At 34.5% G+C, this 137,655-nt stretch overlaps 3 protein-coding genes and 1 pseudogene across 6 annotated transcripts; 3 read left to right on the forward strand and 1 right to left on the reverse strand.

Moving 5' to 3' along the window:
• The first annotated feature begins 3,979 nt into the window (after window positions 1–3,979).
• LOC111053534 (cyclin-dependent kinase 9-B-like) lies at window positions 3,980–16,104 on the forward strand. Its single transcript, XM_039442561.1, has 4 exons — window positions 3,980–4,177; window positions 10,604–11,572; window positions 12,936–13,006; window positions 15,332–16,104. The coding sequence occupies exons 2-3, from the start codon at window positions 10,612–10,614 to the stop codon at window positions 12,998–13,000; spliced, it is 1,026 nt and encodes a 341-aa protein (XP_039298495.1). The 5' UTR covers window positions 3,980–4,177; window positions 10,604–10,611; the 3' UTR covers window positions 13,001–13,006; window positions 15,332–16,104.
• On the forward strand, window positions 14,674–21,043 carry LOC120354515 (annotated as a pseudogene).
• LOC111059790 (putative tyrosine-protein kinase Wsck) lies at window positions 18,653–64,703 on the reverse strand. Its single transcript, XM_039442562.1, has 12 exons — window positions 64,410–64,703; window positions 61,854–62,005; window positions 58,454–58,756; window positions 56,620–56,840; window positions 52,499–52,694; window positions 49,504–49,667; window positions 41,634–41,835; window positions 38,095–38,387; window positions 37,433–37,534; window positions 36,204–36,315; window positions 30,325–30,521; window positions 18,653–28,472 (listed from the first exon to the last, which is right to left on the reverse strand). Exons 1-12 carry the CDS (start codon window positions 64,616–64,618, stop codon window positions 28,392–28,394), a joined length of 2,232 nt encoding a protein of 743 aa, XP_039298496.1. The 5' UTR covers window positions 64,619–64,703; the 3' UTR covers window positions 18,653–28,391.
• A 31,488-nt stretch (window positions 64,704–96,191) lies between these two features.
• LOC111051302 (protein jim lovell) lies at window positions 96,192–130,051 on the forward strand. Of its 4 annotated transcripts, none has more exons than XM_039442564.1 (8): window positions 96,192–96,502; window positions 118,688–119,178; window positions 119,728–120,065; window positions 121,677–121,875; window positions 125,019–125,296; window positions 126,118–126,222; window positions 127,285–127,378; window positions 128,290–130,051. In XM_039442564.1, the coding sequence occupies exons 2-8, from the start codon at window positions 118,698–118,700 to the stop codon at window positions 128,463–128,465; spliced, it is 1,671 nt and encodes a 556-aa protein (XP_039298498.1). In that variant the 5' UTR covers window positions 96,192–96,502; window positions 118,688–118,697; the 3' UTR covers window positions 128,466–130,051. The 4 variants fall into 4 exon arrangements, with proteins under 4 accessions (XP_039298498.1, XP_039298499.1, XP_039298497.1 ...); XM_039442565.1 differs by having other exon boundaries at window positions 96,192–96,498; XM_039442563.1 differs by lacking the exon at window positions 96,192–96,502 and adding an exon at window positions 100,351–100,501.
• Window positions 130,052–137,655: the final 7,604 nt, after the last annotated feature.

Below are 137,655 nucleotides of genomic sequence, written 5' to 3' on the forward strand. Positions count from 1 at the left end.
CGTAATTAGTCAGTGTTTAGGAAGAGGAGTTACACTTTCCTCTGTGCTAGTATAGGACTAATTAACTTTTATCATAATAATAATTTATTGTACGAAATTCCTAGTTAATAATGCTATAAATTAATCTGCTACTGTGGATGTTGACAACAGATTAATTGAATAGTTGCTATCCTATATCCTATCTCATTACAACTTCACTTATTAATTTATTCTTTTACAATACCATTGTAATGTTCAATTTTCTGGTAAATTCAAATAGTTTCTACTCTTGAGTGTGAGTTAACATTTCCAGCTTCAAAAAAGTTTAATACTATGGATTTACATAGTTATGGGCTATATTATTATTATTTTTGGAGGAATTGATTCATGGATCCAAAGGTACAGAGAACCCCACACGTCAACCAAAGCTTATTGTGCTGCCAAGTAGTATGTTAGTTAGGTAAACCAATACCAGTGTCCTTTACAAGACTCAGGAGTTTTTCCCTATATGCTAACATCCCATTCATCACCTGGTTGCTTGTCATAATCCAGTGTGATATGCTTGGCAGTCTCTTCAGACTGATTGGTCCTCGTGACCTACGTGATTTCCACTCCTGGCCTTCTTTGAAGGTCCTTCCGCTGAGAAAGGGGTCGCCAAGTAGCCTCTAGGGCGCCTGGCTACCCATGACTCAGCCTCTTAACCCACATTTGTGCCTGGAGTTTCACCCATCTCTGGTCTCTTGGTTTTTTTACTGCAGGGTCAAAAGCCTCACCTCTCCCAAGAAGTTTTGCCTGAGTGGCCGCCCTTCTTTGAGCAGTGGTGAGGTTTGGTCTCGTGACATATGTGAGTTCCACTCCAGGCCTTTTTGTAGGTCCTTCCGCTAAAGGAGGGGTCGCCAAATTGCCTCTAGGGCAGCTGGCCACCCTCGACTCAGCCTCTTGACCAACATTTGTACCTGGAGTTTCACCCAACTCTGGTCTCTTGGGTTTTTATTTTTGCCCCTTCAAAACTTTTCAGAGTCAAAAGCCCCCATTTCAGATTAAGAAACCTGCCCTCATGGGACAGATCCCGTGGGTTTGAAGGCAGGGCAATTTCGGGAGTTGCCTTGGGGTTTGGTTCGTTTATGTGGTTCCCACGAACTGCTTAGCAAGTGGAGTAAACCCAAACAGAGCCCCGCATGTCCAGGCTAAATACTACAGGAGGGCGCCTGGTATCCTGCAGGCACAGTTAGAGACACCATAAAAAAGTACCACCATCAGCACGGTCCACATAACACCTTAAGTTGACCTAAGAATAAGTAAGAATAAGACCCAGGAAGGCAGACAGATTATTGTTTTTGAAGGGACGGATTCAAAGGTTCAAAGAACCCCACACATCAACCGAAGCTTATTATGTTCCCAAGTAGTAAGTTAGGCAAACCAATCCAACACAGAAAATCGGCGATACAACTCTCACCTACAGATTATCACCGTATGCATCTACTTTAAACGCTATCTTCGATCAAATGTAGGTATGCATTTAATATAATGTGTCTCATTCAGGGTTCAAGTGTAATGACATAATTATCTCATTAAATTTTATGAGTTATGTAAATAACTGTTTTATGTAATAATTTATAGTTGGTAATTCAATTATAAACATTATAATAATTAACAGACATATTCAGTTCAATTATGTCAGATTCAATTTTTGTGAATCAAATATAGCAGACAGTTGTGATCGCGTGCAGACGTGTCGACCAGACTATTATTTTGTCAAGTATTTTCAATAGTTAGATAATAGTTTGAATAGTTAATCTTTCCATTTGAGCTCGCACTCAATCATCTTCATTATATCATACTTGAATTTGTAACTTCTCCTACTACATCACCACTGATACTTTCAATACATATTCATCTATATTAAATGATAATTTTAATACATAGTCTGATTTATAACACTTTGTATCTGACTCCTATTCACCAACAAAGTACAATAATTTACTGTTATTTTTGTGAGTAGTATCTTGTTCACTTGTATGATTATGATGATTATGATTTTTGAAAGAACGGATTCAAAGAACCCCACACGTCAACCGAAGCTTATTGTGTTCCCAATTATTATGTTAGGCAAACCAATACCTGTGTCCTTAACAAGAACCAGGAGTTTTTCACTATACTAACATTCCATTCATCACCTGGTTGCTTGTCGCAATCCAGTGTGATATGTTTGGCAGTCTTTTCAGACTGATTAGTCCTCGTGACCTATGTGAGTTCCACTCCTGGCCTTCTTTGATGGTCCTTCCACTGAGGAAGGGGTGACCAAGTTGCCTCTATGGCGCCCGGCCCGCTTTTTGGCTCAGCCTCTTGACCCACATTTGTGCCTGGAGTTTCACCCATCTCTGGTCTCTTGGGTTTTTTATCTTTGCCCCTCCGAAACTCTGCAGGGTCAAAAGCCTCACCTCTCCCAAGAAGTTTTGCCTAAATAGCCGTCCTTCTTTGAGCAGTGGTGAGGTTGGTCTCACCACCCAAAACTCGTGACCTACGTGAGTTCCACTCCTAGCCTTTTTGTAGGTCCTTCTGCTGAGAGAGGCGACGCCAAACTGCCTCTAGGGCGCCTGGCTACCCATGACTCAGCCTCTTGACCCACATTTGTGCCTGGAGTTTCACCCATCTCTGGTATTTTCGGTTTTTCTTTTTGCCCCTCTGAAACTTCCCTGATGGGGCAGATCCCATGGGTTTGAAGGCAATGCAACTTCTGGAGTTGCCTTGGGGTCCCTTTTAGTCGCTTCCCACGACAAGCAGGGATACTATGGATGAATTCTGGTTTTCAACACATTCTTGAGTACGATGTTCGACTCAAAGCTCCCCCAACCCACAGGGGGCGGCCGACAGATAGAAAAATAAATAAAGAATGGCACAAAGCTGAGTCAATGGAAAAAGTGCCATTCTAGAAATGAAAAGTTCCAAAGTATATAAAGAAGAAGAAGGGTTTTGGAAAGGGGGTCCCTTTTAGTCGCCTCCTACGACAGGCAAGGATACTGTGGGTGTCCGGTGTATTCTGGTTTTCAACAAACTCTTGAGTACGATATTCGACTCAAAGCTCCCCCAACCCACAGAGGGCGAATGGGTTATAACCCAGGGCGGTAGAATTCAGAGGGCAGCAAATTCTGGTGAAATGTTAAAAAATAAACAATTATTAGTCTATTATTACAAATACTTATAAGACTTAAGCAGAACACAATCGATACTGAATAAAATCTCACTTCTTCTGTGGTGTGACTCTATTGAGATTTGCGTTAAAGTTAGTGTCGAGTGAACAGAGGTTTGCGCAAGCCTGTAAGTTAGATTTGTTCAATCTAGGCTTGCGCGAATATCGTTGTCGTGTAGACGCGTCATAAGGAATGTGATATAGATCTAAAAAAAACAAATGTTAATCAATTTATGATCAGAACAAGAATCAAAACACTGTTACGGCATAAAGTCTTTATTATATTACAGCTTCAAATAACAAAAAAATTCTTATCATAACAATGAAGCTAATGCATGATTTACGCCATTTGGCCGTTTCAATATCGATTAAACATTACAAATTCTTATCAATAAATCTCAATTCCCCACCCCCCAATTAATCTACGGTAGAAGGAGCATAATTTAGTTAACGTTATGTTTGGAGAAATAGAATTGAAACAAAGACAAATAATTATGTTGCTTCGGTGTAATTTAATCAAAGCCATCAAGATACTATAGTAACTTGTTGCTCTCGTGTGAGCAATAGTTCCAAATAATTGCGCTGAACACAGATAAGCGCTCGGATCGCTGTATAAAAATTCATTTCGTTGCCTGATATTTTTCTTTCGCTGAGTTTTTACTGCTATAAACTAATTTTTACTGATAATTATCACTAATATTTATAAATTTTACTTAATTAATACTTTTATAAAATTATTTTCAAATTAATAATATTTGATCTGATTTTTGAGCCAATCACGATTAAGTTAGCACATAACACAATAGCAGCACTTCAATTTCGTAAGCACTCGTACTTGCTGTACACCTAGTGAGGTCTCCTATTCATACACTAACATATAAATACCATAATTTAGTTTCTGAAGAAGTTGAGAAATTAATTATTCAACAGAAACCAGGAATTCCATTATAATTCCTAACAGTTTCCAAAGAATCTCACTTATTGGAATCTATTTTACTGGCGGTAAAGGTAGGCTATAATTAGTTTGGGAAAGTTTTCTTTCTGATTTTCCCGGCTCAGTAAAAATGAGAATTATTAGAAAAAATATAATCTTCATTTTAATCGGTTTGCTCTATTAAGAATTACTATCTTGGGACCGAGCTCGGGAGTTAATAGGCATAGGAATGGGAAATTTAAAAAGAAAAATCATAAAATTATCCTTAAAAATTTAGTGCTTGCTTGAGAATGTAGGCTACTCTCCAATAACAACTGTCATAATATAATATACAGATTGAATCTGAAATGATGACCCCTGAAGTTTGAAGCTGAGAGGTGAATGAATGTTTTGAGTAGGTACTATATTGTAGGATCGGTATTCGATCTAATCTTTAATATTGAATTCCGCATTGTTGAGATATTGAGGTTATGAATAATTTCATACCAAGCTTGCGAAATTGCAAATTAGTCTTCTGCGCTTGCGCTGCGGTTAGGCGATAGCATAGAGAAACAATAGCGTAAGTAGATATCCCATGGTATAGGGCGCTTATGTCGCAACTTTTACTGTTATCTCAAGCCGATTACTGTCGAGTATTGTCAATTTTTACTGTCTTGTAGTGGTGAGAGTGTATGAATGACACAGTTTGAGAGACTACAAGCGTCACACAGCTGCATGGGAAAGAACTACGTGAACTATCGGCTTGAGATAACAGTCAAAGTTGCGACATAAACGCCCTATACCATGGGATATCTACTTATGTTATCGTTTCTCTATGGCGATAGTTAATAATTAAACAGCTGTGCAGCTCATTTAATATCATCAGCTGGCTTCATTATTAGCCTACTTCTTCTTTCACTTTCTCTTTTTGATTTTATTGCCGATTTGATGGTCCAAACCCAAAAAACATGGGTATACCGAATCCCGGGCTCCAACGAAAAACGCACCGATTCGTTCCCTGGCTCTTCCTATGACTATGGCAGGGTTGAAGAAGAGTCAGACACTGGTGATGGGACGAGTGGAGGGAAACTCGCTTTCCCAGGTGGCAGTTCCCATCACTGAGAAAACTCCTCATCTCATTCATCAGTTAAGAGCTTTCCGAAACCTAAGCTTGACAGACAGCGAAAAATACTATTTGCCAATAAATTCGAATAATTATATTATTTCTCTTTACTGACCAACTATGATTTTTCTCCAAGTTTCACCAGTTTCAATATTTACTATATCAATTATGCCCATTACAGTGCCGGTTGCACAACAGCCGGTTAATATTTAACCGTGATTAATTCCACGAGAACCAATCAGAGGAGCCGTCTCTTCAAAAACGCCTTCTCTGGCCCGGTTGCACAAAAGCCGGTTAAATTTTAACAGTGATTAATTCCGCGAGAACCAATCAGAGAAGGCGTTTTATCAAAAACGCATTCTCTGATTGGTTCTTGTGAAGTTAATCACGGTTAAAATTTAACCGGCTTTTGTGCAACCGGGTCTCTGATTGGTTCTTGTGAAATTAATTACGGTTGAAAATTTGACAAGCTGTTGTGCAACCGGGCCACAGTGTTTTTCAGAGTTACGATCTGTTAAGGCTATATTAACGTGAATTTCAATTTGATGATTTCAAATCTTCACTTTTCTTTATACTTTTTCACCCTCTCATGGATTGAAGGTTTTCCTATAGTGAGGTCCACGTTATAATGACAGTATTTGATCAACTTTGGTTTTGCTATCCTTGTCTATCATTTGACAAAACCGGTGGTAATATCCTTTTCTAGGTCCACAACGATGCCAATTATGTTTTTGACAGTGTAGAAATATAATTAATTAATACAGAGAATCGGCATCGCTATTCTTCTATCTTTATCCACTGCCATTATAACGTGAACCTCACTATAGTACATGTGCCGGATAACCATAGTTGGAAAGCCCTTCAATCCACCCCTCTTTTTTGCACTACAATTTATGATTGTTGTTATTCTATTTGCTTGTATTCATTTGTATATTATGTTTGTGTTATTCTATTGCATGTATTCTTTTGTATAGTTGTATTGTATCTTTTGTGTGCAACTTAAATGAATAAATTGGTACGAGAGATTGAACATACAAGGGATTTTGAATTATTGGAGTATATTAACGAGATATTTTTATGTTTTTGAGGTTCTGATAAAAATAATTTTATTTACAATTCAAATCCACCCGCCCTGAATTTAATACGAATCTGGAAACGTTCGCAAAAAGATAGTTATTCTTTTTTTTCAATCATAGAAATTTGTGATCGATCATATTAGCGGTTTTCTTCTTGAAATCATAAGCCCGTTATTCAAGTGTTACAAAATTATAACCATTCCGTAGGTTATAATATTTAGAAAAATGTAAATCTTTTCTATACTTATCAACATTTATAGGCATTAGAGAGTAACAAAATTAATTTCGTGACTCGACAAATATTTCGCGGCTTGTAAAATATTTTACAACATTTATTGGTAATGTTTTCATGATTATTGTATCAAATTGTAAGCCGAAAACATGGGATAATCAAAGGTTTAACCTTGTTTTTTAACAATTATTACACCCTCTCTCAGCTAAAATCTTTATAATTGCTTCCACGGTTTATTTTGGCTTTAAGGTATTTTGGACTGTCTCGTTCCACATGGCTTTAGAATTAAGCACATGGTTTTAATACAGAGGTGCTCACAGGGCTTTCAGAAGGCCTCTTTTCCAATAAAAGGCTTTGTTTCATGATCCAATTAAAATTAGAAATTCGTATTTCCCAGATCTTGTAGCGGAAATAAACATTCAAGTTTAAAATCTAAATAAATAAATATATTAAGTGTATAAAAATATATATTTATGCATAATCGAATAGGCCTGCAACTGACCCGTTAATTCTATGTGTTAAACGCCTTTGTGTTGAAGAACAATGTCCAACCACCTGTTGGAGACACCTGATTCTACCTGCGAAGACCCATCCCCTCTTATGTTAGAGCCCTTTAGTCCCAAAGAGTATTGGTCCCGAAGTTCCTAGCACCGTTTTAATTGGATAAGCAACTTATCTCATTATGCTTACTCATTATAATTGGATGCTCTCATCTTTAGTTAGATTTAGTTATGAAGTCAGCATCTGATAACATTACTTTGTTATCCTTATTGATGAAGCAGAATCTGCTATCTGATAGCTCTATCCTTCTCCAAAGCTCTATCCTTCTCCCGCACCGCTGCCAAATCGTTTGTCGACTATGAAGAAATATAATAATGAACTACCAGAACATTTAATGTCAATTATGGAAAGTTATCATTAAATCATGAAAATGTATTTTTTCTTGACGAATAAAATATATTCGAGGTAGACTTGATCATTATATCTACATCATTAGTCAACAATCAACATCAGATAAGATTTACCGGGATAACTTGAATCAAAGCTATCTCTACAGAAGGTAGTGGAAAAGGAAAAGAGGCAACAATGCCTTCCTATCATATCCACTGATTTTATAACGTGAATGTAACTCTAGATCAAATAAAATGGTTCAATTTGCATGCTAATAAGCGTTAATTGGTTACATATGTAATCAGGCTACCACTCGATTTCTGCTAGAATCCAACTTGAGTGGTGCTCATATCAAAATCGGCAGCTCTGCAGAGTCTGTGGATGGATGGATGCCGGCTTAAGCAATGCAGGTATTCACACCGCACTCTGTGTATCAACCAATATCGGCCAGCCGGACGTTTCCGAGAAAACTCTACTAGCTTGCAGATGTTTTCGAATCGCTCTGGGAGCGATTTTCTCCAGGCATCCAAGCGGACGTTTTCGATAAAGATCTCTCATTAAGAACCTAAATTGCGTAAAAATGGAGATAGAAGAAATCTAATTTCAGATTCGGATTCAGCGCCTCGAAAAGTTGGAAAAGTTGTACAATAAAAATAAAAAATTGTAGCACTCAATTGATATGTATTTTAACACATCATGTTTTGAACTCTTAAGAGTCATTTTAAGAGTGAATCACTTGAGAATGACTCTGAAGATTTCGAAACATGTTGTTGTAAAATATATATTAAAAGGGCGCTATGAATTTCAACAAAGTTTATATTGTTATTGAAAATTTACAAGAAATTTATATTATTCACAACAATTCACGGAAAATATCTGTTGAATTGTTGTCTTGCAGGCTAGTCAGCAGTTACTTGTTGACTGCTGCAATCATTATGAACTAATAATACCCAATTAATTCAAACAATCGAGAAACTCACTACGTGTAGTACTTAAAACTACAATACAGTGGAAATATAGGAAAATTTAGAGAAATATTACTCCTGAAGTGATTGAATATGAGAGATTGTATATAATTTTTCTATCATATAGCAAACGATGCAAAAAAATGTTTCAATAATATATTTACTTCTAGCATATAATTAATACAAAGATAAATGAACAGTAATATCAATATACTATCATCACTATTTTGTCTGCACCTTAAGCAGACAGATAGTCGTTCTCTGCTACTTATAGATTCTCTGTAGTTAGTATCTTCTTTTTTAATTTTATCATTAATAAATGATAAAAATTCACTGAATTGATCCTCACTAAGTCTAAAGTACCCCCTTAATTTGTCTTCATCAGCTTGGAGATCTCACATCAAGTGATGGAACTCACCATAAATTTTTATTTTCTTATTTCTTGGATGGGTGCACCCAATGAGATCAACGTTAAAAGAAGATCATCGTCACTGCTATATCATCGTTGCCCCTATTGAGCCAAGGAACACTTTTATAAAATGAATTTATAAATATTGGTTTGACATCATCTTCCCTCGGCTAGAGCGCAACTCAGAGCAGAGCGAAAAGCTCTGTCGGCTCACAGATGTTTTTTGATGTGAACACAAACTCTGCGGATGCTCAGATATCTGTGCTCTGTTGCTCTGCCACACTGCCCAATAGGTTGGTCTGAACAGACCTTTAGACCTACTTTGGTTGATTCATTATAGCATAGACTAAGAAACCGATCTGTTAGATCTGTTTGGATCTGTGATTATAGTTTTAATCGAGCTAGTGCCAGGTGCTCCACTCTTGTCTACCAAACAGTTACACTACAATACTTGTCATTCAAATCTCTATTCTAGTCCCAATCCCTGTTTGAGTTTTGGGGTGACAATGAACATGAATATCCAGTGTTGAGCAAGAAGTCTTTGCGTGTCGTCATTACAATTGCAAGTTTTAACCTTTGCGAATGTGTTTTTTATCGCTGATGCAGTCATAAAGTCCAAGTATATAAGGCAAGGGTTAACATTGAAAAAAAAATCGGGTTGCTATTTATGAAGATTATCTTCCAGGTAAGATAAACTTATAAAAGACCAACATGCGCATCCCTCCCATTGAATCAGACTTCGCTCATTCAAATATAACATTATTCAAGTTACCACTTCATTTACCATTTATTCCATACAATTTTCTTATAAAAAAGAGTTGTTTTTTCTTATGGTTTTTACAAGTTATTTTTCGCAATAAATCAACTCTTTGTATGTTGTTTTATGACCTCTGAATGAGCAGCCTGGCAAACGATTTAAGCAACTAAATTTCAGCTGTCCCAGGGTTTTGATAAAAAATAAAAGTAGTAAACAATGCTTCTCAAAATGGCTCACGCCTGAACTGGAAAAAATACACATTCTATTGTTGATTTCTTACAGTAAATTCAAGAATACACTAAGTGAGTATGATAAGGAAGTCTATAACCAAACAGTGAGGCAGGATTAAATCCTGATTCATGGTTGTTGTAAAAAATAGAAACACTTATTCACAATGCTTTAAACTGTAAAGTTTATTGAAAAATAACTATTACGAATTCAAACAAAAAAATTAATTATTATTGTAATATAATGCAGGAAAAGTAATTAAATTATACTAGATGCGTCGTCGCCAAGCCATGTCTATAATCAAAGTGAGCTGTGGGTCAAACACATTTGTGAACGTTTGGTTTTAATAGATTCCAACCATCCTCACATACAAATAAAATTTGAGATTTTTTTATAGTGCTAATAAGCATTCTTGTTCGATCGTTTGAGCGCATACAAAAACTGATAAGAATGAGATAATTTCCAAATATGTTAATTTGAATTGATTAATGTGACTCATATAATCTATTACGTCAACCTTCAACATTTTCAAATAATTATTCAACATTAACATTTTATCATTTTTTTGGAGAGAAATAGTACAGGCTCAGCCTCCATGGTCATAATTATATTATGAATACAGTGTTTGTACAATAAATGAATAAATATAAATAAAAATAAATATTTGCTAGAGTAAAATTTAAACCTGTTCTTGAATCAGAAGACTATGAAGTCAATACAGTACGGTACCTACTTGGAAAAGTTTGAGTATCGTTATCGGTACTGAACATGTTCAAATTATTTTATTAGAATTGACATATGAAATCTTCTTTGGCCAATTTATCCATTTTTTATTTTCAGTTAGTGTCATGGATTCTTCGGCTGCTTCGACGCAGATGGCTTCTTCGAAAAAGTATGATATAATGTCACTGATTTACACAGGAACGTACTCTACAATTCATACAGGAAAGTTGAAAAACAGACCCGATCCTGCCACAGTAGTGTTGAAACGAAATCCTGGTGAATTCCGTTTGGCTGAAATCAAAGGCTACAAAAAACTGCAAAATTGTGACCAAATTCTGAAGGTTTTCGATATTTGCGATAATTTCGAAACAATCGTGTTGGAGCTATGCATGTGTAACTTGGAAGCTTTCATTCGACACCAACCACTCTCTGTGCCAGAACAGAAAAACCTTGTACGCCAGTTTTTGCACGGCGTAGAAGCAATTCATGCCAAAAATATGGTGCACGGAGATATTAAATTTCAAAATCTCCTGATGACTTTCGACGGCACATTGAAGATTATGGACTTTGAGTCGATTCTTGAAAATAACGTCCACAAGCCACTCTACAGAGTATGCACCACTGGGTACACCCCACCAGAATGCCTATTAACTTTGGATCCGTTATTTGTGAACAACACTATAGATTTGTGGTCGGCCGGCATAATTCTGTTCAAAATTTTCACAAACAACAAGGAAAGCCTACTTCCCTTTAAAAAAGCTGGGACTGAATTGAGAGCAATTACACTTGTGTTCGGCTGTGTTACTGGACCGTTTCTCTCTACTTTGTGTTTACACAGAGGATACTATGCATGGGCCAAAAAGTACCAGCAAAACAATCTCGCAGACACACTGAAAAAACTGATGCCATCGCACAATCAATCTGAAAGAGATTTAATTGAGAGACTGATGAAAGTGGAGCCTTCTGAAAGAGCCACGGTCACCGAAGTACTTCAATCGGCATCTTTTTCTGCTGAGCCCCTTCCGTCTGCAGACTTGACAGATGCTGCCCAAGGCTACATGGAGAATCAACACATCACAAGACCACGTAAGTCGTTACAATTACCTTATTCATTTAGGTCATTATTATTATTGAATTTTTCTTGAGAAAATTAATCTATTTTAAGGATATTTTCTGAGTTTTCGTTTGTTATTGATATTTGATATCTATAATTGAATTTATCTCAACAACTTTGATTTGATGATTACTTTATTGTCTATTGGGCTACTTTTATTTACTAGATCAGACATCGAAGATTAATCAGATATGTTTTCAGAGTGACTTTAAAATGGCTTTAAGAATGAAACATATTGTAAATATATTTGTTAAAAAAGGGTACTTTGATTTTTAATAGTTTTTTTGATTGAAATAAGAACCTAGTACCCATTTTCTTTTTTAAACAGTGACACTTCAGAATGACATAATTGAACAAAGCCAATATTGTGTCTTGAAAAATAAAAAATGGGTTCTTGATATTTCAATCAAAACACAATCTATGAGCCTACAAATATATAACCGCATATATTTACCGCACTATAATAACATTTGTTAATGTCTTCGATAGCATAATTTCTATCAAAATATGAGTTTGGTCTAGCGGTAAATGATGAGCTAGTAAAAGATGAAGGTGAATTATCCTAGCTGCATTGTGATGCTCTTGTGCATCGAATCGGTGTCTTATCAAATCACTATGATTTCACAGTGAGCTTCAACGCACTCCTCCTTCACTTGAATTAGTATCATTTTTGACAAGATTTTCAAAGGTGACGCAAAATAACGGGGATATGAAAAAATGATAATGAAATAAAAGTGGAAAGAGAGAAAATGAATTTTATTTTTAAAAAATTAGAAGTTCAAAACTTATCATTCAAGAAACTTATAATTTCGTGAAAATTACTTCCATCTTAATAGGTGATTTCTATACATATTTGACTTTCTCTTGCACGAATGCATTCTTGAAATCTGTGAATTCCTCATTAATCGCTGCAACACCTCAACCGGAATATTGTCAATTTCATCCCGTATTCTCTGTTTTAATTCAACCACACTTTTTGATCGAGTTGTAAACGCTTATGATTGGGATAGCTCCAGTAAAAGCAATATCTACTATGGATGAATAATAAAGAGAATTTGGAATGAAATGCACAATATCCCGGTTGAAATGTTGCAGCGATCACTGAGGAATTTCCTACACAATTTCCATCAAAGATCGCAGGATAAATGAAATAATTATTATCAATAATTTATTGATAGATATTTTGTTAATTTCGAATCAATCATCATCATCTGTGATACTATTTTATCATTCTGGTTTCATCAGTATTCTTTGGTGGGGTAGTTGATTTTTCTTATTTTGACTAAATAATTTCTGTTGACTAGGAGATACATTATTTTGTTATGTTGTTTTCAGCTGCACACGACGCCAAAGAAATCGATTGGCAGAGTATTGATATTCCAGAGTCACTGTGGGACTAGTTAAACGTAAGTTTTATAATATTCCACATTGTTCATGTGATTTGATTTACGCTTAATTTATATTTTGAAAATCATTTAGTATTTCATTAGGTAATCATTTAATGATTAGTTCATTAAACCATTGAAATACAGTTCATTTATCTATATGAGTTATATAAAAGTGAAATGGCACTTACTCAGTCATCAACAGAACTAAAAATCTAACTAGACCAAAAACCGTTCGAATTTGGTAGATTCAGCTAGCCCTCTAGACACGCACTATGACGGATTTGAAAAAATTCAAATATATACGCTCAAAAGTAGGGGTTTTCCAGTGTTGTACGTTTTCTTAGGTTTTCGAGAACAAATGATGAACAAAAAATGATCAAATTTGTTAAAAAAGCTCAGCTTAGGTACAAAAATATTGTCTTGAGAGAGCTTCAAGATTTTGCCAAAGATATGTCCAGAATCAGCGGCTTTCAGCGTTTTATCTGCGTTTTTAAATCTTTTTCAAGAACGAATTGAGAGAAATAATAAATTGTTTTAACCCAATTACAAGTAGATTGTTTCATTGCGCTGTTTTTGTTTGAGTTTTTAGTTCTTTTTTTATTAAATTCTTATTTATCAATTGGATTATTATAAAGTAAACATTTAAATTATCATACAACATCGATTCAAGTATTATTTTCAATACGTTTTTATTACCAATATAAAAATATTAATATGTTATATTCAAAATATAATTATATGCTAAGAATATTAGCATTCACATACCTAAACTCTTAAAAGAGAACAAGAGCAGAAGTGCCCAACCTTTTAGTACCGTAGATGAGAGCCGCATGTAATTTCAAATGAATATAATTATACAGAGTGTTTACGAGCTCCCTACCAAAACTCTAGAGTTCTTGAGCATTGTTCTTCGGTGAGAAACGTATCTAAATCATATTTAAATTATCCGCAAGTCTTCAGTTACTCACACAGCGGCCATTTTGCTTTTTCACTTATTTTTTTCTAAATAATGGTTGAACATACGAAATTGAAACTTTGCACAATCATTTATAACAATTAGACAAAGCTACAAAAAACTATGATAATTTTTCAAATTCATAAAACAAAATGGCGGCCATTTAAGATGTTTCTCAAATAACTCAGAAACCGTTGATTTTACAAAACATTTACAAGAATAGCTTGTTTTAGTAAATTTAATTACCGATCGATTAAAACTGATTTTTAAAGATTGGACCAATATTATCTGAGATATAGCAGCTTTAGTGATGGGACACCGCTGGGGGTTAGTTGCAGTGCATGCCAAGGCATGTGGCTAAAGTCTGCCACAGCAATGCAACAGTCTCCGTCTGCTTCGCATGTAATTTGTAAGCTATTTTAGATTATTTCAAACAATAATTAATTATTACATAACCCTCTTGGTTTTGGCATAAGTTTAGAATAACTGTAATGATTTTCACTTGAGTAGATAAAAATTAGGTAAAGATTTGTTAACAATATGCTTTTTATTTACATTAATACAGAAACTTCAATACATTCAAAAAGAAAATAAAAATACAACGTTGCCAACCTCTGTTAATTGTATTCACCGCGGAGGTGAATATTCAAATTACTAGTAGGCTGGACAATTATGGAGATCGATCTAGCCGAAATAATCTCATATTCAGGGTCTCAAATTCGAGAGTGACATGGACTGTCGAGTTACAGTAAAGAACTTCTACTCAGATGTACTTGGATGCAACAGGCAAGTGCAAGTGATCAGAGCTCATACTCTCGGCCCAAAAATGAAAGACAATGCCCCAATTATCGCTCACATCCCCTCCGACCAGGATTTGGGAAATATATTTTAAAACATTAACAAGTTGAAAGGTACCGGGTTCAGTGTTCAAAAATACTTCACTCAAACAACAACAAGAAAAATAAACAAGCTACCTACTTGCTGCTGCACTGCAAATGGAGATTGTTGCATTATTGAAGCGACTTCATGCCTTGGCTTGCACTGCAACAAACTTTCAGTGGTCACCTATCACGAAAGCTGCCAATATTAGTTCAATCCTTAATGAATGAGGTAACAATCAATTTGAAATTAAATTGACTAAAAATTAAACTTTATTAAAATTAAATAAATATTATTTCAAGCATCTTGGTTAAGCCCTGAAACCAGATTCTGTTGAAATATAGAAGATTGAAAATAAAATAGTGGTTGACAACATTGATTTGTGTTTATTAAATTTATACACTTGTATGTGTGTAACTGAAATAAAAAATTCAATGCTATTAACATTAAATACATTTTAGAATTCTCATTTCTTTTTAATTGATAATGTGTTATTTAATTAATTACAGGTTGATCATGATGACTGCTATAATATTGGGATCGAGAAAAACAAGTGAGCAGATACGATTATGTGAATCAAGGGATAGTAAGGAAAATAATGTGAATGATACTTTGGCTATTGATGAATTAACGAGGAAAGAAAATATTGCATAGCAGAATGGAACGCGGAAAATAAGTGATGTAGGATAGCATAAGTAAAATGAATAAGAGTGTGGAATGTGAAGGAACACAGACAATTAGAAGTTGAAATATTATAGCAGTTAAATTTTGCTTTAACAATGTTAAACATTGCATAACATTTATCTCTATGACATTAATTATTTTTCTATATTTGTTTCTTCATTATTGAGGTGTTTTGTTTCTATCAGTTAAATAAGCAGTAGGTAGGCCTATGTTGTTCTTTGCCAGGAAGAGGATAAAAATTATTCTGCTTCAAGTAATTTGTTAATTCCCATCTACTCTGTTATATTGAACTCAAATTCTGAATTAATTTAAATTCTCACATTTAATTATTTCAGATGAAATCCTTATATTATGTCACCATTAGTAGTGTCATAATTGTAACTGTCATGTGTAATAAAACAAGGTAGTATGTACTTTGCCAAGAAGATAATAACAAACCATTCTGTTTCAATAATTGATACTATTCATCATAAAGTTATTGTTATATTGAACTCATATTTTGTGTTGATTTGAATTTTCACTTTGCATTGTTTCATTTGAATAAACCAATTGACTAATTCATGTAATTGTACACTTTATTGCTATAAATAAAATACAATTTGCATACCCACATTCAGATTCCCCGGTTGAATAACTCCATTCAACTAGGAAACTGTTTTAATCTAGCTCATTTGCTTCACCGTAATATTCCAGTTGAGATCTCTGACATTGAGGGGTGTCGCGTTGCCGTATACAAGCGTAGAGTGAGCAGGTGGCCGCTCTACATTGGGGCAGAGGCTTCGCAGGCTCTCCTAAATTCGCCTTATCCTTTCCTTTGAAAATCCCAAATATTATTTCACATATTCATCATTATTATTATGATTTTTCATTTCTTCCTCACACAATATTAAAATAAAGTTATGACTGCCAAGTGAAACCCTTAATCATCGTTGAGCTGAAATTTATTATTATCATTTCTAGGTTTATACTGCAATCTATGAATATATATTTTTTTCAAATTCAAGCTATATTTGGTACTATATTAGTACCTATAATTGACTAAGTACCTATCATAATTTTCTTAATTCAAACCGGTGTATTATTATTCACTGGTGTTTTCGGTGCCTGACTGATTCAGTTCGACTCCTCACGGACAAATCATCCACGCAGGGAGTACATTCTTTATACTGTATTATTGTTGCACTATTATTTTGTAAATATGTTTTTTACTTTCCTTGCCTTAAGTATTGATTTCCAAAAAAAGTACCCTAATTTCATGTTTTCTATACGTTTCAAGGTTCCCGGAGTCCAAAAACATGACTCTTGGGTGTTGGTCTGTATGTGTGTGTGTGTGTGTGTGTGTGTGTGTGTGTGTGTGTGTGTGTGTCTGTGAACACGATAACTCCATGACCGATTGACTTGAAATTTTAAAATAAGGTCCTTATTCCATGAGGATCCGACAATAAGAAATTCAATTCAAAATGGCGGATAATGGCTAAAAAACCATGTTTTCACGGTTTTTTCGAAAACTGCTCTAACGATTTTCTTAAAATTTATACCATGAATTGCAGGGGGATCCGACAATAAGAAATTCAATTCAAAATGGCGGATAATGGCTAAAAAACCATGTTTTCACGGTTTTTTCGAAAACTGCTCTAACGATTTTCTTAAAATTTATACCATGAATTGCAGGGAAAATTGCAGGAGCTCCGTAATATTCTTGAGAAAAATGAATTTTGTTAAATTTCTATCAAGATTTTCTCTAAAATGACTTGACCTATTTTTTTCAAATTCATACCCTGTACAGTTATTTATCAGCTCTATTAACTGGCATGAGTCTTCTTCCTGGGAAACTAACAGGGGGTCCATCCCATTCTGCGACAGAATCAGGAAGCACCCTGCCAAGAAGTGCTTCAGGCAACACAAGCGTTCGCTGCGCTCAAGTCTGCAGCCAGGCAAGGTGGTCATCCTGCTGGCCGATGTCCAAAAGGGTAAGCGGGCAGTCTTCCTCAAGCAGCTCCCTAGCGGACTGCTCCTCATCACTGGTCCCTCCACACTGAACGGAGTCCCTCTGCGTCGCATCCACCAGTTCTAAAGTGGAAATTCCATTGAACGTCGTCGACGCCTACTTCAAGAGAATGAGGGCGAAGCGCGCCAAGAAGGAGTAGTACAAGCCTTCCGACCAGAGGAGTATCAGAAGGTAATCGACCAACAGCTCATGAAGGCCATTAAGACTGAGAAAGACAGTATTTGGCTTAGATAATACCTGTGCACCTTGTTTGGTTTGAGAACCAACCAGTTCCCACACAGAGTGAAGTTTTAATTTTTGATTACTCCTCTTTAATATCACATATATAAATTATTGAATCAATATAATTATAATAATGATTAGAATATTTAAGTGAAAATGTTTGTAAAAATTTATTAGCATCAATGTAAATACTTGTTCAAATTGAATCAAAATATCTATTACAACAGAGGAAGTTTGTTTAATTATTATGTGATATAAATTAGACTGTTTGTGAATCTTAAACATCATGATTGATGAATAAATTGGATGAAAATTTGTTGAGTCTTATTCACCTAACCCCAAGTAAATTCAAAAGCGCTAATAAATTTTACGATGGATTAGCTTAGGGACTTAGGGTTAAAAACGAAAAATTACAAAGGAATCAACAACAACAGTTCAATCTAAAGAAATTTTATTTTGAACAATTGCTTAGAAATTTATCAAATAAATATGAAGTATTTTAACAGTCATTTTGTCTCAGAACAGCTTCAAAATTGCTTTTGCTAATCTATATTAGTTAAACTCACATATCATTATCTATATAAAAAATACTTTACAAAATCTAATAATAATTGTAAGCATAGTACAAAATGGACTATCTGCTGTGTAATTTGATCGGAGAATGTTCTTTACAATGGATGAGTTTTAAAAAGAAGTTATTAAATAATTAAAAAAATTCTAATGAGTTTAGGCAGCAATCGCGGTTTTAGACTTGGACTTGTAGAAAAACGTCAAAAGTTTTACATAAACGTTTCATACATAAATGAGTTGCTTCTATAAGATATGTAATTGAAAAGAGAGATAAGATAAAAGAAGTCATCTTCATGAATGAAGATTATCTGTATAAACAATAATTAAAGTATTTGGCAGTGATATGTTCCTCATTCGAGTTATAAATCGACGTTCTTGGAAAATAACAATTATTGTAGCATAGATTGCAAGGAAGTATAATATTCTACAAACAATCTTGTTTTGTAATGACAATAAACGATTTTGAATGATATGCCAGGCAGGTACCGGTATGTTTGCTGGCGATTATCTTAAAACCTATAACTTGATGCTGAGATGAAAATTAATATAGATAGATAGATAAATGCCTTTTATTTTCACTTTATAGCATTACAAAAAGTGATGTCGGCGAAGTTGAGGCAATAAGAGCCCCCTCTTCCAATTAACCCACAAATATGAGTGATATAATTATTTTCGTGAATATTCTTATTGAAAATACCCTTGGCATTCATATAATAGCAATGAGGTCGAGAATAGAAGGTTTTTCAAACTGCATTAAAAGTATCGTATTGCGAACTTCTATATTGTGATCTTCAATTGTGATTTCTGTAGTGAATTTAGCTATAGGCTAAGTGTATGTTGACCTCACATCCTCAGTCACAAGTTGATTGGAGTTGAGCTCCGTGTAGTTTAATTATGAAAATGTTCATATGAGAGGAAGATCTCAATTCTTCTGGATTTCAGTTCACCCTACCTATAAAATTAGATGAGCATAACCTGAAAGGTTTTGTTTAATTATCTTTTAAAGGTAACGTTAGGTTTTTGCTTTTAATTGGCAATATATTGGTATTATTCGGAATGTTTTGATAATTTCAAACGAGAACAGGATAAAATTAATGTCATCCTTTCTGAGTAATATCAAGGATTTTTCCATCGATGAACCTCACAAGAAGAAAATCAGCAACGGGAATATGATAAGACAAGATCTCCAAACTACCTTTTGCAGACTGATTGACAGGGAGCAAGAATACTTGAAAACTCATGCAAGAAAAATGTCAAAGCAAATGTGATCATTTCTCTTATGTTATGGTCAAATATTTAAATGGATAAGTGTAAATTTTCTGGCCTTGTGTACTTTAATTATTTTTTTTACCTGAAGATCATGTGGAACATCGAAACTAATCGTTTTAATTTGTGTTTTTAATCTATTATTTAAATTTATTTCAAAAAAGGGTACTATAATACTATTTCATAAATTAATTAAAAGTATTAAATTAAATGAATCAACTAACAAATCATGAATAATTGCTGGAAAATTCATAAAACGTTTGACCATTGGAACTTAGTGGAGTTTGGAGACCCCTGAACATGGCCACATGACACATGTGCACTAATAATTTCAAAGTTATTGCGTGGAACCAACCAAGCTAAATTTAAAGGTCCTATACTGATTGTTTTAAGGGCAGGTCACACCGAGCTCGCGTCCGCGGCGGTAGCGAAGTCAAAAAACTCGCCTTCCATGTTATTAAGTTGTGCAGGTCACACCGAGCTCGCTACCACGGAGGTAGTACCTCGGCGGTAGTTTCACTTCGCGAACTTTTGAAACGTCTCCTAGTGGGAGTACCGCTAGCGGTAGTGAGCTCGGTCTGACGTGGCCAATCTAATAACATGGAAAGCGAACTCCAGAACTTCGCCATCGGTAGCGCACTTCTAGAGAACCAGCCTCATCAAAACAAGAACAAAACCAAACTACCGCTGGCGGACGTTTTTTGGTGTGAACTGCTTCCAGAAAAACTACCTCCGCGGGAGCGAGCTCGCTACCGCTAGCAGACGTTGGTGTGACGACCGCTTTACGATCAATGATTGAGAATTCAGACCTCAATCCTCCAAACAGCCACTATCAGTAGAAATAGTGAACCTATTCTACCGAGTATAATTTATCACAATATTTCATAGAAAAGTTATTTATAAGTAGAAACCTAAGTCTATCACAAAAACAGGCTGCATAAAAACCTTTCTCTGCAATACTGGCTCAATTCATAGGTTATTAAATAATTACCTTGACATCGAGTACTTCTAGTGTAAAGGTGATTTTTGTTTTTCGCAGATATTTTTCGAAAACAGCTTACAGTTTATTTAATCTCTACTTAAACACTAGGAAACCCTTTCCATAAGGCAGTATAAGGAACCATTATTCTAGATTTTGAAAGTTGATAATTTTTGAAAAATTCTGCTTATCTGATAATATATTACAATTGGATTTTCAAAAAGTGTATATGGAAATTACTAAATATCAGCATATAAATATTATAAAGCAATAAAAACACTGGTAAAAAGTCCAATAAATTAAACACAAAAAATTATACTATCATTCTTGACACAATTAAATACGGTTATAATACACTTTGAAATGAAAAAGGAATAATTATAATAAAGCTCGTGAGTTCACAAACATAAAGTTGGGACATGAAAAGCTTGAAAAAAACGAAGTTATTCTAGAAAAGACAATCACAATTTCTGGAAGAATTATTTGGAAAACTCATAATTTAATTTTTAAATTGAATTTGCCAAAAATTTAGTCAGTGAAATTAAAGATCAATGAACTTTCATAAAAACTACAATAATAAACAAAATGTCAACCTTTCAACTAGCCTATATAAAGGTGCGTACAGAAATACGCGCTACGAACACGCTCCGATAATGAACGTTACGGGTAATGATACGCAAGGGTTCGCTAGAGGTTCGCAACATGATCGCACGCTTGTCGTATTGTTGTCTTCTCTACAACCTAACATTACTCACAAATGTGAAACGTTCAATCCAAACAGTTCTTAAGTTTGCCATTTAATAGTTTGAAATAATTGATCCTCAACTTTCTGATCCTCAAATTGAATTTTCAATCCGTCTAAACTATGAAATGTTTAATATTCTATCTTGTATGAACGTTAGCTTAAGTGTTTTATTTGGCAGTGAATATTACTTGAGTAAGAATATTGACAAATATACAACTACTAGTCTCCCATTGCCGCAGCACTCTAGGGGAAACAATAGCTGTAAAAAAAATCTGGTGTGGTGCACTCACACAACTTTCCTTGCTCATTGAACTGTTAGCCCCATTCTTAAAGGAGAATAATTTAGGGGAATAACATAATGACGATTGGCAGCAACATATTTGAAACTACGATCAGACTACTGTATATGTGTATATATAAAATTGTTTTCAGAGTAATTTTTCCTTTGTGTAAATTGTAAAATTCGATGAGATTTTTTAAAAGTCGTCAAAACAGCTGTTCTACAGATGAAATATCTCGACTATGTGTTCTTTTTATGGTTACCAAGTCCATTTCTCAAGGATGGGGTGGACCCCCCATTAGTTTCTCAGAAAGGAGACTCATGCCAGTTAATAGAGCTGATAAATAACTATACAGGGTATGAATTTGAAAAAAATCGGTCGAGTCATTTTTGAGAAAATCGTGAAAAACATGGTTTTTTAGTAATTATCCGCCATTTTTCTCAAGAATATTACGGAGCTCCTGCAATTTTCCCAGACATGAGACTCATGTCAGTCGATAGGGCTTATGAATAGCTATCCATGGTATGAAATTGAAGAAAATCGTTAGAGCCGTTTTCGAGAAAACCGTCAAAAACATGGTTTTTTAGTAATTATCCGCCATCTTGAATTGAATTTTATTGAATTTCATATTGTCGGATCCTCATGGTATAAGGACCTTAAGTTTAAAATTTCAAGTCAATCGGTTGATTAGGAATGGAGTTATCGTGTTCACAGACAGACACACACAGACCAACACCCAAAAATCATGTTTTTGGACTCAGGGAACCTTGAAACATATAGAAAATTTGAAATTAGGGTACCTTAATTTTTTTTGGAAAGCAATACTTTCCTTACCTATGATAATAGGGCAAGGAAAGTAAAAACTCATTGATATTACTCAATAATTGAGAAAGTGCCAAATGGAATAAAGGGGTTACCGTATGTCATATCAGGTAGACTTATCGCCTTTTACATGATCAGAGAGTAATGAGTATACCCATAAGACCCTTGTAACAAGGGACAAGTTTGAAACGTTCTGACTTGTCTCCTGGAAAAGCAACCTGCAAGATGTCACATGCAGATAAACTTTTTAATCTGATATTTCAAAATGAGAATGGTAAGTTATTTTATCTTGTTTGATGAGTGAGTTGTTTGAAACAGTAAAAAAAGTATCTCAGATTTGGCTGATATTTGCACCATGGATGAAGCTCTACCTGAGTAGTGTCGTAGCCAAGTTTGGCACCCCCAGCTACTATACAGGATTAGTTATGCAGCTTCAAACATTATATTTTCAAATTTTAAAACGACCATATCCAATGAACGGTAAGGAATTTTGCAAATCGGATTCCAGATTCGTGTTCGAATTTGTCAATAATTGTTGACATGTTCAGTTGTAAAGTGTTTTGGCTGAATGAAATTGAAAATTCCTAGATGAAACAGCCAAATGGAAAAAGGAAAAAGCTATCGAAGAGAAATCAAAAAAGAAGAAGAAAAAAGAGAAGAAGGCTACGAAAAAAGTAAGAAGGAGCGCGAAGAGAAGCGAAAAAAGAAAGCGCTGAAGAATTGGTAGAGAAAAAGCTGGGAGAAGCAGCGCCAGCTTCAGAGCTGGAGACAAAGAGGAGAACGTGGATGATGGATTCGTTTTCGGTGACAAACCGGATCAGGCCTCGAGGATGCTGAGTATGGGAAATATCAGAGAATTGGAAGATTTGAAAAGTCAATTGAGTGCCTACTATGCCGAGGTTGAAAAGGAATCTCCTCCCCAAACTATAAAAAAGATCAATAAAGTATTATATTCGTGGGTCAGCGTGTAAAGAGGGATAAGTCACTTTTTTCCCAAAATGTATTATTTGTTCTATTTCACTCATAATCCGATTCTTGAGAAGTGTAAAAGTAGTCCTTTAGGTGAGCTAATTTTGAAATATCGAAGAAGTCGATATTTAAATATTATAACCTCAATAATTGAGAAAGTGTCTTAATGGAATAAATGGGTTATGTCATATCAGGTAGACTTATCCCCTTTTACATGATCAGAGAGTAATGAGTATACCCACAAGACCCTTGTTACAAGGGACAAGTTTGAAACGTTCTGACTTGTCTCTTGGGAAAGCAGCCTGAAAGATGTCATATGCCGATAAACTGTTTAATCTGATATTTCAAAATGAGAATGGTAAGTTATTTTATCATGTTTGATGAGTATTCACTTTATTCAGAATGATTCTGTATCTTTCAGAACCTATGATTTTTCTTTTTCGTAGAGTTATTGTTGCCTGATTATGATTACAAATGCTTATTGAGGTTAGGTTGTGAGCAAGAAAAACCATTTGTTGTTTATGAAATGATTATTTGTTGGAAAATGGATCGGGTAAGAGAGACAAAAATTTATACGTGAGAAAAAACGTGACTGTATGTAAGGCTTGTTTCCTAGGCCAAAAACCTAAGGCTGAACAGGATAGAGCAGCGAACAATGCAAGAGAATTCTATCGCTCAGTAAGGTTTTTTGAGAAGGGTTTTAATACAAATTGTTTTTCAATTTCAAACTTTTCAAGGTTGAGATTCCTTTTCAACCTCGGCATAGTAGGCACTCAATTGACTTTTCAAATCTTCCAATTCCCTGATATTTGCCATACTCAGCATCCTCGGGGCCTGATCCGGTTTGTCACCGAAAACGAATCCATCATCCACGTTCTCCTCTTTGTCTCCAGCTCTGAAGCTGGCGCTGCTTCTCTCAGCTTTTTCTCTACCAATTCTTCAGCGCTTTCTTTTTTCGCTTCTCTTCGCGCTCCTTCTTCTTACTTTTTTAGTAGCCTTCTTCTCTTTTTTCTTTTTCTTTTTTGACTTCTCTTCGATAGCTTTTTCCTTTTTCCATTTGGCTGTTTCATCTAGGAATTTTCAATTTCATTCAGCCAAAACACTTTACAACTGAACATGTCAACAATTATTGACAAATACGAACACGAATTCTGGAATCCGATTTGCAAAATTCCTTACCGTTCATTGGATATGGTCGTTTTAAAATTTTAAAATATAATGTTTGAAGCTGCATAACTAATCCTGTATAGTAGCTGGGGGTGCCAAATTTGGCTACGACACTACTCAGGTAGAGCTTCATCTATAGTGCAAATATCAGCCAAATCTGAGATACTTTTTTTACTGTTTCAAACAACTCACTCATCAAACAAGATAAAATAGCTCATCATTCACATTGAAAAGGTTGGGTTATGGATAATAATATATATTTCATATGGGTTTTGGTCTACTAGCCACAAGAGGAATTACTTTCTCTCACAAATTATCCTCTATAATAATATTAAGTACTTACATATTATTATAAATACAACATTTAATAAAAGTTTTGCTTCATGTGTGACATAACATTAGTATAAAAGCATTGCTGGCTTCAACCCAACCTCAATAAGCATTTGTAATCATAATCAGGCAACAATAAATCTACGAACAAGAAAAAATCATAGTTACTGAAAGATAAAGAATCATTCTGAATAAAGTGAATACTCATCAAATAAGATAAAAAAACTTACCATTCTCATTTTGAAATATCAGATTAAACAATTTATCTGCATGTGACATCTTGCAGGTTGCTTTTCCAGGAGACAAGTCAGAACGTTTCAAACTTGTCCCTTGTTACAAGGGTATTATGGGTATAATCATTACTCTCTGATCATGTAAAAGGGGATAAGTCTTCCTGATATGGCATACGGTAACCCCTTTCTCCCATTAGACACTTTCTCAATCATTGAGGCTAAAATATTTAAATATCGACTTCTTCGATATTTCAAAATTAGCTCACCTAAAGGACTCCTTTTACACTTCTCAAGAATCGGCTTATAAGTGAAATAGAACAAATAACACATTTTGGGAAAAAAGTGACTTATTCCTCTTTACACGCTGACCCACGAATTGTAATTATTTTTGGATTAATTTCAATAATATAAGTTTTAATTAATTATTGTGGCTCAAAATTTCATCCGTACGTACTAATTGTCAAGTTCATTTTTTCAGAATTTAGAGAATATAGAATGTTCGATAAAAACGTTAAAAGGCTGGAATTATTATTTTGTATTTTCTATCAGATTTCGAATCTTAGTTTTTTACTCGAGTTGACATTTTAAAAATTTCACTTATAGTGTAGTGTTAACTACTAACTATAGGTGCAAAGCTCTGCAGTAGTAACTTAATGAAATTGTTAATATTTTCGAATTAATTTCAGTAATATAAATTTCACGTAATTATTGTGGCTCAAAATTTCATCCGTTCATCCTAATTATCAAGTTAATTTTTTAGAATTCAGATAATAATTAATGTTTGATAACAACGTTAGAAGGCTAGAATTACTATTTTGTATTTTCTATCAGATTTCAAATCTTAGATTTTACTTGAGTTGATATTTTGAAAATTACCCTCATAGTTTAGTGATAACTGATAACCATGGGTGCAAAGCCCTGCTGTGAAGGTTTACTCTGATTATTAATTAAAATATTGCATACTTCAACAGCCGAAATAAACAGAGTTTCTTATGATGTTTTTAATATAAACGTTTTAATAATTTAATAGTATAGATACGGTTCTACACAATCACCTCTGTGACAGGATGCACAGTTTTCAAAATCATTATTATATAAATAATATAACAGTATAGATTGGACAAAAAGATTATGCTGGAATCAGAAATCTCAAATCATGAGTTTTGTTATTGGAGTTGACAAAACGTCTACTCGGAGCATTGAATGTTACCAGTAATTGACATCACGGATGCTGAACTTCATCTCTCAACTGTGTGAACAATTTATTTCAAACGGGCTGATAGGAATATTCCTTTATATACGGTACAGTAATAAATCAACATGAGTCTCCCACTACATTTTGTTTTCAACTGAACTATGAAATGTTGAATATTCTATTTTGTATAAACGTTACCGTCGACCCGGGTGACTTTGTTAATTGATTGATTCATGTTTTGAATTATTTATTCAGTCATGAATTGTTTATCCATTCATGAATCTACTTATCCATTCATTCATATAATTGCTAACTATGGCTCATATGATGCATAGTTAAATTCATTTCAATCTTTCAGCGTTCCTTATAAGAGATATATCAGTGATTCCCATTCAACCGATGCGGACCGTTTGAGTTTAAATCGTTTTAATAGTTCATGTTTGATAACAACGTTAGAAGACTACAATTATTTAGTTTTATTTTAAGTTATATCAGACTTTGAATCTTAGATTTTACTTGAGTTGACATTTTGAAAATTTCCCTCATAGTTTTGTGATAACTGATAACTATGGGTGCAATGCTCTGCAGTAGAAATGTAACTTATTGCAATTGTAAATATTTTTCGAATGAATTTTAATGATATAAGTTTTTATTGTGGATCAAAATTTCATCCGTTTGTACTAAATTTTCAAGAAATTATCAGATAAATTATACTTTAAATTATCAAGTTCATTTCTTTTAGAATAGAGAATGTTTGATAACAACGTTAGAAGGCGATTTTCTATATGATTTTTTATCAGATTTCAAATCTTAGATTTTACTTGAGTTGACATTTTGAAAATTTCCCTCATAGTTCAGTGATAGCTATAACTGACAGCCTAACTGATAACTATGGTTGGAAAGCTCTGCAAAATTTTAATAATTCAATTAATTTTGATAATTTTATAAGCTAACACAGAGATCGTAACTGATCCAATAAAAACGTTAACCTCGCATGCGCAACTATTGGTTAGTCTGCCCTAGGAATATGCCAAGCTCGCGCTCTGTTACGCGCTCTGTTCGCGTTCTGCTCTTGCTCGACCTGCGATCATCTTGCGATCTGCTCGTGTAACGTTCGTTTGCGGAGTAGAGTATAAGTCTGTACGCACCTTAAGCGATAAGAAAATATATGGACTATTCAAATACTGTCCAACATTATAAAAAAATATAAAAAAGTAATATTACTTACAAGTAATGGGGAAAATACTAGACACTAGAATAATTAGCTGATTATGTAAAGATTTGGGTGTGATTTAGGAATGGTGAAAAGTGATTTAGGAATGTAAATATAAATATGTGTATAAAAATCTAACATTCCTAATTGTTAAATCGAGAGCAAAAACGTTCCAAATTGAGAGAATAGATGCAGCTAGAGATTCGCTATTCATATCAGTTCATCGAAAAAGTCAAGAATTTCAACAAAATGTTTCTTTAACATAGCACTTCAAGTAAAGTTCTTTTAGCAATTGTCTAATGATCGAAGTTGGATTTAGATAGTTCAAGAGATGAATGATTGAATAAAACATTTTAGAATATATAAGGTGTCGTCACCAGGACAAGAGATTCGATTGCAAATTAAAACTATGATAATATTGATAAATATATAAAAATGTATTAAAGTAACATGAAATAGAATAGCTGAGATACAAATGAATAATACTGAATAAGATAAGTACGAAAATTAATGGGCGGAATAATAGAATACTGACAAAGAATTATCAATAAGTAAAAATAAGATCCACTAATATAGGTGGTTTGTCATAATAATAATAATAATATAAAAAATAAAATTAAACTAATAAAAGTGAGCCTGGTACTCGTATTATTGAAATTTGACAAAATACGTTTCGAACTACTGACTAGGACGAAGAATTTTAGTATTTCTGGTTGTAAATCCTAGTTTTAAGATTGTATTATGAGTACTTCCAATTTAGACATTTTGTCGAAGATTGTTGTCTTCCAATCACAGGAGGAAGAAAATGTAAAAATATTGAGCGATAAAATGACGTGGACAGTGGTAAACCATACTGCTGATGTTGAAATTGGATACCAGCCTTCACTACGACTGTAGCTCGAGATCGTCAAAATATGGCATGTACTGAAATCCAGGGTATAAAATGAAATTCAGTTCGATTGGCACCTGTAAAAACAAAACGATACATCTGAATTTGTCTACCATTCTAAATGAATTAAATATCCATTTCTATCATATACAAATATACCTTCGAAGGTGTATATAACAACCTTATGTATTCTAATAACATTATGATTTTTCGTAAAAATTGATTGTACAGTATACTGATGACTGATGTACAGTATACAGTTAACTGAATGGTCTAGAGCACAGAATTGACAATCAATTTTCCATTGACTTAGCTTTGTGCCATTATTTATTTCTTTTTCCATCTGTCGGCCTTCCTTGACCATATTCTTACTTCTTCTTAGGCCAACCCAAGGTGTGATGTGGACCGTGCTGATGGGTGGTACTTTTATATGTTGTCTCTAACGGTGCCTGCAGGATACCAAGCGCTCTTCTGTATTATTTTGCTTTGCCTGGACATGCGGGGCTTTGTCTGGGTTGACTCCACTTCCCTAGCAGTTCGTGGGAACCACATGAACAAACCAAACCCCAAGGCAACTCCACACGTTACCTTGCCTTCAAACCCACGGGATCTGCCCCATCAAGGCAGTTTCGGATGGGCAAAGAGAAAAACCCAAGAGACTAGTGATGGGTGAAACTCCAGGCACAAATGTAGGTCGAGAGGTTTACGCAAAATTTCTTGGGAGAGGTGATGTTTTTGACCCTGCAAAGTTTCGGAGGGGCAAAAAGAAAAAACCCAGAGACCAGAGATGGATGAAACTCCAGGCACAAATGTGGGTCAAGAGGCTGAGTCAAGGGTGGCCGGGCGCCCTAGAGGCAACTTGGCGACCACTTCCTCAGCGAAAGAACCTTCAAAGAAGGCCAGGAATGGAACTCACGTAGGTCACGAGGACCAATCAGTCTGAAGAGAATGCCAAGCATATCACACTGGATTGCGACAAGAAACCAGGTGATGAATGGGATGTTAGTATAGGGAAAACTCCTAGTTCTTGTAAAGGACACAGGTATTGGATTGCCTAACCAACATACTACTTGGGAACACATTAAGCTTCGGTTGACGTGTGGGGTTCTTTGAAAATTTGGATCCTTCAATCTGTCCCTTCAAAAATGATAATAATACTACCCAAGCACTAGCAAATGCTAATGTCAGCACCATCCAGAAATGGTCGATCATTATAGTTATAGAATCTATAGATATTTTGATATAATTCACAACATACCGACTTATGAATATATATATATATATATATATATATTATATATATATATATATATATATATATATATATATATAATACATTTTATTAAATCATAGATTTTATACATATTTGCTCTTGGCAAAATGACATTCTTACATTATCGCACACAGAACAATACTGCAGACCTGCATACATTGAATTATTTTACATATATATGTTTTCTATACATAAGTAGTGATGCTATCTTGCGGTAGCCACACATCTAATTTGAAAACACAACTTTTTACATGCATGTTTATCTTGATGTGTGCGACATAATGAACGCACTGTATTACATAAATGCATAACTTGTCAAAACCTTTCATATTTTTTCAAACGACCATTCTGACAGTTGATATGCATAATATAGAACAATGAAGATATGTAGATAGTTTGAACCTGATCAGAGATTTGTGAGATGGATATGCCAAATCATTCCCAATTTCTTTTAAATTCAATTATTGGCAAACCACATCAACACAAAAACGAGCCAATATGGCTTGGTAACAAAGCAGACATCTAGTATTTTGAATATGTCTACAGATGGAGATAACTTGGAAGTTTCATTTGTTCAAATGCTAATAAATGAGTAATTATTAGTAAACAAAAATCCCAATTAATAATCATTTTTGTATTTTGAGAAGTATACAAACCTCATTTCTGTCAACAATTCCTTCTAATGTACTTGTTATATCTCGAAATGAAGGTCTCTCGTCAAGATCAATCTGCCAACAATCTAGCATAAGCTGGTATAGGCAATCTCCGATATATTCAGTTTGTGGTAACCTAAGTCCATGTATTACACGAGCGCTTACATGGTGATTTTCGACATTGGCATACGGAGTTCCACCTATCAAAATGAAAAAGTAACTTTTAATTTAGCAGCTAATTATTAAAAGAAAGTACATAATCATTCAATTTGAAGTTGAGTAAGTTGAATAGTATAACTTCGTTTACCTTCATTGTCCAGTACGAAATTTACTAGTCAATATTAATCTTCATGTTTTTATTGAACATGAATGTCACATCTATAGAAACAACAATTCAAAAATAAGAATATAAAAATTTGATAGGCACGACATTCAACAATAGATATCACAGTTAATACCAATTATACAATATTACTAAAAGGTAGTATCAGGTACACTCTTACTATCGTCTGAGTGGCCAGACGATAGTAAGATAGAGTTCGGCAGTTTCTCTTGATCGACCTCGCAGTCGTGATGTGGGTGGCACAAAGAAGCAAGGAGCAACGTCTTCCTTTCTTAGAAGACTTGTCGGGCGGGATCCAGCCTCTAGGAGGTCTTTTCGGTCACGGGCTGTTTGCTGGCCGGCCCCATTCTTTTTATAGGCCGTGGTTGTACTGGCAGTACAGGGAGGGATCAGGCTGGTGATGAGCAACTAGGGAGCTCTTTTAGAGCTACTTTGGAGTTCGTTCCTCACCCCGTCTCAAGAAGTACTGATAGGATTGATGAAGTTATGCACTCAGCATAATTATTTCAAATTTAACAATAGTTTTTATGAACAAAGAGAGGGGTTGGCAATGGGACCACCACTCCTAGTTCAATTATTTATGGATAAGTTGAAAAGTAGAATTATTGAAAATAGTCATTTCAAAGATAAAATTGTTTACTGGTTTCGATATGTAGATGATATTATTTGCTTATGGAAAGGAAGTAACAGACAACTAGACAATTTTCTTCCCTATCTGAATGGATTACACCAAAGTATAAAATGCACTGTAGAGGTAGAACAGGATTGTGTATTGAATTTTCTAGATTTCAGAATAGATCATAGCACTGGTTTTCACAAGTTTTCTATTTTCAGAATATATTATCATTCTTGTCATCCTATTCCTCACAAACTTGCTGCTTCCAATAGCATGGTCTATAGAGCACTAACAATACCTATGAGCCATCATGATTTTGATATTGAGATCACTAAAATTAAACAGATAGCTGTCACAAATGGGTATGAAGAAAGTATGGTGGAAAGATTATTGAGTAAAATTAACAGACAAATTTCAATCAATTCTAGCTTTGTAGGCTCAAACTGTGAGGAGAAGACTAACAATTCCATATTTAGCCTTGTATCTGATAAGATAGGTAGGAAATTGAAGAGGATGAATTTCATGTTGCTTTCAAGACCAAACCGATTTTAAATAGTCTATTCAGCTGGAGTAAAGACAAAATTGATATTTGGGATAAAAGTGGTGTGCACAAACTTAAATGTGGTGATTGTAATGCTTTTTATGTGGGTCAAACTGGTAGAATAAACAAAATGGGGAATCTAACTTTGCAGAACATTTGATAACAAATAATCACAAGTTCACAGTTGAGGAGAATGTTGAGTTTCTGCATGTTAATAACAAAGGCAGATCTTTGAATATTCTAGAGGCTTTAGAAATAACAAGAGTAATTAAGGAAAATTCCCAATATAGTTTAAAGGACCAGATTCATTTCAACCAATACAACACTACGAATTTAGTTTTATCATAACATTGTAAGCATATATTAGTCAATAGTTTTTTCCATTCACATATTTGCTTTATTATCTTTCACACTTGTTTACTTGGTTCTCATTTTGCACTGAAAGTAAATTTTGTTATCGTGGCGAGTCTGTTGCTTAAGCCGCCATTTTGTGACATCGTTGAGTGGGAGGAGACTGTCTAGCTGGGCCAATGCCAGGCGTTCATGCCCTTGACCAATAGCAGTACTCGCCTACTGGTATAAATTCTGCTGCTCTCGTATTTAGTTTTAATTTATCAGAAATTGACAATGGTGTAATAACCGAAACCGGTCTTTCTAAGTATCAATAAATCTGTGGTTTTTTCACAATTTCTTAGTCTTTTTCATTCAATATGAGTAATTACCACAATATCAACTTCTCAACTACACAAAAAGTGACAGTACTGGATCCTCCAGCCGCAGGTTCTGGTTTTCATGGTGAAGGGTAAACCACCAACCAGGGGGAACCATAGCACACGTGATGACTGTGTGACTCCGTCTCTGGAAGTAGCCTGGCTTATGGGTGTACGGCTGGGTGAAGGCAACAAATTATGGGAGGTTCATGGTTCGACCGAGTCACCTGAATTCGCCGTTTCTGGGAGTAGCTGGGCACAGTGAAGCACCTAGTGGAGCCAGTAAGAGACCAGACTATGGGAATCAGGGTAACGCCTCTGTCTCTAGAAGTAGCATCATAGTATGTCGAAAAATCCTCTCACTGGTCCTTCTTTCCTAAACGCTCGCATCCCCTTTTGGGCGCCTGCAGTAGAGCGTCTCTGGAAATAGCAGGCATGTGAAAATCCCGGGAGGCCAGACCTCGGGACCCAGACTGTGGGAATCGGGTAACGCCTCCGTCTCTGGAAGTAGCATCATAGCATGTCGAAAAACCCCTCACTGGTAATTCTTTCCGAAACGCTAGCGTACCCTTTTAGGCACCTGTGTGAGACCTTAGAGACGTATACAATTGGGAACCACGAGTACAATTGGGTAGACGAGTTAGAGGATACGTCCGGGCCCTGGCCAGGCCCAGGTACCGCTGGAACTGCACAGTGGTGGTTCCATTGCAATGCATGCTAAACTCCTCTGTGATACTCGCCTACCGACTTGGCAGTGCCGATGGGTAGTAGCTCGCGTGTCACATCTCACGGGATATGCGAAAAGCAGGTGCCCACTTGGAGGTGTGACGTTAACGTGTAGTGTTGCGGCCAGAACCATGTACTGGCAGTAGCCTACTGACCAGTGTCGAGGTGGCTCTATCTTCGGAGTTTTCGCTTCTAGTGAGGTACTACCAAGATGGATTTAGAAAGGGCAGGAGCACAGTGGATCAGATCTTCACATTGAGACAGGCAATGGAAAAGTGTAAAGAGCATGATATAAGTCTTCACATGCTGTTTGTAGACAACAAGATAACAAGAGAACATTTGACAGTTTATACAGGAGAAAGCTACTTGAAGCACTGGACAAGAATAATTTACCTTCAAAATTAATCAGACTGGTGGCAGCTACTCTAAATGAGACCTACTCCAGAGTAAGGATAGAAAAGACTGTTGGGAGGCGTTTCCCTGTAAAGTATAGGATAAGGCAAGGAGATGCGCTGTCTGCATTATTGTTCAATTTGGCTCTCCGTGAAGCAGTAGAAGGTATCACGCATAGAAGTACTATAGTAAATAGACTATGGCAAGTTTGTCGATATGCATATGATCTGGTCATAGTAGCGAGAACAGTACCAGCCTTGAGAGAAGCCTTCACATCCCTAGCAAGCAATAGCAAACCAATGGGATTAGAGATAAATGAGGCCAAGACAAAATACCTGAGAGTGTCACCAGCAGTAGGTAGGAGAGATGCTAGAGACATGACGATTGGACCCTACACATTTCAACAGGTAGACGAATTCGTCTATCTGGGAACACTTGTGACAAGTAGTGGGAAAGTCTCAGCAGAGATTAACAACAGGGTCATGGCGGGAAACAGAGCATACTATGCTAGTATCAAGTTATTCAAATCTCGAATGCTGTCAACAGCTACAAAATTACATTTATACAAAGCATTGGTGAAGCCTGTGGTTTGTTACGGATCGGAAACATGGGTGCTTACTGCTGGAGATATGCAAAGACTGAGAGTTTTTGAAAGAAAGGAGGTGAGAAGAATCTTGGGCCCTGTTTTTGAGAATGGTCTCTGGAGAGGAAAAAAAATTTTGAAATAGAGGAGTTCTTAAACAATGAAGACATTGTGCGGTCGATAAAAGCTGACAGACTAAGATGGATGGGACACATGTTGAGAACGGGAGATGGAAGAGTGGTGAAATGTATATGGAAGGAGAAAGTATATAACAGAAGAAAAGGTCGACCAAGAAATAGGTGGACGGATGATGTGGAACGCGATCTACGGACGCTTGGAGTTCGTAACTGGAGGAGGCAGACCGAGGATCGAGACAGATGGAGAGGCTACGTGAGGGAGGCCAAGGGTTGTAAAGACCTGTAGAGCTGAGGAGTAAGTAAGTGAGGTTACAAGCCGCTGACAGGAAGTCTCCCTTGTCCAAGGAAGGTGTACAGGACGCTGACAGGTCTCGCGCCCTAAGGAAAGGTTAGGGGTCGCTGACAGGAGGTCTCGCGCCCTGAGCGCCCTGAGGATGGTTTGGAAACGGAATGGTGCTCTATGAAAGAGAGCGTCGGCTTTAATAGTCGGTGGCTGAAGCCAAGTTGGCGAGAGTTGAGCCGCCTCCGCTGGCCGGCTCTCCTACTCTGCGTATCTTAGGGTACAACCACACTGAAAGCGGAGCGTGGCGTTGAGTAGTGTCGTGAACAATATCATGTTAAAATAATGAGCTAAAACACACTGGAAGCGTCTACTCGCAGAGCGGAGCGGAGCGTGGCGTCAAAATTTGGAATAAGCAGGTTCGTCAAAGTGCAAGTGCCTTACGTACATACTAGTGGTGTACTCTTGTACATAATAATGCAAGTATTAATATAGTATTATGTACATAATAATGCAAATATTCTACTACATTTTCTCACCATCTACTACACTAGTATATTTAATGTTTGCCCAAATTCCCGTGTAATGTGTATTATTTGATTATTCAAAAGAGAAAATTCATTTATTGCACTTTGAAATCAAAAGTAAGGCTTTTCTAATCCATTTCATTCATCTAGTAAATATTGTTGGGGAAATTTTGTTCATATTTTATTTAATAGTTTATTTATAGGTTAAAAGTTTATTTCTAATGAAAAAAAGGTTACCTTAAGCTGCGTTTACACCAATAGATTATATTAGAGAATCTTATAAATTCTATTAGATTGACAAACTTGACATATGTTCATCATGTGTATGATGAGCTATGTTCAATCTAATAGAATCTATAAGGACTAAGTTATTAACATTTTGTTAATAACTTATGTTATAATAATAACATGTTAATAACTTTTGTTATAGCAATTTGTACCGCCGCACAAATCACCTCTACTCCCACACGACCCAAACTCCCAAAACTCATTCTGGAAGGAAAAAAATGAAAGTGACAACAGAGGTTGATAGTCCAGACAGCAGCCATTACATTAGATCGACTATGCATTTCAGACTGGAACACAAATTGTCTAAAAGCAGTTCTCCGTTTAATCTGGTATTATGAGAACCCTAACTGTTAAAACTCAAAATACTCCATAACATCCGTCAGATTATAATCTCTATTACATATTCTTCAAGACAAACAATGGATGTCATAAAAAATGAATAAGGTAACATACTTATTTATGATAACCAGATTATAACTAGTGAGTTCAATTTTCGAACAGTATAATTTTAAATTCAAAATACTCAATAATTTAATTCCTAAGCAGCCTAAGAGAAATACAGCAGGCTAAGAAATGCCGTATATTCTGACTTTTGAGGTGACCTCAACTGTTATCTTTTTCGGCGTTGTAAAACTTTGTTGCACAACAGTGAAGCAGCTACGAAAACAAGCATTTACATATAAATATCTTGGTAAATTTAGGTAAACAGAGAGATCATTAGCCACTAAATTCACTTACCTACAACACAGATCTCCCATAATAAACAACCGAACGACCACGCGTCACTTTTGGTGGAATAGGAACACTTTTTAAACACTTCCTGCGCTGTCCACCTTGTATAGTCAGCAATCTATGAAAAAGTAAATTTTTAGTAACTTTGAGGAAGAAAGAAAAAACTGAAAATTAATGTGAGTTAATCAATCTATTCTATTGTAATTGGAAAAAACTAAAATTTGATAGATTTGAAAATTTGTTAGATAGCCGGTGTGACGAAGTCCATGTTGTATGAAAGTGATTTATAATGACTTTAAACATTTATAATAACACTTATTCATTGCTGTTTTTTGACATTATATAATTGAATAAATACTAGTCATAATTGAAGTTTAAGGCGTGGGTGTTATTTTGGTTCGATGTGACAGCCGTTTGTAATGCAACATACATCCCACCGATAATCGACTTTTTGCCACACTCGTACCAGCTAATTTTCTAATATCTAGAAAATCCCAACCTTCTCCGTGGAAATGAGGTGGTGCACCGTCATGATGAACAAGTGCCCTTTTATTTTCAGCATGACGGTGCACCAGTTCATTTTCACGGAAAAGTTCGGGATTTTCTAGACAATTTCTTTCAACTTCGCTGGATTTACCACGTAGGGCCCATTGCATTGCCACCTCACTTACCGCACTTAACACCGATGAATTTCTTCCTGTGAGGTTCATTAAAGATAAGGTTTATGTTCCGCCTCTACCAGACAATCTCAATGACCTCTTAAATCGGATCACATTTGGATCGCTGCGGTTGCACAAGTTACGCCTGATATGCTGGTACGAGTGTGGCAAGAAATCGATTATCGGTGGGATGTATGTCGCAATACCAACGGCTGTCACATCGAACCAAAATAACACTCACACCTTAAACTTGAAGTGTTTTGTAAGAAAATGACACCTTTCTCAATTATTTAAGTAATTTTAATAAATAGTTATTTTCTTTCAAAGTTGTGAAGTCCTTTTATAATCACCCTGTATTTAAATGTATTAGTAATTCATTGTGATTGAAGATAATGAGTTCCGAGGTTAAGTTATCCGTTAAGTTACCACTAGTAGAATAAATATGTTTCACTAGACAAACAATCATTATAAATCAGCTTGAAAATACATAAGCTTAATTAGAAAGTAGAATACATTAAACAATCTACCATCAATTGAGTTGATTACTTACTAGCGAATAATACTAATAGTACTTACTTGATTTTGTTTGTGATAAGAAGAAATACCAAATCCCGTTATTTTAGGCACTACACCATCCGCCATGGCAATATTTCTTGCGGTCAGTTGCTTGTGAATTATCTGAAAAGGAGATTTCACCTTGAATTGCACATCTGCTGCAAGTTCAAGTTCCATGAAATAGCTCTGGGATATCTTATTACAATTATTGATTTTTCTGTGAGTTTAGTAAATATGAAGGTTACCAAAGATGTTAAATTGCACTCGATTCAAGTGATTGATGAGTTGTGACAGGTTGCTTACTTTCTGAGGCGCCTGGGTCCCAAGGGTAACCAAGTTAAACAGCAGAGACTAACAGTGTTCGACTAATATTAATTTAAATTATCAATAAAATATTAATTTTATCCATGACAGAAATCATCAACTATTCCAAGAAATTCAAATTCAAATTTATCGGATAAAAAACACTCTTTACATATTCAATAATACAAGTAATATCAAACAAATAGCCCCGAGATGAAACAAACAAAATGAGCAAACAGAAATATGTATATAAATTGATAAAATTGAAGATGAGCTTATCACAATAAAGTTATTGAAGTATACAACAACTCTTACCATCACAAAAAATTAAATTACACAACAATTCTAACTAACATCCAAGTGAATGAATAGAAAATTACCTTTTTGGAAGAAAGAAACTCCATTCCGCGACTAATGCCGATCGCAAATGAAATAATGTCGTTCTCCAATATCGAACAAAATTTGATTTTATCTTTTTCCGGTTGAGATAGAATCCGACCCTCAACAAGCATTTCTTTCAATGATGAAGGATGGTATTCTAGGACAATGAAAAGTGTTTCTGGAGCTTCGCTTGTTCCAACTAGGGCTAGAACATTGTTATGTTTGCCGCATTCTATCAAGGTGCCTAGTTCCTTCAGCATGGTCCTTTTATCAACGTCACACAGTTTTCCGTCTGCAAAAAAAGAGGAAAGATTCATATTTATTTAGTTATTATGAATAGCATACATTATATCGAATACATACTATATCGATAATCATCATACATTAAACTTGAGAAAAAATAAAATTAAATCAGAAATCACTAGCATCTAGTTGTAAGAGCTGTCATCAAAACATGTGTACCATCTGAGTAGATTTTGACCCACATCTTCCTCTTTTCGAGTTCTCAGAGTCGCCCTGGACCGGCTAGTCCAGTCGGCGTCTGGGAAGGGCCGGGATAGGTGACACTGTTCTCGGTGTGGTGACTGCACATGCCGGTGGTTGGAATAGCCGCGTGAGCGGTCTCTTGGGGATAGCTTGCTTCCTCTTAATGTTTCGGATGCTTTCGGCTCCGGAAGGTGGCCTCCAGGGACACCACGGTCTTTTTCTGTCAGGATGGAGACTCTTTCTTTTTTAGGATGTGGTAGGCCGTGCTCTCACTACCTGCGGGGGAGGAGTAGCTAGGAGTGACAGGATAGTAGCTACAATAGGCGACATGCAGAATCTTGCCGGAAATGGTTGTTGAATGTCTCCCAGATCCAAATCTAGTTCTGCGGCCGATTCCGGTTTGCCTCCAGTGTCTATTGCAGGCTCCTACAGGCTTATATAGGCCTTACAGGATTGTCGTGATTTCAACGGGTGTCAGAATCACTCTGGCGTTGATACTTCTACGTCACTGATGTCGCGTGACTTTTCCAGTACCCTTCCGTACTTCTCCGGATCAAGCGGTATCCGGTATCAAATCAAAGTTTATTCATCAAAACAATTACAATACAAATTTGGATACTATAACATTTAATACAAATAAAAAAAAGAAGTTTTATGCACTGAATAATTTCTTAATAGGCATAAATAATTTAATGAATACACCCCCACTCGATCAGGCTCCTATAGGTTCTAGGATGGCCTCCACGGGTCTAAGTACTTTCCCAACGTCCGGAATGGTTCTGGTGTCGTCAGTCGTGTGCCGCTGATGTCACTCGGCTCTTCTCGTACCTTTCCGGTTCTTTTCTGGGCCAAGCGGTGTCTGGTTCGGCCTCAAATAGACCCATATGGGTCTCTGCAGGTCACCAGGTGTCCAAGTACTTTCCCACCGACCAGAATCATTCCGTTGTTGTCGGTCGCGCGGCACTCCTTGTACCTTTCTGCTACTTTTCCGGTTAGAGAGGTGTTAGAAGTATGATATTCGTATTTATATTTTTACAAAGTTGTCATTAGTATTGTTTATTTTATTTTATCTTATCTTCACTTTGTACTGCATGCGCAATATTGATGCTGTGTTGTATTGTATACCGTTATCGAAGTCTGTAAATTTTTTTGTTTTTTTATCGAATTAAAACTTATTATTATAATAATAACGTGTGTGGTGGTATGCCAGAGAGGGAGAAGAAGGTGCAGGTCCTACCCAGGAAGCTGGTATCGTCCTTTCTGGACTAATGATGCAGCTCAGGTACTCGGCTGCTGTGCTGCGTTGGCTGCAGCGGATGGACTTCAGCTCCCCGCTCACTGATATGTTTTCGACCTCTCGTCGAGAAGGGTTTCCTGACATGGATAGTGGCAGCGAGTTCAACTGATGACAGACAGGATCTTCGTTCACGAGCTCTCCAACTAGACTTCACTGACTGCCTTACTAAACTTCACGGACCCTCCTACTAGACTGACTCTTCGAGCTCCACCCCTGAGAGCTGGGGCACAGTATACATACAGTATGGAAACTCGGCTAGTACCCTGGCGCAAAAATCCGCCATCTTGTTAGGAAGTTCCGCATTGTAATAGTATTGATGGGAGGTTCGGATCACTTTACTGATCCGGATCAATTGATCTCGTTCACTGCCGCGAGCCAATCAGAAGACCAGGATTGGAACTTCCTAAGGTCACGTGACTTGTCTAGTATTTGTGCCATGTAAAAAGCACTGGTTGGATAAGCGTTTGATTGAGTTTTCCATTCTGTATCTATTCTGTGGCTGGGGCTGGGGGTTGATAAGCTAGCTGCTGCGTTAATTTAGAAGCGCAGTAGCCCAGTGGCTAAGTTGATTGTTGACCACTGAGATTCAATAATAGATAATCGGCGCTCGGACGCTCCAAACATACTTCTAATAAACTCCTATCACTAGTGTCTTTTTTCTTCGGGGCTACTTTTAATATAAATAAAAATATAAATCTCAGTACCCTTTTATATTATTTTGTCACAACATGTTTCGGACACTAATGCCATTTTCAAGTGATTTTTTGTATTCAATCGTGGTTCCATGAAAAGCCACTGACAGCAACACCGTTTGACGTTTGACACGACACAAACTTTTTCGCCAATATTTGAAGGTCAAGAAGTTAGTTACAAGGATTAAAGGATTTTTAATTATTTACAAGGTGATGTTTAATAATACTATTACTATTATATTTAAAACCTATATTTAAAGTCTTTTAAAAAAGCCTTTTCTGATTGGTTCTCGTGAAATTAACTACGATTAAAATTCAAGCAGCTTTAGTGCAACGGGGCCTTAGGCTGGGCGCACACCAGTTAGTCAAGACAAGACATGATCAGACACGTTCAGTCACAATACTTTACATACCGGTAAACCGGGGTGACTTTGTCCCAATTTTGGGTGGTAAATATTTTTAACCGCTTGCATCAATACTTGAGTTGCAACAAATCTCTTGCAATATTTCTTATTGTATTCTGCAATGTTTGGAGAGTATTTGTTTGTTTTAATCTCCAATTTCTTTTAATCAGAGTTATCGGTAATTATTTTAGTTATTTTTCAACTGAATTTTCAGTTTATCGGGTACAATAATAATTATTAGCCTAATCAAATAGTGAAAGACTCATTTTTAAGAGAAAGCAATCATCCAGCTATCTTTCAATTTGTATGCGAAGACTGACAAATGATTAACATACAGACCATGAACAGTTAATATTTCATGCTGAAGGAACAATGTTCTACAGGCAGGAGAAGCGGGTTGGCGTATCAAACATGAGACTCAGGATTCTTTTTAGAGCCCGAAAGACAGCTAATGAGTGCCCTGAACCACCCCACAGCAGCATTTCGTAAGAAAACAATGCCTAATAATAGCCGTAATAGGCCATGATGATTGCTTCTCTAACCAAAACCTTCAAGAGCCTATGGGCTACCGATTTCAAGCGTTTAAGTAACATTTTCAATTTACTGGCAAAGATAAGAAAAGATGTGAAAAGATACCTTATGAGTTGAACCAATCTTACCTTCAATAGAGTATATTAAAGTTGGCATAGGTATTCCTCTATGTTGGATAACTCCCTTGAACAAAGAGCCAAATCTACCTTGACCCACATGCTCATCTTTCAATTCCAACGAAGATCTTGGAATATTCCATACTTGTTGTTGAAGCTTTTCATAGTAATTGACACGTTCATCGATTTCCTCAGGTACGTATCCATCATTTACCTGAGAAACAGAAAATATTCAAATTATAGTTCGTAATATTTACATTCGTGATATGTAATCGGCGGTATTTACATAACCTTGGTCTTTGAAGGGTGTCAATGCACAGCCACTAAGGCTCATATTACACTCGGTCATCAGAGAGAAAACATTGGCGGCCGACGCAGGGTCACCAGTGAGATACCAGGATTGGCTGACGGGCTAGTAAGACACCAGCAGGCAGCGAAAATCTGGCGACCTGCCTCCACAATCTGGCGATCCTAGTGAACGCAGTAAGAACTAATGCTCCTCGACTCACTCGGTACTTAGCGAGCTACTGGTTACCGAGACTGCTGGCGAAATATAATACGATCCTTGATCATCCTTGATCATTGTTCAGACATAATTTATCTACCTTACATTTTGATATCGTTAAAAAAACAACTGTCTTAACGTTGATCTCAATTTTTAGCTTTAACACTGACGATTTGCAAAGTCAAATCGAATTGAGATCCTGAGGTCCAGAGACAGGTGCAGCTACTTTGAAAGCGATACCTAGGAAGGACATAACTGATTTAGAGGGAAAACACTGATTCTGTTTCAAATGTCACTTCATTAAGCAGGATTCCCACATATCAGTATCAATATTCGCGTCCGGAACAGTTAAAATATTCTTCCCATGGTCAGTAGAACCATAGAGAAACGATAGCATAAGTAGATATCCCATGGTATAGGGCGTTTATGTCGCAACGTTTACTGTTATCCCAAGCTGATAGTTCACGTAGTTCTTTCCTACGCAGCTGTATGACGCTGGTAATCTCTCAAATTGTGCCGTTCATACACTATCACCCCAACAAAACAGTAAAAATTTACAATAATCGACAGTAATCGGCTTGAGATAACAGTAAAAGTTGCGACATAAATAATTCCCTATACCATGGGATATCTACTTACGCTATTGTTTCTCTATGGTAGAACTCATTCATAGTCCCATTAGAATTCATAGGAATATATTTTCACTGAACCGGCCATGGATTACGGAATCTGACACTGATATGAGAAAACCCAGCTTTCAATTAGAATAAAGTGGAATTTGACAACAGAGTCAGTGTTTTCCAATTATTGAGAAATTTCACAATATCAATACGTATTAACAAATTGTATCAAGTAAGAGGAACTTGTGAAGAGAGCCAACAGGAGTAGCAGGCGCTCGCCACTCGCCACATATCTTGGCTGACTGATCACCAGCGCCACCGTTCAGCAACCGCTTCTCTACTCAACTCAACAAACATAATCAACAATGATCAAAATGAGTTAAGAATTGAAAATTCATAGAACATTTGGAGTAGCAGGGTGTTAGTAAAAGATAAGTACTACTCTTAGTAGAACATTATATTTATATTAGTAGTTCGAATACTCATAGTTGGAATTGAGTACCAACTTTGGAAATCACTTATAAACTTCGGAAAACTGTAATAGCAAGCAGATGGTTTTGAATCTGTTGATTTGGGCAATGTATACTTTGAAATTTTGAATACATACTCTGTTTCTGATTGAGTTGATAGAAAAAGGCGCTGTTAATAAACTGTCAACGATACTTCGAGCTGAACCCAAATTTGGTAATGGCAGATCAACTGACTATCCCCATTCCAATTAATAGAGTGCGATGTCACACACAGCTAAGGATTCCTACGGTAAAGGTGTTTCAGTTCCAGAAAAGCTCATATCAATCCTGAAAGGATGTGACTAGCGTGTGAATTGGCTTTGGAGACACTGGCCCATTGTTTCATTGATTTTAAAAGATATAGAGATTTCAGGAACCAACATCTAATGCGATAGATTGTGAAAATTATTAATCGTTCTAGTCATTTATTGGCATTGATCGTAAAAACTATAAAAAAACCGCCGATTTTGGGCGGATCTTTAGCGTTATTACTCTATCAATGCAACATTTTTACATCTCAGCTGAGCTTGTGCCCCAAATTTGAACATTTTTTGTCTATTAAAAACAATTTTTTTTTAATTTGGTGCACAGGCTTAGCTGAATTTGAACGTATTGGATTCGGTAGATTTTTAGTTCTGTTGATTATGAATGATTATGATTATGATTATGGTTGGCAGGACTGCCAGTTGCATATAGATCGTATTCAGTATTGCTCCATGGTATTTTAGTGAAATTTAAGTATTTATTAAGTATTTCTAGCCATTCAGTTACACAGTATCGTTAATCGAGTGTTTTTCCACCTGTACTTACTTAGTCGTGAATTTCTGTGACACCTAATAGTGTAAATTCGTTTTCTTTTTTGAGCCTAAGTGCCTTGGTCAGCTTGCAGGTTAGTTTATTTTGAGACGTAGGCCGTGTGCAGACGAACAATTACAGACCGGCCGGCTGATAACGAAACAACAAACACTTACACCGTCCACTTGCCACAAGCTACTGAAGAATTCAAGATTACGGTAGTATTATCTCAGTAGTTGAGATAATCTCACAATCTTACAGTTGTTTAAAACAGTTCCATTTTCCCGGCTATGCAGGCTAGCCAATGTTGTGCTTTCTAGTCTAATAATTCTCTGATAAGATTGTCGTTTAATTTTGAGATACTACGGTACAGCCTGGGTCAGCTGTTGTGATAGTGTCAAAGAAGGACCGGCATTATTAATAACATTGTCACGTGGAGTGTAACGGCGGTAATTTTGATTTGTTTTCTTTTTCTCGCTTCATATTAATAATATTCGAACTGAATCCTATCTCTCTCAAAACCATTATTATAATATTAACCTCTGTTTTCAGGAGCTTACCCTTCTCTCACCCAAGCGCCTTGATAGCTCTCTGGGCATTCCTTTTTTCCTTCTGCATCCGTTCCTGATATAATGAATATTACTTGAACCAGTATTAATAATTGATGCAACTTTAATGTACATTCAATCTTGCGAATTCAGAATGGTTTCTTTGGTAATTGGTACAACAAATCGAGGAAATCCTAAGTTGACACACGAGAAATATAATTATAGGAAGGGTATTACAAGAGCAACAGGGGATATTACCTGGCGCTGTCTTAACAAGTCTTGTAAGGCGCAATTGGTGACTAATGAGTCGGTTGATGTCATAGTTGATTTATCAAGTGCTAATCATAGTCACCCGGTTCCAACTTCCAAAAATTATTCAATTTCAAGTGCTTGCTCTTCAACTCCAAATATGACGAGTAAGGATAAGGATATTCTTATTAACGAATTATCGTTGGATGAAGAAGACAGGAGCATGGAGCAAATCGAACCTCATGAAGTAAACGCAGTGATTAAGAAGCTAACGCTGGAGAGGGAGACCCTGTTGCTGGAGAATGAACGATTGAGGACTGAACGGGATGCTGCAATTGATAGATCCATCTATAACGATGTCCGAATTATTGAGCTGACAACTGAGTGTCAGACCAGAGAAGTCTCTTCTCAAACCGACGATGTTCAGATTATAGAACTGACTATTGAGCGACAGTCCAGAGAAGTCTCTTCTCAAACCGACGATGTTCAGATTACAGAGCTGACAACTGAGCAACAGTCCAGAGAAGTCTCTCCTCAAACCGATGAAACCACAGGACTGGTGAATGACTGCATCCGACTACCTTACAGTTTGGAAGTTGGTCAAGTGGGTATCTTGCTGGAGGAAAACACTAACCTCATGGACCAAATTTTAGAATTGGGTGACAAGCTTGAGGAGTCGAGAAGAAAGATAATTGTTCTTGAGGAGATCGCGGCAGACGCCAAAGAGATGAACATCATTTCTCATTTCCAGAGGTATCTGGCATCGCGCTCAACCACATCTGAGGTGTCTAATTCACATACCCGGCGCAAACAATACAACTTAAACGACTTTCATAAAGAACAGTTAAAAAGAAGCTTGATCAATCTTAAGCCAGTAAAAATAAGATGTTTTTCTGACAGTCAGGGAAGGCGGGTTGTCAATGAAGTCTTGTCAAAGAGTCAGCATAATTTTCTAAATATAATGAAGCCGGGTGCCAAGTTTGAAACGGTTACTGATGATTGCAAAAGTATTTGTGCTGATATGACGAAGGATGACCTTGCAGTTCTCATCGCAGGAACTAATGATGTGGCATGCAACGAATCGAACCATCTGATTCAATCATTCAGGAGGAGACTGTTGGATTTGCAGCATACAAGTGTATTGGTGTTTTCCGTACCCCATCGACATGATCTTCCTAAGTGGTCATGTGTTAATAAGGAGGTCCAAAAAACCAACGAACGCTTAAAAAATATTAGCAAGCATTTCTCTAATGTGACTTTTTCAGATTTGAGTTGTTTGGGTGCAAGATTTCACACGTCTCATGGTCTACACTTAAACCACCTCGGAAAGAAATACATTGTTGATATAATATTAAATACTGCAGTTAAGATTAGTGACACCGTAGAATCTTCTAAACAACCTATTCCATTGAGTCAACACAATCATGATAACACTGGTGTTTTTTTTAGGATAGATTGTTCACCTCTTGAGCAATCACTTGATAGGAAGACTAATGAGAATCCAACTTCAATATGTAATGGTAAAGATTCAGTTTGCAAGAAAGGAAATATTAGAATTATGCACCTGAACATACAACACTTGAAAAATAAACTTTTAGAATTAGATGTAGTTTTAGATGAAATGAAGCCAGATATCTTGTGTCTGTCAGAACATGGACTGAAATCTTCTGAAATCAATCTTGTCAATATAAGTGGTTACAGCTTAATTACATATTTTTGTAGAGTCATATAGAGGAGGTGGGGTATCAATCTTTTTCAAAAATAATAGAAACATTGTATCTAATGTTATAAACTCCCATTTTCTGGAGGATTTTTGTGAAGAAAAGGTTCTTGAAGTTTGTTTGTTATCAATTAAGTTACAGAATGAAGAGATTTATTTATTGTCTTTGTATAGATCACCTTCTTGTGAGGTTAAGCCATTCATAGAAAACTTAGATAAGATACTGTCAAAACTACCCATTAACAGGAACAAAATAATTTTAGGGGATTTTAATATAAATACAGCCGAGGTGACAAATGAGAGCAGTTCACTCAGAGACATGCTACTATCACATAATTTAAGTTTATGCATTCATAGCTTTACTAGAGAAACAATACACTCTGAAACAATTATTGATAATATTGCAACCGATTTGAATGAAGATTTTTATAGGGCTGAAGTTGTAAAAACATATATATCTGATCATCACTCCCAAATAATAGAAATATTTAGCGAGGAAGTTGATAGGTCTCAGGGTAAACCCCAAACACCCTTCACGTATTTCAGAGATTATAATGAACATAATGTAAATGCTTTTCATGAACTACTGAAAAAAGAATCTTGGGATGATGTATATCGGTCTTGTAATGTTGATGAAATGTATGAATCATTCTTAAAAATATTAACCTCTCACAAAAATCAGGCTTTCCCGCTAAAAAGAGAGAAAGTATCACAACTTAAACAGAATAAATGGATGAATAATGATGTAAAAAGAGCTAGGGAGGAATATAGAGATGCTGCTCTTTTCTATAGGCAATACAAAACTAATACTCTCAAAAACTTATTAAAACAAAAAACAACAATACAAGAACATTTTAAACACATGCAAAACACAATTCATCACTAGGCAAATATCACATTCAGACAACTTAAGTAAGACTACATGGAATATTATAAATAATGAGGTGGGTAATAGAGCTAATAATAGAAGAAGTAAATCTATAATCAAAATCAAAACAGAGGATTCAGAAGTTGAAGACCCAGTGAAAATAGCCAACGTCTTCAATGATCATTATGTATCTGTGGCTGAAAAAATACGGAAAGGCAGGGGAAAGCAGAGGTTTGAATATTGTAGGAACACATCAACTAATTCATTAAATTCAATATACTTGACATCAGTATCCGCAGATGAGATTCTGCAGGTTATAAGAACACTCAAAAACAAAAAGTCAGAAGGTCATGATGGATTCTCTAACTGGTTGGTAAAGAAATGTGACACTTTTATTTGTACACCTCTTGCCTTTATCATAAACAAATCTTTCGAGGTGGGTGTATTCCCAAGAAACTTGAAGATTGTGAAAGTTATTCCACTGTTTAAAAGTAAGGAGAGGGATAACATAGAGAACTATAGACCTGTGTCAATTGTATCCACATTCTCAAAAATATTTGAAAAAGTATTAGAAAATAGAATAGTGTCTTTCTTTAATAAGTACAAACTTCTTAGTGTTGACCAGCATGGGTTCATAAAAGGAAAATCCACAGAAACAGCAGTTGTTACCTTTGTGAATAGAATTATTGATAATTTAGATAAGAAGAAACATTCAGCAGCCACTTTTGTTGACCTCAGCAAGGCATTTGATACAGTTGAACTTACAATTCTACTAAATAAATTAGAAAATATTGGCGTTAGAGGGCTTGCACTGAAATTACTTGCGTCATACTTACTTAACAGAGTACAATATGTTGAAATAAAAAACAGCAATGGCAATTTTAAATCTAAGTTAAGAGAAGTCAAATTTGGAGTCCCCCAAGGATCGGTGCTAGGTCCGCTTCTTTTTAACATCTACATAAATTATATAAAGGGCAGTGGATTAGGAGCTGATATTACTTTATATGCGGATGACACTAGCATCCTAAATGCTGAGAATGACTGTGAGCGGCTGGAGTTGAATGCTTATGTATCAGTCAATAACATTTGTCAGTGGTTCAACAGCATCAATCTGCATCTTAATGTTAGTAAAACTGTTAGAATGACCTTTTCAAATAGTGTATGTTGTATTGGTTTATTGTTGGATGATGAGTTCGTTTCAGAGGTTGAAGTGTGTAAATTTTTAGGTATTCATCTGGATTCTAGTCTTAACTGGCAATCTCATGTGGATCATACTTGTTCTAAACTAAGTTCAGTGATTTTTATTTTAAGAACACTATCCCGCTATTGTACTTTCAATATACTTAAATGCATATATTTTGCTTTATTTGAATGTCATCTGAGATATGGAGTAACAGTTTGGGGCAATTCTTCTGAAAGAAATGTAAGAAAAATATTCACTTTACAAAAAAAAGCCATTAGATGTATGTGTAAACTGACGAGATATCAGTCCTGCCGAGATTATTTTAAAATTGAAAGTATTCTCACATTTCCATCTTTGTTCATATATAAGACTATCCTTAGCACCGTTGATAATAATTTTCTACCCACTAATAGCAATATCCACAGTCATAGAACAAGAACAGCTAATAACTATCATTTACCTAATGTTAATTTAGCAATAGCAAAGAAAAATCCATTTTATCAAGGAATATTTTTTTACAATAGGCTCCCAAATGAAATAAAATCTGTTAAAACAAATAAAAATGTATTTAAAGCCCACTTGAAGAAATATTTATTGAATGGTGGCTTCTATTCCATAAAGGAATACATGGATAATTAGTGGATACATTTCAATAATATTGTGTACTTATCAATTAATAGCTGTGATAACTTATTGTACTTTTGTGTTTTGTACTTTGTGACATTGATCATTTTCATGTATTTTATTTGTTTTTATAATAATTTGACGTTTGCCATATCTGTAATGTACAGTTTTTATGCAATAAAAAATATTTATTTATTTATTATTTATTTATGAATGAGTGAGTGCCATTTATGTAGATAATCTTATAGATATCGTACTTACAACTTCAATAATTGGGCCTTGTAAAGTGAGTTCCTGTCGGTAGTTTGCTCTTCTACGTCTGTATCCAATTCGTCTTCTTATAACAAAGTAAACAACAATGCATCCACACAAAAGTAGAGCAGAAAAAACAATAGCAACGACCAACCAATGAGCAAGACTGGAATCTGCAACCAAATAAAACAAATCAGGAACTATTCCATGTGCTAAACACAAACCTACTCTAACATGACGATCGAACAAAAAAGTACCTAGGCCAGCCGTCTCTCCTCTTTCTGGGTCGAGTCAAACTGGGCAACCGACAGAAGAGGACTCTTCTAAAAGCATAGCCCCGACAGTTGAGGACTGCGACCGTAGACGACTCCTGGTAAAGAGTCCTCAAATGGCTCCTGCGCCAGGCGACAGTTGAGGACTCTTTAATTTTTGTACAGCCCTCAAATGTCGCAGTCCTCGACTATCGCGTCCCCCTCTTTCTATAAACAACAGAATGAGACTTCATATAGATCTCAACTTGATATGAGTATAAGGATACTCAATCCTTATACCCATCAGGACTAGCAAATGGTAATTTATTTTATATGGAACAATTACAACTTGATGTTTTTTGAAGTAATGCAGTGATTGATGTGATTTGAATCTTGAAATGTGATTCTTAAGAGTTGTAATTTAAATTTCAACAAATGGAAGAGAATTTTAAAAGCTTTGCAGCTTACTTAATGGCTCATATGAATAAAACCAGAGCAAATACTCATGAGCAAAAGCATGGAGCATAAGGTTTTGCTCATGAGCAAAAGGTAGAAGCAAAAGCATTTGCTCATTTTTATATGAATAAGCTTTACCTTATACTCTTACCTTATGCTCCTGAACTCTGGAGCAAATGCTCACGTATTTTAAAGATTTTTCATCAGCTGATTCGCTTTTGTAGCCTTACTTTGTTTTATAGCTCACGGAAGCGCTAAATATGCAAGTAGGGGGCACCGCTTGTGTTTGCATCGTCTGCTCTGTTTTCTATTTATGAATAGAGTTTTAGGTTAGTTAAGTTTAGAATTTTGAAATAATAGCGTGAAAAAATGTCATCTCTATAATAATCTTCAGCATATTCTTATTTCTTATAATCGTCTACACTCTCATCTTCTTAAATGCCTATTTCCTATTTTGTGATGGCTATCTTTATAACAGGTACAGCTATCTTTTGTATTTATTCTTTTGTAGGGATAATGGTGATATATATCATGGTTGAATCTAAAAAGAGTTTTATAGTTCTGAACTATTGGTTGTGATCGTATCTGGTATAGTTTCCTCTTCCTCATACGAATTAGTTGAGCCATTTTACTATGAGCAAAAGTGATAAGCTGCTCTAGACTGGACTCACCTTTTTTGAAGCATTTGCTTCAAAAGTTGAGCAAATGCTCTAGTTTATTCATACAATTTTGAGCAAAAGCTTTTACTTTTGAGCAAATGCTCAAACTATTTTTTTGATGAGCATGAGCAAAAGGTTTTGCTCACGTTTATTCATAGAAAATGAAGCAAATGCTCAATATTTTAGAAGTATAAGCAAATGCTCAACTTTATTCATATGGCCCATTGAGATGAATAGATTTGGTTCTTGATTCAATTCTTAGTTCTAGTTGGAGGTGGTCATTGGAAGACGGAAGTTTTGTTGTCAAGGAACGTATGACTCCAAAAAAATTATTTTTGCCATTAACGTTTTCGACTCCAAGGATGTAAAATCAGAAAATCACTTCAATTATATGGGCTACTTGGTCGAAACTAGTTGTAAAATTATTTCAGTAGGATAACTTTCGAGATAAAATCTGCTAATAAGTTAGTTAGCGCTGAGATTGAATGAAGGTAAGACAGAGTATCATTGTGACTCATAACCGATTCAGAGCTCAGAATGTTCCAAGGTTGAGGTTGAATGGCATTGAGTTGGAGTATTCTGAGAGTGTTAAAAACCTTGGTCTTGTTATCTCTAAAACATTCTCATGGCTCAATCAGGTTGAGATTGTTTGGAAGAGGGTGTTTGCTTGCATCCATAGCTTGAAACGATTTGCCCTGTTTCTTCCACTCAACATCAAAATCATGCTGGTCAAGACTCTTGTGCTGCCTCACTTCAGCTACAGCGACACTGTCATGAACGACATGACTGTTGAGCTCTCTAACCGACTGCAGCGTACACACAACTATTGTATTCGATTCATTTTCAATGCTAGACGATTTGATCATGTTACACCTTTCTATGTACAACTATCTCTCCTAAAAATGAATGATCTTCGTACTTTGCACATGTTGACTCTGCTTCACTCAAGAATCAAAAACAAATCTCCATCTTATCTGTCAGAGCATCAGATTCCTGTCTGAACGTGCAACAAGGCATGGCAACTTGCTGCTAGCTTTTCCCATTCATAGAACGACGACTTTTGAGAGATCATTCGCTGTCACGGGTTGTAGGCTGTGGAATAATCTTCCTGCTTCGGTCCGGGCCATTGATGGGCGTGCTCGCTTTTGGGGTGGAGGTCAAACGGATTTTGTTGGCGGGTCTGCGGGGGTAGCGTGTGGTTGGCGCTTGGAACTGGTTTGGTAGGCTGTGTGAATGATTATATTAATAATTCCTTTTTTTTACTATTGTTTCTTGAATTATATAATTGATTTTTCAGTCTAAATGCAGATTGACTGTTTTGTTCCAACTATGTTTCTATTTTCTAGCGATATTATTTAATGTATTTTTATTTATATATTATGTTACACTGTATTATTTATTCAATTGCATTTGTTATGTTGAGATTGTGTGGTTGAGAGGACTTGAAAGTCCTAACTCCGCCTAATAAAGAATTTTTTCATTTAATTTCATTTAGCGCTAATGTTTGCATCCAATGCTGGCGGATGATGGGAGCTAAATATTGTAGTAAATATATACTAAAAATAAAAATATGTAATTGAATAAAAGCTTCATTTGAAAAAAATGCTTATTCTTGAAGTATTTTCTTCACAGACTTACCATCATCATTTGCCTTATTATCCAAAATAATTACGTTCATCATTGGTTTTTGTTTTGCATAGCCGTAGCGAGTTATGCCTTCAAATGTACTTTTAATTCCAACAGTAATTCGATACGTTTTCTCAGCACTGAGAGGGGTATTAAAATACACCCCATACCAACGACCGTCTCCAACAGTGAATTCTTTTTCAATTATCTGCAACATTCAATAATAAATATCATGAATATGATAGAGTTTCAGTTCACAATCTAGAAAGTATTCTGGTAGAACTCTTACAACTTTCCTAATCCGTTATAACATATTCAATCCATTATCAGTATTCAAGTATTATAAGTAATAAATTAGATAATTTTCTTTGTAGTAGAGAATACAATACAGAGTGTCTACAAACTGCCTACCAATACTGTAGGGCATTTTTCCTGGCTAAAAAACATATCTAAATTGAATATAGAATATGGTTGATGACCCACCTAATTATTTAACGTTATTTTATTGTTTGAAATGACCTAAAATTGCTTACTATTAACATGCAATGCAAATAGAGATTGTTACATCATTGAGGCGACTCTATTAGCATGCCAAACTTTCAGTGGTCACCTATCACTAAGGCTGCCATATCTCAGTTAATATTGGACCAATTTTTAAAAATTAGGTACCAATCGATAGGTAATTAGATTTACTAAACAAAGATACTCATGTATTTGTTTTGTAAAACCAACCGTTTCTGAGTTAGTTGAGAAACAAAATTTTAAATGACCGCCATTTTGTTTTATGAATTTGAAAAATTATCATAATTTTTTTGTAGCTTTGTCTAGTTATAAATAATTGTACAAAGTTTCAATTTCGTATGTTCAACCATTATTTAGAAAAAATGATAAGTGAGAAGATCAATATGTCCGCTGTGTGAGTAACTGAAGACTTGCGGACAATTTAAATATGATAGATATGTTTTTTTACCCAGAAACAATGCCCTAGAGTATTGAACACTCTGTATATAGTGGTAGATATTCATATTAAATAAGGCCATCATCAATTTGTGGTAAACCCACTGTTAAGAAGAGTTTGCAATATACTGATAATGGTTCAGCAGCTGAAACTAGTTTCCCGATTTTTCAAAAATTGATAAATAGTTGAAATATTGGACACAGATGAGATTAATTGGTTTCATAGTGATCAATTGAACGAGAATCGAAATAAATGGTGCTATTATTTACAATATACCCTGGGAATATTGACAACAGAGGATCAGAGAATACAGAGTGCCAATGCCCAAAATGGTACAGGCAAACAATCTAATCCAGCATGCCCTTTGCCGGTCAGTTAACTTCACCACCAGTCCACTAGACACTTCTGTACAGTAGTATTCATTTTGAGCCAAGCCAAAGTAGCATTCATTTTCAGCCAAGCCAAAGTAGTATTCATTTTGAGCCAAGCCAAAGTGGCATTCATTTTGAGCCAAGCCAAAGTAGCATTCATTTTGAGCCAAGCCAAAGTAGTATTCATTTTGAGCCAAGCCAAAGTAGCATTCATTTTGAGCCAAGCCAAAGTAGTATTCATTTTGAGCCAAGCCAAAGTAGCATTCATTTTGAGCCAAGCAAAGTAGCATTCATTTTGAGCCAAGCCAAAGTAGTATTCATTTTGAGCCAAGCCAAGTAGCATTCATTTTGAGCCAAGCCAAAGTAGCATTCATTTTGAGCCAAGCCAAAGTAGCATTCATTTTGAGCCAAGCCAAAGAAGTATTCATTTTGAGCCGAGCCAAAGTAGCATTCATTTTGAGCCAAGCCAAGTAGCATTCATTTTGAGCCAAGCCAAGTAGCATTCATTTTGAGCCAAGCCAAAGAAGTATTCATTTTGAGCCAGCCAAAGTAGCATTCATTTTGAGCCAAGCCAAAGTAGCATTCATTTTGAGCCAAGCCAAGTAGCATTCATTTTGAGCCAAGCCAAAGTATATTCATTTTGAGCCAGCCAAAGTAGCATTCATTTTGAGCCAAGCCAAAGTAGTATTCATTTTGAGCCAAGCCAAAGTAGCATTCATTTTGAGCCAAGCCAAAGTAGCATTCATTTTGAGCCAAGCCAAAGTAGTATTCATTTTGAGCCAAGCCAAAGTAGCATTCATTTTGAGCCAAGCCAAAGTAGTATTCATTTTGAGCCAAGCCAAAGTAGCATTCATTTTGAGCCAAGCCAAAGTAGTATTCATTTTGAGCCAAGCCAAAGTAGCATTCATTTTGAGCCAAGCCAAAGTAGCATTCATTTTGAGCCAAGCCAAAGTAGTATTCATTTTGAGCCAAGCCAAAGTAGCATTCATTTTGAGCCAAGCCAAACCAGCCTTTATAGCAATTGAATAATTTCTGTCTCATAGGCTAGCCACGGTAGGCTAGTGATGGTAAAACATGCATGATACACATGACGTTATATATTATTGCATCATCACAGGGAAAGGCTTCGAGCAGAATTTTTTGAGGTTAGGTTTTTGTATCTCCAATTTTTGTTTATTTTTTCTTCGCTCCTCTAATGGAGTTTAAATTATAATTCTATCATCGTAATTTGTAATTTAACAGTGGTTTATTTATTGTTATTTTATGTTAGAAGCCTCTCGCTGATGACAAAACATGCATGATGAACATGTGTGAGTGTGCATGATAATTTTCCTAACACGTATTTTCTTCTTTTAAAATAGTGTTATCATTTAGAATGAGAATTCGGTATTTTGAATGCATGAAATTTATAACTGTATTCACCTCAGCAGCAATTTAGTAAGGAATGTCATCTTGGGCTGGCAAGTCGTCTTACATTTTTGTGTCATCACAGCTATGATCACAGTGAAACACTTCGAGCCATTTTTTTTCATAATCTCCAATTTTTCTCTATTTTTCTTCACTGCTCTATTTGAGGTTAAATTATATTTCGATTATTGTAATTTGTAATTTTCCAATGGTTTATTTATTGTTATTGGTTGTTTTTTCGTGTTAGAAGCCTCTCCCTGATAATGTACATGTGCAAGTGTATATGAAACATGACATGCATGTACTCTACCGTTAGTGGCCAGCTTTATCTAAATGAATAAATTAACAACTGCATATTCATTGCTCTCTCAATTTTTTTTTAATTGAGTTATGACTTGGGATGAGAATTTGGTATCTAGAATATAGTATAGATTACCTGTGGGTCCACCTCGGCAGCAATGTAGTATGGAATGTCGTCTCTTGAGGCGTCACTCCACGATCTCAAATTATGCTCCTCGACGATGGCATTCACATCTGATATAACAATTAATCGGTAGGCGGTAATAGGACCGTTCTCATTGTTGATAGGATTCACTTTGACCTTCATTGTATTCTTCTGGCGAGAAATGATTTCCACGTCTTCTGGTGGAGTGGGTTCTAGAAACAAAATAACATGCTAGTGTTTGTTACTACTCAATGGAAATCATGAGAAAGCAGCTATTCTCCAAAGCAACAAAAAAGAACCTATGATATCTATCAAGGATTCAATTGTATAATTTTTTTCGAATATTATCTTAATCATCATTAAATGTAGTTGAGAATGGGAGATAATGTTACTACCGCCGATATGGGTTTCAGACAAATATGAGTAAAATGCTAGCGAAATAGAAAGGTTACTTACTACCGATATGGTTTCAGATAAGTATTATTCAAATGTTGGAGTAATTGGGAAATAATTTTCTTACCACAGATATGTTTTCATCACTCAAATGTTCTGAATGAAAATGAAATGAAAAATGTATTCTTTCCTTAATAGGCCTAGATAGGTGATAACGTTACCAGTAGGATTCATGTATGTTTTTGAAGTGCTATCAGTATTTTTCAGTTTGGTGGTAAAAAAGAACATAGATTATAGTAATATTGTTGCTTGTATTCGTCCAACAAATACGAATTACAATTACTATATTTTACATCATTTTGTTTCATTTGAAAGAGAATAAAATTTGATTTGATGTGAGTTCACACAAATATGATTCAAACTCTAGGATCTACCCACACTATCACGACTCAAATCGCTAAGGGACTGGAGACACAGTCTCTCGGCGGCGCAGCATATTTTTTCAAATGAGTTATGACTTGGGATGAGAATTTGGTATCTAGAATATAGTATAGATTACCTGTGGGTCCACCTCGGCAGCAATGTAGTATGGAATGTCGTCTCTTGAGGCGTCACTCCACGATCTCAAATTATGCTCCTCGACGATGGCATTCACATCTGATATAACAATTAATCGGTAGGCGGTAATAGGACCGTTCTCATTGTTGATAGGATTCACTTTGACCTTCATTGTATTCTTCTGGCGAGAAATGATTTCCACGTCTTCTGGTGGAGTGGGTTCTAGAAACAAAATAACATGCTAGTGTTTGTTACTACTCAATGGAAATCATGAGAAAGCAGCTATTCTCCAAAGCAACAAAAAAGAACCTATGATATCTATCAAGGATTCAATTGTATAATTTTTTTCGAATATTATCTTAATCATCATTAAATGTAGTTGAGAATGGGAGATAATGTTACTACCGCCGATATGGTTTCAGACAAATATGAGTAAAATGCTAGCGAAATAGAAAGGTTACTTACTACCGATATGGTTTCAGATAAGTATTATTCAAATGTTGGAGTAATTGGGAAATAATTTTCTTACCACAGATATGTTTTCATCACTCAAATGTTCTGAATGAAAATGAAATGAAAAATGTATTCTTTCCTTAATAGGCCTAGATAGGTGATAACGTTACCAGTAGGATTCATGTATGTTTTTGAAGTGCTATCAGTATTTTTCAGTTTGGTGGTAAAAAAGAACATAGATTATAGTAATATTGTTGCTTGTATTCGTCCAACAAATACGAATTACAATTACTATATTTTACATCATTTTGTTTCATTTGAAAGAGAATAAAATTTGATTTGATGTGAGTTCACACAAATATGATTCAAACTCTAGGATCTACCCACACTATCACGACTCAAATCGCTAAGGGACTGGAGACACAGTCTCTCGGCGGCGCAGCATATTTTTTCAAATGGTGTCACACAAACTAGGATATTTCTGTATCGGTGACTCTACAACTGCAAGACTCAGTTGCTTGGCAACTCGAAAAACTGGTCGCCAAGCGACTTGAATATCGAGCAATATTCAAAAAAGTGATGTTAGTATTTGAAATGAGGTAGCGTAAAATATAGACGAGCGCAAGTTTAATTATTATCAAGTTCGTCGAGAAATTATTTAAATTTTCGATATTATACAATAATTATCTATTTATTGGATAGAACAAACAATGTATCAACATAAATCACAAAACGCTTGATAGGAAACAAAACCGCTTGATTGGAATGACACAATAATTACAAATTCAAATAGCTCAAGGGCACTACTCGTGCGACACAAATCGCGAAGCGACTCCATACATCAGCGCTTCAAGTGAGTGTTTTGTCAACTACAATGACAACGTTCCTAAATCGAAACTCAAAAATAATTGAATAATTCTTTGATAATACTAGCATATTGTCTTTTAAAGCTAAAACCAAACCCCAAACTTTTCCCAAAGCTAACTTTAACCTTCAACTAACTTCTCCATAACACTATATGACGATTTCGAATTTTAGCCGTTTGTGCATTTGGATTCCAGTACTGGGACCAGGTACTCGAGACAGAGTTTCACGGCGACTCGACATGCTGGTCGCTAGTAGGTGTAATATCCTGTACTTCAAGTAAGGGACGTAAGGATTTGAAGTGAAGTAGCGTGAATATAAACGAGAAGACGTTCAAATTTGTAGATTAAAGCAGCCAAATTCCTAATTGAAAAACGTTTGATAAATATAAGTTATACAATTTTAAATAAATCAAGTTGAAAGGACCGAAATACTGATATCCGTGACTGGAGTCATACGATTTGAGTCGCGCTAATTTTATTAGAGCCATAGTAGTAGCTTGGAAATTATTTACTCACCGCCGATATGGGTCCATACCGCCAGGTACTTGGCAGCCCCCATGCCCAATTTGCTATTTGCTCTCACAGAAATATTGTATCTAGTACCAGGATGTAGGTTGAGCAGGTCAGCCTTCATGGTCGAATTGGGATAGTTCCATTCAAGGTTCGGTCCCAGTGACACGCTGGCATGAGTTTCTATCAAAATGGCTGACACGACGTAATCTTCGATCATTTCATTAACCGCTACCGGTTTCGACCATTTTATCTCTATTCTTGACTCGGACGTATTGGAGAGATTTAGAGTTTTTGGAGGACCTGGAACTAGAAGCAGAATACGTTTGATTTTACATTCAACATGTTACATTAAAATACTGTATATCATTTTACTTTAAATTTTATCTCAAGTTCTACCCGGGAGGGTCGCGCCTGGTCTTTTACACCCAGTCATAACTGATTAAGGAAATTTCTCTGCACTCATGAAAAATATGTGTTCCTCCTCCACAGTACCCTCAAATGGACTCTTCCAGCACAATAGCCATGCACAGGGGCGCCATTTAGGGGTGGCAGGATCAGATGAATAATGAAATTTCGTAAGTATCCTTAGAATCTCATACTGATACTTTGTTTAAACAGCAGTAGTATAATTCCTTCTACAGTATCAAAAATGTAGCAAAGTTGCCTTGAAAGTATGGCTACTGGTACGGAGTAATAAAAAATATATTTTTCTCTGTGGTATAGTTGAAGCTTAAATATAGAAATGGAACAATTATTGATCAGGGCACAATAATTATTGCATAAATAGAGTTATTGCATAAATTTCAACGTGAGAATTAACAATTTGAAAGATGTCACAGTGAAAGCAAAAGAAAGGGCACAATTAGACAATCAAAAATGTATGTACAGAGTTGGTGAGAATTATGGGAACAGCTTAATGTTTCTTCAGCTTCCTCACTGAAAGTTATTTTCCAATTAGAATATGATCCCCAATGAAATAGATGACATTGTCATTGTAAAAGAAAAATTTATCTGTTTCAGTGTATTCCTACTTTAGGGCTATATTCCTCTGTAGGCCTATATTTCTAATAAATATTTCATTATTTAACAACTAATAATGTATATGTTTGTATTGATACTTCAACCACATTTGTATAAAACTGGAAAAAATGAAGAATATAATAACATCTTCGAATGTAACATTTATGGGGAAAATCCCAGGACTCTCTATCCTTTGGGGGTATTCCTTCCCCCCCTCATACCTCATGGTTCTTGCCCTCCCTAGCAGTTTGGTGAAATGGCGCCACTGGCCATGCAGTTGGCGCCTCATTTCCGTTGTCCCAGTCATATTGTACGATTTGACAAGTACTGGTCGAATACACCCAGCGCGACCCAATATGAATTGTTATATGAATTTTAGTTAACTCGCAGCAGGCGCTAAGGTTTTTCTTGCCCGCTGTATCAACAAGTAATAAAATTTTTCTATTGTAGAAAACTTAATTTAATTGTATTTTTCATTCGAAATTATTGTAAGTTTGCTTAAGTAATGTTATATCGGCGAATAAATTATTATTATACTTGTACACGTTTCACATCATTTTCCTTCCTTCAACAATTTATTGAATTATGTAAGAAAATGCGAAATATTTACATAAAAGGATTGAAAATGACAATTATGATAATTTTTGGAGGTTAGGGCTGTGCAAAGGCTGAAAATAAACTTTCTACTGGTGATATTTTTCAAAGTTTCTCGATATCAAGCTATAAAAAAAGTTTTCTCAGGAAAACATTTTTTTCGATCATTAATTTCTGAGATATGAGCGCCTAAAGATAAAAGTTTTGGGACAGAACATTTCAAATTTGGTAAGAGATAAATCCATGAGATTTACAGGATAGATTCTTCATGGTATTGATGATCTAGTAAAACAAAATTTTCTGAAAATATCAATTTTTGAGAAACTTATTCAATTTACCAGAAATTACCAAAAATAACATCCAGTTGAGTTTCTCAACAATAAGTCAAATAAGAAAATAAGTTTCTCAAAAAATGATATTTTCAGAAAATTTCATGTTTTACTAGATCAACAATACCATGAAGAATCTATTCTGTAAATCTCATGGATTTATCTCTTACCGAACTTGAGATGTTCTGTCACAAAAATTTAAACTTTAGGCGCTCATATCTTAAAAAGTGATGATCGAAAAAAATGTTTTCCTGAGAAAACTTTTTTCAATAGCTTGATGTCGAAAAACTTTGAAAAATATCACCAGTAGAAAGTTTATTTTTAGCTTTTGCACAGCCTTAAGAAGCTTTTCTTGTTATCAAATATTTTCAAAATATATCACTATTATTCGTTCAAAAAAAAAAATATATATAAATATATATATATATCAATCTATCTGATATTACTGCACCTGGTCTAATCCACCCAGCACAACCCCTCATGTGATTTTTCACTTGCGCGACTCCTCTAGGGTTAATAAACATCATACTGAAATGTTTGTCTACAGCATCTTACTTATGATGTTCAACAAACTTCTGATAACTATGCCCAAGCCCTATACTTACTATTATTCAGATAACAAATTGAGGTGTGAGATCATAAACTAATGTAACAGGTTGGTCGAATAGACTAAAGCTGGATTCCCACATATATATTTATTCATTTATTAGGTTAGTGTCCCTGTTGGGAAATATTCTTCCCATGATTTCTTATGGGACTATTCATACTCGCTGGGTCCGGATGTTTGGGAATAGTCCCATTAGAACTCAGAGGAATTATATTTTCATTGAACCGGACGCGGACACTGATACTGATAAGTGGGAATCCAGCTTAACACATTGCACTTTTCAGTCTGCTAGCACTGCATTGTCGTCGTTGGCAAATAATCAACTAATTATTTAAGCAAATGTATTTTCAACTCAATTGTGTTAAATATAGAGTACAAAGGTAACCAGCTATAAACAGGGCAATAAGTGAAATCATTACTTTATATACAACATCTACTAAATGTCCTCTATAGGAATCAATGCAATTCTCAAGTTTCCCACGACATTTTGCAGAAAGGCAGCGTATTAACTAATATTCCTTCAATTTCATTCAGAATACGTTGTTTAAGGCTAAGCTAATTCTGGGTGTATTGTACTAAAAACTCTCAAAAGTTTTTAAAGTCGACATAGGTTGCCAAATTGGGAGGTGTGAAATATTATACAAATATTGTGAACACTTGAATCCTTTTACATAGAAATAATTATAATTCCTATTCAATCCACTATGAAATTAAACTCTTTTACAAGAGAAATATTATTGCTTTCATATAGGGTGGGTTCATATATTATTGCTTATAGGTATTATTGCTTTCATATATGGAGCCATAGAGTAATAAAAACTTTATTATTTCTGTCATCTCTGATGGAACTTACCATAATGTCCTGTAGCATAAATACTAACAAATCCATCTCCACCACATATTTGGGTAGAGTTACCTGGACATGTCTTGTTGCATACGCCTCTATCTTGTGTTTCAATGGAGCTGAAACATGTACAGGCTTGGGAAAACTCGAGACCGCCATACCTGGGAAAATGTCAAGATTGATTACAGGTTTCAAAAACTAATTGGTTTGTTTTTCAGATTGATTTCTACAGTGATGCAGATTTGATGCCTAGTGAGATCGTATAGCGTAGTTTCATCATTATTTAAGAGAGAACAGTCATTTTCAACAATCAAATACAATGGATAATTCAAAAAGAAAGAAGAATATTACAATAATAATATCTATCATACAACAATATCTATTTTCTCATATTTTAAATTGATCTAGATAAAAATGTTATATTAATCACTACAAGGCATCTATATAAAATTGAATAAACTAGCATCACCCATTGCTTTTCTGTTTCAGCAACTATGCCAATTTCAAGTGACATACGTATATCAATAGTTATATTGATCCATATTTCTATCCAGCATTTAATTCATTAGGTACTGTGTCGTTATAGGCTTGACGAACAATGCTGATTGTACAAATTAAATGTAATTTGAAACTGCATTGTTTCATCATTATAATTGAAATAATTGTGCGATAGTGGGCTACTAGAAACTGAAATGCCACGCATCTTGAAAAGATATAGACGAGCTCAATATAGACGAATGAATATAACGAACATTGCTGCCTATCTTAAAGGATTGGCTGTGGCTCCAAAAAGGCAGAAAGTGACACTATTCAATCTTCATCAATACGAGAATTGTACTATTGAGAATCAGCTGTTACTAGACATATGTTGATAAATATTGATTATTTACCCAACAAGGTAAATCTAATTGTAAAATCTGGTAGTTACCTACCAATGGAGAAAGTGGAGTTTTTTCAAGTACAGGTTTGTTACACAATGAACGCAAACGTAAGGGGGGCGTGAATTGATAATGAAACGGTTCAATTATTTAGCGATGACTCGCGGCTAGAGTCGTCGCGGCTGAAGCACCTATAAATTCATTGGATTTAATTATTTATTAAATTATTATGTTTTATGAACGTTATGGCGGCAGATGAATTAGAAGTGTTGGCTACTATATAATATTGCTTTTATATCTAATTAATTTATGGGATGTGCTCCAGCCACAAAGGCTCTAGTCGCGAGTCGTCGCTAAGGAATTGCACCTTTGTAGTATGAAGTTGCAACTGTTGCAAGTATCATTTTTGCATCAAAGATAGATTTAAGTGCTCCGACTTGATATGAAGAAAGGTTAGATAATAAAGTAATGTTTACATTGATTATCAGCTGATATATATTCAATGGTTAATATTATTACCTAAGTTATCGAAGCAGGAAATATATCGGTGCTCTTCTTGAGCTTCTTTGAACTCTTCTTAATCTAAAGGTGCAATTCTTTAGCGCATTTTCAAGTTCATCTAAATAGGAAAGTATGTTGTTATTTTCATTTCAATGTCAAAATAATATAGGAAATTATTTCAACTTTCCGATGCTTGCTCAGCCAATCCTTCGAAATCAACAGTCAACAGCAATGTTACCTATCGAATCGACCTCGTTTCTACCAAGATATTATGGTGGCATTGCGGTATCTTGTGGCCCTAGGCCCATATACTTAAGAGCCACCGTGCTGTATTCATGGAACATTGTAGAAACATAATTTATTAATAAAGTATTCAAACTCAATTATGAAAAATATGATTAGGTTGAATAGTTCAAATATTTTCTTGACGAATAAAATATAATTTATTATTTGTAACAAGATAGAACTGTTAATATTACATCGAATATACCTGTATCAGCTTTCTTCTTCTTATATGAAAGGCAGTGGCAAGGCAGAGAATTGGTAACGCTGTTCCAAAGTAAGGCTGAGAATGAGTAAATCGAGCAGTGCAAATATTGTGTTAATTTTTATTTCACTAACAAATACATACTTTTATTTTATTTCCGAGAAATCCTGATAAGCCAATTTACATTTGCATAACTCAATGGTAACTTATGTTTATTATGATATAATATGTAATAAGTTAATTTGAAAAGTTAATCAGTTATAATATTGACTTGAGATGTGAAAGTTTCATGAATTTTTAGTGAAGATTGTAGTGGAACCGGTATACGTTAGGGTATGAAAACAGTCTCACAATCATGTGTCATTAAGAACATGATTAATTTAGTTTACAGATTAAATAACTGGAATGAAATATTGTAAGAGTTTAAAGTCAGAAAGAGATTGATTTATAATTTAATCTACTCTTGGTAGTAATATGAGTCATTGAATGGGCAGGGCTGATGACAAACAATCGCTAGATGCCACTGAAGTTTGTTCATACTTTTCAGGGTTATAAGTCTACGAGGATAACTACAGTACATAATAACAGGAAATAATATCGCCAGTAATAAACTCTGAAGTAATTTAAAAGAGAACTTCATGAAACATAATTTATGTTCCTTTTATAACCTTAAAGTGAAAAATAAGCACGCTTATTTACCTGTAACCGTCGACGTCCAAACATGCATTCAAACAATTTTCAACATTATAAGAAGCGGCTGGAGTACTGATAACTTGTGAACTTTCTGATACATTAGGTAATCGTTTGAAGCATCCAATATTTTGTCCAAATAGTTCAAAACTAGAGCATTTACCAAATTTAACAGTAAATAATAAGCTAAACAACACTATTGGAACATTGAACTCCATTTTAATTCACAGTTACAAACAAAAAAAAAACAACCTCAAACAACCCAACCCATCCCAACAAACGAAACAACAGTCGAACAGTGTTACTCCATAGATTACTTCGACCATAGAGTGCTACCAGCTCCACAGCTGATCTGAATAGAGCTAAGATACACAATAACTAGAGAGACCAGGAACGGCTCTTTAGAATTTAAATTCTTGAATTCAAATATGCGCTCATTATTTCTCACCTTTGATTTTTAATTCTATTTTTTATGACTCTACCTGGAAATAATTTTTAATGGAAAATATCTTAGACCAGTTATAGAATAGACACGCTAGGAAGTCTAGCGTCTGAAGCCAATATCTACTGCCAAATCCACCCATCTTGACGTCACAGCAGTGACGTCACGCATCGTATGGAAAACTTTCAGATTGTGTCTATTACAGATGCATGGTGTTTTTAGGTTATTTCTAGCTACGGGCAAAAACGATATCGGTTGAGTTATAATGTGTTATGTGATATCGGCTTCAAAGTTTTTATGTATTTGAAAATAATAAGGTACGATAGCCTACAAAACTAATTTATTGTCATGCTGCAATGAGTTCACTTACATCATAACCAAGGATAATATTACTACAGTTAAAACTTACAATATTTATGTGTATAAATATCAACTTACACATGAAAAGATATTCCACTTTTTTTCCTAAAAATTTCAGTGCATTTATATGCTGCACAGAAGATTACCATTTTCATAAATAATAATTACATAAATAAATAACAATCTTCTATGGAAAACAAGCTATGTTTAACAACAATGCATTGTTCAACAACAATGCATTGTTCAACAACAATGTAAGTTAAACACCACAAACACTTACACAACAGACTCAAAAAAGTTTTCTATAATTTTTATACGATGCGTGACGTCACTGTTGTGACGTCAAGATAAGTGGATTTGACAGTAGATGTTGGCTTCATCAACTTTCAGTATGAATCAATATACAACTTCGACCATTATATTAATGGTCGAAGATATACAATGGGCCGTGTCTATTCTATAACTGGTCTAAGGAAAATATCAAGAAACAAATAACACCAAAAGTGACGTCATGACTATGACGTCACAGAAGGGCTAGAATAGAGAATCTACAAGCAATAATGCACATGTCAGTAAACGTTTTTGTTGGAGGACAAAGTCTTTGTTTTAGCTTCATGTGTTTATTATCCCAGATTATCTGACGATTTCGAATAATTCCAGCTTAATGCCATTACAGAGCAACAACCGAACCATCCAATAACCTACATTTTTACTTTTGAAACATAAATAGACAGTTCCTTTTGAGTTATGCTACTATTGCTTATTGATCCTCGTCAGGGGGCAGTGGATGTTCGTCCACAGAATAAGTACAGAATGGAAACTTGTAATAAATCGCCTATTTAACCAATGCTTTTCACATGACCCCAATACTAAACACGTCACGTGACCTTGGGAAGTTCCAATCCTGGTCTTCTGATTGGCTCGTAGCAGTGAACGAGATCAATTGATCCGGATCATTAAAGTGATCCGAACCTACCATCAATACTATTACAATGCGGCGCTTCCTAACAAGATGGCGGATTTTAGCGTCAGGGTACTAGCCAAGTTTCCGTACTGTATGTATACTGTGGTTCGTCTACACCTTAGACCAGTTATAGAACTGGTTCTATAAAAGTTATAGAACAGTTCTATAACTGGTCTAAGGTCCACACCAAGGAGGATAAATTAAAATTAAATGGTCCACACAGATTATAGTGCTGTCCACGTTATAATGGCAGTGGAGAAAGATAGGAGAACAACGCTGCCGATCCTCTGTCTTGTCAATGCCTTCTATGGAGGATAACTGATACCGGTTTTTTGATGTAATATTAACTGTTCTTTCTCCTTCAAAATAATCAATAATATTTTATCAAGCCAGAAATTATATTTTTCTATGATTTCATAATGAATTAAAGGTCTTTGGATGAAAGTGAGCCTGAACAATCTGGTGGCGCGATTTTGAGTTAGCTGTTTCGCTGTTTGGTTAGTACAAAATTTTGCTTAGAGGTAGCGCTGCTCACAGCTCAAGTAAAAACGGTGATAATAGACAACAGTGCAGAAAACAACCCTTCTTTTTAGGCAATTATGCCTCCCAGTTGGAGATACATCTCTAATAGCTTACATCAACGGAGAATCTCTTCAAATTTTCGCTATGCTAATACATATTATAGATGATAAAGTAATGGAAGCTAAAACAGCGATATACTGTAGCAAAAAATGAATTTTATTGTTAAAATAAAAATGTTTTTGACAGAGAAAATAATTAATTAATATTAATTTCATATAATATTGGCACCGTTATGCTCATTGAATAATTTTCTTGTAATATTTAATAGATTCTGTAGACCAAATTAATCAAATCAAATAGTTTATTTCCTCAAGAAGCACAATACATGTTATAGACAGCAATAAAACTTAGAAATATTCACAGCATTGTAACATAACTAATAAGTATAAACTCTTGTTGATAATATATGCGTTTAACAAATGTATATTTTTATGTTGTGGAGTCACTCCATAATATTGGTAGGTATAAATTTCAATGATAAGTGATTTTATACAAATGGATAAATAAATAAGTATTGAATTTTTGTTCTTCAATTTTTTATTTCTATGATCTCTTTTAATATTATTTTTCTTATTACTTTCCTTGCCCTATTACCAGAGGTAAGGAAAGTATTTCTTTCCAAAAAAAATTAAGGTACCCCAATTTTATGTTTTCTATATGTTTCAAGGTCCCCTGAGTCCAAAAACATGATTTTTGGGTGTTGGTCTGTGCCTGTGTGTGTGTGTGTGTGTGTGTGTGTGTGTGTGTCTGTGAACACAATAACTCAATTCCTAATTAACCGATTGAATTGAAATTTCGAAAACGTGAAAAACATGGTTTTTTAGTAATTATCCGCCATTTTTTCCGCCATCTTGAATTGAATTTCATTGAATTTCTTATTGTCGGATCCTTATGGTATAAGGACCTTAAGTTTAAAATTTCAAGTCGATTGATTAATTAGGAATGGAGTTATCGTGTTCACAGACATACACACATACACACACATATATACACACACACACACACACACACACACACACACCACACACACACACACCACACACACACACACACACACACACACACACACACACACACACACACACACACACACACCACACACACACACACACACACACACACACACACACACACACACACACACACACACACACACACACACACACACACATGCGCACACACACAGACCAACACCCAAAAATTATGTTTTTGGACTCAGGGGACCTTGAAACGTATAGAAAACTTGAAATTAGGGTACCTTAATTTTTTTGGAAAGCAATACTTTCCTTACCTATGGTAATAGGGCAAGGAAAGTAAAAAATTAAGGTACCCTAATTTCAAGTTTTCTATACGTTCCAAGGTCCCCTGAGTCCAAAAACATTTGTGTGTGTGTGTGTGTGTTTGTGTGTATGTATGTATGTCTGTGAACACCATAACTCCATTCCTAACTAACCGATTGACTTGAAATTTCAAACTTAAGGTCCTTATACCATGAGGATCCGACACTAAGAAATTCAATTCAAGATGGCGGAAAAAATGGCGGATGATTACTAAAAAACCATGTTTTTCACGGTTTTCTCGAAAACGGCTCTAACGATTTTTTTCAAATTTATATCATGGATAGCTATTTATAAGCCCTATCAACTGACATGAAACTCATTTTTGGGAAAATGGCGGGAGCTCCGTAAAATGGAGAAAAATGGCGGGTAATTACTAAAAATCATGTTTTTCACGGTTTTCTCAAAAATGGATCTAAAGATTTTCTTCAAATTTATACCATGAATAGCTATTTATAAGCCCTATCAACTGACATGAGTCTCATTTCTGGAAAAATTGCAGGAGTTCCGTGATATTCTTAAGAAAAATGGCGGATAATTACTAAAAAACCATGTTTTTCACGATTTTCTCAAAAACTACTTGACCGATTTTTTCAAATTCATATCCTGTATAGTTATTTATCAGCTCTATCAACTGGCAAAAGTCTACTTCCTGAGAAACTAATGGGGGGTCCACCTCATCCTAGAGAAATGGACTTTGTAACCTCCTTCTCGTGCATGAGGTAGGTAGGTAAGGCAGTTTATAAAAAGAACACATAGTCGAGATATTTCATCTGTAGGCTAGAACAGCTGTTTTGACGACTTTAGAGAAAATAATCGAATTTCACAATTTACACAAAGGAAAAAGAACACTGAAAACAATTTTATATACACAATAGTGTATAGTAGTCTGATAGTAGTTTGAAATATTACCGCCAATCGTCATTATGTTATTCCCCTAAATTATTTTCGTTTGAGAATGAGACTTACAGTTCAATGAGCAAGGAAAGTTGTGTACCACACCAGATTTTTTATTTCTTCTATTTTGTTGCTCTACCCAGAAAATTATTTTTTATCAATTTACTATTTATTATTCCCTATTTTTCTTTTCTAATTTTAATCACCCGTTCTTCATGCATAATAATTTATTCATTTCTATTTTTTTCAATTTCTATATAAAAAAGTTCCATTGTTTCAATTTTTACGCTTTTCAACTTTCCGTGAAAGCACAACGTAATTGATAACATATTAAATCGTTATTAAAAAAAAATGAAGGGGCCGCGATTCGAAGCCCGCGTGTGAAGATGGAAGATTATTAGCCAAAGTACATATAAAATGGACAGTTGGTAACGATGCATGATTAATAGATGTACAGTTGCCGATAAATTTATAACAATAATATTCCATAAAAGTAGGAAAAATATATCAAATTGAAATTCCAACTTCAACTATCAAAATATCATATTTCCATATAGACGATTTGATAGAATTTAGGATGAGCATGTTGATCTCAGATCAGCAGGAGTAACTTAGGCCTACTAATTATTGATAAATACGACTCACCATACAATGTTTTTAACGCCATACATATTTTAACAGTTAGTACACTGAAATTGCATATTTAAGAGATGAAAATAAGTGTTCTGGATAGGGAGGTGCATCCTGATCACAGTACTGTCTTTAATATTATGGATACTTTAACGTATCCATAATCAAAGGTACTGCTAATCGGACTTCTAATCGGTTAATACTATACGACATTTTTTGTGGCTAAAGATTCAGAAATTATTGTGCTAATTTTCTGATTTCACAAAGAGTACTCCGAATTTTAATATTTGCGGGAGATAAAGTTCCAGGTGAAGAAGATTACGCAGATCACACAACTGCTGAGATCTAATCCATAAATACAATACCGTTTTTTCATAGATATTTTAAACTAGTGAACAATTTCCAATTAAACAGCAGTTTCTGGTGCAATTATCTTGTCTATCCCCCATTTTCGATTTTTTTTGAGTATTCACTGATCTTTTCAGGTTCGTAATTGGTCTTCCAGGGAGTCCTTTGCAATTCCAATATTGTTTTGGATGTTTGTCAATGTTTCAAACTTGCCTGCCTAGAGGTAAAGAACAACTTAAAGCAAAAGAGGTGAATTGACGGAGAAAGCAAGATGTCAGTATTAGATGGGGGAAGCTTATACAGAGAATTCCAGAAATCAAAATAATTTAAAAGAGATCTTTTAAAGTGAAGGACGAATCCCGAATTTTAGGTCTAGAAATAAATGTGGAGAAGACCAAGTACACGAAAATGTCGACAAATGAGCGAAGAAGACAAGTGAACAACCTAAAAATATCAGAGGATTGTGAAGGGGAATGCATCGGTGAATTCAAATACTTACGTGTAACACTGACCAATCATAATAAAACCAGCCACGAAATATGCAATCGCATCATGATGGGCAACCGAGCTTATTTTGCCAACCAAAAAATTTTCAAGAGCAGACTTATCACCAGTAAAAAAAAAGAAAGAATATACAGAGCATTGGTAAAGCCGGTTGTAATATATGGGGCTGAAACTTGGACGAAATTGAGCAAAGATGAAAGAGCACTGAGATGTTTTGAGAGAAAGATGTTCAGAAGAGTTTGGGGTCCAATATGTGACGAAGGTATATGGCGAGGCAGATATAATTGTGAGATAGATGCAAAAATCGGGGAAGAAAATATTATACGCACCATAAAAGCAAGAAGAATCAAATTGCTGGGTCATGTAGTAAGAATGGCTAAAGAAAGAGGACCGGTTAGAATAATGGATGATATATTGATTGGACGAGGAGAAGAGGAAGGCCAAGGAGAAGATGGATTGGTGACGTGATGGGTGATCTGCGTGTGCTGGGAGTGACAAACTGGCGGCAGATAGCACAAGATAGAGTGACGTGGAGGCGACATGTTGAGGAGGCGAAAGTTCATCATGGACTATAGAGCCACATAAAGAAAAGTAGAGTAAGCTTATACAGAGTTTCTCACGATGGGTGTAACAGCCGAAGACAATAGATTCTACATACATTTTCAACAAAAAATTTCCAGTAAAATTCTCTTATATCGATCTTATAGTTTTCTAGATATAGATTTTTCGATATATCTGAGAAAGGCCAATACCAAGAAAACACTCAGTCAAAATATAATTCTAAGAATATGATTGAAAAGAGGAAAAAATTTCCTTTGTTCGACGTTAATGAACTTTTTATGAGCGTCCAAACTGTTTGAAATTTGACTTTCATGTTGCCAAGATAAGTAAAAAAATACACCAAATGGTGGCTGTGTGAATAACTGAGGACTTTCGGACGGTTTGAAAGTGATATTAAGATATATTTTGTACCCAAAAACAATGCCCTTCAATATTTGTAGGGAGTACGGAAAGAAAACTCAGGTATCTCGAAAACTCTGGTCGATATAAGAAAATTTCCCTGTTTATTTTTTGTTGCAAATTTCATGTCTATGAAAGTTCATCATTTCACACTTAAGGCTGTTGCATTTTTCGTGGGACACTATTTATATATTATACATGTGTTTCAATCGAATGAGTTAACAAAATAGAAACCTTGAAATGAAGAAAAAAATGGGAAATTTTACAAACTGATGCATTATCTCGCCGCCTTGGTGGTTGAATAGGGCTGTCGAAAGGTTTAGAAATAGTATTATAGTATAGTTTCGAAAAATAGCAACCCTCTGTAACCGTGACGCCTCGACTTCACAATTCATTAAAAGTTCAATTCAGTATTCAATTCACTGAAACTTTGATGTTGCCTCTCCTTACAAATTAGAGCCACCCAAGCCATGAGAAAGTTCAAAAAAATGTTTGCAAACTAGCTTGGAAAACAAAAGTTTCTTCTGAATTCCCAGATTCGAAGAACTAGACTCTAGGGGGATGTGAGCGCTCTATTATTGCTATAGTTTCAGGGACATAATTCAAACCGGACAGACAGCCTTTTCTGAAGAAGAACAATGCATGTAGACAAATGTGAGCGCTCCATTATTGTTATATATATTCTATAGTTTCTTATAGTTGTAGTGTGTTAGGAAAGACGTTGTATAGTTTAGAAAAACAGCAACCCTCTGTAACCGTTTGTCAATCGTGGCGCCTTATCTTCACGGTGCATTGAGAGACCATCCTGTATTCAAATCGCTAAATCTTTGATGTTTCCTCTCCTTACAAATTGAAGCCACCCAAGTCATGAGAAAGTAAGTAAAAATGTTTGCAAACTGGCTTGGAAGACAAAAGATTCTCCTGAAATCCCCAGATTCGAAGAGCTAGACTCTAGGGAGAAGTGAGCACTCTATTATTGCTATAGTTTCAGGGACATAATTCAAACCGGACAGACAGCCTTTTCTGAAGAAGAACCATGACGTTCTTTTCGAGAATAAGGAGAGCTTCTGCAAGCTTTGTGTCCCGACAGCTTTGTTATGAAATGCCGTCGAATCTGGAAACCCTCCCTGGTCTCCCTTTGTTTTTGAGGATCCAGGAAAAGTAGATAAGAGTGTTCCCACGTAACAGGTCACGTTTTGCACATTTCTGTAATATGAAGTTCCGAATGAAACTTTCAGGGCCAAACATCTGAATACATGTTTAGAACTCAATTCCTTTCAAAGCACTAGTGAATCTAGGATTTTGTGAACAGGAACAGCACAGGAAGTATGACAAAACTATTTTACATTATTGTAAAAAAGATGAAGATTGAATATTGAATATAGAAGTGAGGTATGAATTGAACTAATTGAATAGTAAAACGATTCTGTTTGTGGCGAATCATCTGATTGCCACCTGAGATGTTTTCAACTGGCATAGTTAAAACAAATTAAATTCCTATATGTTGTAATATGTTTTGTAAAACATCATTTGCAATTAATTTCATTCTAACTAGAGTAATTTATTATTGTTTTTCCTTCAAAGACGGTAGACTTCATTATTTACGTTCCCTCACGTTTGGAAAATAAGATGGAAGAACATGACTGTAAAGGAGAGGAATTAGAAAAGGGAGATGATTAGGGGGAAGGCCGAAAAATGCGCTGGATTGATGATTTTGTGAGCAGCCTGAGAAGGATTGAGTAGGGAATCACAAAAAAAGAAGATGATGAAGAAAGGGGGAGAGTTGGATATTATTAACACAAAGCTCCCATTGTGTTGCATTGCTGTAGTCAGAAGATTGTATAGATTCATCATCATCTTAGAATGTACTCCTTGTTCAATTACCAATATGATAAACTCAAATCACATTATTTTCACCCAACCAAAACTAGGTCCTCGAACAGTAAAACATTGGAAGAAAAAAATATTTTAAAAAACTAGAGAATAGTCTTTGCGTACATTCGAAACTACGTAGTATGAAAGAGTTTAACATCCTTATGGGAAACCAGTCAAAAATAATTAAAATAGCAGGATATGTGACCTTTTGATCTTCACCTGTTCAACTTGATTCTATTACAATGCAAATAAATTCAAATCGCATTAAAGTGACTTTTAAGACCTTTGGGAAAACGTGAAATATTCAATTAAGTGTGAAAATTGTCACATTAACAGCTTATTAGCATGTTCCTTGTAGGAACATTTCCCCCCTAAAGTTTCTATTATAATGTGTTTTACTCTACTTTCAAAGAATTGTGAGTGAAGTTTTCTCAGCTCATCAAATCTTTCAGAAATCCTCTATCCCTATCACTACCCCCAGGTGAGAATAAATGTTTGGGATTTGGGAAACATGATAAAAGCATTTTATCACAACACACTATTTAAAATGGAAATCTGACAACAATAATTTGTGGGAAGCCATCTGTTGAATAATATTCTAATGAATCATGATGCCTTTAATAATGATAGAATTCTCATTCTTTATCGTAGAATAGGCTACTCACCTACCAATTAATGATCTCTTTGTTCAAATTCATCACCTGCTTCATATTTATCGCCAATCTTCAATTCTCAAACTCATTATTGTTCAAATTGTCGGTGAAAGATATAAAACCACAAACAATAATAAAACTCATATTATATTATATCTGGTAAACCCTACCCAGAATTCTAACTCCAAAATCCAAGTGTTGGAGTGAGACACACATCATAATCTATAGAGGAATTTCGATAAGTATTAATATCTTCATGGAAAACAGAATCTTTAGTACGTATTAGAACTTGGGGAAGAATATTTTCAGCATTATTTTGAACTACAGTACGGTAATTCTAAAAATCCGATTCCTTGGATACGACTCTAGCCACGCGGTTACAGCCGTGTTGTAGGCTCAACTCACACTTACGCGACTCAGGTCGAGAAGAGACTCGACTCTAGTCGAGAGCATGTGTTTTCAAATGGTGACGTCGCGGAGACTAGAATCGACTGGTCTGAGTGTCACCATTTGGAAACACATGCTCTCGACTAGAGTCGAGTCTCTTTTCGACCTGAGTCGCGTAAGTGTGAGTTGAGCCGTAGTCTACTACTGTATAGTCTATACATTACAGAATCTATATAAACATATGCCGCACGGCTAGAATCGTAGAGGAAGTGCAGCTTTATATGGCACTAGTTATTCACCAATATTTCCTTCTCACAAGGTCACAAGACACATATTACATGTAATATACTCATTCATATATACTCTTTGACCCAAATATTGACGTATCAGGTACTACCTGATAGTATCACATGCTACCAATAAATTATGAAAATATGTTTTTTTTTTTTAAATAAATTACGTTTCCGATTTCAAACTCCAAGCAATCTGTGGACTTCAGAAAACTTCTCCCATATCATTCTCTCAAATCCACTTTGATCAATTTAATGAGAAGGGTTCGTTTTGAAGATTGATTTATTATAATTGATAATATTGTAAATATCAATTGATCAATGTCTAACAAAATTCAAGTTACCATGGTGAGAGGAATGCATTCCAAAGGTATTTTTGTATATATTTTATATTAATTAGATTGTGATTACTGATAATTAAGTTCGAGTTGAATTAGTGGGAAAGACCAGCTTTTAGCTATTGATTTTGTATTTGAAGTTTTAAGGCAACAATTGGCTTCCCTTCGCCGTCGGTAGGAGAGTTGAAGTTGTTCTGAGTGAAGAGAATGTGTTCGGTTTCCAAAGAAACAGCCGTTATCGGTTTTATAATAGCAGCAGCTAGAGAGGTAAGGTGAGGGCGCACTTTTTGACCGGTAGACGGTGGCAGATGTTGAAGGGCCCTCGAATTTGAAATAATCGCTCGTCGTCGAGGTTTGGGCCGCTAGAGGGGGTGATAGGTGTGTGAGGGCAGGGGGGGGGGGTTTAAGCGACCGGTCGGGCGTTAATTTTCGAAACGAGAGGCACAACAAAAGGGGGAGACATCGGCGGGTGGACTCGTATAAAGAAGGCGAAATTTGAAGGCCGCGGTTCGAGAGACTAGAGGGGGAAGCTACCGTTCGATAAAAATATCGTCCGGCCAGGCGGGGTGAGGGGTGAAGGGTGAGGGCAGCAAGTTTTAAGCTGATTTGGAAGAGAAAAAGACCGAAGCCGGCGCCATTTTGGAAATTTAATGTTTTAGTGATGCTTCCGTCGCTAGCGGCGCGTCCCTCCTTTTTTCATAATAAAATCTCCCATTAATTTTATTCCTTTCTGTAGGCCTACTCCCTCGACCATCGATTTTTCCACTCTCCTCCCTCAGTTTTTTTTCAAACCGAGCGCAGCACCCTCATCCCCATCATTTGAAAATATGAAAAAGTCAACTTTTCATACTCCGAATTTAAAACTTCTTCGCATCGGTCGCCGCTGGTTCTGCATTATTATTGCGGATTAGAACAGCAGAAGTCGTCTCCCATTTTTCCAATTGTTTCGGACTCAGCAACCTGCCACTTCTACACTGGTCGCTTCCCTCTCGCTATATTTGTAACAAATCCTAAAAAAAATTAAAATAGAATGGGCTATATTCAGGCAATTCTCTCTATATTATAATAATTTATTGTAAAAAACTAATGTACACTATTAATGAATGCCATTATATTGATGGAGAAATTGATTGATTGATCGATTTTCAAAAAGATATATGATCTAGATCTGATCCTGGAATCAATTGTTGTAATGTTCAAACTGAAAATTACTCAATGTAATTTATTAAAATTCAATAACATCATCTTGAACATGGAATCATTCTCAACATAACAAAAATGCAATATTTCAATTAACATAGGTACTATTTTATTGAATAGACAAACATTGAAGAAGGTAGTGTGAGTGAATCGAGTGACGAGTTCTCAGTGCAGTCCTCCGTACTTCCAGCACACTTCATTCTTCTACACAGAATTCCTGTACTGTATATCTGACAGAGGATGCACGGCTGAGTAGTACAGGTATCTTTTTAATACACTTTCATATCACTGATCAAAATGGTTTGACTGGATTCGAGCACAGAAAAAAGAAGAAAAATGCATATTTATGTGTATTCTCTGTGATTTGAGTGATTTTTATTCATATTTTGTTGTTAACTTTACTTATACCTCCTTTTCTTTTCATTTTATAGTCCTTAATTTATTGATTATGAAAGCCAATATTTAACAAGATACCAAAAATTTGAGCATCGATTATACAACATATTGAATTGATTGTCATTTTATTTGAGAATATTCAATCAAAAAATACAACAAATTGAATTGATTGTCATTTTATTTGGGAATATTCGATCGAAAATTAATAAGATTCATAAGGATGAGACAGCTTATTCAAGACTTATAAGGACAATCAATCTGATCTGGATAGGGAATTATTACTTCAATAACAACTTGCCATAAAATTACATATTTGAATAGACATACCAAAAAAACTCCACCGAAAGATATCATGAGAAAGTTTCACCGACATTGAGAATGGTGGGATCACTCCACAAGTTCTTAATTTTGGCGTATTGAGTACCGTGTACATCCTTTTGTCGGAGGACAAAATACTTTTTTTTTCCTCTGAGAAATTCTTTCTGTAAAAAAAGTAAATTCGTATAGCTTTTGTTGGTGGGGAGTCCCTTGCGGAAAGGTCCCCCCTCACCTGAATAAATTATATAATTTAAGCCGTCAATGGGCCCTACGACTGTCATACTTCAGCCGGGACCGACAGTTAACAACATCCTTTCTGTAACAACATAATGTTTGAATAAAAAGACCAGGAGAGAATTAGAAAGTCATAAAGTACTTTGAATTTTGAGATGAAACTACCACGTGATTCTTTGCGAGTTTTATTGTGAAAATTCTCAAAAGAAATAAGATCAGGAAATTGTTTTCTCGATTAATGAAGCTGTCCTCTAAGGACTTGACGAAGCAAACTATGAGAATTTCTAGAAAGAAAACATCGATTATTTGAAATGCTATAATACTACAATCTCCCATTCAATCCCACACAATCAGGGTTGTCTGGCAGGGAGGACCTGGAATCCTAACTTCGCCCTAATAAAGGCATATAATCAATCAATCCCTATAAATATAAATTTTGTATAAACCGCTTTAATTCTTATACAAACACTCATTAAAATGTCTTGCTCCTTTAATAGCTAAATCTCAATACGATTGAAATGTGTTTCATGAGAATATTGTAAAAGTCACATACTAGCACATAGAGATAAGAAAAACTTTGATTACTGGAGGTAAATGAAATGATTGCACCAGAGAGAAGTGTATTTTTGTTCATCTCTGAATGAACGATATTTCGTTCATCTTTGATTGCACTTAACGCAGTTTGATTACGTGATTAAACTTCTCAAGAATAAACACTGACAATATTAGTACAGTAAGATAAATAAGGTCAATATCAATCAATGAATAATGTGCAATCGAAATTAAAGGCTGGTACAATGGATCTTAACCAGGGTTGTACCAACTCTGGAGATTAAATACACGAATGAAAACAGGAAGGTGGTTGAGTTGTTATTCAAAGATGATAGATCATGTTGAGAGGAGGGATTAGAGTCGGCTTGCGTGAGAGGGACAATGATGTGTGGAAATAAAGAAGAGAGAGAAATTGAGTGAGAGTGAGAGTCAGTACGATGATTCAGGAGGGGATTACATCGATGTGACAGGAGTGATGAGAAAATAGAAGTCATGTTTGAAGTGTATGGAGAAATGAAAGTCTATAAGATGTTGTCGTTTTTCATAAGAAGATGAACGCTTCCATTAGAAGATACTTCCAAAAGAATCTTCCTTAAGAAGAGTGGGAAAAGTTGTTCAAGAGTTGTCAACTGTGAAGTGAGAGATATCGGTATTTAAATGTATTTATTTAAAATGAAAACATTTCTATTTTCATTCATTGAATATAAAACAGGTGCCTCCTGTAACATTCATTAATATTAATTTTTCTCCATAAGGATTTATGACCCATGAGAACTTCATCATAAAATCGATTTTCTATTAGTTTTAAGAATCATCATTGATCAAATAAGACCGAGAATAAGGTGGGAAGATGAAGTGAGAGACGGTCTCCAAAAAATGGGATGTAGAGGATGGAGACGAATGACTGAGAACCGAGAAACGTGGAGAGCTGTAGCGGAGGCGGCCAAAGCTCATATTGGGCTACAGAAGAAGATCATTGATCAAATCGTGCATAGTTATAGACCTTTCGGTCGAAACATCTTCTCTCAAGTTTAGAGGATTTTACGAACGAATTATGCATAGTAGAAATGCATTCTATATTCATCAAAGATTTCTTAGCACAATACAAAATTACCATGGTTTGAATAAAAAAAAATATAACTATTCATCTCGAATTCCCTCTTATATTTTTATATTACCTTAATTTTCTGTGTCTGGATCAAGCACCATAATATGAAAAAAATCACAAATGATGATGTTGATGACGATAATGATGATTATGAAGATGATGATGATGATGATGATGATTGAAGATGAACTTACAGATTTAGGAGGTTTTTGAACAGAAGTGATGAAGAAAAATGAAGCTGGATAAAGATTGAAGAAGTTTGAAAGAAGTTAATGAGTTTGTCTGTTTTCAGAGATCAGAGTGGTCAAATAAGACGCAGACCACTGATCAAAAGAAGAAGAGTTTCGATTTGACGGTTCAAATGGGTTCTTATTATCGCCATAAGTAGTTAACCTTTTTCCAGAGCAAGCATCCAGGAAGTGTTTACAGTTTTGAATCAATACCTGATGTACTCAATACAGAAATTCTGTAAGGTTGAGCTTTACTGTCATTGGCTGAGACTAGACACAACGATATATTTCAAATATGGTCATGTATAGTCTCGGCCAATGACAGTAGAGCTCAAACTTCATTGGTCAACAGCTAATGGCCAATCGTAGTGCTTTAACCATACTATATATTCTTCTGCTCAATGTTTAAGCTTTCAGCTTGCAACAAGAACGGTGTAACAAACGAAACTAGTATCTCAAACTGTTTCAATAAATTAATGGGTTTGACAATACACGTTGAGTGCTATACAGGTCTCCTAAGGCTATTTATATTTGTATATATACTCTTTGTATGTATCATTTCTGTTCTGTTACCTACTATTCCATTACGAAGGTTATCTGCATTCTCTCTTATACATTCCCGTCAAAACGTTTTTTCTTTATCTTGTTCATAGTCAAAGTTGAAAAATTCATTCGTCTGCTTCTCGTCTGCAGAAACTCATTGTTCCTATTATGTAGTTGTAGTTATATTTTTCAACATATCTGGACAGCATTATATGACATGTAATAGTTCATAAAAGAAGTGAAAAAACTGTTAAATCGAAGATTTTTCTAAATACAGCCTCCAGGGCTTCAGGAACGTTCGAGATGGAGGATTTAAGCTTTTTAAGTAGATACATTCTTATTGTGAATAATTGAAAAAGTGTTAGCGAGCAGTGGCGGATCCAAAGAGGGGCAGGGGGGCTATAACCCCCTCTTGGATATCCAATTTACACTAGATAAAATGGGTGATGGAATTGGACTGGCTCATATCCACAAGGAAATGGAAATCGTTGTAGATAAAGTCTTACATCATTTTAGTCAGTCAAAACCAAGACGAATGTGTTTCCAAACGCCTAGCCCCCCTTGTCCTATCCTGGATCCGCCACTGCGTTAGCGAGTTCCCACTTTTGACTCAAGGCCGAAGTCGTTGTTCGTCTGTTTGTTTGTTTGTATATTCTATAATAACTTTTGAAAGAATTGATTAATCAGCTTCAAATTTTGAACACGTATTCTTCGAACCTTTTTACAGGTCAAGTTCGTTGTACAAAAAAATTGACTCACTCCTTCGTCCTTTTTCAGGATATAAAAGTAACATTGAAAGTGCATAAGAAGAATTTTTTTGTGATTTAGCATTTAGTCAGCTGGAATTAATTGCATGCTATTACTGTCATTTTTCCATTCATTTGAAATAGCTGATGCTATTTGGGAGTTATCACACAGTCTGTCTTTCATGCGCCGTCACATGATTTCAGCTGATTAATATACAACATAATATTTAATTTACAACTTTCACATCTACTCGCTTCCGTTAACGTCTGTCTGCCTGTGTATTGTATGTCGCCTAATTGATAATACTACTTATGATAGCAGTTGCTATGACATACATTATTGATAATACTACATATGATAGCAACGTCATTACTATGACGTTGGTATTATTCATTTAGGGATTTTGAATTTTGATTCTGAATCATTTCCCATACGGTGTACACTATAAAGCTCTATTATGGTTTCACATGAGCCTACAGGATTAGTGAAAATTATGGGAACAGCTTAATATTCCTTCTCCAAAGATAATTTGACAGTTGGCTTCATTGGTAATCCTATTCAGTTAACATGTGAGTAGAAGGCAGTTACTATTAGTGATTTCTAACACTTGATTTGCAATGTAGGTACTCATTTATTTTATTTTTGTATGATTTAGGCTATCTTTAAATATGAATATCATTGAAACGATTTGAGATATCGACGTGCGGGTTTCGCTTTTAATTTTCTCTTGAAAATCTTTATTGAAATCATGTATTGCATGACCACGTTCCCATTTGAAAAATATGAAGTTTAATTCAAAATTAAGATGGATTCGAAATGAAGTTGGATTCATATGACGGATCCAAGATGGCAGACAAAAGTTATGAAGCGACAGAAAAGTAGTTTTTTTAATTCGAATAGGATTCCTTTCATGGGATCTACTGTCAAATTATCCTTGTAAAAGAGATAATTAGCTGTTTCCATAATATTCTCACCAACCCTGTATAATTTATTACAAGTTGCGGAATTCAAAGATCAATACGCGTTCAAAGATCAAATAGCGTTCATGAGCGAGTTCTCAAACCCCCCTGGGTCACTATTCCTAGCATCCATGACTGGAAATGGTTCATATATTGGTGATATCGTCGAGATTCTATACCGGAAACGGGAGACTTGTATAGTTTTAATTATTATACCAATTATGAGTACAGAATGTAATTTGAATGAAAAAAAGTGTTAATATTCTCATGATTTCCCTACTCCAGCAAAACGTTTGCCATTTATAAGCGTAACATTCGGATGCCCCTGGATACGTCCTTGAATAAAAATTGCAGAGGGTGTTTATATACCAGCTACATACTACTGTATTCATATCCTATAGGCATTGCAAAACTCTTGTTAAAATGGCCAATTACTTATTCTAAATATTATTGTTCATCAAAATGTTATCTCTCATATGAAGAAGAGAGGATCATGAAAGTGTTTTTTGAAGATGTAATCTAAAAATATATTATTTATATAATTACAAATTATAATAATAATAATTTAAATATACAAAAGTGAAGTGAATATAATGCATTAAAACAGAATAATTTGAGGGAAATAGTTACAGATGAATCTCTTAAGTACTCTCCTGCTCTTCTGTTTTATAATCAGTATCCACCAAATTCAACCAAATAGCGTTAAAGAATGCAGATGAATACATTAAGTGAAGGTGAGAGGTCGAATAAATATGGAGTTTATTTCTAGTAGAAAAAATTATTGGGACAGATTATTGTTGCAGAATTAAAGAAACTCATCTGAGAACGCTCAAACAATTGATTTATTGAATTTTATAATAACATAATGAGTCGTAAGGCCTATAATTGACGGCTTAAATTATTTATTCCGGCGAGGTGGAACTTCCATCAGGAACTCCCCACTAATAAAAGCCATACCAATAATATTATTATAATAAAATAAAAAAGAATTCCAGGAATAATAATTGGCATTATGAAAGGAATTTAAAAAAATGTTTTAACGAGCAGAATGCACTTTATGGTTTAATTAATATATCAATAGATTATATTGCTATATTTGTTCCAATTGATTATAATTGATAAATGAAGTACCATGTGTTTAATAAGTAATAAATAACGAACAGTTTGAATTGAGATGAATGAATGAGTGATCTACGCTCTGTGAAGTGGGTCCATGAATTGAGTAGGTGGTTTTTCATTTGATTTTCCGTTTCCACGTAGGGTGGGTGGTAGGTAATCCTTTCGCTGTTCTCCCATATTCCCACCAACACCAACGTGCACTGCCCACCTCCTCACTCCTCACTGTATTGCTAGGCTTCCAATACGTTCTAGAGCGGAAAAACCAAAAGATTACATCATAGCATTTCACCCTATAGATGTTTGCTTTGGTAGAAATGTCTGAAAATCAAGTTTATTTGATTCACTGAACATGAATTCTCATTTTTTGCCAAGAGAATAAAAAATAAGAGCTTTACGAGTATTTATGTTGTATATAAGTAATATGGCCTAGAGTTGTCTATATATATAAAATGAATGTCTGTTTGTGTGTTTGTTTGTTTGTTCCCTATAGACTCGAAAACTACTTGACAGAACGGCATGAAACTTTGGGAATATGTTGTGTGAATATTGGGGATCGTTTCTGACCAGAAATTTTAATAGGGGGGCTGATAAAATTATTATTAATCCCTTTTACAGACCTATGTTTTTCCGAAATATGTCAGACCGAAATTTTCGGCCGAGAGGCTACCGAAGAACGGAAAGATGATCATGATTCAAGATCATATTTTGATAATATGATTTAGCATCTAAAGTTGCCAGCTGTATAATAAACACGTCACCCTATGGTAAAATGTGTACTGGTATTAAAACGGTAGTTTGGAGTTTAAGTGTAGTTGATTGGTACCAGCTGTAGATTAATCGTTCCTTAGAAGACCTATACAAATAATTATCACTCCCCTATCATTGAGAAACTGAAAAAATTATTCACCTCATGAGAGTTGTTTATATTGTATTCATTAATTACTGAAGAATGGCAGACTAATTATCATTTTTTTTTTAAATTTAGCTTAGCTTATATTCATCCTAAAATGGAAGATGGAAAGAATATGGAATTCGTACATCGCATATTTCCTGGACCATCTATTGACAATCAACAACTATGAAAACATTAAATTCATCTTTGGAACACTGATTTAACCTATCTATTTGTTTTTAATTCAACACTTTACTGATAGATATTACTACCAATTGATTGAGAAGAATATGTTTTCGGAATAATAAAATGCTGCATTACTAAGCACATAGGAAGTCCGTATTGAGATATAAATTAAAATATTGATTGTCAGATAAATTTCATGATTCACCAAATAAAGTCAAGTGTGACATGAGATACATTGACTTTTTGGCGGTACGAAGTTTGCCGGGTAAACTAGTTTTTTATATTTTTCACTATTATAATCTAATCATACTGAACGGAGCTCTAATACACTCTACGATTTTACAGATAATTACAATAATTGTGTCTGAAATTCTTCTTTCACTTGAGTCCGATTCCACAAGGGTCATGCGGTCATGCCAAAACATTGAATGTTTCTATTTGAAATTCAAGGGTTTCAATAATCGTAAGCTTCAATTACTCGTGATTCCTAATTAATTTTACCCATAAATTCTTCTTGATTCAGAGATTTCAAGTGCTATTTATCAATGTCGAGTGAAACTTCTCCAACCAATTACTATACACAAGTAAACACATTACTCAAATTTGTGATAACATTTCTTGTATTTACTGGATTAATGAAGATCGTTGATTGCTAGATATAGACAGGACATTATCCATCCATTCCAAACTGATTTGTAAATGATAAAAGGAGGACTGTGATGTACTTCTTATAGAATCAATTAATTTAAGTGATCATATCGGAGATTCAACGAAATTTTGAATAGTTTTCAGTAACCTTGTTGAATCACTTCTTGCATACTTTTCTAGCCTCTCACACATCTTTTCTTCTTCCTTATTTATATCTTCTTCGATTCCTTATTTATATCTTCTCCGATTCCTTATTTATCTCTCTCACTCTCACCCTCTCACCACGGAGAGGACCTGGAGTCCTAACTCCACCCTAAATAAAGGCAATCAATCAATCTTTCACAACTTCCCTATCTCTTCCGAATGAAGTCATCCGAACGAATTGGTGCCTTCAGTGTTGGTGGAATTTTGGGAAAATATCAATGGATATCCTTTTTGAAAATTCACATTTGAAAGAATGATCACCGTTAACTCCACATGTAAATTTGACAGCTATTTCATATTCTGCTGTATTTATGCATTAGTATATATGTAACGCCATGTATTACTATTGTCGTCACTATTATGATCATCGATAATTCTGATAAATGATTGAGTATGTATATAAGCTAGCGTATGATTTTTCTTTTGAACTATCCACTATTTTTCTTTATATATTTTTCTATGCATTCGTCACAAAACTGAAAGACTAGATGAAGTATGTCTTGCTGGCCAGCCTATCTGAATGGTCTTGGTCTCTACGGTCATATACGTAAATAAGAAACGGTATTATTTTAGTATGGGCGATGTAGATTATCTGAGAGTGTTTAAGATAAGAAAGTGAGCTATCACGATTATAGAAACAGCAAATAGGTTAAATTTATGCAGACTTTTATTCAAGAGACTTGGTCTCCTAACGGTACCTTACTTGTATGTATATGAAGCTCATATGTGAGAACGATTAATATGGAGGAAAATGTGATAGCACACAATACATCAGATTATCATACTCGGTAAGTCATAACGTCATAATAGTATATCATATTTTGAAAGAAACTCTAGCTATTTTACTTTGGCTACTACTTGTTCACAAATTCCGGAATGAAATAGTAAAGTCTGTTTTTTCCTCAATCATTTTATAATCATGTGTCTATGCTATTGATGAATAGATGCTATAAAGTAAATTCGTATGGCTTTTGTTGGTGGGGAGTCCCTTGCGGAAAGGTCCCATCGCCTGAATATATAATTTAAGCCGACAATGGGCCTTACGACTGTCATACTTCAGCCGGGACCGACAGTTCAACGTGCCCATCCGATAACACGGGAGTGATCTGGTTAAAAAACTTTTGGTATTGAGAGGGTTTGAACCCGGGATCTCTATGCTGCTACGCAGGCACAGAAATAGATGCTATAAATGAATTATATGAGAATATAGTAATATTATTATAAATATTAAAAAATATATTAAAGTATACAATATAGTATAAACATATATAATATATATACATATATATAGTATACAATAAAGTATAAAATGTATATTAAATATATACATGGAATCATTTCAGATTGAGACTGACACTCCTTTGAACTGCGAACAATATTATCGTGCTTATGTGTGTATAACATGATAGTATTTATATATATTCGAATACTATCTATTAATATACTGTGAATACTATTAATATTTTATAGATACTGCATTTCCCCCAGTAGTCTACGAGACGTAATAATGATCTTGAAAAACTGCATCTCATATTAGTATTATTGGATAGCTTTTATTTTTATGCTCTGTAAAACCTTAGATAAACTATAAACACAACTAGAACCTTATTTGATTTCATTACAGACCTTACTTGATTCGAAAGATCATCGCAATTATAAGTATCAAAAAAGTAAATCCATAATATTCTTGTTGATTATTATGATCTTGATCTCATGTATTCTGATACCTATGTGAATCTATATACATAGAGGTTAAATGACAAACTTGGGCTTCTTGACGCGCCTAGGAAAATTTTTTGAAGATACGCTAAAAATCGGCGTTTCCTGCGTTTTCCAGATTTATATAGAACCATGAAATTGACAAAAAATGTTTGAATCTAGAGCATAGGCTCTCTTCAGCTTAGGTCTTGAAGTTGTGAGGGTTTTTTCTGTTTTTATTTGCGTTTTTCCAACGTTTTCAAGAACGAATGAACTAGAAGGTTTAAACTTGATGCACAGTTTTAGCTGATGTATCGGAAGATTTTAGAGATTAGAGGGTTCTGATAACATCACCGAATCACGCCCGAAACTGTGACTTGTATACAGTGTTTAAAATGTATACACATTTCCACACTTCTCTTTCTGTTTGGGTTTTACCAGACTTTTCAAGTAGTTGAAGACTTCGATAAGGGTTCAATATAAATGTTTAGAGATGTCTTGGACGTCACACGATATCTGATTTGTGAAATAAATTAATTGTACTGGTTGTATATTTTTGTACTCTTCAAATGGTCTTCAGACGTCACGGAGTGCGAGAGTTTTCTAAATAATGCTGGACTCAAAGATATATTGGTTTTATTTTGAATAGTCAGGTTATATCATGTTATATTTTGTACTGTTGATTATTTTATTTGTTTGCTAGTTGACCATGAATACTGGATAGTGTGATCAAATTTTTTCCTGTTTTTCAAATTGTAATTTTCTCTACTTTCATGAAAAGGAATAAATTTCATTATTTCATTTCTTTTCAGATATAGTTCTTTATCCGTCGATCACCTCTAGAATAATTTAGAGGAAAATTTGCAAATGAAATACGTAGGCGAGCGTAGTGAGCGTAGTAGTGAGCATAACGAACTTGGCAATTTGCGCATATTTCAGCTCCAATATAAGTTTGAAACGAGCCTCAAACTCGCTAATTATCGATTCCAAATAGCGAGAAAAGCAAGCATGTTCAAATGAAGTATGCAGGTGAGCAGAGAGATGATGATTTTTATGTTACAAATAATGTAAACAATAAAATTGATTTGATTTGTAGAGAGATCGGATTATTCCACCGGGGACGCAGGGGGCGGACCCCTGTACCCCTCTGGTTAGACCGATGAGGCGAGCAAAGCGAGCCTCCTACTAGCATATGAATAAACTAATCTTTTGTAACTTCTTTGTAACTTCTTCCTTCCACATTTCGAATCTCTCCTAACTTCCAGCTTAGCATAATTATATTCTGGATATACTGACGTATCCATAAAAAAATTAAATAATAACGTGATTGTACAGGATGCGACTGAACCGATTAAGCAGTTTTGAGGAGCTGTAAGAGGTGACTCAGGATAGATTGAGAAGATAATAGTGGTTGACAATTTCAATTTGTGTTTTCATTATGGAAAAGTACACAACATCACACACAACACAACTGTGATGTAATAAGTTTGATAAGATTTCTTTCCATTTTCAAAATCGGTAAAGAGGCACCCATGGAAGTGTAGCTTGGGCAATAAGTGTGAAAGAAAAGAGAAGATCTTCTGCTCTTGAGACATGATGCTACAGAAGAATGCTGAGGTTCATTTGGAGAGAGAAGATAACGAATGAAGAGGTGTTTGAAAAGTCGGAGAGAGAGGTTGTCTACTGAAAGAAATAGAAAGAAGAAGAGCACAACTTGTTGGTCATATTCTTCGACATGAGGGACTAACAGAAATAATAATGTAGGGAATGACTGAGGAAGGAATGCGCGAGGAAGGCCAAGACTGGAGTACACAGAACAACTGAAGAAGGATGTGAGATGTACCAACTACTAACTGACACCTAAAAAGGATGGCGGATGATTGATTGATTGATTGATTGAGTACTTTATTTATGTAGATTACAATATATACTGGCTTATACACTTGTATACAATAGCTTACAATACAGCAAAGTTATAGATGAATTTACATAATATAGACTAAGAAAATAACTATTGAACTGTATATTATATGAAAAAGCAATTTGTAATATAATAACTATAGATAATAATCATATTGTTATGCATCTACATAAATTGGCGGAGCTTTGGACATATCAATGTCCATTCTTTGGGAAGAATATTAAAAATATCCTCCCCACTAACTCTCTACCAAAAGAGAGTTAGTTAACTGATGACAGAGAGGCATGGAGAGTTGCTGCCAACCAGCCCAACAGCTGTTAACCAAAGAAGAAATAGGCAAATTTTATATTGACTAGGTTTTAAAAACTATGTCTAAAGATGACAGACATTAGCAATTAGCATCATACGTTGATGAAGACGATTTCTGAAGCTCTTGCACACATGTCACGGGTCGCAGGGTATGGTTTTAACTTCATCAATAATACGACATTTTTCGGTCTGTTATGGATGATTTGAGGGTTTTCTTCAGTCCAGTAGCAGAAGTTTTGCTTATTCACTTATCTAGTGAGATGAAGATAATGTGCCTCGTCACTACTGAAGAAAGCAAGCAATTTTGCACACATAAAATTTGTCAGTTGCCGTAGTCTAGTGAGCGTAATTCTTCAGCAATCAGTATTTTAAAAGGATGAAACTCCAAATAAAAATTCAAAATCCTTCGCAAACTGCGGTCTGAAATCCCCAATGCAAGAGAATGTGAATGTCGACAAGCAGAACGTTTCAGTGATCGTTGGACTGTTGCAGAAGGTGATCTGCACATTTTCTTTTGATTTAATGTATCTGCTTGTTAATGTAGGTACTACCGAACTGCCGAACCCAGGACCGAATTGTGTTAGCATTAGGAACGGCGATGTTGGAAGGAATGTGGAATCGTCGTCAAAAAGCTCCTGTAGCGATCACAGCTTTTTATTGTTTTCGTAAAAACCGCGAACGGCAAAACCACGATGAGCACCGGTCCAAATCATTTTGCCTACTCAAATGTGTATAAATAATGGGAAAAATTGACCTGGTCAAGATTCTAACTCTACCACACCTCATGTGACATTCGAAGCAAACAGCTTAATCGGTTCTGCCGCACCTTGTATATTGTAATCAAATATATTTATATTTGTTCAGAACATATCTAGTACATTACAATCTTATGCTGGGTTATGCTATCCTGTTTCATCCGACTTGTTGGTGCAGGCGTTAAACTCTTGTCCAGAGCAAAGTTGTTATAACAAAAATTATAAGTTTCTCCTAATGTTTACGGTGTTCATAGCCAAAACAACCAGGAAAACTGTATAACGCACTAATGTGGGAAATTCAAATGAAGACTTCTTAGTCAGTGTCAGAGAGAATATTCGAAGCATGACGAGGTTTTAATTACTCTTAAAAGTCCAGTGATCTGATCTTACTTGAAACACAGCTTTCTATTTTACATGCGAGAGCTTTTGCGTATTATCTGCTCATACTTGAGCAAGCGAGGTATTCAAATGTCTCAGTATACTTTGGTTATCTAGGAAATCATCTCAAATATCATCAATTGTAGTGAGCTCAAACTGTGTATTATAATAATATTTCAGAGGCTAGTCTCTTTCCATTACAAACTAATGTGTGTACACATTCAGACTATGTAAATAGTATGTGAGATTGCCTTCCAGGTACTATTTTTTAAACTCGGTGAAATGTATAATTTGAATAGCTGAGTACATTCAGGGGCGTTACTCTTTGGAATTAATAGTCAACCATTGTGAAGAGTTGAGGCTTCGTTCTAATCGGCCGATGTGAGTCTCTGATAAAGTTCTACAGGTCATTCATCGTTCTAATATGAGTTCAAAGATCCCTATTTGTCTAACTGATTCACTTGCGTTTTCCATCAGAGCTTATTTCTTAGAAAAATCGTTGAATGTCAGAGCATTGCCTTTATGGTGCAACTCACTTGTGTTGTTTAATTATAGTGGATTCATTTTTGGCTCAATGTCTCAATACTGAACTTCCTTCATACTTCTCAACGATTTCCATGTTCTAAAAGATTTAAAAGTAAATAATTTCGGGAGTAAATTGATAGGAAGAACAAAAATTTTGTTCGAAATTTGTAACTGTACTGTCCACTAGGAGTTATGATGAAACTATTTTAAATTTAATTGTCTGAATCAGAAAAATTTTTGTTTTGAAACGTTTTCATCCTGAAATGAAGGGACATAAGATCCAAGGTGTTAAATTAACTTATCTCACCAGAAAAAGTTCTAAAATATTTTTAAATCAATAATTGGGAAATTTCAGTGTTTAATTTGACAATATTTTTTGTAATTACTATTATAAACGAAGATCCTAATTAAATGCTGAAAACACCCCGAAGACTTCTGCTACTGCAAATATTGAGCAGAAGTTTTCGAGGAGATTTACAACATTTAATTATGATTTTCGTTTATAATAATTATAATTATTATTATTATTTAATAATTATAATTATTATTATTATTTATTAATTATTGAATTTGAACAAATGCAATTTATAATATTTTTCCACCAGTATTTTTCGTTTTTTCGGCATTCACCGAAATTTGATAGATTCTTGAAAAACGCTGGTGATTCCAGGCTCATCTGCTTTGTGATAGGTATATTATATAATATTATATTATCTAAATGGTACAGTACTTTTTTAATCGATTTATATGATTCTCATTGAAGAAATTGGAAAGTATTGAATCACTATGTATTATGATTTATGCTTGTTCGGCTGATTTATTTATACAATAAAAATCTCAGTTATGAGCTTAAAAATCACTCTTCGGCCAGGAAAACAACTGAACCACAGTTACTGTTGCTCCATTAATTTCTTATCAGCATCATCATCATCATCACCATCATTGCTGCCATTGTCCAAAGCCTAGGGCTCATATATGGTAATCATGTAAAAAACGTTTTGGATATTAGTGATTTGTGTTGATGCACATAATCAAAACAGAAGAGAAAGATAATGAATTATTTATTTTAATATTATGACATATAAACTAAATATTCTCCAGGATTGCTAGTAAAATCATGCCATAACTAACAATAACTTCATACTCTGAATTACATAATATACTCGGAATCTGAATCACTATTATTTTATTAGCATTTCTCGCTGCTAAAATGCAAGTTTTGTGACTTCATCAAGCTTTGTGAATTTCAAACAGACGAGACTTAACTTCCACTTCTATTTGTGCAGTATTTATAAATTTGTTGCAATATAGTAGGCTACATAAAAGGTCGTGGGAAACCGTTCAGGTAGCAGTTGCTGTTACAATCATAGAGGTGAATGACCTTCATCGCTTCATGTTAAGGACTCTCACAAATGTTGAGTTTAAATAGGCAAATCTTGTGGACGTTCTATTTCAGATATTGAATTGTATTAATAGATTACTATTGACTGGAGGCGAGTATGAAGAAGGAAGAGGGGAAAGAAAGATAGAAGGAAAGTGCATCACACACAATAAACCTTGTACAACTACACACCTGCCACAATGCTTCCAATCTGATACGTGAAACCTCGCTTACTTGTTACAATAGGACGTACAATAGTTTCCAGTGTTGGCTGGAAGAAAAATCCAATAGAATTTAGATTCTGAAATAGCCAGTTACAATCCACCTTAACGTTACACCAAGTTATATCTTCACGAAATTGTATTCATTTAAACATATCAACTTCACATACAACTACTGTGAACTGTGAAATAAGAGTACCTATTCATAGTTATCTAGTCTCTCAACAATATGCAATTTACGGCATTGACTATTTATGAATTAGCTGTGCATTCCAGCTGTTATTCAGGGTTCAAATTAAACTGAAACTCTTCATCCACTAACAGAGAAGTTCAGATTTTTATAATTTGCGTTCGTCAAATTTTCAGTCTCTCATACATTAATTTTTTTAACGATTGCAATAAAGTGGAATAATTAAATAAGAGGAGATAAAAGGGGAAATAAGTAGGCAAAATATTAATGATTATTATTCTGGAAGATATAAGGAAATAATAAGTTGCAACAGATTGAAAAAAAAGACCGAAATGGCATGGATTGCAATGGTTTCAATTAACATAGATCTGATTAGATTCTGCTGAGCTGTAATGCACATTATGATAACCTCTTCTACTTTTTCGACTGTAAATTATGCTCACTTGAATCCATGACCTGATCCTGTGCATGGATAATGAGTTGAAAATGAGAGATAAATGTTTTAGATGGATATAGATGGACCACCATCTATTTTTTTTTTTTGCTGAGAATGATGCTTCCAAGACTTTTAGGCTTGTGCGTACGTAATGAGATGGATGATGATGAGAGATGAGTCATCCGATAATGAGTTCTATTTTTGAAATATTTTAAATGAATGTTGAAGCTCATAATTAAGTGGCATCCGTTAGTGGACCTGGGGTTGGGGGGAGCTGGCCTCAAGCAGCCACTTTTCACATACACTACGGTTTTCACTAAAACTACGGCGCTTATCTAATCCGAGTGATTTGATACGACTGCTGTTACAGCCACTTGAAATATAAATTCTTGGACATCCACAGATGAGCGGGAAAAATTTACAAGATTTATTTTATGAATAAACTTATAAATTTTCCATGTTCCAGCTATACTGTTTGTAGATACTACATCTTATATTACTGTCTTAAAACCAAACATCCTTATCGTATTGCTTAGGCATTCATATAGCATAGAACATAATATTGTATTGTAACTCATCGTTATTGTTAGAATAGAATGCATGCTTCCTATAATCATCTTATAGGATCTTACTCATCTTTATAGTATTCATTGTATGGTATCACATCTTGCTTTGTGATTTCCACGTTGTTTAGCATTATAGTATCTGGACAAAAAATTGTGAGACCCAAGAGATAGAAATCGAATCTTATCTCTTGGGAATAGAGTAGGGGAAGCACTCGGTACTCTTGTTGGACGGGTGACCAGGAGGCCAGCACCACTAACTTTCCCAGTTATGTATTTTCAAAGCCACTTCTTAGTGATTTGGAAACATCCTAAATGAAAGAAAGACATCCTATATGGAAGTCCATATCTATTAATTTTTATATTTTCCATTACCCACTCAAAAGTGCTTACGACTCATATGGGTATCACCCTCAAAATAAAATATTGATTAGTGATTCTCTCCCGCTATTTTCACGCTTGTATTCTAAATGTTTATGGAAATAAAAATTGAGAGTAGAAGAACGTGAAGATTATATATTTCAGTTTCAATCTCCCAGTGTTATCGATAACTTCTGCTAAAAAAAGTTGAAATTTCGGTACACACTTTGGTTCAAATTCTACAAGTTTACACTTTACGAATTGTAGTTTTTGCACTTGTACAACGGTTTAGCTTTCATAACAGCATGTTGTATTCTAATAACAACTATTTTAAATTATTGTAATCGTTCAATCTATGTGTGTCGATTGGGGTGGGGGAATGATTTGAGGCCAGACAAGAGTCATATATTCTCTATTTTTAAAACTCTCTATTCTATAAAAAAATAATAGACTGAATTTGGGAGAATTTATATTTTGATTTGAATATTTTGTAATTATTCAGTTTTACTTACAAGAATTACGTGTTTCCAACAGTGAATATAGAATGTAAAAATATAATGTAATGTTACATTGTATACTCACTGGTTTCCTATACAAAGAGTACCTCATAAAAGTTAGTATAGAGATCACGGATTAGAGTAGATTGGTCGCAGTTTTTGCCTTTTTTGTTTTGTTTCGTTGCGAGTATTGTTCTATAGTGAGGTCCACGTTATAATGACAGTAGATAAAGATAGGAGAATAGCGATGCCGATTCTCTGTATTAATTAATTATATTTCTACACTGTCAAAAACATAATTGGCATCGTTGTGGACCTAGAAAAGGATAGTACCACCGGCTTTGTCGAATGATAGACAAGAATAGCAAAACCAAAGTTGATCAAATACTGTCATTATAACGTGGACCTCACTATAGTATTTATTTTCTTATAAAAAATCTAGTTCATTTATTGTGTTTGTGCAGTGGATCTACAGTTTTATTTTGTTGATTCAGCTTCTGCTCTGGTGTTGTGTGATTGTGATTCTCTTTCTTCCACTCCCACCTCCTTCCATCAAGAAGTCAAAAGAGACTTTCAGACTCTATTCAATCACTAGTTTGAATTATGTAGTGCAGGCGCAGGGTTGCAAAAATCTTTATTAGTTTTTATAAGAATTAAAATTCAGTAATTGTAATTCAGTTATTTCTTAATTAGAGACTTGATTAGGATATTATGAGAATTAATGTATTTCAGTCTAATAGTTTGAAACAGGAATGATGTGAAGAACTTAACAAACATCCATCGCATATCTAACCCTCTCAAGTATGAATTTACTTGTAAAAACGCAGTAAAACCGCCTATCTTGGGCGTATATTGGGCGTAATTCTGAAGTCCTCTCAAGAAATATTCCTAGACCCTTACTGAACTTCTGTACCAAATTTGAACATGATCTATCAAGTAGTTCTTGAGAAGGCGTAAAAACGCAAGAAAACACTCAAAAACCGCCGTTCTTGGGCGGAACTTAGGCATCTTAACTTTGGGCGGAACTTACTTTCAATTCAAAATTTTAATACCTCAGCTGAGCTTGTGTACCAAATTTGAAAATTTTCTTTAATTAGTTCTTGAAAAATGCAAGAAAACGCAGAAAAAACACAGGGAACGCTAGGAAAACACAGTAAAACTATCTTGGAAGTATCTTTTGCGTAATTCTGAGTCCTCTCAAGATAACATTTTTAGACCCTTGCTGAACTTCTGTACCAAATTCAAACATGATCTGTCAATTAGTTCTTGAGAAGGCTTAGAAAACGCAGAAAAACGCTCAAAAACCACCGATCTTGGGCGGAACTTGAGCGTCTTAGCCTAACTTTAGGCGGAACTTGACTTTTATTACAACATTTTTATACCTCAGCTGAGCCTGTGTATCAAATTTGATTATTTTTTCTAATTATTAGCTCTTGAAAAAAACTGAGAAATCGCTGAAGAACACTAGAAAAACGCAGATTTTGGGCGTAACTTTTGATTTTTTTCACAAGACAGTATGTCTTGTAGGAAATTATCTTATGGTGATATTATAGTTGTTTGCAACATGTGATTAACATTGTCGATACGCCAACCCGATCAACATTGCCGACGTTGAACGACATTGTCGATCAGCAATTAGACGTTTTCACACCGATATCTCGCTTACACGACAGGACAGAATAATTTATTCTGATGGACAGTATTAGAGCAGGCTGTGGTTAATAACTGCGCGAGGTCTATTGTTTATAGAACTAATAGTATACACCAGTTAAGTCGTGATATTTTCAATAGTTGCGTAAAAAATAAGTTATTCTTCTTATTTATATTTAGGTAATCAATGTTGAAATTATTATTGGCATAACTTGGTTAAATGGTCATTACAAGCAGAGTTGTGTCCTCCAAAGAGCTTTCTTCCATCGTTGATCGTCTTCAAGATCTGACGATCTGAGATCTTCACTGATGGTAAGGTGATAGATAGATGCTGATCTCTACCGGTGGGTGACGCCAACCTGATGAGAAGATGAGAACGAATGGAACAAGATGTAACTTATGTCCAGGAGTTCAGAGGAAAAAGGAAGCTCCTTTCAGCTTCGACTGTATATAGATACCAATACTGTATAGTATACTATATATATTGGTACAAGGGGAACTTCGAAAAGAAGAAAGGAAAACTAGCTAATCGGGAATTGAAACCAAAAATTACTTATAACAAAATTCATCGTTAATTTTTCCATGAAGCTAGAACTCTCCAATACTCCTATAGTTAAAAAAAATTGCTGAAAACAAGCGATGCGTGGCAGAGCGAAGTAGTTGAAATATAAGAGTAAAGACCTAAGGACAAGGAGAAAGAAGTGTGTAGAGGAGACGCGTCGAGGAACAGGATGAGTTATGCTGAACGGAGAAAGGGTGGTCGAATGCATAGAAAAGGATGGAAAACATTTCCCTCTGCATTGTTCTCTTTGTTCTCTTTTTTATTCCACCTCAGAGATGAATTTAAACCGATAAAAATGCTTTTATTACAGGTCCCAATATTCTGCCCGACGTGGCAACCGCGCCCCGCCCCCTCTCTTCCTGGAGCAAGAACCATGCTTCTGCGCATGCGTCACTTGCTTCACTTTCCCACCAGAGCGCGAAGCTACATCTTTGAAAAATAATATATTAATTTTCGGGAAGCCGACCAATTTGTACTGAACTCAAGCTGCCCATACTTTTTCGGACATTCATAGCAAAGCACTGCTGTCGGCTGTCGCTCTCGTTCCTTGTTTCTAGCTGGGAAGCGCAAAAACTTTTAATTTCGTATGGAAGTAAACCTCAGCTAACCTCTTGAGTTTGTTTAAAAAAATGTGAAATGTGTTCATGAAACTACCGGTAACGTACTCTAACTATAAAGTTTTGTGTGTAACTGATCTATCCTCCGGACTTTGTTGTGTTAGTGACAGAGACTGATTTGGATTTGTGTTGGTGGGTGAGTTCTTCATTTTATAATTACTTTATTTAACTTTTTGACTTGTATATTATTCTGTACGTGCACATGTTTCTGCAGATCTATTAACCTCGAAATATACCTCTGATAAATCGCAATACTGTATTTCAAAATCAAATCTATATTGTCAAAAACATTTAGGTCTATCAAGTATTATATATTCGTTTGAATTTTCTCCAAAAATTCACTACAGTTTCAGTAAGTTTCATATAATATGTGCTTCATCAGAGTTCCGGTCAGTGTTTCACAACTTATGTAATATTCTATCACCCTCGACCCTCGTTAAAATATCGTGGAAAGTTCCGATAAATGCTATTATCTAACATATTATCTTGGATTACTAGCAGCAAATCTATATTGTACGGAATTTCAAACTTGTCTTTGTTGCGGTCAAACTTGTCAAGTCCACGCGGTTCTGTTTACAAATAGCAACGACGCCGCCGCCGATCGCTGAATATCAACCACGCGTCTGGAACAAATTGCTTCCCTTCGTATTTAAACTAGTATCTCACTTTATTCTAAAATATTGTTCATTGTTGTATCAAATTTTGAAACCAAAATTCAATTCAAAATTCAAAATCAATTTTGAAATCAAAACCCAAGCTCTCACAGTAGAATAGATTGTTTTTTGCATTCAGTTGTTCAATACAACTGGTTATATTAACTTGGCTATAGAATTACCATTTAGAAAAAATCACTTTACAAAACTGATGAGTTATCTCACTTTATTTGCTTAAAACTTTCATAACCTACGTATCACAGGATTTTGCAATTAATGAGATACAAAGACATAATAACTACCTTTTTGCACTTCTTAACGGATGAAATAACATTATACCAATACCTAGCTCATCTGTTTCAGAAGTGATATACAACTATTCCTTGTACAATCGTAATAAGGCTTCATTAGAATCTCGGAATGTGCACTGTGGTTTCATCAACAATCTTAGAGATTTTAAGTGAATTTGATTATATTAGTCTAGCTGTAAAGAGAGACAGTGTAACTTGGTTTAGGTCATAGGCTCATTCAAGGGACCATACAATATTATTGACCTATCAAGAATGTTTTAAACTAACAATAAATACAGGAAGCCTAGAATAAATATTTTAGCCTAATTGAATTATTTTTTAAGAGATTAGGCCTATTCATTAATTCATGAGTTATATTTTTCTGCTAATAAAATGTTATAACATAAATGCTTCAAAAATCAAGTTTTTTTTTTCTTTTTAATCAATAAATATTTTTGCTATTATAAACAGGGTTTTGGAATTAATGACTTGTACAAATCTATGATTACAGTTTTACGAATAAGTTTATGGGGAGACCGAGGCAGTTAAACCAAGTTGCACTGTACATAATTTATGAAGTTGATTGGTTGAGTTTGATATGAGATATGTTTTGAAGTAGAATTTTCAAGATTTTCCAGTAAGTCGGTAGTGTTTCACCGACAATCTATGGTTCAAAAGAAATTATAATATTTTTGTGGTACATCTGCTAGAACTATCTTGGTGAATTACTATTTGAGTAGAGATTTTTTATTTTGCTAGGTACCGGTTCTGATCAATGCCTTGCCCTTATAATTAGTATGTTTAATGAATCTTCTCTTGGGTCACTTGTCAATTGCCTAATTTATTGTATTGATAATTAATTCTGATTTGTGATGGGATTGTGAAAATGACAAGTGACTATCTCTGTTCAATATATCAGTTGTCTAACTTCTTCGGGCTTTTCAAGTGTCAATAAAAATCCTTGAGCAATTTTTATGATCTGATCTAATGCAAAAATAATTTTGATTGCGCCTTCTCTATCACCATCAATAGATGGAAAATTATGCAAAATCTTCATTCATCACTTTATTCAATTTCATGATAGGCAATGAACTAGATAAGCACTAATTTATAGTCAGACCGCATGAAATAAATAGCATTTATCAATATTAGTTGAAGTGAGCACCCAGCAGGGATAAAACTGCAAACATGATCGACTTCATTCAATAGGATGCACATTTGAGTTGTGGAACTAAATTAAAAAACTGATTATAAAATTGATAATCATCTATCATGAAAGCTACAATAAGTATTTTATCTAAAAAATCTAGATCAAACGCAAATAAAATAAAATAGGTATCTACTAGGATTTTATACACTATATCTTATCACTATGTATATATTTGAGTAAGAAAAATGATCGAAATCATTCTTGAAATATTTATTACGCCATTTTAATATACCTAAACATTTGTTTCTTATTAGTTTAGTTTATCTCCGGCTCTTAACATCATCTTTCCCATTTCTTAACATCATCTTTCCCATTGCTCATGTACTAATCCTTAGATGTGTATAATCAGAGACAAACAAATAGATAAACTTACACTTATCCTTTCTCTATGATATCATACTCAGTTGAATAGAATAAATTAGATAATATTGAAATGCTCATACAGCTTACTAGCCAAATATTACATAAAAATGCATTATATCTATAGTAGATCTCTTTGTTATTCGGGTTTACATTTCATGGCAATTATTTGGCTGTATCTTCTCAAAATAAAATAGTTCACATTATAAATTTGATATCTAAATTTTATGACTCCTGGAATTATTTTCTTTTTTCCTATGTCATACTTCTCTTGAATTTTTTTACTCACTGTAGATGATGCAATTTTGCCTGGTCCCTTGCCACCTAATTAGTATTATGATGGTAGCTTATATGATAACTCCATGCTTTCATATTACCATGATTTTTGATGTGACTAGATATTTCTAGCAAGAAAACTTAATTGTAATACCATATTACTTGACTAATTAGAATGATGCAATGTGAATTTTCAGTTGATTGATTTCAAATAGGAGTTCCGTAAATTACTGTAGCTTCAGTTCTATTTCTGAACAAAATTTTAGTATTTAGCGGAACCTCAATTCCCAGAATCGAAAGGTCAATTACACCAAACCCTCCTGGAATAGATATGAAGCAATTATTTTTGTTCTACCTGAAACTTCTGCCTCAGTTAACGTACTGGCGGTTTCAATGCAAATGGCTATTTTCAGTGCGATGGGAAAAACCGGGCACAAATAAATTGCACCCTTCAAATACAAAAGAGTCAATCAAGCGGGAGAAATTTGTGGATATTTATGGATTGTACCCAAGCTACTTCCTTTACTATTTCTCAACTATTATACCTGGGAATGAAAAGTTGTTATAACAATGCTATGACTTCTGTATAATGCAATGACTTTTTAATAATGGATGAATTTTTAGGAGAATATTATAAAAAGTCATACAAAATGTTCCAAATTCACTTTTCATTTTTAACTTATGCGTTGAACTCAGACCCTGGAATTTGGAGTCAAATGAATCTGATGTCAAGCTCTATATAAATACAGCTCTCAAATGGAAATATATTATTTTCTAAACATTGTCTTCTATTTTCTGCAACATATCATTACATTATTCCATTATATTATGCCAATTCGCAAAGCTGCTCACATATCAAGTAGTTTGATAATATTAGAAAGGTTATTAGTTTTGTTCATTCTATTCACATGGAAACAGAGTATCTAGACTTCAACAAAGTTATTATAAAGTGTTTCGTTATGGAAAAAACATCAATTTAAATAAGTTTATCTCAATATATCAATAAGTTTATTTGAAATTACTAATCATTTTTAATTCCTGTATCACAATCACTATTTCCAGCGGTTAATTTGATATCAGGAGTTAGGAAACCTCTATAACAATTATTATTAATTGCTTTCAGAATCCCAAGCTTGTATCGATAATATTTATTTGAAGATAAGATTAAAACTCCTGGGTTTGAAATATTTACTTCCCAGATCCTTGTTCATTGCAATTTTAACGACTGCAGCGTTGAATCCACCTTCAGTTGTGTCAAGCTTCAAGAGAATTTTTCTTTTTAGTTAAAATGTTGTTTCTATTTCTACCGATCTATTCAAGACAATCTACGAAATGCCCACTTCTCGGTAAGTTACTGAAAATCATTTAGCGTTGTTTCATAGAGTTTTGTTGAATAAGCAATAATAATTCACTAAACAATTTATAAACTAAAATAATTAACTAAAGAAAGTGATTAACTAAAATATTAATTCAACAATGTAGGCATCTACTTAAAATGTGGAGATGACGTTTGATCATATGTTAAATATTTAATTCTATTGCTTCATTGTACTGAAGCGGCAAAATATAGATTAGGACATGATAATAAAATATGGAAACGAGTTATCTCATCCAATTATTGTATTATACATTTACATTTTTCTGCATACAAGAACTAATATTTTAACAAACGTCTGATTTATCCACTGTAATATTCCTCATCTTTCAGGAACCTCCAGTGTAGATAGAGGCTCATTTGAGCGTGACTTCAAACTTTCAATGACTGTTTTGGAAAGATTTTTAGCTCTGGCTATGAATGATTGCTTTTCCTTCCATATTCAGCTTCACTATTGAGAAAGTGATATGAAACTTTTGGTGTGATATAGATCATAGTAACGATTAAAATCGTATTAAGAAGTTGGTTTCTATAATAAATTTCATCATGAAATAGAAAAGTTTGATTACTCCGCTACTCTAAAAGTGTAGATTTAAAAATGCTCACATATTAGTTAGCTTTGATTGGAAAATGTGACATGAATGAACAGATACTTTTCACGTTATCAACGCATTTGTACATGTGTGTCGATCTACAAGGTCATTTTGGAGTGTGGTGCACTTTGGGTCACCCTCCAGACCCACAAACCTGTTCCAATGATAGAGTTGTGCAGGTCAGGTGTGTTATACATGGCTTGGAATTTAGGAGTCTGTGGGCGAGTCTGGAGTCTGGGATCTAAAAAGCTCTTCTCAATAAATAATAATCATCTGTGCTCCTACACAACTTTAACTGTCAGTAAGATACAGCGCGAAAAGAGTATCTCAAACTTGAAAACAGTGAGTCTTATATTATGTTCATTATGATGAGTACCAGCATTATTATATCAAACCTATCATGAATAGTATAAAAAAATCTATCAACGAAGCCACTCAAAAACATCCGTTTATAGAATTTTATCAAATTTAATTATTTCAACTCCAAATGGAGACTTGGACTTTAGAACTATGGAGCGTCATCTGGATCTAGTGTAGTGAGAGAATCTAAAGTGGGTGGTCTATAGCTCAGAATAAAGTACGGTATTAAATACTGGTAACTATCTTTCGAAATAAAGATTCCTTTAAAACATTCTTCCTACAATTATTGTTAAAATGTTTTGTGAACGTGACGAATGCGAAGTATCAGCTTTTATAATGTATTCAAATCTACGTTTGTTGCAAGAGCAGTGTAGAAAATACATAGTAAATTCAGCATATTTTTAAAATCATGTAGAATTTTACTAAAAATTCATGTTTTTCTACTCGAATTGCAAATACCGCTGCGTTTCTCTATAAACAAAATATAATGCAAATCGAATCTGGTAGATAAATAATCTCCTTTGTGCAATAAAATTAAGTTCATAGCGCCGAGTTCATAAAAATATTTCCGCATTTGAATGTCGTGGATAAAAAACCTAATTATTATCATTATTGAACTGTATGTGCGGGCGCATTGCTGAATATTTGCATGCTACCAGCGCATCGTTAAAATTTGAAATCAATCCAAATACTTCATTAATTTTCTTAGTTCAATGACCGAGATAAGTATTTATTAATGAGAAATGGCCTTCAAATCTAGACTCATACAAGTGGGCCATGCATGTTTGCTGTACAGAAATTAATTGCAAATTTGTAATAGCTCATTCTACAATGTGGATGCAAATTGATGAATTAATATTTTGACTTTGAAAAGAAACATTTACTGTTGAAGTAATATTTATTTTTCATAAAGGTAATTTGTACTATGTATTGAGCATGTAATGGTATACAATACCTCAATAGAAACTATCTGTATTCAAATATTGCTACACTTCAAATCCATAAAACCAGTGCATTGATGAAGTAGATAGAAACTAAAATAATTCACAGTTTTGTTCATGGATCAATTGATTATAAAATTATATCAATGGATATTGTGAATTATCAAAACATTAGAAGACAATATACATCATTGACAATTATTATTATTAGCGTACATTAATTCAGTTATATATTTTTTTAGACAATTTATCTATCTAGAAGTATAAACAACCAATTTCTATAAAGAATTTTATAACTAATACTACCAACAGCTTGGTTATTGAATTAGAGCTTAGCATTCTCCAAACTTTATTGTAATGCTCCTATTCCATTCTATTGTATAACTCTCACACAGAGGGTCTTGATTCGATTTCAATATTCAAATCATCTCTAACAAATGAACGTTCTATAAAATTTATGCTGACTATTATGCAGGACTTCCAATGTGACGCTTGTATTATAACGGTTTTTAGGTTTGAATTTCAAGTTTCTCACAAATAGCATGCAGTGTTTAGGCTTCTAACGAAGGGACGGAAGGGAGTTGGGGTGGGGGCCCTTTGTTAGCGAGGCCTAGGGCTCAGCCGGTTTCGTAGGCCTATCCCCTCACCTGCCTACCATGCCTAAAACAGCTCAGCTTTCTACCTGACTAGGGCGGATGAAGGCCATTTGGTCGTAGAATACTGAAAAAGTTTCAGCGAAAATCATTTAACAATAGGGAGCAACGATTTCAAACCCAAGTTCTGCTAGAATCGAAAAGACGCTCTAAACCTCTCTGGTAACAAAGGCGAAGCATTTGAACGCGACCTTGAAAATTCATGGAGATGGTGTAGCTGTAGACTGTAGATATGTAGAGCTAGCTGTAGATATATTATCGCATTGGGCCATGATCGAAATTTACAAATGAACAAAGACCTCCATTATCTTCTATCGTTGATGTTTTTCTCCGTATTCAACTATCAGGGCTCCAAAAATCATCCACTATTTGTTGAATATAATAGCGTATAATAACATAATCAGCTATCGTGATGATAGGTCCTTATTATTATTTTAGACACACTCAGAATGTCAATAACGTTATTTAAAAAATTATGATTTTTTCACCGTTCCATAGTTTCATATTCCTTAAGAATCTAGATTGATTTTTTGAATAATGTCTAATCTTTTACTTTTAGGTCCTTGCATTACGGTTAGTACATCCTATTACTACTTAGAATCGAATCTTGTCAGGATGATTCCACATTTTTTGAAGTAGGAAGTTTTATTTTTGATAAAACATCAATAAACAAATTTAATTTTGTTCTGAGTATTCTATAAATTTATTTCAACTTGACCCTCTAACGACTGTATTTGAAATAGTGTAAATGAATCCCAAATTTATTTCTTATAACTAATGTATTTCAACTTACAACCAACTGTGTTTCTTGAGAATTATTGACGCTGTTGATTTGTTAGTTGTAGTGAGATGTAGTGATGGCGATGTGGCTGAGTGTCGACCCTTTGGCTCTGCACACATCTGGTTTGATTTGATGAACACCTGCAAAAAGTCTTTGTTTTGTGAGGTGAAGCAATATCATTAGGGTGAAGAAGAGGTGGATGTTTTGCTTTGGTGAACAGGGGTTGGTGGAGTCTGTTCAACATAGATGACATCTGTATCAGGTTCCAAGTCGTAGGATAGAACTGGGAGAGAATTCTTTAGAACACAACTAATATTTTAGACCTCTCTTGATCCCCACATAAAATTAAATAATGCTATCACAGTCTCTGAATAATACCCTCACTCTTTTATAACAGAATCTGAAAATAATAGTGTTCCCTCTATGTAGAGTAAATTACCTTACAGAAAACTAGTCTTCCCTTTCCCTTTCAAGCATAACTTGATCATTGAGTGATTCATTTTAAAAAATTCAAATTTCTTATGACTGAATTGCAAATTATGTTTCAAAATAAGAACCAGTCTACTAACATTATGTGAATGGAATTACAGTGGATCACCCATCTGGACAACATGTGTCATGTGACTCACATTGCTTCACAAAAGACTGCCATATGGAGAGATGCTTTTTGGAAGATAGTAGACACACTGCTCAGACATTTGAAGAGGTCCATGTTTTTATTTAAACAGAGAATTTGGTTTATGTAAAGTGACTAATTCGCAATTAGGATGTTTGTTAAATCCTCTAGTTTTTCCTGGAAAACAGAAAATTTGCGAGTACTGGGATGAATGATGATAGGGTAGTTAATTTGAATCTCTTTTACATAATGGAACTGGCCTCAAACGGTCATCTTTCTGATATCAGTGCCTGTAGCTCGTCCTATTTCATTTGAACGTTTAGATCCGATCCAATATAGTTACCTATTTTTATTCTTCAAAGTGGAAATTTTTTACTCCATATTTCAATGCAATAATAAACTTCTTAATATTATATATCCATTGTTTGTTTACAGTAATATGTATAATGGAAGATTTTTACGCTGTACGTGTATATCTATATCGATTGAAATGATCTAATTCTATTTGGTTACGAATTTTGGCCGGTATTATAGATGATTATTATCCAGCAGTAAATGTTATTCATGAAAATTCGTTAGTGAACTATTGAACATTCAAATGATGAATACTTTTAATCCTGCCAAATGCATGGGTGTTTTATAATAATTATAATCATTAATTATTAATGATTTACATTCTCATAGAAAATTATTAACAATGAAAAAGAATTGGTCAATTATTAATAGGACAAAAATGAACGAAAAGTAAGATGTTTCGTGCCAATTGGAACGGCATGTTTCTGATACATTTCAATGCAACTTGTATCACAGTATTAAAACTGGAGACGTGGAGAGCCCTATCTCCTATCACAGCTTCACAGGTAGGGACAGATCTATTTCCCCTGCTGAACAAACTGAAGGAGAATGAAAAGGGAGGAGGAAGAAGAAGAAGAAAGAAGAGAGAGAATAGAGATGGTGTTCGAATGGAATGAGACAGAAGTCTCAGACTCCGTTGCACTATCTTTGTCATGTAGACAAAGGTAGGAAGCATTTTGGCGCGCTGCTCAACGTTGATAATGCGGTGTTGCCAGCAGAAAAGTTGATTTCCTTCAGTAATGGAGACAAGAAATAGGTCCTCATCAGCCAATGCAGGGGGAGTTGGTATTCCAGCGTGCTCCAATGACTCATCACTGATTTTACTAAGCTCATTCACAAAATGATCACATTCATAGTATAGTGGGCAGTCAACATGTTGTAGTCGAGTTGATGAATTATTTGACTGCCGACACTTGATAGTATACACCATTGTCATTGACCTCTCATTCACGGTAATGTATAGTATAGCACATCACTCCATAAGGCTATGTCTTATTTCCTCGAATTGTACAGTAAAATATTCATCTAACGAAATGCAGTCGGTGAAGTAGAAATTTAACTATTATTCTCTCACTCACCTCTTGAGTTTTGTTGACTAATTTTCAGTAACTATTAATAGTTTTCATAGAATGGAATTCTTATCCATCCACCTTATTCTATTGTGTATTGTTTCACTCATTTGGTCTCTTTCATGGAATTATCCGTTATTCACTCATGTCATATTTAAACAGTGAAAAATCTAACTGGCCGCTTCAAATATAATAACATAATACTATTATTTGACTTTTGGGCTTGTTAGGGCTAATTTCTGAAGTTCCTAAACCACCCTTTCTTCATTGGTGTCGTTCAATGTGCCACGTCTAATGAGCAAAGATAGGAAAATTAGTCCAATGTGCGACGATAAACCAATTGCTTAGAATAGAATAAAAATAAAGATAGGCAGACGCTATCAACGGGGAGGGCTGCTTGTGCTTCATTATACTTAAGCTTTATTCATCTCACCTAAGGACACACTGTACAATCAGTTACATCAGGGACAGTAACAATTATTCTTTCAATATTACTAGATTAATTTTATTCCAGGTTACCTACTTCAAGAGAGAAATGCCTTACCTTCAATGCATTATTATAATTTATAATTAAAATACATATGAATTTGAACTGTTCAAAGCTGGAAATTGTTTCATCTTTGCTTTGTCAGTTGTTTCAAAGCAACGTTGCTTTGAAATTGTTTCAACTGATTCCTTCTCATGGGAGGTGGTAGGTACTGATTCAATCATTACCATCAATATATTGTATTGCGGGACTACACATAAGACTACCCATCTACTGTTTGTGGCCTTCTCTCATTGTTCTTATTAACAATAGAACCCTTCACCAGGGTTAGTGTCGCACATTGGACTAGTTCTCCTATCGTCGCTGCTTGGACGTAATCCTTTCAACAGAGCTCCTATAATAGTTCTTAATACTCCTTATAGTAGTTCTTATTCATTTTCTGAGAAAAGTACTCGGTTAGCTATGTCCATGGCTCAAAGCAAAGTAGAGTTTCTGATGAATATTTCAAGCAAATTTTACTTTACCAATACACAAATATTCTCACTTTTACTAATATCTAACTTCAACTAAATCAATTAAACTAATTACGATCAAAGGAGAATCTTCTTAAGGCTAACCATTTTTATATTTGTTATATGGATTCAATTCTAGCATTGCTTGCAAAGTCTGTATAATACAGTATTATGCGCGTCATAGTACACAGTTCTCTGCCGTGCTGTTCTTGCCGTGGTTCGACAAGGTTTTATTTGGCGCCCCTTCTCCCCTTTAGTAAACTAAGTAATAGGGTGATGTTACCCTACGACTCATTCTTTTTAGAGCCACTCTATTATTTACAATCTATGCTCTATGAATTCGCCATGTTTCGGATGAAAAAAATTAAAACTATCACGTAATAGCATACTAATTGAACATAATATGTAGTAACACCATCACAAATGCCCACAAATTCGCCACTATATATTTTATGGTACGAATACTAGCATTATATACATTTATCTAGTTAAAGTTATTTTATATTCAGTTATACATCTATAAAAACTCTTCGATTTGTCTTAGTTATTCTTATCTTTAGTGTTTTTGTCGCCCAGCTTCATTGAGCAATTGTGAAAAGGACTGATAAACCATGCATGCAACTTTTATTGATTGGGTGTGCTTCTTTCATGTTTCTTCTATCTCGCTGTTTGAATCATGAGGTCATGTCGGTCAGTCTACCAATGAAGGCCTACCTACAATTTTATATTTAGTTTTCAAATCTGCCAATTAAAGCAAAGGGACTCAAAGGAAAATGAATCTATGCAAGTGATGGCTTAATCACGCAGTCACCATTATATTGTCGACCTAGCCTAGGGTTTTAGCCTAGTGGTCTGGAGCTATCTGCTATCGCTGCACCAGTCTTCGGTTGGATTCTTATCACATCTGACATTCATTCGAATTTTCCCTCTTCCCATAACTCACGTACTAGTCAACTGAGACTTGGACTTAGTTCGCATCTTAATCAAATATATTCATTAACAATGAGTTTCATTATTGCCAATTAAGCTACCAAACGTGGTGAATTTATATGATTCGAATACAGCAATATTTCAAAATATTTTTGTGAGCCCCGCTGAAAATTCCGATGATAGTTGAAATTTTATACGCGATTAATCCCAGCGCATTATCTAGAGAATGTTGTTCTGGACTAGACCATTTGATTGAAAAATTATTGGAGAAACATTCAAAAATGTCAATTCTTCAATCAATGAAAATCGTCACAGCCCAGTAAATCTATATTCTGTTTCAAAAAGTGTTGAGGCTAAAGGAAACTTTAAGGAAACTACAACAGTTATGTCGGATATGCTCTGAAAACCTCAATAATCGGCCGAAATATTTCTTCTCATGCTAGAATACCAACTCTATTGTTAATAATAAGACGCGGGAGGCCCCTGAGCTCGGACATGCTCTAACAGGTGAGAAAATTGTACTTCTTTGTGTACTCGTGTGTAAATTGTAGATAATATTGAATCTACATCGATATAATATTATAATTCGTGTATGTTATAACAAAAGCGCGTAGATAAGCTTGTAAAAACTGGTGGAAGCTAAGCAGCTGATCAAAATCATAACATTTCTCTATGCGTTTCTTGTATATGGAAATGGATTCAGTGTAAATGGATTCATTTTTTAGGAATCTGTGTTTTCAATCGTCCCAAGGTTCTATGGTACTGATTATTACAGTATGATTTTTACTTTATTCATTTATTCATTTATTTAAGTACATTATCAAAATGATAAATTCAGGATAATGAAATGTATGTTAATTGACAATAATATTCAGGTACAATAGAGAATAGACTGAGGTAACTAATTCGGGAGTCCGTACCTTTATCAACATTGCTACCATATCCATATTTTTTTCTCAAGACAGTTTAAACTGTAACTGATCAAGCCATTTAATTGTAGATAATATTTGTAACAAATTCAATTTGAAAATACGTTAAATTTTTGTGTAACCACCTGCCATACGGGTATATCAGAATAGGCAGGTGTCCTATCAAGTAGTAATTGTTAACGAACGGAAAGGAAAGGAAAGGAAGCAGCTGCCAACGTCCGTGTAGACACCCCCCTCCCACAAGCACCCCCCTCGTTATCTCAATAACCTTCCCCCCCACGCTCTCCTTACCGCTCTCTGTCATTCTCCCCTTTCGCTTTCTTTCCCTCTTTCCTCCGTTGTATGTCTCTCTCATTTTCTCTTTGAAATTTACACACACACATCACATCCTATGTATATATATTATGTGCTATACACACGCACTCTTTCGCCTTCTACTTGTCCTTTCTCTTGCAAGTCCGAAAATCCTTGACATTGTCTCCCTTCTCATGAACTTGTTCCGACTTCCTGATTATATTGATCAATCCCTGTTTTAAATTTTGTCAACGACAGTGAATTGAATCATAATTTTGATGCAAGAGAAAATAAGAATATTTTAAAAGGTCTTTGATAAATTGTGCATTCATGTTGCGAGAAATTAATCTATTATGACATGATAATAATATTGAGGCTGTGTACCACGCCTTTGAAAACTTTTCACTGGTGACATTTTTCAAAGTATTTCTTTTTGGATACTATCAAGTTACTTGAATGGAACAAATTTCTAGGAAATACTTTTCATAATTTTTATTTTTTTATTATGAGTGCCCAAAGTCAAAATCTTGAGGGAGATCCACTTCCGACTTGGCAGCAATTTCATTCTTTAAATTTTGGGGATACATTCTCTAAGATATTGTTCATCTTATGACATATTTGTTGTCCCCGATTCTAGGAAAATTAATTCAAATGTGAAAAATCCCAGTTCAAGTAATTTTGGGTTATTTTAAAAATTGGAATACATTCCCCTAGAATTGGTATTCTTAGAAACCAAATATGTCATGAAATAGATTTAAAATCCTCGAAATGTCATGAATTTTTCAATTTTAATTCAAATTAATTTGGTACCATTTCGGGAATGGATCTCCCCAAAGATTTCAACTTCAAGTGCTCATATAATGAAAAGTTGAAATGCTAAAAAGTGTTTTTCCTTGGAAATTTGTTCTTTTTAGGTGACTTGATAAATAGTATCCAAATCGAAATACTTCAAAAAATGCCAGCACTCACTAGTAAAAAGTTTCTATTCTGAAAACGAGGTGTACAGCCGATTAGCCTAATAATCATTGGAGTAATTGCACTTACGACATTATAATCAACAATAAAACCCATGATCGCAAAAACATCAGACAACCTATGAAATATTTTAGCAGGAATAATTTATAAATTTATAACTGTTATAATTTATAAAGATTCAACTGTCTCTGTTAATAAATGATTCATTATTCCACTACTGGATGTTCTCTCCTATTATAGAACATCATAATTCCTGTACCTTATTTCAGTCTCCTATATTTTTTCTGATCGACTTTCAGAACTTTCAACTTTCACGTAGGCTTTATACTTGAAGTCACGTCTATTAATCTTGATGTTAAGATCCAGCCTAGTTTTGCGTATTAAGTGCAAATGATATATTCAAATTCATGGAATATTAGACTTTACTGTTCAGATATCGCCAAGTCATCAAATAAATGAGTCAGCATACAGAAATGTTTATGCTTTCTCTGTGATCAAAGTCATTGTTTCCATTTCAATGGGTTTTTGAAAATTCATGAAGTAGCACAAAGTATACTATTTTTAGTTTTATTAATGACTAGCAGGTAACCAGTGCTCCACAAGGGTTTATTTTAAAACTTGACAAACTGAAAACTTAACGTAATGAAATCTTGAAGAATTGAAAATAGGCTTATAACAATCCCCGGCTAATTAGGAATCTTTATGCAAAATTTCAAGTTAATCAGTTCAGTAGTTCAGACGTCATGATTCGTCAAACATAATTTTTCTATCCCGTACGTGTAAGCCAGTTAATTCCTGTATTATAATATAGATGAATTTAATTCAAATCGCTTGAGTATCAAAAACTATTTGTTGAGATCAGAGAGAAAAGAACTTTTCCTATTCTATTCTCTCTGGTTGAGATGGATAATATAATTGCTAATCAATCAGAAATTTCTACCATGCTGAATAATGGACCATTTTTTTGCCAGTTGCCAATATAGGCTATTGTGATTATTTTAATGTGTCTTAATAATAATTGTCGATTATAATTATAATTGTATATAGAATTGCTATAAATGTTTGTGCAATATACTGTTATTCTGATTAAAGGAATTGAAATATTTTTGCATGCATTTGAGAAAAAGTAATGGAAGAGTAGAGCTATCAGCTCATTCCTTCGTCGTCGATAAATTTCCGAAATGCCTAAATTGCTAGGCTCATCGATCAACATGAATTGATTGAAATTTTTGGTCGAGTAGCATTGACGGTTGAGGCAATCAAACGTATATTTTTGGAAGGATCGAGAAGGCTTTGTCCATGGAGGAAACGTGAAAGTGCTTAGTCATGAAGGACAGAGAAATGCTGCGTACTGAGTGCCAGCGTAGGCCTACTCGGTGACTCTGTGTCAGTGTTCTTGCTAAGTACGGTACAGAAAGGATCCTTGAGCGAATGATGAGAGTACAGGGCATAGAGCAGGCTAACAAAAGACAAGGAGGCGGGTCGATGTTTTTTGTTCGAGGCGTAGATAATCCCTTTAAATTCTGCCCCTCCTGAACTGGCTGGCTCTCTTTGTTCGATAATTTGAAATAGGAGAGTCGGGCAATATTACGGCGCCCCCCGTACGAGGCTAGCTTATAAAATAATTTTTGAGTTCTTTTTAATGGATCAATCCAGCCCCGGTCTTGGTTGGCGGATTACTCATAATTCTGTTCTAACCCAGCGTTGCCAGATTTACAATTTGAATGACCCTTCTCGAAATGTAAACAAAGAAAAGCCCCTCATTCCAGTCTTCTTTTTACGAATGAAAAAACCTCCTCTTCGACGGGGGAAAAAAGGGGCCTTCGCTTTCATGCAGTCATCACCAGCACTGAGATTTGTTCGTGTTGGCGGCCTGTAGTAAATATCCGGCTAACATTACGAATTGACTTTCTCAGTCCATCATTGTATGTGGGATGGATACTCGTATCACTTCAAAATCACTTGAACTCAATAAAATCAACAACGTTATGTATCTCTTGTTACTCGATTAAAATCTGAGAAAACTGGAGAATTCTCAATCAAGTATGTTGTTTTTAGAGTGTAAGCTGTGATTTAATTAAACACAAAGCACTAGAAGCTGGATTTTTATGTATGTTTCAACAAGTTGAAAATTTCCTCTTTTGCTTAAAAAGTTGGGTTTGTGAATCAATCTCAAATCTTTTCAGCTGTTAATTTTACCAACCAAAACATTTTTTGTTTTGTCTAAGTGTCTGTTCTTCTCACTGAACACACTATAGAGTTGAAGCAACTTGTTATCACTGGTCATGGATTCGATCCCTATATCTTCAGTCATTCTCATTTCATCATTCACGCTCAACGCATAGACTTATTTGAACACCTTTGCCGAGAAAAGTTCATGTAGATTTTTTTTTTTTTTCTTTAGCACTACAGCCCAATATGAGCTTTGGCCGCCTCCACTACAGCTCTCCACGCTTCTCGGTCCTCTGTTAATTGTCTCCATCCTCTATATCCCATTTTTTTGGAGATCGTCTCTCACTTCATCTTCCCATCTTATTCTCGGCCTTCCTATCTTTCTTCTTGAATGTAGCCTCTCCTTGAATATTATTTTAGGCATTCTGTTTTCGTTCATTCTACAGATATGTCCAAACCATCTAAGCCGCTGTGCCTTTATAAATTTAACAATATTTCGGCCTTTCATCAATGCCTCGAGCTCTGAATTAGTTCTTCTCCTCCACTCCTCTCCTTCTTTAACTGGACCATAAATCTTTCTTAGGATTTTCCTTTCAAAAACGCCTAAATGGTTTTTGTCTTCTTTTGTTAACGTCCAAGATTCACAGCCGTACGTTACAACAGGTCGAATTAGGCTCTCATATATTTTAAGTTTCGTGTTTCTACATATGAGCCTGTTCTTCAAAAGTTTCATGTTACTGAAGTATGCTCTATTTCCAGCCAATACTCTTTGCTTTATGCTGTAACCCATCTTGTTCTCGTTATTTAGTTCAACCCCCAAGTAGCTGAAGTTCCTTACACCTTGAAAGATTTTATTTCCAATTCGGAGGTTTTGTGGAACTCTTCTTGCTTGACTACTTGATATTTTCATGTACCTCGTTTTTCTTTCATTCACTATCAAGCCAATCTTATTCGCCTCTCTTTCTAGCAACAAATACGTTTCCTGTAGGACATCTTTCCTTCTTGCAATTATTGCTACATCGTCCGCATATGCACATACCTGATACATTCGGTGGAAAATATTTCCCCTGTCTAATCCTTCAACAGCTCTATGCAATGCAATATTGAATAGGACTGCAGATAGTCCATCGCCTTGTTTGACACCTGTGCTAAATTCAAAAGTGCTGCTCCTTCTATTACCAATTTTTACCATTGCTGCAGTCCTACTCATTGTCATTTTTGCTAGATTAATGAGCTTTTTTGGTAAGGCGTATTGCTGCAATGTTTTCCATAGCTCACTTCTCACTATGCTATCGAAGGCTTGCTTGAAGTCAATAAATAAAATATGTAAATCCAGGTCAGGCTCATAAAACTTTTCTGCGATTTTCCGGATTGTAAAGATTTGATCTGCTGTTGCCCTTTCTGGCCGGAATCCGCATTGATATTCTCCAAGCACTTGTTCTGTGTAGGCCTTAATTCTATTGTTAAGAATACTTGATAAGACTTTATAAGCCACACTGAGAAGAGTTATTCCACGATAGTTATTACAGTCCAGTTTATCGCCTTTTTTATAAATTGGACATATTATACCTATGTTCCAATCTTGAGGCATAGTTTCATCTCTCCATATCATACTTATCAGCTCATGTATTCTCTTGACTGTGTCATCACCACCATACTTTATCATTTCTGCTGATATATTATCTTGGCCACCTGCCTTTCCATTCTTTAGGTGCTTTACAGCCATTTCTGTTTCCTCTAATGTTGTAGTTCATGTAGATAGTCTTGATTTATATTTTGATCTAACTGAATCAATTTCTTTGTTACGTTTCCAGCCTTTATTGTGAAGATGTCTCGTGTATAATTTTTACTTGATGACAAATGGTTTTTCATTTGATTTTTATTACTGGATAATAGCATTTTTTAAGTAGTCTATATGTGTCCACTTCGGTGCAGCACGATTCCCTCATACCAACTCGTTCTAAATGGCAATTTTCTCATGTAACTTAAATCGTTCACACAATATGTGGCGGATGCATGATTTCAATTGCACACAAAAGACGAATAGCTTGTTGTATGGGATTGAATGACGGGTGCTGACTGATACAGAATGACGGCTGTGTGAAATTTGTACGTAGAGACCCTTGAGCGTGCCAAATTTGAAGGAGATGACTTTTCTTTGACAACGACGTCGTCAGCCTATTAAATAAATCTCCGCACCACGTATTCAGTAATCCGGAAAGAAAATGGCGGACAATAGCGTTCTCTTTCCTTGTGAAATGAAAATTCCATTCCGATAGTTCTTTATTACCGGCTGTCACATCGTCCGGATAGAAGTCTTTTACGTAATGATTGTGATGCCTAAACTGAAATGAAGGTGAACGCACCGCGGACCGTTATCTCTTACCCTCATCACCAACACATGAATTCCTTTGAATATTTTTGAATTTTATCTGAATAATCCAAGCAAACTATGATCTGAACAAGTATTGAGTCGTCCTTACTCCTATGATTGAAGTAGTGTGAATTAGAGTATCACATCTTCAACTAAAAAAAGCTATCATCTGCTTTATTTTTAACTAGTAGGTAACCCCGTGCTCCGCAAGGGTTTTATTGAAAACTTGACTTACTGAAATCTTGAAGAATTAAAAATAAGCCTATAACCATCCTCGGTAATTCAAGAATCTATACGCAAAAGTTAATCATTTCAGTAGTTCAGCATTTCAGACATGATAATGCGTCATTCGTGAATTTCCTATCCCCTACATGTATATTAAGCCGATTCTTTCCTTTATTACAGATTAACCTGTTGTCCGGACCCACTTGCAATACTGGAAAATCATGTTCACAATACTAACTGCTCGTAAGGGTATCATCACCTTTAACATCCATAAGAATTCACTCACATGATAGAGAAAGAAGAGAAATTTCTTGTTCCAATCAAAAACAATTTTCTTCGTATTTAGCTGCTGTGAGTTTGTTATAATAATTTGATTCGATAATATTTCTGAATTGAGTAAATCGTTATATATGTCCTTCAAGTATTATACATTTTAATTTACTTTATATACCCTACTTTTAAAAAGTATAATGTATAACATCCTATCCTTAAGCCTTGAATAAAACATATTCGTTTTATCATTCATCATATTCTGTTGTCTTTGGCTACTGAAACAAATTCGTTACCGTACAAGATACGTTTTTAGAATGAATCAATACATGAATAAATATAATAGAGCTTTCACAATATAAGGATTAATTATTCAATTCGGCATATTCCTTTCTCTGAATAAAATTGGAATACCATGAATTGACATCGGTTTTCCTGATGAACTCTGAAATTCGGTGTATTGGAATCGATTGTCCAGTGTGAGAGACAATCTCTCTTTGATTAAACGTTGCTTTGATAGGATTACTTCATATCATTCATACACCATGCATCGCTATCAATAGAATTTCGATATCCTGAACTCAGCATTTCATTGTGAGCTCTACTGTATTGCAGCATATACGAATAATGCACCTATTTTTTCTGTATGATTGCAGTCACTAATAGACAATAATTCAGGAGGGAAAATCGTGTGAAGTGAGGGTGAAAGATAAAAGGATGAACGAGTCATGAGGATTTTATCTATTCATTTTTTGCTTAATAATACTATTCTTTCAGCTACAAATATATATTTATATAACATAAAATATTAAAGATGAATATTGATATTTTAGTTTCACAATAAATATAAGGAGATTCCATAGAAAAATAATTTTAAATGCTTTTAAAAGTCTGGTATAACGTTATATAATATTTATTATATAAGTATTTACTTTAACCTAAAAATCAACACTTCTTCTGCAAGTAGCAAAAAAATAAACTATAATCTATGAAAAATGAGCTGAAGTTTTGATTGTTGTATTCGCTGGAATTTGTATGCTGAGTTTTATTTGGTCTTTTAACCCCTCATGAGATATGCCTACTGAGATATGCGACACCCCTCCCTCGTTTTGCAACGTATATCTAATTCGTGGTTCAAAGGATTTTGCAATACAACATTGCATAAAGTAAACATTTATGTATGAACTGTTCTGAGGATGATGCCCGTTTCAGTCTCATACTTGTGTGTGGATAATGCGATGGATTATAGATGTTTAAAACAGTTTTAGGTGGATTTCAAACGAAAGCGATGGTGAAAGACGAAACCAAATACAGTATCAAAAATGAATAATACGATTTATGTTTATACACAACACACAAAAGGCAACCTTAAAAAATGTTTGGATATAACCAAAAAATGAGAGAAATAGTTGTCATCAAAATACAATAAACGATAGGGTCAAATTCTCCAAGCGTACTTTATCAATACGTATTCTTTATCCTGGATTCATTACTAATGAAATTATTGAATAGTATTCCATTAGGTAATCAACGAAAACTAATCGTTTTTGAAGAAAGGTTGATCAAATTGTGATTGAACCTACATCTTGAGGATAATAAAGCTTGTATGACTTTGATATACATCAAAAGTGGAAAAATTGAACTTTGACTAAAATGAAAAAACCTCGATTTTCTATGAAACATGGAATAACAGTTTATATGTAGGAAGTTCACATGTACGGTTTCTAATTACAAGAAAAAGATACGAATCTGGGAAAGTGTAGAGACAAAAGCCCTGCTATAAGAACATGTGCCGTTTCTCTATGCTCTGAAAGTTGCTGGCTTCCGCCATGCATAACAAATTTAATGGAAAAATAAAATGAAATTATAGCTAGCGTCGTACTGTATTTAATTACGGTTTGAACTCTTATAAACGACCACTTGTTCTGGATTGAGCTCTTCAAAACTGCGATACTGTAATAATTGCATTTTTGTTCAAGAACTATGTGACTCAACTTTGAGCTCATTAGTTTTAAACAGAGTTCTAAAACTTTATGTAATGAAGATTTCAGACACTAATGAATGCGTGATTTTAACATGTTTTCCATGTTTTATAGTTATAATTTGTGACTACCTACTATGATATTAACAGGATTTATGGTGTGTGCATACAAGGAAAAAGTGGGAAAATCTTTTCCTAATATTCTACAGTATCAAAAACACCAGCAACCAACTGCTAATCTGAGTATATATTTGGGAGAAATACAACCGCCGAATGTTGACGAGCGGCGGTGGGGCTTGGAATGCTTCATGGGATCAACTATTTACTTTGGGTGGGGGTTTAAAGTTTACGCATATCTTTTTTGATAATATGAAAATAAATAGATCCTTCTCGAATAATGATTTATTTTGGTGCCCTTGTTGCGTCTTTTAATCCAGGCCTAACCTGATGGTTATCATTTCAGAGTACATGGCTGAGATAAGGATGATTTGTAACAATCTAAATAAAGCATTGCTTTTCTGGTCCAATAAGATGTCTGCAAATAAAAATAATACTGCACAAGAATAACAGTGCTAGTGGAAAAATACCCCATCCTAACCTTTTCGAAATAAATGAATATAATTCACTTTTCAATAAATAACGTATAGGCCTAATATTAATATTCCTGGGCAGAATTATGATATTTAGTGCCGTTTGCTCAGTAACAGTTTTTAAACTAAATTTCATTTTAAACTGGATTAAATCCGTATCAAGTCTAGTTTGTTATAATGCGTTTCATTTTGAGTTTAAGCCACCAGCTGATTAAATCCAGTTTAACCTTTGACTGTGCAATACGGCCCTTAATGTTCAATATTTATATTAATATTCAATATTTCTCGATCGGCTAGTTAATGAATAAACTTGTACACTACGAATATACAGTAGTAATCTATTGCTTTATTTTCCATTGTGTTAGGTAAATTAATTATTCAATTTTATTTGGTATTCTATGTACATTTTTATTATTTTTCGTTAGTACAGTATTTGAGGGAGGTTTCCACCATCTTAAATTTACAATATTTTGGTTACATAGTGAATAACTTTACTTATTTTTTCCAGTGTATTTGATTTGGAGAGTTTGCTGGAACTACAAAGTGTTTCCGAACTCCCTACTTATATTCTATAGTGAGGTCCACGTTATTATGGCATTAACATTGGTGTTGCTATCATTCGACAAAACAGACAGCACAATCCTTCTATATCCGCAACGTTGCCAAATACGTTTTCAACAATGTAGAAATAAAATTAAGACAGACAAACGGCAACGCTGTTCTCCTATCTTTATTCACTGCCATTATAACGTGGACCTCACTGTAGGGCATATTGTTCCTGGCTACAATACATATCTGAGTATCATTTTCAAAAAATGTCCGAAAGTCCATAGTTACTCACACAACCGCCATTTTGTTTTTTACACTTACGATTTTTTATCAAATAATGCCTGAACAAATGGGAAAGAAAATTTGTACAAATATTTTATAATCTATCTTATTTTTCTCAGCGAGTCCCAGATTTACGATTCTTTATAATTATTTAATTATTTTTCTCAGCACATCCTTTTCTCCAATTACATAGTGAATAATCTTTCTTCATTTTTTCAGCAAACCTGATATGGAGTGCTCCCCAGATCTGAGTTTCCTGACAATGGCAGCTGCTGGAGTAACCAACACCGACTTTGCAGAGCTCGCATCAAAACTCGCATCAGCCGCCAACAACCACGAAATGTTTCCATTCGCGATGCGTCCCAGCGTCATGATCAAACAGCGCAAGACCAACTTCACACCGCGCGAAGTCGAAGTTTTACTGGCGGCAGTCGACAAAAGACGCGACATCGTGCTGTTCGGCACGGCCGGCGGCCAAGTTTGGGCCAAGGCCTGGCAGGAGGTGGCCCAGGAAGTGACCGCCGTCGAAGGCATTTATAGAACGGAGAGTGACGTGAGAAAGAAGTGGACGTACCTGAAATGGGAGGCCAAGAACACAAGCAAGCCCGGTAGGGACCCGACTTCCAGGGCTGTTCTGGAAATTCTGACTGGTGGCGATCCCGACGCTGCCGCTACCATTGGGGCAAAGTCTCTTCTTGAGGAGCTTCTGGGTGAGTACTCAATTAGCACATTTCCATTTCTGATCATTCATTTAATAAAATTGAAAAGTTTAATCTATCAGTCTCCGGTAACGAAGTTGTTTTGGGATTTTTTCCTATAATTAAATACTGTTGAAGTCTAATCAATAATAATGAGGAATAATATTGTCAGTTAAACACCAGTATACATACATAATCACCATCATCATCTCCCTCAAATAGCTAATAGCTAGAGGGATTAAAATATAAATGCAAACTGCTTTTATTGAAATTGTATTTTTAAACAAATAAATCACCATCATAATTCTTACCTAAAAGTTCTGTCTTATACTATAACTTCTCGACATTAAATAAAATTTCTAATCGGTCATCATGAGCTTATTAAAATAAAAATTGTTATGAAACTTCACATTATCTCGGAATAATTTATAATATATTAATTATATTCTTTTTTCCACATTTCCTAAACATTATTTTCCCATGTCTAAGGAACACAATTTCTCTACTCACTATAACATTCTATTGCTCAAATACCAATTCAGAACAGGTTTGCTGTTTCAATTCTCGGCCAAGTAGCGGGATCACCACAGCAAGCTGCCTTGCAAAACCAAGAAGTGACCAATTCGAGTCCGCAGGTACCCAAGATACAGCTGCCACTCCACGTACAGCGACCGCAAACTCCACTGCTGCCTGTATCAGGCCCCACATCTCCGTCCACTGCCTCCGTCAAGAAGCAACACTCTCCAAGTACCTCCCCGGCTGTGTACACCACAGAAGTATGTCTTCGGTGGAACTCGTACCATTCAAACATGCAGACCGTCTTCCCTTCATTACTCAACAACGAACAATTCGTCGATGTCACTCTGGCCTGTGAAGGTCAGAGTATAAAATGCCACAAGGTACGTAAAAAAAACTTCGAGCAGGGAACTACAGTATTTAGTATAAGGAACATGAATCTGCCACCAGAATTGCGATATTCGCAACTGTTCAGGAGTTATGGACATTTTTAGTTTGGAGAAAAAACTATTCACATTTGCTAAAAACTGCAAATGATGCACTATGCATGACATTCATTGCTTACTTCTCAGTAAACAATTCAGTATATGAATTAATAGATTAGAAACTTTACTGTCACAAACAATACAAACGAATATAGTTTAAAATACGAACGAATCGGCAGGCGAATTGTCATTAATTGAATTTCTACGTTATGTATGACATTCATTGTTTACTTCTTGTTTTTTAATGATAAAACTGGTAAATTGTTGAACACTGTATAAAGTTAGAGTCCCACTTATCAGTATCAATGTATGTGACTATAGTGGTATAGTGAATATATTAATGCCATGAGTTTTAATGGCACTATTCCCACTCAACCCGGCCAAGCAAGTATGAATAATCCCAATTAGAACTGATATGAACATATTTTCACTGTACCCGACAGTGAGCGTCACTTACACTCATATTTGACAATTCAGTTTTATGCTTATAATTTTCTCAATACCGGTATCTCTCTTGCCAGTAACATTACAAACACAATAATTAATTACAAATATTAGATACTAAATGATTCAGTACATCAAAAAAGTACTGGTAATATAAATTACATGCCTATAAATTATTGATTAAAACTAAAAACTATACAAATATCGAGAAATAATGAAAGGTGAACGGAAATCGACACAATTATAGCCTGCAGGCTTTGTAATTGAATTGCTCATTTTTATCAATAACTCATGTGAGTAATATTTGTGTTGTGTATAATACCCAATTAGGTTATGTAGCCTGTAACCTGGTCAGTCTAAAGATTCTTAATAAAATTGCATATTTATTCTAGTATCTCATGTAATGCATGTACTGCAGTTGTGAGTAATATTTCAGTACAAAAATATCAAGTATTTTTATATTTACAATATTAAATATAGTATAATATCAAAATATTATGATATTAATATTATTAGTAATATTTAAGTACAAAAATATTGGGTAACTAAGCTCACGTATTATTTGAAATAATAAATGAATATATTTCACGTATATTTGAAATAATATTCGTTTGGATGTAAGAATTTTATTATTTTAATCACATTTTATTATATTTGTAAATCACTTTCAATTTTCTTGGTTTTCTTTCCGTTAAGAATACCTCCTACTTCTCTTAATAATATCTCTTACAATAATACCTCCTACCACTTCAGTTCTCATGTTTTATAAGAATTTCAACTATTATTGTTCCCACATCTATCAACAGGCTGAGCATTTTACTGAAAAGATCACGTTTTCTGTGCTGTTGTGAAGGTGATATGTAGTGGAAATCCATATTGAATAAAATTCTAAAAATTCAAAACCCATATCATGCATTTATGCATTCAAATATTAAACGTTGGTGATCCTTCATCCAAGATTGATTCAACCTTGCCAAAAACCTTACAATATACTGTAAGTTGATTTGCATTTATGTTCTGAACATATCTTGAGAATAATTAAATTAATGATTGTTTAACTTCCAGATGATGCTATCCGCCTGCTCCAACTATTTTGAGGAGCTGTTGAGTCAGAACCCCTGCCAACACCCGATAGTACTCATGAAGGACTTGAGGTTTTGGGAGTTGCAGGCCCTCGTTGACTTCATGTACAGGGGAGAAGTGAACGTGACTCAAGACCGCTTACCCTCTCTCCTGGCTGCAGCCGAAGCACTGCAAATCAAGGGTATGCTCTTTCGAATAGTCAAATTCTTTATATATTTAATTTATTCTGTATCAATTCAATTCAATTCAATTTATTTCACCAAAAAAAAAAGAAAACAGTACAAAGATGTGACAATCAGAAAAAACAATAATTATTTTTCCAAATATCTATATCAACTACCTATCTGTAAAATACGGCTTGAGGTGAAGAACTACTGGCATAAGTGAAACACTTGTTCGCCAGTAGGAGTAGAGACTTAACTGTTTCTAAATCTTAAGCTAATAATTTAAAATGGAAACTTTTTATTCAAACAATGGTAAGTATATTTAAAATAAATGCTATCAATTGTGAATTAATCCTGACAATAATGAATAATTTTAAAAGCAGCAAAAATTTTGAACTCAAAATATTAAGATGGGAGTTCTGAAGTATCCAGTTTTTAATATTTATTGGAACAAACTTAATAGGTACACCGATGAGCTCGTTCGGGATGCAGTTTACAATCTTTGGAGCGATGTATACCAGCTGCTTACGAATGACCGTTAAATTAGAATCATAACTAACATATCTATGTAGATTGTATCATGTTCTATGAGTTACATTGATTCTTGAAAATGAACTTCTATGTTTATTGAAATATTTAAATATGCTAAGCCCATAGAGTTGACGGATTGACATGACTTCCAGTTCACTGAATGCAATTTTTGAAGGGAACAATATGGGTTTATTTAATATGGTTTTATGATCATTTTCTGGATAATGTGGTAACAAAAGAGTGTCATAAGTACCTCCCCAAACCACCAAGCCATAATTTTACAGAGATTGTACAATTGCAAAATAAAGCATTCTCAACTTTGACAAATGAAGTATCGGCTTGTCTGTATCATCACAAACCTGCTTTGTACTTAATTTTTATATAAATTAGTACTCATCGAATTTTTCCCGAGCTGTTTAACCTGTGATCGATATTAGCAGTAGCAGAAGTGTTCGGGGTAGTGTGCAGCATTTAACATTGAATTTCTTTTACATTCTTTTAATTAATTTTCTATATTGTAGATTTTATAATTGTAAAAATTAATTTTTCCTCGTAGAAGTATCATAATCACTGTAAATTTATTTTTTCTATCAAGTGTTGTTATTGTATCTCTACATTTTTGCTTCATTATTCTTTATACTTGTGAACAATCTCTTACAAAAAATAACTATTCTAAACCGTAACAGTAGAATAGTCCTGTTAAAAAGATGTTGATTTCGAAGTTGTTTCAAAGATTTACAATACTTTCCATTTCATAAAATAAATAATTTCTTCATAAAATGGAATTATAGTACCCTTTAGAATTAATGAAATAATAAAACGAATACAAATTTTAAGCATAATTGTAAAATTATTTTATTAATTTTAAATGGTACTATAATTCTATCTTATAAATACAAGAGTAGCCCTGAATTCATACATTATTAAATAATTTCTTGTTAGAGTAATTGGATAAGATCTTTGTTGTCTATACGACATTTAATTATTGAAAACACTCAGCGTCACCTAGCGGCCTGATGAAGGGTTCTATCATTAAGAAGACAATATTATTGTCAATGTATTGTGTGTCAACACATGAGACTTCTTATTGGTGTTTCCGACAAATCCATTAAGCCTGGCGTTTACAACGAACTAGAATTCAATCGTGGTATTTTCCATAAATAACTGCTACCTGTACTCAAATTGTATCTGTTACAGTTACTTGTGTCCTGAAGTATCATTTACTTTTATTTGTCTAATATTGCATTTTTAAATGTTATTGTTTCCTGCTACTATCCTGCATCTATTGGTGGTAGTGTGAGATACGGTTGAAATTCCATGACTATTTTTAAAACATCCTACACATTTTAATACATTTATGGCTAATAATTTATATACAAATCCAAAGCCAACTGAAGTTTGAAAGTCCGTGGATCGTGGAAGTTGATACAAGACTTCAAAAGCCCGACGTCTCAAGCAAGACTTCAAAGACATATCAAAACCCGATTTAGAAAATTATTTCCCAATTCTACTAACATTCTACTAGTGTTCTTAAAGTAGTCTACTGTTGAAGGCTATTCCAGAGCAAATAAAGAATTCTATATTCAAGGAATCTCATTCGAGTTGGAAATGTAGTTACTGCTAACATTATACGGTTTTAATCTGAATATTGCTGAAACTCAATTTAAAATATTTTTATGAAATTCTATTATTGAATATGGGGAATTTAGAAAGAAAATTGAAATTTGAGCATCGATTCGAAATTCGTATTGAATTCAATATTAGCCATCCTCGTATGATGATCTTCATTTCTATTTCATTACGGTATCATTTTCTAACTTCACAACCAGTTCATTTCTCAAAATATAGGTCGTAAAGGTAACGCACCTCTAATTTGGTAAATTATGTATTGTTTGTTAGATATGCGAGTCAACCCATCTGCTCCATAAAAATAACAGTAGCAGTTAGATTACTCGACAGATAACAGTAACAGATACAATTTGAGTACAGGTAGCATCTCTTAGTAGGTAAGTCAACGATTGAATTTAGGTTCGTGGGAAATGCCACCCTACTGTTGAAGGATGGTCGCTGGAAGGACGACACCGTCGTAGTAGCACCCTCAAGAGTTAATTCTTCAACCTATCAAGGCTGACCCTCTTTCAAGGACAAAATAATTTTAATTTTAATGTTTATATTAAAAATAGAAAGTAATTACAGTGGTCTGTAAATATGAATTATGAGACAACAATTTCATGTAACTGATATAATACTTATAATACTATATATTACAAATAAAAAGTAATTACAGTGGTCTGTAAATATTAATTATGAGACTGAAAAATTTCATGTAACTGATATAATACTTATAATATTATATATTAAAAATAAAAAGTAATTACAGTGGTCTGTAAATATAATTATGAGACTGCACAATTTCATGTAACTGATATAATACTTATAATACTTTGTTGGCTATGAAAGAAAATTTATGTTCATTTACTGTATCTAGTCATCTAATAATGTTACAAAAAACACGAACACATTTATAGAAACATATTTTTACCGTACATATTTCGTTTGTATCCCAATCTTGAAAAAATTTTCTCCTCTATTTTCAAATGTATCTTTTTCATACTGATTTTCTCGACAGGGTTAGCTGGACCCGCAAGCAGCTCCCAACCTCAGGCGAATACTGCCGGAAACGGATCGGAGAACTGCAGCCAAGACGAATCGGCAAATCCCAAGCGTATTTATAGAAAGAGAAGGATTTCCTCCAGATCATGTTTGGTGATGCCAAAGACCCCAACCAGCACCCAGGTCTCCCCGGTACAATCCCACACCGACCAAAGCGTATACGGCAGTTTCACGCCCTCTCCTAACGTATATAGTAACAAACACCGAAAATTAGACGATCCTCCGAAACTCGAGGTCAGTACAATTTATTTATTCATATTTATCTATGTTTCTATTTATTCATCCATTTATTTTCATACATAATAGATATCACTCCATTATAACACATACATAACACAATTTTACAGAGAAACTTCTGGTTTACTTCCCATGTATGAAATATTTCCTTAATATTGAAACTAAAATTTCAGCTCACTTTCCCAAATGTATCATAAATTTCAAGTGTCATTTTTAGAGGTAATTAGATACCCAGCAAGCATGGTTTTTTGACTTGACTGTTACCCCAGGCACCCTGGTAACATTCTATTCTATAAACATTTTTTCATAAATGAAGAAGGTGCTTTCCAGATTATTAATTTCTCAGATTTATTTGAAGAAAATAGAAGAAATACATGAAAAAAGTTCAAACGATTGAAATTCAATTCTGTGTGATTATTTATTTGATATGCGCTTCTTTAACACTTCATTAAATTAGTGTGCTAATAGTGCTTAATCCTCCCCTATCGACTTGATTGCCTCCAGGAATCCCACTACAGTTGAACTATTTTGCTAAAAAATTAATCTTATAATTGATTTATCCATATATTTTTGAGAAAGTGAGAAAAATTACTTTTTAGTATATCGTGCCAGCTGACAGTTTTTAGTTGTATCAAATTAGGACACGAGTGAACCACCAGGAATGTAGCTGACGTTCCCTATGACTGGCTAGGAATCATCAGTTTTACTACAGAGCCAGTCTGGTATCCTAGAGGGTGAATAGCCTTTGAAATTTAGATCTATATGATTTTCCAATGGGATAAGAGTATTTGAAATGAATTATTGATACCTTTTTACAGAAGGATACCAGGAAGGATTATTCATCTGCCAACGAAAAAGTCACTTGGAAACTACAGCCCATCAAAGAAACTTTTCCCACGAGATCTATATTGAAGAAAGACATTGTAAGTTTAGATACTATAGTGGAAGCTCTAATTAACTTGTGAATCAAGAATTAGTGCAGAAATTATGGGATTTTTTTATTCTAACAAAATTTAGAACGCGATTGCCTCAAAATATAGCATTCTCTCCAAATGAGTTGAAGATTTGTGTATTTACACTTTTGAAACTCGAATTCAGAAGATACTATTTTTTGCAAATTATACTGAAGGAAAATTTAAATTCGAATTGTTACTTATTTAATAGAACATTTTGCGGTTCTGACACGTTACTATATGCCTGGGGACGGTGTGGTTAGCGAGGTAATGATATATTTATGCAATTTTCAAAACAGTTTTGTCTATTGGAAAAAGATTAAGTTTCAAGTATATAAAATATTTATCAATAACAACATATCTTTGGCAAAAAATAAATATATAAAAACAAATATCTATATATGCGATTCATTATAATTTAAGGAAGTATTAATATATTATATTAGTCATCCCTTATAGCTCAAAATAAGGAAATATTATAGAGATGCAATTCATTTTAATAAATGTAGTGAATGGGTTCACTTATTGATTTCACAAATTATTCAAATCATAGTCTAGAAATGCTTCATTCCCTTTTCAAGAGTCTAAAGTTCTACGAGTACAAAACTGCAGAGAAAATTAAGGAAACTATAGTAAGGTATACATTATTTGGAAATAAGTTGATTAAATTCAATATTGAGTGTTTTTAAATAACTTGATGAGGTTCAATATAGGAGACAAGTAACCGTATGTAGCTGCAGATGAATCTTGAAACCTATGTGATCGAAATAAATAAATAATATAATTCTATTGACAAAGAATTCATTTTGAATATAGACAACGTAAAGTTTATACAGCTAATAATTTAACATCATACAGTATATAATATAAGAATAATCCAATGAAATAGGATTTAGAACTTTCAAAGATTCTATTCAGAGCCCTACTATCCAACGGATCTCAATATTGCAGACATTGAATTGAAGTTATAGTTGACAGTAAATTATTATGTGTAAATTATTATTCAATTCGATCACTTTATTTGTTTTCCAGCTGGGCATGTCACGAACAAAGGAAACAAACGGAACAGAATTAAGAGAGTTCCCATCATCCATGGCAGAATCAGAAAACAACACTAAAAAACGTGGTAAGAATAGAGAATTGTTTTCTGACTTCTTTCTTATTCGTTTATGTAGTATTTTCATCAACTTTACTATGTTATTTATTGAACAATCTCTCTCTCTCTCTCTCTCTCTCTCTCTCTCTCTCTCTCTCTCTCTCTCTCTCTCTCTCTCTCTCTCTCTCTCTCTTGGTAGAGAGTTAGTGGGAAGGATACTTCAAATATTCTTTCCAAAGAATGGACATTGATATGTCCAAAGCTCCGCCAATTTATGTAGATGCATAACAATATTATCTATTTTATCTATAGTTATTACAAATTGCTTTTTTTCATATCATATACAGCTCAATAATCATTTTCTTAGTTTATATATTTTGTAAATTCATGTACAATTTTGCTGTATTTTATATAAGTGCATAAGCCAGTATATATTGTAATCTACATAAATGAACTACTCAATCAATCAATCTCTCTTTAAACCCGCCGTCTGTCCAGAATCTAAAAAATGAATGTCAACATTTTAATAATTTCCATTTCTATTAATACTTCTCTGTATCTACATGAATCACAAGTACTGAAGTGTCTTCTTCTCAACAGTTGTAGCTTAGTCAAGTGGAACATTGCTTTTTGGTCGGACTAAATTATAAGATATGTAAATTGTTTTTATATTCCTTTCAAAAATACAACGACCATGTGATGTGCATATAGGCATTTAAATTTCTATCAATATTGTATTTTCAAGTCTTTTCAATCATTTTGTGTTCTATATATGAAAAAAATGAATGAAAAATAAATATGTTACCTTAGACCCCATTCAAGCACTAAGCACTACGGCTGCGGTTTGCCCCCGAAAGTTGAAAGTACAAAACTGGGGGGACCCATACTTGTCTCAGGTCATACTTCTTTCGAAAAATTATAATTTTTTTGTTGTTTTACAGCTGAGAACAGGATGTTGAGCCAGGAAAGTTGTGAAGATGAATACTACGAGAATGAAACCGAATGTGATACCGAAAATGACGAGAACCGATCGTTGTCATCGAACGGATCTGCTAATCTCATGATCGACGAAGGTCAAAATGATCAACCAACGCCTGAAACCACAATATCTCAGTGATACTTCTAACTTCTACCTGAAATGCTACATTCCAATCATTCATGGACATTGTAATAAGATTATTTTCTAATATTAGTGTAAGCGGCTACTACCAAATAGTGAACAAATGGTTGGTCAGACAGATTTCAATAGAAATCTGCTATTAATATTTGTATTTCCCAATGTTTTTGTAGAAGCCTACCGTTTATTCTTTTGATTCATTTTTTCCGCTTGGAAACGTCAAAAAATTTCCGATCAACTTGGAAGTATGCATAAATTTATTTTTTCATGTCATAAAACCAAATATTTCCATTTTAATCCGATTCTGTATTTGCAGGAAACGTCAATGCAATTCCAAAATATATAACTAAGATTGATTTTTCTAAACACATAATGCCAGTCTAAAATTTTCTCCCAAATCCAAGATATTTGGATTAAAATACTATTTTGCATTCATGCTATACACTAGCATAGTATTATTTTGTACAATATCATAATATCATGATTTGCTGCAAAATTTATGAAGCAGTTTCCTACCTGTGTGGCCCTACCATATTGCTTGACTACTTGATTTTTTATGTAAGTAAAATATTGTCATGTAGTATTTTTTTTATTAAAATCCTGTAAAAAATATGGGACTAGATGAATGATGTCGATAATATGAATATGTTGATATGTGCCAAAGCTTCATGTGACCTGCTTTTTTAATACAGTATTTATTGTAGACGTTGTAGAAGAAAGTATTGGAGAATAATTGGGAGGTCTAAGAATTTAACGGTAGGCTTTTGAGAGTTATGCCAAAAATGGTATCTTTTTTCATGTACACCATTTGGCATGATCTGATGTGTATATATTATATAAAATAGATTTTCTCTACTAAGTGTTATGCCAAATATGTTTTTTTATATAATATCATTATGACCTTCCTAATTCTAGTTCTCAACTATAATTATTATTGAGCAATTGGAATTCGACTAATTGCAAAAACCAAGGAAATGCTTATTTAAATAAATATTTCCAAGTACAAACTTTTATAAAGCTTTTGATTTTGATGGTTATTTTCTCTGTAAATATGGATTGTGATTATCATTCCTATGAACATGATCTAAATCTATGTGCATTGTTTCAATTTGATTCTAATCCACTTTATATATTATAAAGGTGAGTGATATTTATTTTATTTCATTTTATTTGTAATATTTTGTGTGTAATATTTATGTATTTGTTTATTTTATTTTTTTACTATCGGTCGTTGAATTATTGATCACATCAATCATTTTTCAAACGAATGCAAGTGATAGGTTCAAGTTTCACTGAAACTTTTTATCATAGTTCTTTATTTAAAAATATGTTTTATCTATCGACTTATGAATATGTATTATTTATCGACTGCTTCTCGATTTCCCAAACAAACACAATTTTATTTACTGACAAAATGACATGAAGTAGATTACCGGTACCGATTACCTCCCAAAGTAGATTATCGGAAAATAAATTATTTTAAATTACAATGACCGCTTTGTTTCTTGCAGTGACCTACATATAGAATGGGTGAAGCAGTAAAATTTTTATCAAGTGCAATGCTTTAAAAAATAAAACATCACATTTTTTATTTGTTCTTTTTAATATGATTTTTAATCAAGTATAAATGTTTTTCAAGAATGTTTCAATCATTAATTTATTTGATCGTAGACTTGATTTTGAAACATTGGTTAATCTCTAGTGTATATTTATTAGCTTATATTTATTAGATTTATGATTTTAAACTAATGTTATTAGTATTAGTAAATCTGCCTCAGAAAATTGTTTTCAATTATCTTTTGTTTTTTGGATTATTGTAATTATTGTATCGTCCAATTAATTGTTTTATCAACTAAGTCTCAAGTAATAGAGGCTTTACTTCCAAAAGAGTTTTATGTATAATATTTTTAACATATTTATTTTATTTTTATTCTTGCCAAACTATTTTCCACTTGCGCACCGGTACCCAAATAATGATCATAATGACAAACTTACATAAAATAAATACAATATTTCGATTCACTTTCATTGGTAATTTTCTAGTAAGGTATCATCAAGAGGGAATTACCCATGAGAGATAGAATGGGATATTCAGTACGATGTATTGACTGCAGTGGTTTAAATAGGAGTGAATCAAAACTTTGATTATAAAATCAGGTTGTAATGCCAATAAAGTGTATTAGATTATATTTTTCTTTTAATTTATGCTAATTTTTAAACTTATATCAATCATTGTTTTCTGATATGGTATTTTATTTATATTTCAAGAAATGAGTTTGATCATTGTCTTCATTAGTTACGTTTTTTATTTTAATTAAACTTATCAACTTATTGTTTGTTCAATTCATCGTTTTATTATTATCGTCAGTTAAATATTCTCGTATTGTTGTTCTATCACAAGACAATAATGCACTGGCAAAGTTACAAGAAACCTTTCTCAGGTCTTCTTTCGACTTTCGTAAATTCAATTGCTTACGAAATTTGTAAAATGTTCCTTTATCTAATAAGATTTACAAATGATTCATTTTTAGCTTTTAAAAAAAAAATAAATTACCTTATTTTAAAAAGAAGAATTTTAATTTGATTTTAAGTTCCTTTATGTTCATTTCTTAATTATTCTATTCATCTATTCTATGTTTTATGTTCGTTTTTACCATGTGCTATAATGCTGTGTCGTCGTCGAATTCAATTAGTATTTTTAATATAATTTTCAATCTTAAATGTGTTTGCTTCTTGTTCCATGACCAAAAATAATTATAACGAATAAATATTTCTTGAAAAAACCTGTTTATTTCGCAATTCCTTGTTTCTGATCGGTAAAATTTCACTTGCAAAATAGAACATTCACGAACAAATGAAAATTACATGACACATGAGCCACATTTCTGGAAAATTTGCAAGAGCTCCGCAACATTCTTGAGAAAAATGGATCTTATTAAATCGCTCACGATTTTCTCAAAAATGGCCTCATCGAATTTTTTCAAATGTCTTTCCTTGATAGTAAATTTTAAGCTCTCTCTATCAACTGGCATGAGTCTCCTTCCTGGGAGACTAATTAGCAGAGAGTCTACTCTTGAGAAAATGAACTTTTTAACTCATTTCTCATACAAGAGTTGGGTACAAGGTAGGCAGATATAGTTATTTGTATATCTAAAGTGAAAAGTGCTGTTTTTTCTCCCTGAGGGAAAAGAAGCCCGAGGCGAAGCCGAGGGCAACAATTTTCCTGAGGGAGAAAAAACATTTTTCACTCGAGATATACACAACATTTTTCCTCCACCTACATTTTTATAAAAACTGCAAATAGAATAATTTTTAAAAACGTACGTGACCAAACAATATGTTACAACATTGTAGTATACCAGAAACCAGATGTTATGCAAAACAGATGACATAAATCAGTTAAAATATTTAATAGTTTGTTGATTGGAATTCTCTCTATCCTACATGTTTTAATAGAGATTACACACGTTGAGTATTAATCTTTGAGACTTATTTATTTCTAATATTCTACATGGCGCAGTCGGTAAATAAAAATCACAGCAAATGTCAACCATTCGACGGAACAACCGAAGATTGGATATATTGGCACGAAAGGTTCAAGATTTTCCTATGAAATGGAAACATCAAAAACGAAGAAAAAAAACGAGACTTACTACTTGAGAATCTGGGACCGCAACCATTCAAGATAGTTTTCGATTCTATGCATCCGACCCCCATAAACAACATTGGATTTAATGATGCGATAGAAGTCTACAATGATGATAGAAATACTACACGAAACCACAAGCACCTCTATCCCAGAGAGTTTGTTTTTCTCGACGATTCCGGAATGAAGGTGAGACCATAACTCAATTTGAACTAGATTTAAGGTTTCTCGCAGGAAATTGTAATTTTGGTGATAACCTGGATGAACGTTTAAGAGATCAGTTCATATTAGGCATCAACAACGATAGTTGGCAACTTGAGTTATTGAGAATGCATGCATCAACACAAACAACTTTTACAAAAATAGTAGAATCAGCAAAATTGCTAGAAACCGTTAAACTTCAACAGCAAGAAATTATAAACAGTTCTACAAATTTGAATAGAGTAAAAATTTCTGATAAACATCAGGCAATGGAATCTAACCCTCAAAAGTACAACGAAAAAATACACAATTATTGATTTGAAGGATGCATATCTACAAATGGAAGTTGATACTTCTGTACAAAAGTATCTCACTATTTCTACTCATAAAGGATTTTTCAGATATTCACGCCTTCCTTTTGGGATAAAAATAGCAACAGCAGCTTTTCAGTGTAAAATGGATCAAATCTTGGCTGGCTTGGAAGGCGTTGCATGTCTTTTAGACGATGTAATAATAACAGCTCCCACAAGAGAAGAACACATTAACAGAGTCAGGGAAGTGTTAAAACGTTTTGAAAACAATGGACTTCGAGTACAAACCACAAAATGTAAATGGTTTGAGGAATCAGTAAACTATTTGGGACACAGAATAGATCAAACAGGTATACACCCCACAACTGAACACATCAAAGCCGTAGAAGATATGCCATCACCGAAAAATGTCAAAGAACTAAGATCCTTCTTGGGATCAATCAACTACTACAGTAAATTTGTTCCACATTTACAATCACTGTGCGTTCCATTACACAAATTACTTCAAAAAGGAGCAAATTGGCACTGGGATAAAAAACATGAACAAATCGCTACAAAATTGAGACATTTATCAACAACATCAGATACTTTAGCTCATTATGATGAATCACTTCCTCTAATTCTTGCCACAGACGCAAGTGAAGTCGGATTAGGAGCAGCTCTTTTTCACAGATATACTGATGGTACTGAAAGGCCAATTTTGTTCGCATCAAGACGACTTGACAAAGCTGAAAAACGATACAATGTGATTGAAAAAGAAGCATTAGGTTTAATTTTCGGAGTAACACGTTTTGAACAGTTCCTCTATGGCAGACACTTTGAGATTCGTACTGATCATAAAGCTTTAGTGAAAGTTTTCGGTGAAAATGACTCTATTCCAAAAGTTGTTTCCAACCGTATTGCTAGATGGGCTTTAATTTTGAGCTCATACGACTACTCAATAAATTATCACAGAGGTGCAGATAATGCAACGGCGGATATGCTATCAAGGTTTCCTTTGGAAAATGTATATTGAAGTCAAAAAACGAAAAGTTAGGGGAAAACAATAGAGCACATCTTTTCCACCTTCGATTTCAAGATATACCATTATCAACAAAGAGCTTACAAGAAACAACAAAACATGACACAACACTTGCAAAAGTTACAAACTATCTCCGAAGTGGTTGGACAACAGATACAAATGTAAACAAAGAACTACTACCATATTACAATAAACGAGAAGAACTATCATTTGAAAATGGCATACTCCTCTGGTCGGGTCGTTTAGTCATACCCACAAGATTAAGAACAAAAGTACTACAAATTCTTCATGAAGGTCATCCAGGAATTGTAGCAATGAAAGGAAAAACACGATTCCAAGTATGGTGGCCTGGACTGGACAAAGATTTAGAGGAACATGTAAAACACTGCACCGCATGTCAAGAAAACAGAAACAGAGATGTTGAGATGCCACTTTTCTCATGGACTTTTCCAACAGAAGTGTGGTCTAGAATCCACATAGATTTCGCAGGACCATTTTTAGGGAAAATGTGGTTAGTCGTTGTAGATGCTAGATCGAAATGGCTCGAAGTAATACCCATGTCAACAACCACAACAAAATCCACGATCAATATATTACAAGATCTATTTTCTAAATTTGGCTACCCAAGAATAATTGTAAGTGACAACGGTCCTCAACTGACTTCGTATGAATTCCAAAATTTCTGCAAAGAACTGAACATAAAACATGCACGTATCACCCCATATCACCCAAAAAGCAATTGATTGGCGGAGCGTTGTGTACGAACGTTCAAAGAACGTATGGGAATTTCAAAAGGAAGTACTGGCACCTTACAAGAAAAACTAAATAAATTTTTATTCGCTCATAGAACATCCCCAAAGAGAGCAACGGGAAAAACACCTGCTTTTATGATGTTCGGTCGCGAGTTACGCTGCAAAATAGATCTATTACTACCAGATGTTAACGACAGAGTAGACGAAGAGTTAGTTAGACAAGGGAACAGCAAGCCGAGAGTCAACGCAAAGGTGTTCGGAGAGGGCGATGGCGTATGGGTACTAGACAGATCAGGCAAAGGCTACAAAAAAGGAAAAATCGTTAAAGTAAATGGACCATACTCATACCTAGTGAATGTTGAGGAAACGATGAGAAGATGCCACGCAGATCAACTGCGATATGCAGATTGAACTTAAGAAGAAAGGGGGAAGATGTAGTATATTACCAGAAACCAGATGTTATGCAAAACAGATGACATAAATCAGTTATCATATTTAATAGTTTGTTGATTGGAATTCTCTCTATCCTACATGTTTTAATAGAGATTACACACGTTGAGTATTAATCTTTGAGACTTATTTATTTCTAATACTCTACAAACATAATCTAAAAATTAAACAGCTGGGCTGGCTTGTAATCACAGTTCTCCGCCGACAGCGCTATGCGCTATCTGTCGGTAAAAGTTGTAACAACAATGGCCGCTGCAACTACAACACTGATGAAGTTCCCGTTTCAAATTTGATTAGTTTATGAGGAATATTCGTTGGCTGGTAGCCTATTTTAAATAACATGGAATAAAAAAAAATTATACATTTTTTTTAGTAAAGTGATATAGTTTGTAATAATTTTAGCATACAAACATAAATTTCATATATTGATTATTGCTCAAATGTCTGGTTGAGGTATTGAATTTAGTTGGTTTAATGACTACTCTATGACTTCCTCATCTGAGCTTAGACATTCTAAGGTATTTTAAATGTACGTTTTTAAAATAGAGATGCTTCCCATGTTATTTAAATGGAGTTACTTTTACGATGTAGGGAGTTTTCCTGTTTTTTTCCTCCCGAGAACGAAGAAGTGACACTAGTATTACCGTATGTTCCAGGGAGTAAAGTAAGCACTTTAGACAGGAGGTGGAGGAAAAAGCAGTTTATTCATAAGAACACATGGTCGAGATGTTTTAACTGAGAAACAGCTGCTTTGAAGACGTTTTTAAAATCATCATATTTCACATCTCCCGTTCACGATCTCAGGAAGAATACTAGCCAACCACACAAAAAGTCAAGAGTTCGACACCCGGCCGGATGACTTCTTTTTAAAAACTATCAACAATGTTTAAACGTTATGACAATTAGTTACCAGCTTTTATGAAATATGAATAATAAAAAATGAATTACTTGACACTTCATCAGAATTACAAAATTGGAAAGAATACATAATTTGTTGAAAATGGGGAATGAAGAAGAATTGAAAGGATTGCACCGCTTGAAGGCTTCGCAAAAAATGAAAAATTCATCTTTTAAACCACCCTTATCCTTCTAGCACTAGGGGCAGGAATGGGGACTTATGTAATGTTCACCTCCTAATTAGTCCCAACAAAGCTGCGAAGTAAAAAATTGTGTTTCAAACATTCCCTCCAAATTCTTTTGTCGATTGATGTATTGTTGCAAAAGTGAAGATTTCACATCACGAATAAAACTGATGTAACGGTCTTAGGGGAATGCATGAAATGACAGTGAAATCATGCAAGTCATCAAAATGAAGAGAAATCAATGCTCTATCAGCATTTTTTTTCATTATTCGTTAAAACGTTAAGACCAAAAATTGGTGGCAAACTTGTTTTTTTCTAATATTACACCTAAAGATATCCGAGATCTCGTAAACTCTTTTTATAAATGTAGTCAGATTAATTTTTATTGTAAGAATTTTTTCGTAAGGAATAGTCATGTTTGTTGCAGTTCCCTAGATATATGCGAAAAACCGGAAAATGTACATTTAAACCACCACCACCCTGTTAGCACAGGTTGTAGGGGTGGGTACTTTTGATATGTTCACCTACTTACTACCATAAACAGAACTGCGGGGTCAAAAATTTGTCTTCCAAACTTTTCCTCTATATCCTCTTTTGAGCATTCATGGCCTGGACTATACTGTGCCTGTTAATATATAATATCTATAGCTGCTAGCTAGTTCAAGTTTGATCGGAGAAAATAATTTATTGATCTATATAAAATATTTTATCACCTTTCTTCTTAATAGGCCCACATCTCTTGAAAAATTCACCAGGTTTCTATAATACGGTAATTTATAATTTACCAACTGAAGAGCTAAGAGGATAAAGCAAGGATTTAGAACTAGATAAGTTTATATTCAGACCTTTACATTAATATGATCTACGGAAAAATTGAACAGTTTATATTATTACTTTCAACATTAAATTGTTTTCTCTTGATAAAAGTCAAAATCGTTCAACAGCAAACAAAGATGAGTAGTGAGGTTTTACTCGTAATATGCTAAATTGAACAGATAATTTCACAAAAAATGATAGCTATACTCTGTACAAAATAACTTTTAACTTGGCAGCAGAGAAGGCATAGAGTGGTTGAGATGCAACGGCGGTGATGTTACCGTTCTGAACCGGCGGGCGTTCTCTTATGTCTAGTGAGTATTCAAGCGCTCATGTTAAACTTAAGAAGCTTCCTCTCTGCAAGCACTGACTAGACTGATTCCAACTTGGCAACTGCCCTTCCACCACTGACTATCCATCACTGTAATTGGCTGATCTTCCTCCATTTCTCTGCGCCGCACATTCCTCCAAGTCAAAAGTAATTTTATACGGAGTATAGATACCTATTAAAGATAAGTATGACTCATGTGTTAGAGGTAGATACATTACATCAATATCACCAGTCTACTATTAAACTCATTTAGTAAAAACTAATAAAATATAATACTATGTAATTCAAGAATATAAATATTTCAACAGCGATTTAGTTAATAGCAAAATATCTGTAGTGACATATTCACCTTGAAAATAGTATTTGTCATGGCAAAAATACTTTTGATGAGTTAATATATGTTTCAGGAAGATTTGTACATTTCCAGCTTTATAATTTCCATTCCGTTCAATAAATTGACTATGCGAACAATCATCAATCAAGAATTGCCAGAAGACACGTTTTATTTTAGTTTTTGAGTTTCAACATGAAATAATTTGAAGGTAGAATATAATTATTATAGAAGAATATAAGCCCCTAA

Source organism: Nilaparvata lugens, chromosome X (genome assembly GCF_014356525.2).
Source record: "Nilaparvata lugens isolate BPH chromosome X, ASM1435652v1, whole genome shotgun sequence".
Lineage (NCBI taxonomy): Eukaryota > Metazoa > Arthropoda > Insecta > Hemiptera > Delphacidae > Nilaparvata > Nilaparvata lugens.

Coding starts and splice junctions, on each gene's coding strand:
- LOC111053534 (XM_039442561.1), top strand. CDS start 10,612: ATGGATTCTTCGGCTGCTTCGACGCAGATGGCTTCTTCGAAAAAGTAT. Junction 11,573..12,935: donor TCAACACATCACAAGACCAC/GTAAGTCGTTAC, acceptor TGTTGTTTTCAG/CTGCACACGACGCCAAAGAA.
- LOC111059790 (XM_039442562.1), bottom strand. CDS start 64,618: ATGGAGTTCAATGTTCCAATAGTGTTGTTTAGCTTATTATTTACTGTT. Junction 30,522..36,203: donor ATGGGAGATCTGTGTTGTAG/GTAAGTGAATTT, acceptor TCATTTTGATAG/GTGGAACTCCGTATGCCAAT. Junction 28,473..30,324: donor GAATTGTTGACAGAAATGAG/GTTTGTATACTT, acceptor TTGTTTTTACAG/GTGCCAATCGAACTGAATTT.
- LOC111051302 (XM_039442563.1), top strand. Junction 120,066..121,676: donor AGAGTATAAAATGCCACAAG/GTACGTAAAAAA, acceptor TTTAACTTCCAG/ATGATGCTATCCGCCTGCTC. Junction 125,297..126,117: donor ACGATCCTCCGAAACTCGAG/GTCAGTACAATT, acceptor ACCTTTTTACAG/AAGGATACCAGGAAGGATTA.